Consider the following 144179-nt stretch of genomic DNA (forward strand, 5'->3'; position numbering starts at 1 on the left):
GGGTGGGGGGGGGGGAATAGCGCCAGCCTTCCTCACCTGGGAGGAGGGAGACCTGGGGAATTATGGCCATCAAGATGCAGAGGCGACCCTCTGGGTGTTGTTGGTGTCTGAGGAACACAGTAGCAGAGACACACTGGGTAAGGCCGTCGTGACATGCCCACCAGGCTCCTGGACGGGCAGGAAGTAGGCTGAACTGGAGGCCTGAATCTCCTGAGTTTGTTTGCAAATAGAGTCATACTGAGAACTGGATAAAGTGGTGCTAGATGATGTGAGGCAAAGTCCTGTTCCCTGCACATCCCCAAGGGTGAGCCGTGGTTGGTCCCTCTCGCGGTTCTCCGTGTTGGAGGTGGGGGTGATGGGGGCATTTAGTGCCACCCCTACATAGTAAGGAGGCTGGGGCTTAACACAGATCCAACAATTTTTGCCCAGCATGTGGTTAGAACTGTTAAGTGTCTTATGAACAGCCGACAAAAGGGCAAGCAAGGGGACCTGATAGGTGAGTCTCCGGGAGTGGGAGAGTGTATGTCTTTGGGGTTTTGGAAAGTCCAGGACTGTCCATTCCCTGTAATTACCCAAGTAATCACAGTAGAGCTTGCCTTGGGGCATGGAGATTGCGAGGGACTGCTGCAATGGGAGTAATAGGAGGATCAAGAAGAGGGTCTGGAACAGTCTTAGCCTTTGGGGGTCCTCGAGGGGCTCTGCCTTCCATTGTGCAGATGTAGCTGCCTTCACACGGCTGTGGTGGAGCCAGACAGGAATGGAATGGAGCGGGTGGTCAGGATAACAGTATAAGGGCCCTTCCACCTAGGCTCGAGACCACTCAAAATCTTGTGGAAAGCAATGTTGAAAACTAAAATATGAAATACATAATAAAACAAATAAAAAACCGTTTACTAGGAGTGAGCCATAATAAGAAATTTCACTTAACCTTGTGTACAAAGCTGTGCTCCCAGGAGGGCCCAAGAGCCGCAGCTGCTAAAATCAGATCATGTAACCATAGTGCTTTGACATTTCCAAGTCCCTTTGTCGCTCCAGAAAAAAGTTCTTCTTGCCCAAGGAAGTGAACTTGGCAGCATTCTCTCGCTCAAGCTGGGCCTTTCTCTTCCTGGCATCCAGCTCAGGCTTCTGCTCTCTGGGGATAGGCCTCGAAATCACAGCCTCAGGGATATTGGGCATCCTCTGTGATGGGATCATCGGAAAGAAGAACTCCATTTGCATGGGACCTTGGTCTTCTGCTGGGCTTTCCAACCACTCCCGGATCTTGGGAGTAGGCTGGGGGGCTCGGGCAGACCCAGTCTTCTTTTCATTCTTCTCAGTGTAGGAATGAAAGAACGGACCTGACTGCAGCTTGTTCATGCTCAGGAACCTCCTGGGCTTCTTGCAGGACTCTTGCCTGGGCTCCACATGTTCCCTCTTGCGCTTTGTCGTCGGGAGGGATGGTTTCTCTTCTGGCTCAGCTCGACCCACTGAGAGGCTGCTCCCTGTCCTTGGCTTCTCACGCGGCTGCGGTGGTTTCTCCATTGTGAGGACGCTGGTGTTCTCGGGGGCCCGAAGATCCTTGGGCTGATCCATCTCCCTCAAGGGAGAAAGGAGAGGGGGAAGGCGCATGACTGCCAGTATTCTTTCCACATCCTCTGCTCGGCAGTCGTCGGGGGACCGCAGATCCTTGGGCTGATCCACCTCCATCAAGGGAGAAAAGAGAGGGGCAAGGCGCACGGCTGCCAATACCCTTTCCAAGTCCTCTGCTGGGGCTTCCAAGTGCTTCCGGATCTTGGGAATTGGCTGGGGTGCCCTGATGGAGCCAGTCATCTTGTCACTCTTCTTGCATGGGGAATGAAACACCTGACCTGACTCCAGCATGTTCGTGCTCAGGAACTTTTGGGACTTCCTGTAGGCCTCTTGGCTGAACTCCCCATGGTCCTTCTTGGGCTTTTTGCACGGGAGCGATCGTTTTTCTTCAGTCTCAGCCCGACGCTTTGAGGAGCTGCTCCCTGTACAGGGCTCTGCTGGGGCTTCGAAACACTCCCGGATCTTGGGACTTGCCTTGGTGGCTCCCACAGGGATGGCCATCTTCTCACTCCTCTTACCTAGTCTATGAATCACCTGAACGGACTCCAGCATGTGCATGCCCAGGTCGCTGCGGGGCTTCCTCCAGGCCTCTTGTCTGTCCCCAGCATGGTTGTTCTTCAACTTCATCTCTGGAACCTGTGGTGTCTCCTCTGGCTGAGCTGGACAACCTGACGGCTTCTTCCCTGAGCAGGGAGTTCCTTGCATCTGAAGTACTTTGTCCATTGTGGGAACGCTGGAGTCCTGGGGAGCCCGCAGGCCCTTGGGCTGATCCACCTCCCTCAAGGGGGAAAGGAGAGGGGGAAGGCACATGACTGCCAGTATTCTTTCCACATCCTCTGCTCGGCAGTCGTCGGGGGACCGCAGATCCTTGGGCTGATCCACCTCCATCAAGGGAGAAAAGAGAGGGGCAAGGCGCACGGCTGCCAATACCCTTTCCAAGTCCTTTGCTGGGGCTTCCAAGTGCTTCCGGATCTTGGGAATTGGCTGGGGTGCCCTGATGGAGCCAGTCATCTTGTCACTCTTCTTGCATGGGGAATGAAACACCTGACCTGACTCCAGCATGTTCGTGCTCAGGAACTTTTGGGACTTCCTGTAGGCCTCTTGGCTGGACTCCCCATGGTCCTTCTTGGGCTTTTTGCACGGGAGCGATCGTTTTTCTTCAGTCTCAGCCCGACGCTTTGAGGAGCTGCTCCTTGTACAGGGCTCTGCTGGGGCTTCAAAACACTCCCGGATCTTGGGACTTGCCTTGGTGGCTCCCACAGGGATGGCCATCTTCTCACTCCTCTTACCTAGTCTATGAATCACCTGAACGGACTCCAGCATGTGCATGCCCAGGTCGCTGCGGGGCTTCCTCCAGGCCACTTGGCTGTGCCCAGGATGGTTCTTCTTCAGCTTCTTCTTCTCCACTTTAGATGCACTTCTGGAAGGCTTCTTCCCTGTCCAAGCCTTTCCCTGCATCTTCAGCAGTTTGTCCATTTTGATGCCGCTGGTTCCGGGAGCTCTGAGGGCTTTGGGCTGGTCCACCTCCCCGGAAGGAGTTAAGACAAGGGAAATATGGAAGTCTTCTCTCAGTTGGTTCCTGTCGGTAAGATTGGGAAGGAGTCCCTTGCGATTTTCTAGGTCCTCTTCGTCACCTAGACTTAGGCTATTCTTTGCCCGATGGCATTCTCTTGGACTCGTGCTTTCCTTCAGAGCATCAGGGCAGAGTGGGACAGTGCAGCCCGGAAGCTGGCTCATTGTGGAGATTCCCCATGGAAGCAGTGGGGAATGCTGGAGGTCCAAGACATTCAGGGTGTGTGAGCACTTGGCCTTCACCTCCTCCGCTTTCCATTTCTTCTTCTCAAGACATGCCACGTTCTTCTAATTTGCCTGGCAGGCCACGCCCACTGCCCCGCGTCCCTGCTGGCTCTCAGCTCCGCCCGCATCCAGCTCGGGTGGGTCGAAGTAGCCACCTTGCACCATCCTCATCCCGCCTCAGGCAATCTTGGCCTCTGGCACCCGAGGCTGGCTGCCTGGCAGCTCGCGATTTTCACGCTCTGGCGCGCTTCTTATGCACTCCCCAACTCCTTAAGGGCTGGGACACCAGGACAGAGACTGAGCCCCGCAAGCTTCTGGCAGGCCGTGCCGACTCCCAGTACACTTGCCTCCCCAAGGCTTTCCCTTCCACAGATGCCTTCACAGGCCGAGGGCACCCTCTGCCCTAGGTTCGTGGCTCTCTCGCTGGCCCTGCGATTGGCTGAAAGGGGCGAGTATTCCTCCGGCTTCAAACAGGAGAGCGATCGTGCCCAAAGGACACGAGCTGGAGACTTTGGGGTTCTTCCAAGGCTGGGCTGGCAGGGGCAGGTAGCTTGTCCAACCCTCTCTTGGCTCTGGAGAGTGAACGACCTTCACCTCAGCCTCTCCACTTATATAGGCCGTCCCTCCCTCCACCCACTGCTTAACCTACTTCCCAGGCCCTTTGGACCCCCTGCAAAGGCCCCTCAGGGGCTGCCCCTCCACCTAAGCCAAACACCCCCTCCCCCCTTCATTTGCATAGGTATGCCGGCAGGTTTGGATGCAGCCCCCACCGGACTCACCTGCCTGGCCTGACCTGGAAGGGCGGATGCATGATGTCTGGGTGCTCTTCTCTAGGAATCCCTCCATATACTCCGTGGCATGGCATAAGAGATACACACTAGCATTCCATTGCAAATAACATTTGGGATTGTAGAGGGGGAGAAGAAACCCAGGAATGCAGGGATCCCAAACCAAAGTTCCCAGGGCAAGGCCACCCAGAATGAATTCACGGACCCAAGCATTCCTTAAACCAAGGAAGCAAAGATTTATTATGCTTTTCCGCAGGCAAGAGTTCTTAGGGAACCTGCAACCATAAAGAGGTGCAGGGGGAATCTTTATAGAAGCTAATAGGGGATTAAAGGGGGGGACATGTCAGTTGGGTGTCTGGGGATGGGATTAGGGAGTGCTTAAGACTTGGTTGGTTCTTAAAGAAACATGCACATTTAGTATCTACTGAGCAGGTGCATTACTCAGAGTTCTCTAGGAAATAGCCCACCAGCGAGTTACTAGGGGTGTGGTCATTAAGTCACTAGGTTCACTATCCGTGGGGGCTAAAGGGAATAGTTTCTCATCTAGTGTCTTGTTAGACAAAATACTATCTCTAAGATACATGTTAGAAAGGTCAGTAAATAGTAAATATGGTTATGATTGGGTGTACTAAGGAAGAAGCAGAGATAAGTCTGGGCATGCTTCCCTTTAGCTGGAGAGAGACAGCCTGAGAGAGAATATGTTTTGAGAACTGTATGTGTTTTGGAATTGGGATTCTGGCACAGGCACCCAAGCAGAGGCAGTTAGAATTAGGGTTCAAGCACAAGCACCCCATCAAGACCAGCACTTTGTGCCATCTCTATGTGCGTACATGTCTATACCTATCTAGATATATACACAGTCACACTTTGATGTACTCTTTCTAGCAGTTCTGTGACACAAGATAGCCAATTGTTACCTTGACCTTGTTCAGAAATGCCACTAACCAAGGAGACACCTCACACTAAAAGTCAGGCTGGGTTGAGAAGCCAAAGGAAGGAATTGGGCTCTGTGGGTGATTGGGAAGGAAATACAGAAAAGGCCATAGGGAGCAGGGAGTGCCACTACCAAGTTTTGGAACCTGAGCTACCGGAAAGGTGTGAATCCTGACCTGGGAGGGGCTGCCAGCTAATGACCCTTGGGCAAACAGATTTCAATGTTACCGTTAGGGATTTTCAATCCAGATTTGACTTTATCGCAATTGAGTTGACAAACAAAATCCTCAAGGGCACTTCTAGCTAGTGAGAAAAATTCTCCAATCCGTGTGACTGCCATGAATCAGAACTGAACACAAATCTCATTTGCTCTTGAGCATGACGTGGATAGGCTGGAAAATGCCCAGACCTAGAGGACCCGAGTTAAAATCTGATCTCAGTAAGTTCTTACCTAGGTCATCCAACCTCTTTTGACCTGCCTTTCCCAACCTCGAAAGAGAATCACAACATGAGCACCCAGCTCCCAGATTCCAGGACCCAAGGATTTAACATCGAAAATGCCACGCACCTCCGAGGAAAGAAATGATGGAGTCCGAATGCAGATTGAAATGCACTTTTCTTTGCCCATCGTTTTTATTCATATTGGCCATTCTTGCTTAATTTTTGATTCTGGGTTTTCTTTGGCAACATTGCTGTAACGGAACAGTTTTTGCTCGATTCATTTGTTTGATGTTCGATTTGGTTTTCTTTCACTTCGGAATGTGTCTTCTTTGTACTAGCTAGTCACCATGGCCAACGGCCAAAATCCAGCTCACATCCACTAGGTCTTCTAGCCAGCCAAACCCAAACTGTGGAGCAGTCCGATTTGGCATTTTCACTTGCCTCGTCTAGGCTACACTTCTTCCAGCCCCGGGAAAGGCTCAAAACCTCGAGCGGCTTTCTCGTCCTCCTCGACTGGGCGAAACGCTCAAAGGAAACAATACACCTTCCGTGAGAGCTCTCCCAAATGCAGCTCCTTCCTCCCGGTAGCCACGGATGACCCCATTTCTCTTGCACTAAACCGAAAAAGGCAAAAAGATGCCATGCCGAGATATGGGTGGAGAGGTGATGCTCTCCAAACTGGAAATCAGAGGCAGGTGGTCCGTGAAGGGCTCCCGTGCTGGTATCTGACCCCACAACCACAGCCACTGGCCGGGCTGAGTCACTTTCTCTCGTCATATCCCACTTCCCATACCAGTTACTGTTGGCCGAAAGGCAGGATCCCACCAAACAGGAGGAGTAACTGGTTGATTACCAGAGAAAGGCTCATGCCTGTATGGGGCAACACCTGATACCAAGTCCAAAAGAGCCCACCAAGGCAGGCAAAAGCCAGGCATGGGTATTGGTGTTACAGCGATAATGGGAGGTTGCCGGAGGAGAAGGAAGGGGGAAAGCATGAAATTCCTCAGAACCAGGTCAGGAGAAAAAGCAAGCGTGGCTGGGGCCCCTCCTGCCAACTGCTAGACCCCGAAGCTAGGAAGGTCTCGCTTATCTGTAAAGTTCCAGTGGCACAAACGGTTTATCACTCTCAGTTGGGCTGGCCTGAGCCAGAACTGTAGCTGATGTGGCTTCGAGGGCCCGGAGAGTTTAATAGAGTTCACTTGGCAGAGATCTCTCTTACCTCAGTTCGAAAGCGCTTCAACTCTGGAAAGTCGGGCAACTCAAGGAAGCAAGTTCAGGGGGCCCTTCCTCAGAGTACAGGAATCGCAAACCCATCGTCTCCTTTGGCACCTTCCTGGGCAGCTCTTCACTTCCCAAATCTGCCTTTCCCTTCTATTGCCCTCAGTCGGCAATAGGAATAAAACCACCTGTGCCCAAAAGGACTGACTTTTTTTTTTTACTATCCCATCCTAGCCAACTTACACCCGTGCCCTGCGCCTCTCTAGACTGCTTCTAATCGTCCTCATAATGACAATGGTCTTAGCAGGTACCGGCATCATCTTCCCACCTCCGAGGGTAAAACACACTAGCCTTGTTTACTCCCTCACAACTTCTCTTTCCTGTTCACTTTGGGATGCTTCTCTTCAGTCCTGTATGGGAAAGTCAAATTTTCTATTGGGATCTGGTTTTTTTTCTGCAGGAATGATGGGAAGCCTTCTATTGCCATAAAAGCCGACCCACGCCCCACCCCCTGCCCCTACACTGCTGACAGATGATGCTACGTTTTCGTTCCTAGGTGATTCTTGGTTGTCATTCCAGTTCCTTTGGGCTGGGGATTATCACATCTCAAGCACTCCGATCCCATCCGGGAAGGAAGAAGCAGATCAGTCTGGTGCCTCTGAGATACTGGAATTGTGTGTTTCTCCCTGCTTCTAATAATGTTTTATCCCCTGACCTGGCAACTCGGACTTTGGACTACAATATTTCTGAGAGTTTTCCATATTTCCTGGGAGCTTAAGAGATCACTTTCAAGAGGTGATCGGTGAAGTCTTTCCATTTCTATTGCCCCCTGAGGTTCTAGGAACCCTAGGGCAGTTTTGCTGGACAATTTCTTGCGACAGAACCTCTCGGCTCTTTTTGGATTTGGATTTTCATCAAGTCACTTGCGTAGTTATCTAACTTAGGTCAGGAAATCACCTGCTTGCAGAGCTCATTTTTACTTAGCACCGACTCTTCCGAGAGAAGGGGGGTTTTAGGGTCTGGGGTGGGGCGGCAGACAATGAGCAGCCAGATTAAAGAAGTGGAGTAAACAGCCGACGTCGACAGCTAGAGTGAACATTTGGAACACTTTAGAAAATGACAAGATCAGATGCTTCTGTGACTCCACTCTAAATGTTTCAAATGGCATGCGAAAACCTTGAACACGTTCTAACACCGTGTTCTAAGAGTTGGGTTCAGAATTTGATACATGCGGTGGTCATTGTGTTCGTTGGCCCTCTGCACAAATCAGGCACTGTAAGAAGGGGAGCTGCTATTGGAATTCCCTAAACAGCTCTGCATGCCAACTTGCCACATCACATGACAAGGCCGTTATAGGCAAGGAAGGGAAGCGTCTTCCCTTGTGGGAGACTTGAATCCGAGGTGAAGGATGAAACAGATGAATGCCAGAAGTTAAATGATGTCAGGGTCGATGCTAACAGAAAAGGCACTCTTAACCATAGCTTACAGAACTACAATGTCTGCTGCAACAATCTTCTAGCAGCTGCTGCAAGGGTGTAAGACCCGCCAACAAGCAGCACACAGAAAGCTGCCAACACAGGTTCTTTTGATGTGCTTTACTAAGGAAAGCAACGTTAAGGGGTTAACAATCTCAGTTTCATCGAATATACAAATATCATTCACTTAGTTCAGGGGAAAATGCCAGCACCCTGAAATTCAGAGCCAATACAAACAAATTACAAACATCAACAGACAGACCTCCTCTGATTCAAATCTCAATGCATACTTACCAGGGTTTAACAAAGTCCCAACATCCGGGTTTGCAAGCTCAGGGGCTCTTAACAGCTGCCCAGAGTCTCTTCCAGTCACATGCCACTCTTCCAGGGAGCGAGAGCACCCACAAATAGCTCTGTCCTAGCTTATTATACCCTCTTTAGCCATCATCTAACCATCTGAGAGACCAGAACTTAGGTTCCTACTATTGGCTCTGGTCTTAGCAACTCCCCTTGTGAACCTAAGGGCTTCACCCCCATATAGGCTTAAGCACCTAGTAGATAATGGTTTGGGCCTGGGACTTTGCACCTAGTACACTTAATTAATAATTTTAAAACAGTAAGAAAGTCCCAACTTAATTGGTATTACAATGGCAAATTGCCGATTGGTAACCATGGGGGCTCATTTTACTTGGCAGATCCTCATGCATTCTCCCTTCATCCTGTTGTTGGGCAAGAGCTTCTAAACCAAGTTGAGATAAGGATAGGAGTAGCAAGAAGCCTGGGAAAGAATGCAACTTGTCCATTGGAGAGCTGCCTCATTTGATGTTCTCATTAGTACTCTAAGGTTGAAGCTGGTTCTCGGCTCATGACCTGCTTGTTGGCAAATCAAACTTTGAATGACTGCATTGAATTGTACTGAGATCTATTGTACAAGAGGGCTTACCAGGGAAAGGGATCTCTACAAGTGAACTGAACCAGAGAAGCAGATCTGCTAGATGTAGCCACTCTGAGAATCTGCCTGAGACTTGCAGTGACTTGCGCCCAGCCCCACACAGCTACTAATTTGGATATGAGGTGCGCTTTGAAGCCAGGTCCTCATGACCTCTCGTCTGATGCCCCGCACAACTAGCCCTCTCAGACTTTCCTTCTGATTCTTCTTGCTTTTACCTGCACCCATCCTCGCCCCTCTGTTCCTTCCTTTGAACACTTTTGCTTGATGAGGCTCAGCAGCTCTCCCATATCTTTGTAGTTCCCACCTCCCTTTCTCTCTTCCTGCCTTTCTTCCTTATCCACAAAGTCTCTATAACCGTTGATTCCAGGCCCCTTCCAACCAAAATACGTGGGTGGATTAGCTAGTTCATATAAGAGTGCTCAAGTCTGCACACACACACACACACACACACACACACACACACACACATGCACAGAGAGAGAGAGAGAGAGAAAGAGAGAGAGAGAGAGAGAAAGAGTCACACTCACTTACATCTATCTACATATCTACTCAGGTTTTTGTATATCATCTCATAGCATAACATCCACAAGTCAAAGTACCCCATGTCAGACAAGTGGGAAGGCTTTTCCTTGCTCCACCATCTGGTCCCTGACCAGAAGAGCTCTACTAATGATCTATTGCTGTATCAGAATAAATAGGATCACTAGTATCTACATCTTTATCTCTCTGTACCAACATTGGATGCCCAGAGAGTGCAAGAGTCCTACTTGCTATGATCAGATCATGCAGCCATAGTGCCCTGTGATCTCCAAGTCCTTTTGCCACTAGAGGAAAAAAGTCCCCAATGCCCAGGAAAGTGTACTTGGCAGCATTCTGTTGCTCTTGTTGGGCCTGCCTCTTCATGGTGTGCCCTTCAGGCCTCTGCTCTTGGTCCTTGTTAGGATCACCAAAAGCAGATGTCTAGGTAAGCATTGAGACTATGGAAACATCAGCAGGCAAAGGAGAAGCCTGAGGATTAATTTGCCTAGTTGTTTGGGATATGGAATGCCTACACATTCAGAGTGAAAACAGTGGGATCTTACATCTTGCACTGTGCTCACATCTTCTGTTGACCACTTGCTCTGTGATTATAGACATTTACTATAAAAGGCAAAAGCAAGGATATGATTATAGCAGCATCAAACTGGTGTTTGATGGCTCAACACACATACGGCAGTATAATGCATCCTTAGCTCTGATGGACTGGACTCTATTTAAGCGCCAGAGTTGACAACCCAACCATGTAGTAACAAATCTACCTCCTAGCCAGACTCAGGAATAGCCAGGTGGGAAACATTTCTGCTCAAAAGCAAGTCATACAAATGGGAGACCGAGGCAGGAGGATCCAACCTTGGACTATGCCAAAGATGTCCTCTCGGCTTTTTCCCAGATACAGACCACCACCTGTAACAGTTTAGCATCACATCCCCTCTGAGCAGCTTGAGGCATTTCTCTCAGATGGTGGGTTACAGACTTCACCACCCATCAGACAACTACACCTGGATTCCAAACTCAAAACAATATCATCCCAAGAGCTTTTACTTCTAATGGCAAGTTTCACTAAACACAGTTTAGGGTTAAATGCAGTTCTTTTTCTTCTCGTGGAGTTGCAATGAGCAGGAAAAGTTTACCAAGGTGGGGAGGGGGTGGAGCCAAGATGGCGGCTGGAAAGCAGGGACTTTCTTAAGCTCTACCCCAAATCCCTCCACACACCTATAAAAAAGGCTTTGAACAAATTCTAGAGCTGCAGAACCCCCAAAATAGCAGAGGGGTGCAGGTCTCCAGCCCAGGATACCTAGATGGTTGCTAGGAAGGGTCTATCTCAGGGTGCTGGGAGCAGAGTGGAGTGCAGCCCAGCGTTACCCAGGCCAGGACTGACCAGACTGGGACTGACCCGGAGCAGGCCTTAGGGCCATGAATCATTGACCTGTGGCAGTTACCACACTTCTCAACTCACAAATGCCTAAGACTATGGAGCAGGTTACTGGGAAAACTGCCAGATTGGGTTAGAAAGTGGTCCAGATCCAGCCCTGGGGGTGGCAGAGGGAATGAATGCTGATGACAGCAGCAGCAGGAAGCTCCTGTGGCTGCTTCCAGACTTCCAGCATCAGCTGTTTCCCGAGTCCCTGGATCACATGGTGGGAGCAATCAAGTGGCAGACCAGAGGAGGACTGTAGGACTTGCTTTGCCCTGCTTGGATCTGGGTCTCAATCCTGGTTGGCGAATCTTGGAGGAGGAAGAGAGCTGTTGTGGCAAAGCTTGCCATGACAGTCGAGAAGTAGCTCAGAAAACAGCAGGGCACCCTTAAAGCTTCAGAGAAAGCACTCTGTACTCTACAAGCAGTCATATCCCGACAAAAAGCTCAAGGGTCAAGGAGTTGGCTGGGAACATAGCCAGGCAGCGAAAATGGACTCAGATTCAGACTCAGACTTTGGAATCTTTCTTTGGTGACAAAGAAGACCAAAACATATAGCCAGAAGAAGTCAACAAAGTCAAAGAGCCAATATCAAAATCCTCCAAGAAAACCTTGAACTGGTCTCTGGCCATAAAGGATAGACTAACGCAAATGGAAAATGAGCTCCAAAAAGCCAGTGAAGAGAACAATACCTTGAAAAGCAGAATTAGCCAAATGGAAAAGGAGATCTAGAAGTCCACTGAAGACAATAGTACCTTCAATATTAGATTGGAGCATGTGGAAGATAGTGACTTTATGAGAAAATATGATATTATAAAACATAACCAAAGGAATGAAAAATGGGAGACAATGTGAAATATCTCATTGGAAAAACCACTGACCTGGAGAATAGATCCAGGAGAGATCATTTTAAAATTATTGGACTATCTGAAAGCCATGATCAGAAAAAGAGCCTAGACATCATTTTTCAAGAAATTATCAAGGAAAATTGCCCTGATATTCTACAGGCAGATGGTAAAATAGAAATAGAAAGAATCCACCGATCACCTCTTGAAAAAGGTCCCAAAAAGAAATCGCCTAGGAATATTGTCGCCAAATTCCAGAGTTCCCAGATCAAGGAGAAAATACTGCAAGCAGCCAGAAAGGAACAAGTTAAGAACTGTGGAAACACAATCAGGATAATATAAGATCTAGCCGCTTCTACATTAAAGGATCAAAGGGCTTGGAATATAATATTCCAGAGGTCAATGGAGCTAGGATTAAAACCAAAAAGTCCCCTACCCAGCAAAACTGAGTATCATGCTCCAAGCCAAAATATGGACTTTCAATAAAATAGAGGAATTTCAAGTTTTCTCAGTCAAAAGACCGGAGCTGAATGGAAAATTTCACTCTCAGACCCAAGAATCAAGAGAAACATGAGAAGGTAAACAAGAAAGAGAAATCATAAGGGACTTACTAAAGTTGAACCGTTTTGTTTACATTCCTCCATGGATAGATGATGTCTGTAATTTATGAGACCTTTCTCAGTATGAGGGTAGTTGAAGGGAATATACATATATATAGACAAAGGGCACAGGGTGAGTTGAATATGAAGGGATGACATTAATAAAATAAAATTAAATGAAGGGATGAGAAAGGAATATATTGAGAGAGGGAGAAAGGGAGAGATAAAATGGGGTAAATTATCTCACATAAAAGTGGCAAGCAATAGCACTTCTGTTAGAACAGAAGAGGGGGCAGGTGAGGGGGGAATGAATGAGTCTTGCTCTCATCAGATTTGAATTAAGGAGAGAACAACATACACACTCAATTAGGTATCTTACCCAACAGGAAAGTAGGGGGGAAGGGATATAAAAGGAAGGATGATAACAGGGAGAGCAGATAGGGGGAGGATGTAATCCAAAGCAAATATTTTTGAAAAGGAACAGGGTCAAGGGAGAAAACTGAAAAAAGGGGGACAGGATAGGATAGAGGGAAATATAGTTAGGCTTTCACAACATGAGTATGGGGGAAGTGTTTTACATAATGATACATGTGTGACCTATGTTGACTTACTTGAATTCTTAGGGAGCGTGTGTCCAGAGGGAAGTGGAGAGAGAATTTGGAACTCAAAGTTTTAAAATGAGATGCTTAAAAGAGAAAGTAATTGAGGAGCTGAGCCAAGATGGCAGGTGGAAAAAGGAACTTGTGAAAGTTCTGCCCCAGGTTCCTCCAAAGACCTGTAAAAAATGGCTCTGAACAAATTCTAGAGCTACAGAACCCACGAAATAACAGAGGGAAGTAGGGCTTCCATCTAGGACAGCATGGATGGTGTCTGGAAAGGGTCTATCCCAGGAAGCTGTGAGCAGAGTGGAGTAGGGCAAGCTTGGGCCACGCTAAGACCAACCAGACAGAGCCAGGCAGAAAAGACCCTAGGGCACTGAATCATTGACCCGTGGCAGTTACCAGACTCCTCAACTCACAAATACTAAAGATAATAGAGCAGGTTAGTGGGGAAAAACTTCTGGGACACAGTGAAAGTAATTTGTGTTTGGCCACCACCCTGGAGATGGTTGTGGTGGTTCAGCTGGGAGGCTGCTTACAGAGCTCCAGTTGCAGTTGCTTCTTGCCCCCAGCCCATCCTGCGGGAGGAATTAAGTGGCAGATTAGAGCGGAAGTGCAAAGCCTTCTTTGCCCTGCCTGGATCTGGGCCACAATCCTGCTTGGTGGTTCGTGGGGGAGAAGGCCTGGAGTGGCAGAGATTGCTGTGTAGAAGTAGCTTTGGAAACAGCAGCACAGCCCCTCAAGCTTGGGACAAAATACTCTCTACTCTACAAGCAGCCATACCCTGACAAAAAGCTCAAGGGTCAAGTACTTGGCTGGAAACATGAACAGCCAGCAAAAACGTACTCAAATTCAGACTCAGACTTTGGAATCTTTTTTATTAACAAAGAAGACCAAAACATACAGTCAGGAGACATCAACAAAGTCAAAGAGCCTACATCAAAAGCCTCCAAGAAACATATCAATTGGTCTCAGGCCATGCAAGAGCTCAAAAAGGATTTGGAAAAGCAAGCTAGGGAAGCATAGGAAAAATTGGGAAGAGAAATGAAAGTGATGTGAGATAACCATGAAAAACACGTCCATGACTTGCTAAAGGAGAGTCAAAAAAAATACTAAAGGAAATAACACCTTTAAAAAGACCACTGAAGAAAATGCTACCTAAAAGTTAGATTGGAGCTACAGCTGCAGATGCTTCCAGCCCCAGGCCCACCCAGTGGGAGGAACCAAGTGGCAGATTGGTGCATGGGAGTGCAGAGCCTCCGAGTGGTGGTTCTTGGGAGAGGAGGAGCGCTGGTGTGGCACAGCTTGCTGTGTAGAAATAGCTCTGAAAACAACAGAGCAGCCCTTCAAACGTGGGGAAAAGTACTCTATACTCAGTCATAACCCCACGAAAAGCTCAAGGATCGAGTAGTTGGCTGGGAACATAAACAGCCACCAAAAACAGACTCAGATTCAGACTCAGACTTTGGAATATTCTTTTATTAACAAAGAAGACCAAAACATACAGTTAGGAGAAGTCAACAAAGTCAAAGAGCCTACATCAAAAGCCTCCAAGAAACATATCAATTGGTCTCAGGCCATGCAAGAGCTCAAAAAGGATTTGGAAAAGCAAATTGGAGAAGTAGAGGAAAAGTTGGGAAGAGAAATGAGAGTGATGTGAGATAACCATGGAAGACAAGTCAATGACTTGCTAAAGGCGACCCAAAAAATACTGAAGAAAATAACACCCTAAATAATTGACTAACTCAAATAGCAAAAGAGCTCCAAAAAGCCAATGAGGAGAAGAATGCCTTAAAAGACAGAATTAGTTAAATGGAAAAGGAGGTCTAAAAGACTACTGAAGAAAATACTACCTTAAATATGAGACTGCAGCATGTGGAAGCTAGTAACTTTATGAGAACTCAAGATATTATAAAACAGAACCAAAGGAATGAAAATATAGGAGACAAAGTGAAATATCTCATTGGAAAAATGCTGACCTGGAGAACAGATCCAAGAGACACAATTTTACAATTATTAGACTACCTGAAAGCCATGATGTGAAAAAGAGCCTAGATATCATCTTTCAAGAAATTATCAAGGATAACTGCCCTGATATTCTAGGGCCAGAAGATAAAAGAGAAATGGAAAGAATCGACCAATCACCTCTTGAAAAGATCCCAAAAAGAAGACACCTAGGAATATGGATGCCAAATTCCAGAACTATCAGGTCAAAGAGAAAATACCAGTCAGAAAGAAACAACTTAGGTATAGTGGAAACATAATAAGGATGACACAAGATCTAGCTGCTTCTACATTAAGGAATCAAAGCGCTTGGAATATGATGTTCTGGAGATCAAAGGAGCTAGGATTAAAACCAAAAAAATCCCTACCCAGCAAAACTGAGTATAATGCTCCAAGCCAGAATATAGATTTTCAATAAAATAGAGGACTTTCAATTTTCTCAGTGAAAAGAACAGAGCTGAATAGAAAATTTCACTCTCGAGGGGTGGAGCCAAGATGGCGGCTAGAAAGCGGGGACTAGCGTGACCTCCCTGCCGAGTCCCTCCAAAAACCTACAAAAAATGGCTCTGAACCAATTCTAGAACAGCAGAACCCACAAAACAGCAGAGGGAGGCAGGGCTTCAGGCCAGGACAGCCTTAATGGTCTCTGGGTGAGGTCTATCCCACACGGAGCTGGGACCAGAAGGGAGCCATGGGGAGCTGAGCCCAACCAAGCCCAGTGTGAGCTGCCCGGACCAACCACACCAGAAGCTGGGAGGAAAGTACCCTAGCACCCTGAATCACTGAGCTGCGGCAGTTACCGGACTTCTCAACCCACAAACACCAAAGACAGTGGAGAAGGTTAGTGGGAAAAGCTTCGGGAGCGGAAGGAGTTCATGGTTTGGCTTCCAGCCCCGGGGGCAGCGGAGGTGGGGCAGCTACAGTTGCTGCTGCTTCTGGCCCCAGGCCCACCTGGTGGGAGGAATTAAGTGGTGGATCAGAGCAGGAGTGCACAATCTGCTGAAGATCTAAGCCCAGTCCGGGTTGGGGGTCCTTGGGGAAGGAGCAGTGCTGGTGTGGCAGAGCTGGCACATCCCCCCCAAACGTGGAACATAGAACTCTTTAGTCTACAAGCAGTCATACCCCGCTGAAAAACTCAAGGGTCAAGTTAGTTGGTTGGGAATATGGCCAGGCAGCGGAAACACACCCAGATTCAGTCTCAGACTTTGCATTCTTTCTTTGCTGACAAAGAAGACCAAAACATACAGCCTAAAGAAGACAACAAAGTGCAAGAGCCTACACCAAAAGCCTCCAAACATGAACTGGTCCCAGGCCATGGAAGAGCTCAAAAAGGATTTGGAAAAGCAAGAAGTATAGGAAAAATTGGGAAGAGAATTGAGAAGGATGCGAGAAAACCATGAAAAAAAAGTCAATGACTTGCTAAAGGAGACCCAAAAAAATACTGAAAAATACACTGAAGAAAACAACACCTTAAAAATAGACTAACTCAAATGGCAAAAGAGCGCCAAAAAGCCAATGAGGAGGAAAATGCCTTGAAAGGCAGAATTAGTCAAATGGAAAAGGAGGTCCAAAAGACCACTGAAGAAAATGGTACTTTAAAAATTAGATTGGAGCAAGTGGAAGCTAGTGATTTCACGAGAAATCAAGATACTATAAAACAGAAACAAAGGAATGAAAAATGGAAGACAATGTGAAATATCTCATTGGAAAAAACCACTGACCTGGAAAATAGATCCAGGAGAGATAATTTAAAAATTATTGGACTACCTGAAAGCCATGATCAAAAAAAGAGCCTAGATACCATCTTTCAAGAAATTATCAAGGAGAACTACCCTGATATTCTAGAGCCACAGGGCAAAATAGAAATTGAAAGAATCCATCGATCGCTTGCTCAAATAGATCCCAAAAAGAAATCTCCTAGGAATATTGTTGCCAAATTCCAGAGCTCCCAGATAAAGGAGAAAATACTGCAAGCAGCCAGAAAGAAACAATTTGAGTATTGTGGAAACCCAATCAGAATAACCCAAGATCTGGCAGCTTCTACATTAAGAGATCAAAGGGCTTGGAATATGATATTCTGGAGGTCAATGGAGCTAGGATTAAAACCAAGAATCACCTACCCAGCAAAACTGAGTATCATGCTCCAAGGCAAAATATGGATTTTTAGTAAAATAGAGGACTTTCAAGCTTTCTCAGTGAAAAGACCAGAACTGAATAGAAAATTTCATTTTCGAACACAAGAATCAAGAGAAGCATGAAAAGATAATCAAGAAAAAGAACAAGAAAAAGAAATTGCAAGGGACCTACTAAAGTTGAAGTGTTTTGTTTACATTCCTACATGAAAAGATGATGTGTATGATTCATGAGACCTCAGTATTAGGGTGGCTGAAGGGAATATGCATATATGTATATATGTTTATATATATATATAAGTGAATGTTTATGTATGTATGTATGTACATATACAGAGAGAGACAGAGAGAGAGAGAGAAAGACAGAGAGAGAGAGAGAGACAGAGAGAGAGAGAGAGACAGAGAGAGAGAGAGAGACAGAGAGAGAGAGAGGGAGGGAGAGAGAGAGAGAGTAGACACAGGGTGAGTTGAAGATGAAGGCAATATATCTAAAAGAAATAAAATCAAATTGAGGGATGAGAGAGGAACATATTGAGAGAGGGAGATAGGGAGAGACAGAATGGGGTGGATTATCTCGCATAAAGGTGGCAAGAGGAAGCAGTTCTGTGGGAGGAGGGGAGAGGGCAGGTGAGGGGGGAATGAGTGAATCTTGCTCTCATCAGATTGGGCCTGTGGCGAGAATACCATACATACCCAATTGGGTATCTTACCCCACAGGAAAGAAGAGGGAAGAAGTTAAAAAAGGGGGGGATGATGGAGGGGAGGGCAGATGGGGGTGGAGGTAATCAAAAACAAACACTTTCAAAAGGGGACAGGGTCAAGGGAGAAAATTCAATAAGGGGGATGGGTTGGGAAGGAGCAAAATATAGTTAGTCTTTCACAACATGAGTATTGTGGAAGGGTTATACATAATGATACACATGTGGCCTATGTTGAATTGCTTGGCTTCTTGGGGAGGGTGTGTGGGAAGGGAGGAAGAGGGAGAATTTGGAACTCAAAGTTTTTAAAAACAGACGTTCAAAAACAAAAAAAAAACTTTTTGCATGCAACTAGAAAATAAGATACACAGGCAATGGGGAGTAGAAATTTAGCTTGCCCTACAAGAGGGGAAGGGAAAAAGGGATGGGAGGAGAGTGGGGTGACAGAAGGGAGGGCTGACTGGGGAACAGAGCAACCAGAGTATGCGCCATCTCAGAGTGGAGGGGGGAGGGTAAAAATGGGGAGAAAATTTGTAATTCAAACTCTTGTGAAAACCAATGCTGAAAACTAAACATGTTAAATAAATAAATTAAATTTAAAAAAAGTCTTCAGCAATGGCTTTTAACAGGAACAAGAACAATACTTGGTGTTGTGGTGGACACAGCACAGCACATCAAAGAAGAATGAAAAAGTAGAGACACAAAGACTAGAAAATAAAGGAAAATGAAACAGGATTGAGAAAGAGAGAGAGGAGAAACAGATAAATGGAAATAGAAGATGCAAAGACAGAGGCAGAGACTGAGTCAGAGATTGAGACAGAGAGAGACAGAAAGAGATGACGTAAGTAGAAACAGATACCGAGAAAGGAAGACAGAGATGAGAGATGGAGAGAGACAAATAGAGTGGAAAGAGATAGAGAGGCAGAAAGACAGAATGAATAGATGCATATGATGACAAATGCCAAAGGAGACAAAGGACAATGAACTCTAGCTTCTAAATCAGGGTTTCTTAACTTTTTGGTGGGGGGGTGGTATCTTGACCTCTTTAATAGTTTGTTGAAGCCTATGGCGGCCTTTTCAGAATGATGGTTTGTTGTTGTTATTTTTACTACAAATTCATAACTGACTGACATTAAATTTAGCTTAGAGGTTAAAAAAAAAGAAAATTTCACTCTCAAGCACCAGAATCAAGAGAAGCATGAAAAGGTACACAAGAAAGAGATATCATAAGGGACTTATTAAAGTTGAACTGTTTTGTTTACATTCCCACATGGATAGATGATGTGTGTAATTCATGAGACCTGTCTCAGTATAGGGGTAGTTGAAGGGAATACACGTATATATAGACAAAGAGCACAGGGTGAGTTAAATATGAAGGGATGGTATCTAATAAAATAAAATTAAATGAAGGGAGGAGAGAGGAATATATTGAGAGATGGAGAAAGGGAGAGATAAAATGGGGTAAATTATCTCTCATAAAAGTGGCAAGGGAAAGAAATTCTGTTGGAAGGGAAGAGGGGGCAGGTGAGGGAGGAATGAGTGAATTTTGCTCTCATTGGATTTAAATTGAGGAGGGAACAACATACACACTCAATTAGGTATCTTACCCAACAGGAAAGTAGGGGGAAAAGGATAAAAAAGGGGCATCATAGAAGGGAGGGCAGATAGGGGGAGGAGGTAATCCAAAGCAAATACTTTTGAAAAGGGACAGCGTCAAGGGAGAAAACTGAATATAGAGGGACAGGATAGGATGGAGGGAAATATAGTTAGGCTTTCACAACATGAGTATTGGGGAAGTGCTTTATATAATGATACATGTGTGGCCTATGGTGAATTGCTTGCCTTCTTAGGGAGGGTGAGTGGGAAGGGAAGAGGGGAGAGAATTTGGAACTCAAAGTTTTAAAATCACATGCTCAAAAGAAAAAGTTATTGAAGGGTGGAGCCGAGATGGCAGGTGGGAAGCAGGGACTTGCATAAGCTCTGCCCAAGGGCCCTCCAAACACCTATAAAAATGGCTCTGAACAAATTCTAGAGCTACAGAACCCATGAAATAACAGAGGGAAGTAGGGCTTTCACCCAAGACAGCCTGGATGGTCTCTGGGAAGGTCTATCCCAGGCAGCTGGGAGCACAGTGGAGCAGAACCCAGCATGGGCGTCCCAGGACCAACCAGACGGAGTCAAGTGGAAAAGACCCTAGGGCACTGAATCATTGACCTGTGGCAGTTACCAGACTCCTCAACCCACAAACGCCAAGGACAACATAGCAGGTTAGTGGGGAAAACTGCTGGGACAGGAGTGAAAGGAGTCTGTGGTCAGCCACCACCACGGGGGCCGGCTGAGGTGGTACAGCTCTGAGGTTGCTTACAGGGGTCCAATTACAGTTGCTTCTTGCCCCAGGCCCATCCAATGGGAGGAATTAAGTGGCAGATTAGAGTGGAAGTGCAAAGCCTTCTTTACCCTGCCTGGATCTGGGCCACAATCCTGCTTGGTGTTTTTTTGGGGAGAAGGAGAGCTGCTGTGGCAGAGATTGCTGTGTAGAAGTAGCTCTGAAAACAGCAGCGCAGCCCCTCAAGCTTGGGACAAAATACTCTATACTCTACAAGCAGTCATACCCCGACAAAAAGCTCAAGGGTCAAGTACTTGGCTGGGAACATGAGCAGCCACCGAAAACATACTCATATTGAGACTCAGACTTTGGAATCTTTTTTATTAACAAAGAAGACCAAAACATACAGTCAGGAGACATCAACAAAGTCAAAGAGCCTACATCAAAAGCCTCCAAGAAACATATCAGTTGGTCTCAGGCCATGCAAGAGCTCAAAAAGGGTTTGGAAAAGCAAGTTGGAGAAGTAGAAGAAAAATTGGGAAGAGAAATGAGAGTGATGTGAGATAACCATGAAAAACAAGTCAATGACTTGCTAAAGGAGACCCAAAAAAATCCTGAATAAAATAACACCTTAAAAATAGACTAACTCAAAAGGCAAAAGAGCTCCAAAAAGCCAATGAGTAGAAGAGTACCTTGAAAGGCAGAATTAGTCAAATGGAAAAGGAGGTCCAAAAGACCACTGAAGAAAATACTACCTTAAAAATTAGATTGGAGTTACAGATGCATGTGCTTCCATCCCCAGGCCCATCCCAAGGGAAGACTCAAGTGGCAGATCAGAGCAGGAGTGCAGACCCTGCTTAGATGTGACTCTAGGTCCTGGGTAGTGGTTCTTGGGGTAGGAGGAGCGCTGGTGTGGCACAGCTTGCTGTGTAGAAACAGCTCTGAAAACAACAGTGCAGTCCCTCAATCTGGGGAAAAAGCACTCTCTACAAGCAGTCATACCCCCACTATTGAGGGGGAGATATATGTCTCCATGACTTTGGAAAGTCCAGGACTGTTTGTTCCCTGTAGTGATTACCCAAGTAGAGCTTAGCTTGGGGGCATGGGGATTGCCAGGGACCACGGAAGGGATTAATAGGAAGATTAAGAAGGAGATCAGAACAGTCTTAGCTTTAGGGGGTTCTTGAGGGGCTCTGCCTTCCATTGTGTGGATGTAGCTGCTTTCACACGTCTGTGGTGGAGCCAGACAGGAATGGAGTTAACCATGAATGCAGATGGGGTGGTCAGGATGACAGTGTAAGCATCCTTCCACTTAGGCTCGAGACCAGAGGCTGTATGTTTTTGGACTAGGGCAGAGCCCCCAGGCTGGAAGAGGTGGAGGTGGTCAGAAGTTGGAGTAGGCAGGGCTTCCTGGGCAGATTTATGAAGCTGAGACTGGGTATGTTGCAGACCCTGTAGGAACTTAACAAAGGAAGCATTAATAGGAGGGGGCTGCCCAAAAAGAATTTCAGAGGGGTCAAACCTAGTTTATTAGGGGTACATCAGCTGCAGAGCAAGGTCAGAGGGAGTAGAGTGACCCAGCTCTCCTGGGTTTCCAGGAAAAGTTTAGATAGATCTTTAAGGGTTTGCTCATTCAACCTGACAAGAGCTCTGGGGCTGTGGGCACACCTCAAGATACTTTGGAAACAAAGCTGGGGCCATTATCTGAGCCAATGCTAGGGGGCAGGCCCAAACTGGGGATCAATTCATTCAACAGTTTGTTTACAACCATCGAGCTGTCTCTTTCTTCAGCAAGGACCAAGAGACATTTAAAACCTGCTGCTGGTGGTTTGACTGACTTCAGCAAAATCCATTTCCCAATGTTCCCCTGGTTGTGCTTCCGGCAGCCTTACCCCCAGTGAAGCTATCTCTATCTGCTTTGCGCTCACTTGGGCGCATCTGGTGACTGTGCTGGTAAGGATGTTGTCTAAGTGGGGGATGTAATATCTGTCCCTGGGTAGCTTCCCCCAGGGGTGTGATCTGATGGAGTCTTCCCACCCAATCCCTCCCAAGACCTCAGGAACAAAAGTTTGGCCGTCTCCCAAAACTCACCACCCTGACTACTTCCCCCCCCCCCATTTTTTTTACTTTTGGCCACGAAGGAAGCGTCCGAGTGTGAATAGGAAGGAGGAGAGGTGGCAGAGGGGAGGGGGTCTGAAACAAGAAGAAGGGGGGGTGGCTTCCGAGAGGGGTGCTGCCCGGGCAGCGGCATCGGCTGCGCAGTTGCCAATTGCTTCAGGGGAGTCGCCAAGTTGATGGCCAGGGCAGTGGACAAGAGAAACTTGAGAGGGGAGCCAAATAGAGTCCAGGAGGGTGAGGATCTCCCCCCTGCCTCCGACTGTCCTACTGGAGGATGTGAGGGGGCCCCGTTCTTTTTAAATAGACAGAAAAATCGTCGGAGCCAGGAAGCAGTGTGGCAAGGTTAAGGGTTGATTTGCCACAAAAAGATGAAAGGGTTTAGTGATGTCAGGGAGAGCAAATGCAGGGGCAGAGGCGAGGGACCTTTTTAGGGAGTCAGAGGGGTTTTTGTTCCGCCGGGGTCCAGACTAGAGGGCCAGACCCAGCAGTGGAAGAGTAAAGGGGTTCGGCAAGGTCAGCAAACCCGAAGATCCAGCAGTTCACGGACCTGCTTCTTGGTTGTAGAAACAGGAATGTTTAGGATGGCCTGGATACGAGCTAGAGAGAGAGAGAGAGAGAGAGAGAGAGAGAGAGAGAGATTCCAGCCTCAAGGCAGTGCCCAAGGTAGGAAACAGAGGTGCAACAGATCTTCGCGGTAGCCGCGGGAATTTAAAAGAGACAGGAGAGAGTGAGTAGCTTGAAAGCAATGGTCCTCAGTGGATGTAGCTAACAAGACATCATTAACATACTGAATGAGGGAGCAAGAAGGGTTAGATTTCCGCAAAGTCAAGAGATTCCGGTGGAGGGCTTCATAAAAGAGGGAGGGGGAATTTTTGAAACCCTGAGGCAACCTTGCTCAGGTCAGCCGGCTAGAGAAGCCTGAAGAAGGGTTGACTCAGGTAAAAGCAAAAAGGGGCTGGCTTGCAGGAGCCAAAGGAATGAAGAAGAAAGCGTCCTTAAGGTCCAAGACAGTGTACACAGTGTGGGTGGGTAGCAAGAGGCTGAGGATGGTGTAAGGATCTTGCACGGGCCGGAAGTCAGGAGTGCAAGGCTTTTTAACAGGAGTCAGAGGGGTGTTCCAGGGGGACCGGCACGGGACAAGGATGGCAGCCTCCTTGAGGTGGGAAATATGGAGAGCTACTGAAGAAAGAGAATGAATATGTCTGGAGGCTAGAAAAGCAGTTTTGGGTCCTGGGGGAGGGTCACTGGAGGAGAGAAAAGCAGAGAGCTATGTCCCTGTGGGCTTCAGAAGACATGGGATACCGATGAATAGAAATTGGAGAGGCTGTGGCTAGAAGGCAGGAGGGTTAGATTTGGCCCAAACCCCAGGGACCAGGGGAAAAAAGCAGTCCAGGTAGTGGCTGGCAGAAACTGACTCGATCTGCTCATGAAGGAGGAACTCAGCACAAGAAGGGCAGGTGGAGGGGGGGCAACAGGAGGGAAGGTCGGGGATAGGTCCAGGGAGGCTGACTCACCATGGTATCACAACTTGACAATAATAGCAGGTTTTTTTGACAAATACCTTTTCCTTTTAAAGCTTTTACCTGGACCAGACAATAAAATTTCAATTTTTAAAAGAATATTCTAAAAGCCAATTATTAAAAATTAGTCCTACTGACTTTAAAAACCAGGTTCAGAGGTCAGCTAGTTTCTGACTCCACTGTTCCCTTTCTTTCAGTAAAACTTCCACTTCCAGGCTTTCCCGAACTTATTGTACAAATAGGTATCCCAGTACTGCTGCCACAAAACCTGGAAGTTTATAACTTTTAAATTAAACTTCTTTAAAAGACATGGTCATATGAAATGACTTAACAGTTTCCTAATCCATTCATTATTTTAACAGTACAATTGTCAATCTAACAACACTTAGAGAAATTGTTTCTCTAACAACACAGATGAACCAAACAGTTGTTACCCAGCAACGTGAACTTAATTTGTTACCAAGAAATATAACAAAATTTTAGAAATACAATAATATCATAAACAGATGTAAACCTTTAGAATCATAATTAATTAATTACCAATCTGGCTGGATGTATTTCCACCTTCATCTTATCACCATTGAGATAATCTTCAAATCTGAGAAAATTCACATATGAAGCAATTCTATTTAACTTGAATGTTTGTTTTTGCCAATCAATATATTAAATACTTTTACAATTAAGAATACTATTACAATTTGGAATCACCTGTTATAACTAGGTCATTTTAAAGTGACATACTGGACCAATATTCATGTTAAATTTAATAGAACCTGCTCACAGATCTAGTCCAAAGGGTGGATGGGCATAGTCCCTTCCATCTCTCTATAACTTCATCTATTGGGTTTTAAACTCAGGCTATTAAGCCTTTTACTCTAAGCTGCTTGCTCAAGATTTTACTCTAAGATTTGCTCAAGATTTTTAAATTTACTAATCTTCCACTTTTTATCACAGTCTCTCTTTTCTTTTTCTTCCCATAAACTTTAGTAACAAGCAGTAAAATGAACTCTAATTTATCTTAAGCGTTAAATTAGTAATGACACATTTTCACTTTTCACTTCTTTTTCTGGTTGGGTCCCATTACACAAAACCTTTTTCTCCTTTATGTAGGCAGAAAAGGGTTAAAATACCTGTCTAGCTGTTTCCCTTTTGATCTCTAGGGAGGGGGTTAACACTTCCTTATCTTGAAACTTTTTTTAGTGCAGAGAAGTTCAAAGGAACTTCTCTCATGTACCTTTAAGTCTTTCTCCTGAGCAGTTACCTTTAAGTCTTTCTGCTCAGATAACTCTGCCTTTTGAGCAGAAGTTATGCCAGAGCCCTGGGAACTCGGTCTTAACACTTCTCAGGCTTTCTTTTCTCACATACCCTGTTTTCTCCTGTCTTCAACATAACCCAATCTCCCCCCACAACTTGACTTTAACTTATGGGTATTTCTCCTTATCGTATTAAACTTAAACCAGACTATGGACACAGAGCCTGCTCTGCTGCCTCCTCGGGAATGCCAGTGTGAAAGGGAGGGACAAGGGGGGAGTTTTCTGCCTGCTGCTGCAGTGGCTGACAGGCTACTCTCACTCAAGGACACACACAAACACAGGCACAAACAGACAGACCAAAAAACACACAAACAAAACAGAAAGACACCCCGGGACAGATACCAGAAACCAGAACAGGCAGAGGTTGGACCATCTCCAACATGCCTGGGAGATGGTGCTTCAGAAAGAGGGCCTGTCAGACTAATTAGGTCTGTCTCCCAGCTTTACTGACCGCTAAAGCCTAGTTCCACCCGAATCTCCACCAGAACCAGAAGGGAATTCCCACCAGAAACCAGAAACCTGACTCAACTTACCCTCTGGGGTTCTGGAATGTCTCAGAGATGGATTCCCCTAGAGTTTTTATTTTTATCCACAATAGTCTGAATAGAGGGCAGGTCAGCGTGGGGGAATGGGTTAGTTCTCCTCCCTCTCCAGCTCTTGGGACGTCTGGCCTAAAAGCCAATTATTAATGTCTCAGAGGCCAGCTCCCCTTAGAGGTTGGGACTAGGAGATGCCCACTACCCGAGGTCTAGACCCTACCTGGCCCATGTCTGGGGGGGTGCCACAGACCACCCCCAAATTTCGGTGGGGCCTCCAGAAATGTTGTGCCGAAAAAAGCGAGTGAGACCCGGATATAAATTTAGATGTGGATTTATTGAAGCGCAGGACTGTTGGAAGTAATTACTCAAATCGAACAGCCTTGAGTAAAGGAAGAGCAAGAGTATTTAAAGGGAAAGAACACAATTAGATTTCCATGGAGATGGGGACACAAACAGTGGGTCAAGCTGAGGCAGGATTATTTTGGTGGCGAAGAGAACATAAACAATGGGGTCCCTGGAGATGGGAGTAAAAACAGTGGGGTGAACTGGGGCAAGATGGAGACACTGGAGGGGGGTACAAGGCATAACAGAAGTAGCCACCTTGCACCACCCTCATCCTGCCTCAGGCGTTCTTGGCCTCTGGCACTGGAGGCTGGCTGCCTGGCAACTTGCGACTTTCATGGCGCGTCTTCTCAACTCCCCAACTCCTTAAGGGCTGGGACACTGGGACAGAGACTGAACCCTGCAAGCTTCTGGCTTACCGTGCCAACTTCCAGGACACTTGCCTCCCCGAGGCTTTCCCTTCCACAGATGCCTTCACAGGCCGAGGGCACCCACTGCCCTAGGTTCGTGGCCAATGAAGTGCACAGGAGGCAGCCGGCTCTCTCGCTGGCACCGCGACTCGCTGAAAGGCGAGAATTCCTCCAGCTTCAAACAGGAGAGCGATCTTGCCCAAAGGACATGAGCTGGAGACTTTGGGGTTCTTCCAAGGCCGGGCTGGCAGTGGCAGGTAGCTTGCCCAACCTTCTCTTGGCTCTGGAGAGTGAATGGCCTTCACCTCAGCCTCTCACACTTTTATAGGCCGTCCCTCCCTCCACCCACTGCTTAACCTACTTCCTAGGCCCCTTGGACCCCTTGCAAAGGCCCCTCAGGGGCTGTCCCTCCACCTAAGCCAAACACCCCCTCCCCCTTCATTTGCAAAGGTAAGCTGGCAGGTTTGGATGCAGCCCTCACTGGACTCACCTGCCTGCCCTGACCTGGATGGGTGGATGCATGACGTCTGGGTACTCTTCTATAGGAATCCCTCCATATACTCGGTGGCATGGCATAAGAGATAAACAAACACTAGTGTTTCATTGTGAATAACTTTAGGGACCAGCACCTCGTGCCATCTCTATGTGGGTACGTGTCTATACATATATAGACATACACACAGTCATACTTTGATATACTCTTTCTAGCTGCCCTGTGACACAAGTTAGCCAATTGTTACCTTGACCTCCTTCAGAAATGCAACTAACCAAGGAGACACCTAACACTAAAAGTCAAGCTGAGTTGAGAAGCCAAAGGAAGGAACTGGGCTCTGTGGGTGATTGGGAAGGAAATACAGAAAAGGTCATAGGGAACAGGGAGTGCCACCACCAAGTTTTGGAACCCAAGCTACCGGAAAGGATGGACCCTGACCTGGGAGGGGCTGCCAGCTAATGACCCTTGGGCAAACAGATTTCAATGTTACCATTAGGGATTTTCAATCCAGATTTGACTTGGTTACAACCGAATTGACAAACAAAATCCTTAATGGCTCTTCTAGCTAGTGAGACAAATTCTCCAACTGGGGTGATTGTGATGAATCAGAACTGAACACAATCTCATTTGCTCTTGAGCATTAAGTTGAGAGGTTGGAAAATGCCCAGACCCAGAAGACCCAAGATAAAATCTGATCTCAGTAAGTTCTTACCTAGTTCATCCAACCTCTTTTGACCTGCCTTTCCTACCCTCAAAAGGCAATCAGCATCTGAGCACCCACCTCCCAGATTCTAGGGCCCAAGGACTTAACATCGAAAATGCCACACACTTCCAAGGAAAGAAATGATGGAGCCATTCTTGCTCAAGTTTTGGCTGTGCATTTTCTTTGGCAACCTCCCTGCAATGGAATGGTTTCGCCAAATGGCACAACGATCTAAAAGGTCAAATAGAATGTCTTCTTCAGGAAAGGGAAGAGAAAGGGAGAGAGAGGAGAGAGAGAGGGAGAGAGACAGAGACAGAGAGATAGAGAGAGACAGAGAGACAGAGACAGAGAGACAGCGACAGAGAGAGAGAGAGAGAGAGAGAGAGAGAGAGAGAGAGAGAAATTGAGAGGGGGAAGAGGAGGAGGAAGAGCAGCTGCTGTAGGAGGAAGTGGAGCAGAAGGAGGAGGAGGAGGAGCAAAAGGAGGTGGAGGAGGAGGAAAGAGAGAGAGACTGACAAGCCTTTAGAAAGCAGACCTGACAAAGAAGAATGACACAGGAAGCAGAAGGCAAGAGCAAGAGTAAGCAATGCTATTGTGCACTTCATCAATCCAGCACATCTTAGGGCTCAGCCTACTCATGTAGCTGCTTGGCTTCCAAAACATCTCCTACTGAAGTCGTCTGGTCTCCTGAAGGCCTGTTTTCTTGGACACCTTGGAAAAGATTGGTTCCCCAGACAGCTTCTTCTGGCACATCTGCTTCTCGGGCTCAGGTCACTTGTGGTGATTCTTTTTCCTTCCCCTTTCATGCCCCTTATGTCTTCCCATAGTCGCTATAAGTGTACTTTGCCAATAACCAGGTCCGGTGGCAAGAGCTGGCTTATAGCTTAGACCTCTAATAGGAGGACCGAAGTAGAGACATCTAGACAAGAGGATTTACTGTTTTGCCTTGCTCCTCTCTTTAACTAAATGAGTTACTTGATTTGCTGCTTCTAGCCTCCTCCAAGGGAGGCAATCTCTTGAGACCCTGACCTGTCTGGGCTGAAGGGAACATCGAAAAGGATCTGGGACAATCCAACATGTACACAGAACTTTTCTGCTGAGGAATTTGTTATTGACCAAGATAGCTAGGGAAGTTAAATGTAAAAGTGCCTTTTCTATTGGCATGGGCTCCACTCTTATTGCACTTCCTTCTCCAGTTCCACTCTTTCATTCTTCACCTCAGATTCAAATCTCAGAAAAGGAGAAGTTTGAGGTCTTTGCCTAGGACTACGACTACCATGGCAAGTACGTTAGTCAGGGGTCCCATGGAAAGGTTTCGGAAGGTTAAAGGACAACTAGAAAATCAGGGATTTGGGGACCTAGTTGGAATATCGGAGCTCTCTCATTCTCGAATCACTTTGGTTTCCAGAAGTACATTTGCGATTGGCGGCAAGCAAGCCTAAGGGATTTGCCCAGGATGAGACAGCTACTAAGGAAGTGGCTGAGCTGAGCATGGGGGGCTGGTGTGGGGAGCAGACAGGTCTTTCCAACTCTGGACCCAATTCTCTACCCACTTCACCACTTAGACAACTGGCTCTCAGTAGGAAAACGGGAAGCTCAAGTATTTTTCCTGACCTGTAACAGAGAAAAATGCAAAGAGAAAACATTTCAAAGAAATAATACACCAGAGACATGGATATCTTACCGCATGGACAACAGAGAGCTTCTTTGAAGACAATGAGAGGCCACATTTTCCCACAGCTAAAGCTGCACCAAGCCTCCCTTTCAGCTTTACTGGACATTTCAAGGAAGACCAAGGGGCATCCCACCATGCCCATATCCCTTGGCAAGAAAGAAGGCACTCAGGTGCTAGAAAAGGACACCTATGATGTTTCCCATAACCAAACTAGAGAAAAGGGAACTAAGTGTCCTAAGAAATCAGGAGTTGGCTCTCTGGTCTTCCCTCCTATCTCAGCACCTACATCCCCACGAAGCCAGGTTCCACCTTGGAGGCTGCACCAGGAACAGGGGTCAGCTGTGGGCAAGAACAATATGAAGGCTACAGACACTCTAAGAGTCAAGAGTGATCTTTGTGAAGCAGGTAGACACAGGATCGTGGCGAGGAGTCAGCCTAATGCTGAAACAGCACACTTGGGGGAAAGCAGGGTCATGGATTCAATTATCTCCAAAGGAAGTTGTGCAATGACCTGGGGTGAGGAGGCAAGGGAGCATGTTATGGATGTAAACTGAGGAGCCCAGAGATGGACAGGTCCAGATATCTGGAGATAAACACCATGATTCCGAGAGTCCAAAGCTTGAGGCCAGACCACAGGATGAACAGTATGTTTGCAAAGTACTGAGCAAGGACCTGAGTCTGCAGCTTCTGCTCAGACTTGCCCCTCAGCTCAAGAAGACTGCTTCTCTGATTCCTGGCTCCTAGAGCCATCTCCAAATTTGGCCAAAGTTCACTATCAAAGAAACACTGCTATGTCAAACCCCTCTGAGCTCCAAAATGCCTTCTCATTGGATGCTTGTTGTGTAACTCTATTGTCCTGCTGCCCTGTTAAGAAGGGGAATTCGAAGATGTTTAATCAATGACTAAAGACATTGCAGAGCTCATGTCTACAAGACCCTGCCTTCCATGGACACACATGAGAATCAAGAAAAACACGGAGGTCTAAACCCAGGCCAGGGTTTGCAACCCAGGTGGGTGCTCTGCTTTGAGCAGAAAGCATGAAGGCACAGTGGATTGAGCTGGAATTGGCCCCTCAACTCTCATGTCCATTTGTGTATGGTCAGAGCTGCTTGTTCTCCCTCCACGCATCCACTGAGAGTGCCAGCAACTGCTCCTTTGCTCCCTGAAAACTAATATGTGTAGATGTGAATGTGTTTGCCTCTATGGATGAATGAATGGCTGGATGGCTGGCTAGACAGAGGTCTGAAAGTACTAGGTGTCCAGATGGCTGCTCCTCCTCAGAAAAGGAATTCCCAGTAGGATTCTGGACAGGTAAAAGAGGAGTCATGGCTGCTGGAATCATTGGGAGACAAAGGTCTCTTCTTGGGAGCTTTTGGATGCAATGCTAAGTCATCAGATCCTGATTTGGTCAGAGAGGTCCAGAGCTCCTCTTTAAGGCTTTCCTCTCTTGGGGCTCCACTGACAGGGTCCACAGGCATCAGGGCTACAGATTGGAGAGAGTCCATATGATTCCCCTCTGTGATCCTTAAGAGGGAAGTGGGCCAATCCCACAGTGAGTCCAGAGGATCCTGTGTGGGTTCAGAAAGCATGGCAGGCAGAGAAGTGGAGGGCAGGGGGCCTGGGATCATGGCATCCAAGTCAAAAGGCAAGATGGTACTGGGCCTGCTGTTGCTGCTGCAGCCACTGCTGCTGCTGGGAGCAGTCATAGGTATGCTGCAAGGATGGCTGGGTGCCCTGAATATTGTTCCAGGGAATGGTGTTCCTGTCATGCTTTTCTTGACCTGTCATGTCTTGTATGCCCACCAGATTGCTAGATCCCTCTAAAACTACTTCAGGGAAGCATGGCCACTGGATTCCACAGCTCAAGGGCAGTGGTCCTATTTTTCCCTAACTTCCCTCACTGAACACATTGCATCCCTGCCTGAATCATGATGAGAGAATATCTCTTTGAAGGTCTTTCATTCAATGCTAAGACATCCCAAACTGACTGGGTCAGAAATGTCCACATTTCCTCTTGAAGACTTTCCTCTTCCTAGGCTTCCTGGGCTTGGAAATTTTCTTTCTCTAAATTCTTACATCAACAAAGTGAAAAAGAACACATCAATGAGTTAGACATACAGCAAAAAAAGCAGAAATGAACAAAGTTTTTTTTTAAAAAGATACATATGCCATTAATTAATTTTATTTTTATAAAAAAACTAATATCCATTATCAATTATAAAATGGTTGAAACCATCATCAATGCATAACAAGTTAAAGCAATCGTAAGGAAAATATTTTGCTCATTTAAATGCCAATAAATCTGGCAATCTTAATTAAATCAATGGATATTTATGAAAATATAAATTTCTTATAATAAAAATCAGGAAATAGAATGCCTAAATAACCCCACCTTAGATAACAAAGTTGAAAAAGCCAATAATGAACTCTCTAGGAAAAAATACCCAGGGCCAGTTTTGTTCAAGAGTGGGTTTTACCAAACATTTAAAGAACCATTAATTCCAATACTATGCAAAGTATTTGGAAAAATCGATGAAGAAGTCCTTCCCTACTCCTTTATGACACAAATATGATCCTGATACCTCAACCCAGAAGAGGTAAAACAGTAAAATGAAATTATAGATCAATTTCCCTAATGATTGTCCATGCAAATCTTTTGACCAAAATAAGAGTAAGGTGATTACAGCAATATATCACAAGGATTATATACTATGACCAGGTGGGATTTATACCAGGAATGCAGGGTTGGTTCAAAATTAGGAAAATTATCATCATAATTGTCCATATCTATAACAAAACCAACAGAAATCTTATGATTATCTCAATAGATGCTGATAAAACTGTTGCCAAAATCCAGCACCCATTCCTATTAAAAACATTAGAGCATAAGAATAAAGGGAGCATTCCTTAAATTGATAAGCAGTAGCTATCTAAAACCATCAACTACCATTATTTGTAATGGGGGTAAGGGATAAGCCTTCCAGATAAGATCCAAGATGGAGCAAGGATGCCTATCATCACCATCATTATTCAATATAGTACTAGAAGTATTAGCTATAGCAATAAGAGAAGAAAAAGAAATTGAAAGAATTGGAATCAATCATGAGGAAAAAAAACCAGATCATATGATGTTACACTTAGAGAATTCTACAGTCAACTAAATAAACTCTTGAAATCATTAACAACTTTAACAAAGTTGCAGGATATAAGATAAACCCACATAATTCATCAGCATTTTTATATGACCAACAAAGACCAGCAGCAAGAAATAGAAAGAGAAATTCCATTAAAATATCTGTAAACACTGTAAGATACCTGGAAGTCTCTCTGCCCAGACAAAGCCAGAAAGCATATGAACACAATTACAAAACACTTTTCACACAAATAAAGTCAGACCTAAACAATTGGGGAAATATCAGTTGCTCATGGGTAGGCTGAGTCAATATGATAAAAATGACAAGTCCACCTAAACTAGTTGACTTGTTCAGTGTCACACCAATCAAAGTACTGGTCAACTATTTCACACAGCTAGAAAAATAACAAAATTCATTTGGTAGAACAAAAGGTCAAGTGTATATCAAGGGAGTTAATGAAAACAAATACAAAGGAAGTTGGCCTAGAAATATCAGATCTCAAACTATATTATGATGTTGGTAATCATCAAAATTACCTTGTACTGTCTAAGAAATAGTGTGATGAATCAGTGGAGTAGATTAGGCACACAAGACAATAGCCAACAACCATAGTAACCCAGTTCTTGATAAACCCAAAGACCTCAGCTTTTGAGATAAGAACTCACTATTTGACAAACACTGCTGGGAAAACTGGAACACAATAGGACACAGACTAGGTGTAGACCAACATATCACACCATGTACCAAGATGATGTCAAAATGGGTTCATTATTTAGACATAAAAGTGACATCATAAGCAAATTAGAAGAACAAGGAATATTCTACCTGTCAGATCTATGAAGAAGGGAGGAATTCATGACCAAACAAGAAAAAGCATTACAAAATGTAAAATAGATAATTTTGATTATGTTAAAAGACTTTTGTACAAACAAAACCAGTGCAACCAAAATTAGAAGGAAAGCAGAAAGCTGGGAAACCATCTTTATAGCAAGTGTCTCTGATAAAGACCTCATTTCTCAAATATATAGAGAATTGAGTCAAATTTATAATATAAGCCATTCCCTAATTGATAAATGATCAAAGAATATGAACAGTCGGTTTTCAGATGAAGAAATCACAGCCATCTACAACACAAGAAAAAGTGCTCTAGATAATTTTTGGTTAGAGAAATGCAAGTTAACACAACTCTGAGTTGCCACCTCACACCTATCACATTGGCTAATATGACAAAAAAGGAAAATGATAAATGTTGGAGAGGATGTGGGAAAACTAGGACACTACTGCACTGTTGGTGGAGTTATGAATTGATCCAACCATTTTGGAGAGCAATGTGGAGCTATGCCCAAAGGGCAACCAGAGTGAACATATCCTTTGATCTAACAATACCACTACCAGGTCTGTAACCCAAAAGGATCACTAAAAATGGAAAAGGACCTACATGTGCAAAATATTTATAGGAACCCTTTTTGTGGCAGCAAAGAATTGGATATTAAGGGGATGCCCATCAATTAGGGAATAGACTGAACAAGTTGTGGTATATGAATGCAGTGGACTACTATTGTGCAATAAGAAATGATGAACAGGAAGATTTCAGAAAATCTTGGAAAGACTTGTACAAATTGATGTAAAGTAAAGGGAGCAGAACCAGGAAACACTGTACACAGTATCAGTGATGTTGTCTGATGATCAACTATGAATGACTCAGCTCTCGCAGCAACACAATAATCCCAGACAAGTACAAAGGATTCATGAAATAAAATGCTATTTGGATCCAGATAAAAAATTTATGGCCTCTGAATGCAGATCAAAGCATATTTTTTCACTTACTTTATTCTTTTTTTGTGGTTTATCTTTTTATCTGTTTCTTCTTTCAGAACAGTGACTAATATGGAAATATGTTTTACATGATAGTACATGTATAACCTACATCAAATTGCCAACCATTGTTGGAAGACAAGAGGGGAGGGAAAAAATTTGGAACTCAAAATCTTGTAAAAATGAATACTAAAATTGGCTTGAGATAGCAAGTAGTCCCTGAAAAGATGGAATAGATAACATCCTTAAGGCCAAAAGGACCACCAAGAGTGGAAAGAATCTAATTCAACTTCACTATGAAAAGAAACCTCTGAGTCAGGAATGCCAAAAGTTGGATCTTTCCACCAAGGACTTATGGGTTGGAAATGACCCCCAGCCAATGTTCATTTAATCAACACATTTCATCTTGAATCCCAGATGTCCTTTGCAACCATCTTGTCTTCTGGAAACATCTTCCTTTAGATCAGCTCTTAAATGGACTCCTATTTAGTGGATTTTCTTCTCTGGTTCAATATCACTTGTAAATCCTTGGATGGTCTTGCTAAAATATTTTACAAAACATATCTCAACGCAATTTAGTGCAACCTTTTAAATATTACTTTTCCAATAATTGGGTCATGTGGTGACAACTAGTTTAAACCTTGTAGTTCTGATCTTATTAACAATAGGTCCAAAAGAAAAACATTAAATTGGGAATACATAGTTAACCTGAAATTTTAGAGAATTTTGGTTCTTAAATATCCCTTCCTATTTCTCTTGTTTTCTAAATCCTGTACCTGATATAAATATTGTCATCAACAGCCTGAAGAATCTTAAAAATCTATAAGAATCTGACCTGAAAATTTTCTTCCAGTGGGCACAGAGTTTCCCAGGGCTTGACAGATCCTTTCTTTAAAAGCTCTTTATTGGTTATAATTTTTAGTGTGTTGTTCTAAATAAGGGATTCTTAATATTTCTGCTTTTCTACATTTGTTTGGGACATTATCATTTCCTGGCACAAGGCCAATTTTTGCAAAAGTGTCTTACATGCTACTATATATTCATGTATTTGTAGATACATTTACACATACACACATTTTTGTATTTATGTACATATATACTTATGTACATCTACATATATGCTTAGATGCCTGTGTGTATGCATTTATATTGTTCCAGAAGTCTTAGTGCAGTTTTAAGCTATCAAGCTCTATTTCAATTTCTATTCAGTAATCGCCAGAGATCTATAATATCTATTTTTAAAACAACCTCCTTAAGTCTTTCACTTTTCTCTTGTTTATTTTTGGTTACATTAGTCTCTAGTCTTCCAAAGGGACATTGAAGTTCCCAACTATTATTGCGTTTATTGTTTTTCTGTCTATTCCTCCCTATATTTGGTTAACTTTTTCTTTAGGCATTTAAATGCTATAACTTCTAGGTATGTGTACATATATACACATGATGGATGTATATGTGTATGTGTACATATATATATATGTTGCATGTACATACATGTTTGTGGACACACATACACATGGATGGATGTATATGTGCGTATATATATGCATATATATGTGTGTGTGTGTATTACATACAAATTGATATTGACCCATTATCTATGGTGCCTTTGAGAATAATGTAATTTTCCTTCTCTTTTCCTTTTACACACATCTATCTATTATTGCTTTGTCTGAGATAATCACTCTCTACCTTAAAAACTTTACTTGATGCATAATAAATTCCTTACTTAAAAAAATAAAAATTGTCTTGACATCTAATTGAGGAAAAGTAAAATAGTATTAAAAATTTTGAGTTCCAAATTTTATCCCTCCCTCCCCTTCCCTGTCCCTAAGATGGTAAGCATTCAGATATAAGTTATACATGTGCAGTTATGTAAATCATTTCCACATCACTCATTTTGTACAAGATGACTCAAATAAAACAAAAATAATGAAAGAAAGAAAGTGAAAACTAAAATTCTTTATACTGTATTCAAACAATGTCAGTTCTTTCTCGAGAGGGGTAAAGCATGCTTCATCATTAATTCTTTGGGATTGTCTTGGATCATTGTATTGCTGAGAATAGGTAAGTCATTCACAGTTCTTCATCCTCCAATATTGCTGTTACTGCTTAAGATGTTCTCCTGGTTCTGCTCACTTCACTCTGCATCAGTTTGTGTAAATCTTTCCAAGTTTTTCTGAAATCATCCTGCTTGTCATTTCTTACAGCACAATAATATTCCATTACAATCATATACTACAGCTTGTTTAGCCATTCCCTAATTGACAGGTATCCCTTCAATTGTCAATTTTTTTGCCACCACAAAAAGAGCTGCTGTAAATATTTTTGTACAAATAGGTCCTTTCCCCTTTTTTATGTCTTTAAGATATAGAACTAGCAGTTGTATTGTTGGATCAAAGGATATGCACAGTTTGGTTGCATAGTTTTGGCATAGTTCCAAATTGCTCTCCAGAATGGTTGGATCAGTTCACAACTCCACCAACAGTGCATCAGTGTCCCAGTTTTCCAACATCCTCTCCAACATCCATCATTTTCCTTTTCTGTCATATTAGCCAATCTTATAGGTGTGATGTGATACCTCAGAGTTATTTTAATTTGCATTTCTCTAATCAATAGTGATTTAGAGCATTTTTATATGCTTATAGATAGCTTCAATTTCTTCATCTGAAAACTGCCTGTTCATATCCTTTTACAATTTAACAATTGGGGAATGATGTGTATTTTTATACCTTTGGCTCAGTTCTCTATATATTTGAGAAGTGAGGCCATTATCAGAGGAACCTGTTGCAAAATTTTTTCACAGTTTTCTGCTTTCCTCATAATTTTGATTGCATCGGTTTTGATTGTGAAAACTTTATTAATTTTCTATAATCAAAATTATCTATTTTACATTTTGTAATGCTCTCTATATTTTCTTTGGTCCTAAATTCTTCTCTTATCCATAGATCTAACAGATAAGCTATTCCATACTCTCCTAATTTGCTTATGTTATCACCCTTTATGTAGATCATGTGCCCATTTTGACCTGATCTTGGTTTATGGTGTGTCTTTATTTCATTTTAATACAATTACTTATTAATATAAGGCAAAGTGTGAGTAGGACCATAGGAGTGGTACAAGGAAGGTGCTATAAAACATTGAGGAAGGAAAATCACTTTTAATCTGAAAGGTCTGAGAAGACATCATAGGGGAAGTATCACTTAAAGCAAGTCTTGAAGGAAAGGGTCTCGGGAATACCATGAACTACAGAATGCAAGTGCTTGAAGAAATCATAGAATCATAGCACTTTTTATGGTCAGAGTTGGGGGTAATCTTACAAATCTAGTCCTACTCCTTCATTTAAAGCAAAACAAAGGAAATGCCTGTTTAAGCTATGTCTCCTAATTCTAAATATCATATGTCTCTTCTCTGTCATTTTTGGATTCAGGGGGCAAGTAAGTTTCTGATGAGTTCTAATAACGGCTTTTAGTCTGGTTTGACTGAAACAGGAAGACTTGGTGGTAGTATTCCTGAACTCAACACAATTCACCCCTAGGCCATCTTCTCAACAACTCTCAAGAAAGCTTTGCTGTTGGGACCAGAAACCACACTCTGGATGTTTTAACTCTTTCATGTCCAGAACTTCCATTCTAAGGCCCTACTATACTAATTGGTGACCACCTCACCTGGACCACCATTTCAGGCAAACCTCAACCATGCTTCTGTTCACTCCCTGTTCCCTGATACTCTTCTCAAAAGCCTCAGTCACAGATTGTGATTCCCCCCAACACTCTTCAACACACTCTTCAGTTCTGCAGCTGCGTGATCAAACCAACTCTGCCATTTTCCCTGGAAAGAATTCTTCAGTCTGCCCCCTTACTACCACAATCACTGTCTTGCTAATTTTCCCTGACTCTTCCCTGGCCACCATTCCTAGGTCTGTGCAGCCTCCTCCTATTATGCTCTAGGCTACTTGAAACCAGAGACCATCTTTCTTTGCCTTTGTATTTTGTCCTCAACCTTAGCACAGTGCTTGGCATATATTAATATTTATTAATGCTTAATAAGTACTTTTTCATTTATTCAAGCACAAAGGACTTTCTATGTCCAGGGGCAGTTAAGTGGTACTACCCATAAAGTGTTGGTCCTGGAGTCAGGAGGACCTATGTTCAAATCCAGCCTCAGATACTTGCTAGCTGTGTGATCCTGGTCAAGTCACTTAACCTTTGCTTGCCTCAGTTTCCTGAACTGTAAAATGGGGACCCTGGAGAAGGAAATGGCAAATCACCCCACAATCTTTGCCAAGAAAATACCATAAAAATGGGTTCACCGAGAGTGGGAGAGGACTAAACGATTTAAGAACAACAAATGCCCAGGACATCAGAAGTGTTGGGAAGACACACAGATGATCGTGGCAGTGCCAGTCCTCATGAAACATACACCCTAATAAACAAAGTGTTACATAAGGACTAGGAAGGAGAAAAGCTCATTTCTAAAATGTGGAGCACTATCAATTTTATAGTAATCCTAGCGGGCAGGTAGGAAAGTGGCAGAAAGCAGAAAGGTAATTTGGAGTCAAACTGTCAAGAGCCTTGATTTTTCTTCTCTATAAATGGGACTGACCGTGTTATCACTTACCTAAAGTATCGTGTCTTTTACCCTAAGACCTTTTTGGATCTCTGGCCTGGGACTAGAAACGGGTCATGGGGGCGTGGAGGGCCGTGCATAGGGCATCCGGGGGACTCCAAAGAGGGACTGCAGGGCTGGGCTGGGTTGAATCTGCCTTTTGGCCAGGGCCGAGTCGAAGGCCGGGGCTAAACAGCTCTGTGGGAGGCGGTCACATGGTAGGGCGGGAGCTAGCCAGCCTTCTCCAGGGCTGCCCCCAGCCTCGGCTCTGCCAGGCCAGCGGCCGCGCTGCTCAGAGCCCAGGAGGTGTACGAGGTTCCCAGACCAACCCCACTAAGCCGCGCGGACTGGCCAGACAGCTGCCATCGCTCGGAGCAAGAGCCGAGGCAGCCACCACCCCCTGCTCCGCCCCTCCAGACCCCAGCCACTGGAGCTGCAGCAGCGGCGGTGACAGCAGCAGCAGCGGCGGTGACAGCAGCAGCAGCAGCGAAGGCGGCGGCGGAGAAAACAGCGAGGGCAGCAGCCAGAGCAGCAGCAGCCACACCATGGATCTTTCATTTATGGCCGCCCAGGTAATGGGACACTCCCCGAACCCCGAAGGTGGGACATCGGCACAGATCCTGGAGCCCCCTTGCACTCCCGTCTCCTCCCGGTTTTCGCAGCATCTAAAGGAACAACTTTTAGTATGTTGTTCCACCTTCTTCCGGTCCCCTCCACCCTCCCCCAACTTGGCGGCTGGCAAAGCTTTTCGAAGACCGCCCTTATCCATCCCCAAACCAGTGTAACTTATCACTTCAGTCCTAACTCCTCTGTCCAGAGAGCTGGGATTTGAGACAGTCAACAGGGAGCGCTGGGAGCCTCAGTCTTGGTCTAAGACCTTTACTCCTTCCTTTTCTTTGTTCTCTCTTCCTCCCATCAGAAGAGAGGCCAAAGCTGGAAGGGGGAGGTCAGAGCTGAGAGATTGTGGCTGTGAGAGTGGTCAGGCATGGGCTCCTGTGGCACCTGGGGATGACCGTTGGGCCTCCTACTGTGTATATCCATGTTTCTCTTTCCTGCCCCACCCCAGCCTCCCCCCGCAAAAATGGACCACAAGCAACAGCGACAAAGAAAAAGGAAGAGGCACCGGGGGCTCTGTATTAGCACCCATCTGGAAGGGGTCTCCAGCTAGGGAACAAGATTAAATGTTGAAGAATAGGGGAAAGGGTGGGGGACTGTTGTGAGTTAAAACAATGGTCCTTAATGTTTTTGTGTCCTAGACCCCTTTGGTAATCTGGTTAAGTCTGTGGACCCCTTCTTAATTTTCTTAAATGTGTAAAATAGAATATATAAGATTACAAGAGAAGCCAAATATGTTTAAATGCAGTTATTCTTTTTCCAAGTTCATGGAACCCAGATCAAGAAACCCTGAGTTAAAGGCAGGATTCATACACATAGATTTTCATTTTTCAATACTCTCTTCATTCCCTAGGGTCAGGGAAATCATTCCATCTTCACTTTTCCATCTGCCAAGCATGGATAATAATGCCTGCCCTGACCCATAGGGTTATGGCAAGGATGAAGTAAATGTGAAAACCCAGCAGAAACCAAACAAAGCCTCTCTACTTGTGAGGTAATATGATAATAACAAGATAGAGCCAGCAAGGGGAACCTAGCTGAGATATTTGGGCACCAGCTCTTGTACCTCCTTTTCTTTGAACAGGTAAACAGAGCCTTCAGGTGTCTAGTGTGGCCTTGGTCTCTGGGTGAACTTATAATAGTCACAATGACAAAAGTCTCTGTTGTAAATATCACTAACAGCAAGCCCATTTTTGTTCCCCCAGCCTCCTGGAGTCAGGTGTCTCCAGTTTTGTCTCATGGGGGACATGCCTTTCTGTGCTCTATGCATATATTGCTTCATCAGTCTAGAGTGTATTTGCATGGTGTCTTTAAAGAGAGAGAAGGAAAGGCAGGCTTCTTCTGCTTTGACTTGTTTCTGTACAATCCAAAGTGAAAATATTCCAGCCCCACCCTTACCACTACCTCTCAGAGGAAGGGGAGTGGGTATCTCCCTGTTGTTTGGAATATTAATGTATTTAACAAGGGGAGCAGGGAAATCAGCTCAAAGACTTATTCTGAGCAGAAAGGAAAGACAACCTTTCCTTTTTAATGGGATTCTGACAATTGGCCTAACTAATGAGAGGCTTCCATTTCCACATCTGATCTTAGAAACAAGTAATATTGGGGAAATCATGGTGCCTTCTCCACAAGGTGCTTTTCTCAAATAATGCTCTGAGCATAAAAGGCACTTAATAAATCTTTTTTAAAAAATGAATTAGCTCTAACATATCATATTCTTCTTTTTAAGGCATATATCATGCTAAATATTTCCTTGTATCCATATTCCTCAGTGCCGTTTGCATAATAAGAACTTTCAGTATTCTAACAATGAATGGTTTCTCTGTATGGGCACTTCCACCACTAACAAAGATCACAACCTCTCTATGGCTTGGTAGATTGTCTTTGGCAGATGCTTTGGCCAAAAAAACTTATCACCCTGTGGTCAACTTTCTAGTGATGAGGCTGCCTATGGTCCCTTAGGCTGTTCTTCCTTGGAGGTGATCCCATCCTTCCATAATAATAATAATGATAATGGCTAGCATTTCTATAGATCTTTAAGGTTGTGAAGTGCTTTCCAAATATCTCACTTTGTCCTCACAACAACCCAGGGATTTAAGTGCTATTATTATCCCCATTTTACTGAGAAGGAAACCCATGCCCAAATAGTGGAAATGTTTTGCACAAAGTCACATTAGGCAATAAGTAGCAGCATCAGGATTCAAACCTAGGTCCAAATCTAGTGCTCCTCCTATCTGAACTATGGTTATGCCTTTTCTATTGGGAGAAAACCGAAATGAAGAGGTTTACTCAATATCTCACAGCTGGTTAGAATCAATGGCCTGTTCCATTTGGAATGTTGAGCAATTTTTTAAGTTGTCTCTCTAACAATAAATGATGTTGGTTGAAACAAATATGGAAAAAATTCACTTAAATGCTTTGCTTTCCTCTAAAATCAAAATATTTAAATCCAGTTTGTATTAAGTGATTAACAAATCAAACAAAGGATCCTAGAATTTGCTGCCTTCCCTAGAGTTCTGAAACCTTCAAAGAAATCTCGGCTCTTTTGACAAGGATTTCATCTTCCTAATTGCTCTGAAGAGCAGGTTTTTGGGCCTTATTTACATTTCTAACTCTTATTTCCTAGAAGGGAAGTCATTCCAATAGGAGATATAATAGTAAGCCACTTTTTCACTGTAAAACCTTTAGCCTATTTTCTCATGGAGAAGAGATAAACAATTGCTAGCTCTTTGTCCCTATAATGCCACAAACAGCTGATGTTTCCTTGGTAAAAAGATCAATTGATAACAAAATCCTTGGGGATGGCTATAGCAGTGGAAGTTGCTATAGCGATAAACTTGCTGTTTTCACAACACCTGTTGACATCATAGCCCACAATCAAACTGTTGTTCTTAACTCAACATGGGAAAAATTAGGTTTCATGAGTTGGCATTGTATTAGGTATTGAGGAAGTCCCAGAGAAGAATCAGTCTTGGTCTCTCTCCTCACTCAATCAACAAATATTTATTAAGCATCTGCTCTGTGTTGACACTGTGCTAAGTTTTGAGGATCAAGGATAAGAAAGAAACAGTTCCTTTCCTCAAGAAGTTTACATCCTACTGGGTGAGGACAACATGTACATATCTGAGCAGACCTAAGATATAGGCAAAGTAAATAGATAATTTTGGCAGGAGTAGGAGGGCTGTCAATAGTGCGTGGGAGAATCAGGAAAAGGCTCATATAGGAAATGGCACTTGAGCTGAGCTTTGAAGGTAATAGGAATTCTAAGAGGTGGAGGTGGTCCTGAAGTTCTTTGCAGGCATGAGAGGAAACCTGTGCAATTGAGACAGGAAGTAACCTGTGATACAGAGACAGGAGGTAAAATCTCTTGTGTGAGTAGCATCAAGAGTGTGCTCTAGTTATGGAGACAAGGTTGTTGTTGTGTTTGTCCTTCATTCTCGAAGAGGACCATGATGTTGGGGAAATGATAACATGACTTGCAGTTGACTTTGATTTGAGTGAAGGAAGGCTGTGCAAGGTCACCAGCCTCACTTTCTCCTCCAGAGTCATTTGGGTCCAGTGGCTTGATATTCACCAGGACAACTGGAGATGGCCCAGGGAGACCTTGGCCCTTTTAGGCTAAGGCCTTTTCAGGTGCTCACCGTGAGTGAGGTAGCACCCATTCAGTGCCTAGGCCTCTTTAAGAAGCTAATCAGTGGATGGCCCCTTTAATAAAAAACTCAAAAAAAAAATCAAACTGGGAGGGGAAGACCCTCAGGGTTCCTGGCCAAAAGAGAAATAGTTACTATTTAGTATTTACATTCACTCTGGGCTAGGAGGACAGGGACCTATTGTCCAATCTACGAGCTCCAGAGTGAGGTGGGTTTAAGGCTTGATTTTTGAGACAGAAATCTAGCCCGTAAACCCAAAGAGGGGAGGGGAGGGGAGGAAAGGCTACTCACAGGTTTGTGTTTGTCCTTCATTCTTGAAGAGGACCATGGGAAATGATGACATGACTTGCAGTTGACTTTGATTTGAATGAGGGAGGACTGTGCAAGGTCACCAGTCTCACTTTCTCCTCCAGAGTCATCTGGATCCAGTGGCCTGATATTCATCAGGATGACTGGAGAGGGAGACAAGACATAAATACGTGAAAAGTCAAATAACAGTATGAGACAAGACGAGAAGAGCCAAATGCAAGTGGCAGCACTAGGTGGTGAGGAGAGGCTTCATGGAGGACCTGGGACTGAAACTGGGTCTTGAACAAGGAGTAGGAGTTGAATAGGCAGTGAGGAATAGGGAGAAGAAGCTAAATGTATGATTATTTTCTTTGTAAAAGTTGGGATGTGAAATCCAAACAAAAGCACAGCATATCAGGTCTAAACCTTTTTCACAAGCATGATCTCACTTACCCTTCATACAACAACTCTGGGAGAGAGGTAAGGCATGAATTATTATCCCACTTTACAGACAAGAAAAATGAAGTCCTGAAATAAGTGATTTGCCCAGGTGTATAATTGACACAGAAAGGACTAGAATTCAGGTCTCCTGACTCTCAGTCCTGTGCTCTTCCTTCCATATCATGATGCATCTTTTCTTTTTTTTAAAGTTTTATTGATATTTTGTTTTTCTATAACAAATATTTACAAATGGCTTCCATTCATGCAAGATCTCCTGTAATAAAGTGAAATAGAGAAGTTAAAATAATATAGTGACCTCATTGGAAGGTTCGTACAACATTTCACATTTATAGCAGTTCAGTTGTTTCTTTAGTCACATCCGACTCTTTGTACCCCATTTGGGATTCTCTTGGCAAAGATACTGGAGTGGTTTACCATTTCCTTCTCCAGCTCATTTTACAGATGAATAACTGATTCAAATAACAGGGTTAATTGACTTGCCCAGGGTCACACCGTTAGTTAAGTTCTTGAGGCTGGATTTGAACTCATGAAAATGAGTCTTCCTGATTCCAAGCTCAGTGCTCTATCCACTGTGCCACTTAGCTGCACCTATTTTTTAATTAACAGAAATGCTCCCTCCCATCCCATTGTGAAAAAAAGCAAAAAAAAAGACAAATTTCTTGTAACACACATAGTCAAGCAAAACATATTCCCTCAGTGACTATATACAAATACACACATATATTATATATGTACCTATATATGCACATGTATATATATATATACATATATGCATGCACATACACACATATATGTCTCATTCTGTATCCTAAATCTGTCATGTCTCTGCAATGATAGCATCTTTCATCACTGGTCTCCTAGAATCATGGATAGTGGTTGTATCAATCATGGATTTCAAAGCTGCTTGTTTTTACAGTGTTGTTCTGACTATATAAATTGTTTTCCTGCTCATTTCACTCTTCATCAGTTTATGTTCATGTTAATATTTATAATATTGATGTTACAGTATAAATTTTTCTTCTGAGTATTGTTCAGAGGACTTTCTTCACTTTGCATCAGTTGATATAAGTCTTTCGTGTGTTTTGGAAATCATCTATTTCCTCATTTCTTAAAGCCTAGGAGTCCTCCAATCACGTTCCTATCCCACAACTTATCCAATCATTCTTCCATTGTTGGACATCCCCTCCTTTTCTAGTTTTTTTTTTAAGAAAAAGAGCTTCTATAAATATTTCTGTACATTTAGGACCTTTTCCTCCTAATTTGATGGTGTATATCTGTATCATTTCTAAGTTAGGTGTGTTCTGAAAACCAGAAATAGATGAGCTTGCCTGGAATGACAGGTTTGTGTTGAGGAAAATGATATCACCTTAGCTGATCATAATAGCTGACATACATCCTTAATATTTGCAAAGCACTTTAGAGACATTAGCTCATTTGAACTTTCACGACAACACTGTGAAATAGGTATAACAAATATTGTCATCCCTATCTTATCCATGAGAGGATTGAGGCTTGGGGACTTGCCCAGGGTCACATAGTAAATATAGAGGCAGGGTTTGAATCCAGGTCTCCATGGCTCAAAGTCCATCATTTTTCTACTATCCTGTAGATTCCTCATGTAAAAAATGAGAGGTCTCTTCCACTTCTAAAATACTATTAGTGAGGCATAAGATTGAAGAGACAGGCTTTGGTCTGAGTTTCCCCTCCTTGATAAACTACATCCTAATTGGATAATTATCTAGGAAAATAGTTTAAGAAATATTATTTAACAAAATCTTCTTATGTTAAGAAGCCCAATTATGTTCGTAATCAAGGCCTTTCCAGTCCTTCTTGCAGTAAAACTTTTACTTTCTGTATGATCTAGTTGTCTATAGCATCATGCTTGCATGAAAAAAACAATAAATTTCTGTTACCAAGTGATCACTTAATTTCTACTTCAATACCATGCTGGAAACAGGATATAAGAAAAGAAATCGTGAGAGTTGGGGGAGTATTTTGGACAGCATAACAAGTCAGGGGAAGAAAATAGCAGGTTTCTTAGATTATTGGGGTTTTTGCCAGGAATTTTGTGAATATACATTCTGCCTTCTTAGCAGCGTTAAGCCCTTTGATAGCAGAGCCACCTTGGATTGATCATTTACCTCTCTTTGTATCATTTTCTTCAATGCAAGATGAGAGGGTTTGGACTAGATGAATGAATGAAAAAGCTTTTATTAAACACTGTGTTTCAAGCATTGTGCAGTATGCTGGGGATAAAAACAGAAAAGTTCCTGCCCTCGAGATGCTTAAATTCTAATAAAGGGGACAAATAACATAGGCTGGTGGTGGCTAGGGAGGAACGTTTTGGTCTGGGGATTCAAGAGTGTGTTGCTAATGCATAGGGTACCAGTTCAATCGTCCTTTTGCAAGAGCAAAGACAGAAAGTAGATGAGTTCCAATAGTGCTATGTTCAATGGTTTTATGATCCTAAAATCCTAAAACCTTCCACCTAAAACCTTTTAGAGTTCTATGACCATTCCTGATGCTTCCTTTGCTTCCCTTCTCTTGTTTGGTTGTATTATGCTGTTAAGTCGATTCTCAGCAGGATACATCTATTATTCTATTCCAAAACGGTGATCTCATAAACCAAGACCTTTTTCCCATGTTCTTCAAGTTACAGGAAATCTGCTAAACAGGACCCCACTTTAATTTGCTCATGTATTGATCTTTACATAGAATGCCCTCATTCTCATCACTCTCTATGGAAATCTTTTTTAAAAAAATTTATTTATTTAACATATTTAGTTTTCAGCATTGATTTTCACAAGAGTTTGAATTACAAATTTTCTCTCCATTTCTATCCCCGGCCCCACTCCAAGATGACATATGTTCTGGTTGCCCTGTTCCCCATTCAGCCCTCCCTTCTGTCACCCCACTCCCCTCCCATCCCCCTTTTCCCTTCCTTTCTTGTAGGGCAAGATAAATTTCTACGCCTCATTGTCTGTGTATCCTATTTTCCAGTTGCATGCAAAAACTTGTTTTCTTTTTTGTTTTTGAACATCTGTTTCTAAAACTTTGAGTTCCAAATTCTCTCCCCTCTTCCCTTCCCACCCACCCTCCCTAAGAAGTCAAGCAATTCAACCTAGGCCACATGTGTATCATTATGTATAACCCTTCCACAATACTCATGTTGTGAAAGACTAACTATATTTTGCCCCTTCCCAACCCATCCCCTTTTATTGAATTTTCTCCCTTGACCCTGTCCCCTTTCCAAAGTGTTTGTTTTTGATTACCTTCACCCCCATCTGCCCTCCCGTCCATCATCTCCCCCCCTTTTTTTAAATCTTCTTCCCTCTTCTTTCCTGTGGGGTAAGATACCCAATTGAGTGTGTATAGTATTCCCTCCTCAGGTCAAATCTGATGAAAGCAAGATTCACTCATTCCCCTCTCACCTGCCCTCTCCCCTCCTCCCCCAGAACTGCTTCCTCTTGCCACCTTTATGCGAGCTAATCCACCCCATTCTATCTCTCCCTGTCTCCCTCTCTCAATATATTCCTCTCTCATCCCTTAATTTGATTTTATTTCTTTTAGATATCTTCCCTTCATCTTCAACTCATCCTGTGTCTGCTCTCTCTCTCTCTCTCTCTCTCTCTCTCTCTCTCTTTATTATATATATGTACACACACACATATATATACATACAAGCACATTCACTTACATATATATACATAAACATATACATATATATATGCATATTCCTTTCAGCTGCTATGATATTGAGGTCTTATGAATCATACCCGTCATCTTTCCATGTAGGAATGTAAACAAAACAGTTCAACTTTAGTAAGTCCCTTATGACTTCTCTTTCTTGTTTACCTTTTCATGCTTCTCTTGATTCTTGTGTTTGAAAGTCAAATTTCCTATTCAGCTCTGGTCTTTCTGCTGAGAAAGCTTGAAACTCCTCTATTTTATTGAAAATCCATATTTTGCCTTGGAGCATGATACTCAGTTTTGCTGTGTAGGTGATTCTTGGTTTTAATCCTAGCTCCATTGACCTCCGGAATATCATATTCCAAGCCCTGCAATCTCTTAATGTAGAAGCTGTCAGATCTTGGATTATTCTGATTGGGTTTCCACAATACTCAAATTGTTTCTTTCTGGCTGCTTGTAGTATTTTCTCCTTGATCTGGGAGCTCTGGAATTTGGTGACAATATTCCTAGGAGATTTCTTTTGGGGATCTATTTGAGGAGGCGATCGGTGGATTCTTTCAATTTCTATTTTGCCCTGTGGCTCTAGAATATCAGGGCAGTTATCCTTGATAATTTCTTGAAAGATGATATCTAAGCTCTTTTTTTGATCATGGCTTTCAGGTAGTCCAGTAATTTTTAAATTATCTCTCCTGGATCTATTTTCCAGATCAGTGGTTTTTCCAATGAGATATTTGACATTGTCTTCCATTTTTTCATTCCTTTGGTTCTGTTTTATAATATCTTGATTTCTCACAAAGTCATTAGCTTCCACTTGCTCCAATCAAATTTTTAAGGTAGTATTTTCTTCAGTGGTCCCTTGGACCTCCTTTTCCATTTGGCTAATTCTGCTTTTCAAGGCATTCTTCTCCTCTTTGGCTTTTTGGAGCTCTTTTGCCATTTGAGTTAGTCTATTTTTTTAAGGTGTTGTTTTCTTCAGTGTATTTTTCAGTATTTTGGGGGGTCTCCTTTAGCAAGTCATTGACTTGTTTTTCATGGTTTTCTCGCATCCTTCTCATTTTTCTTCACAATTTTTCCTCTACTTCTCTAACTTGCTTTTCCAAATCCTTTTTGAGCTCTTCCATGGCCTGGGACCAGTTCATGTTTTTCTTGGAGGCTTTTGGTGTAGGCTCTTGCACTTTGTTGACTTCTTTAGGCTGTAGGTTTTGGTCTTCTTTGTCACCAAAGAAAGAATCCAAAGTCTGAGACTGAATTTGGGTGTGTTTTCGCTGTCTGGCCGTATTCCCAACCAACCAACTTGATCCTTGAGTTTTTCAGCGGGGTATGACTGCTTGTAGACTAAAGAGTTCTATGTTCCACGTTTGGGGGGGATGCGCCAGCTCTGCCACACCAGCACTCCTCCTTCCCCAAGAACCCCCAGCCCGGACTGGGCTTAGATCTTCAGCAGGCTGTGCACTCCTGCTCTGATCCACCACTTAATTCCTCCCAGCAGGTGGGCCTGGGGCCGGAAGCAACAGCAGCTGTAGCTGCCCCACCTCCGCTGCCCTGGGGGCGGTGGCCGAAAGGCAAACTCCTTCTACTCCGGCAGCTTTCTAACCTTCTCTGCTGTCTTTGGTATGTGTGGGTTGAGAAGTCTGGTAACTGCCGCAGCTCACTGATTCAGGGCGCTAGGGCCCGCTCCACCCGGCTCCTTGTCTGGTTGGTCCGAGCCGCTCATGGGCTCTGCTGTGCTCCCAGCTCCCAGCTCCGTGTGGGATAGACCTCACCCAGAGACCATCCAGGCTGTCCTGGGCTGGAGCCCCGCTTTCCTCTGCTGTTTTGTGGGTTCTACAGTTCTAGAATTGGTTCAGAACCATTTTATAGGTTTTTGGAGGGACTCGGTGGGGAGCTCCCTGCTTTCCAGCCGCCATCTTTGCTCCACCCCACCCTCTATGGAAATCTTAACCATCCTATAAGGCTCATCTAAGATGCTACCCCTTCCAGGAAGCCTCCCATTATTCCTCCCTACTCCCTATCCAGAAGCAAATAAATGAATAATCATTTATTTAGTGCTTATTGTATGCTAAATACTGTGCTAAGCACTGGAAATACAAAAACAAATGTAAATACAGTCTCTACCCTCCCACATGCCAGTGGAGGAGATAAAATATACAACAGAGAATACCAGCCAGAGTGAGCACTTTGATGTGGGAAGTTATAGAATGGGATGATAAAGGAATAAACTGACATAAGGCAGAGTCGATTTGATCATGGTTATGGAATTGGAGATGGGAGAGGAGGAAGAAAAGTACGAGTAATTGGCAAAGAACTTGGTATAGCTATAGAGAAGATGGCAGGAAAGGAGAGAAGGTAGTGAAGTAAAATATGGTTGGAGCTTTCCTGAAATAGGGGCCCAGAAAAGACAGTCTACAATTAGGATAGCAAAGCATCAGGGCAAAGTTCCTCCAGGGCATAATCCCTTGTGTGAGTAACAATGTGGCTGCCCCAGTTGAAGAAGAGATAGCCAAAGAGGAGAAAGAAGTAGTCTTTTCCTTCTCTAGATTCTCTTGCAACATTTTCTTTGTACTTCTCATGTTATGAATATAATCTTCTGCAGGTGTTGTCATAGGCGTTTTCTACTCATGTGTTATCACCCTTACTAATCTCAAAGTGTCAGAAACTAAAACTTGGTTATGTTTGTTACTCTTCATGCTAGAGCATAAGACCTATAATATAGTATCTACTTAATAGAGTATTAGTGGAATGAATGGAACTGGTAAACATTAATGCTCTTTGTTACAAGTATATGAATCAGTAACTGGAAATTAGAAGTCTTTTCTTTTCTATCTGCCAATTCCCATCACATCCCACTGGGCATAAGAAGCCTATTCTCATAAGGCACATTATTAGGTCTGCTTGTTTCCCAAAAACATCTTTGTCGACTATGTCCCCAGCCTGCCCAGATATATTCCAGATGGAAAAGAAAAACCTAAAACTATTCAATAGAGCAATTGGTTTGAGCCAGTTCAACTGAGCATTACTTAATTTGTGGCATGGGTGGATGCAGCATGGTGAAGCCCTAAGCTGGGAGCCAGAAATCCTAGGTTCCCTGTTCTGCTGCTAAAACAATAAGACAAACATTTATTAAGATGGAAATCAAATGGTCCCAGATTTCCAGGAGCTCACAATCTACTAGAGGAAACTGAACGTGTACACGGATTAATAAGAACCAAATGTGCACAAAGTAACTTCAAAAAGGAGAAGAGAACTGACATTTTGAGTAGGGGTAGGAATCAGGAAAAGCCTCCCATAAATTACAGTACTTGAGTTGTACTCTTAAAGCATCAAGATGATGGTGAGGAAGGAATATGTTCCATATTTGGAGGGCCATCTAAGTGAAGGAACAGCAAGCAGTCCATTCTCAATGTACTGTAGAGTACAGGAAGGGGAGCAATGCATAATGAGCCTTAAGAGCTGGATTGGGACCATACTTTGAAGTACATTAAAAGACCCAGAGGAAATAAAGGCCTCTGAAGTTCATCGAGTAGGCTATTAGTCCATTGGAACTTTTAATCACCTACTGTGTGTCAGCTACCCTGCTCAGCAATGGAAATACAAAGAAAAACAAACAAAAAGTGCTCTCAAAGTCTAATGGGGGAGCCAGTTTGCAAACAACTGCCTATAAACTAGATACATACAGGATAAACTGGGAATAATCTCAGATGGACGGCAATAAAATTAAGCAGGACAGGGAAAGACTTTTTGTGGGAGTGACATAGTCAGATACGAAAAATCGCCAGGGTGCCAATGGAAACTGTTGAAGACCTCAACTGATAGGGAGAATTCACAACCTTTTAGGGTATCCCACTTCCCTTCTGGACATCTCTGGTTGTTAGGAATCTTTTCCTTACATAGATCTGAAATCTATCACCCCTGCAGCTTAACCCATTCTTCCTAATTCTGCCATCTGATGCCAAACAGAATAAATCTAATTTATATTCCATGTAACACAAGTCAGGGGACCTGGAGTTCAAGTCCCAGCTCTGCCACTAAGATAACTGCTGTGTCAAATTGGACAAGTTATTTCTCTACCCTGGGCATGAGTTTCTCTATCTATAAAGATGAAGTGAGTGATATAGATTATTTCTGAGGTCCCTTTTGATTTGGTGGTATTTCTATGAAGTGATCATGGAATCATTATAACATCCTAAAGGGAAAGCCATGCAGTTGTCCTCTCCCCTCTGGAATGAGCTGCCAACTTAGGAGAGGGGACCAGCAAACATCAGTGCCTCTCCCCAGGACCTGGGCTGATTGCTGAGAGAGAATGTTTTTGTCTAGGCAGTAATACTTTTTTACCAAGAATAATCATTTGCATACAAATTGTCTATTTCAAGCATGTTTTTTGAAATGGAGGCAAATCTTTCTGTGCTTTAAAAGATTTAAATATTTTAGCATCTAATTAGAAGCCTGCCACAGGAATTTAGCACTAAGCTTAAATATAAATGCAATGTACACCCATTGAAAGGGGAGGGACTGACTTGGTGAGTTTGTTCAACCAAATTTAGAGTTGATTTTTAGCCCCATACAAAACTGCTCATTTTGGTTTGATAAAAATTGATTCTCAGTAGAGTAAGGGAGCCCCATGAAATCAATTCATAGACAAATGCTTACTAAACACCTACCTTCCACTTAGCATGTGATTTAAAGATTATGAAAGTTTAAGACACAGTCATTACTCCTAAGGAGTACACATAGGCACACGATGCAAATGAAGAAAAATATGAGATAAGCAAGTAGCATCTCATTAATTAGCCTAATATTATTATCCCAGCATCAGCCAAAGATAGCTTTCTGATATATTGTAGTCTCCATAAAGAGATGTGTTCTGCTCAAATGAGATAATGGATAAAAAGAGCTTTGAAAACTTTAAAGTTCTGTATAAATACCCATTGCTGTCATCATTATTATAATCATTATTATCCTTTAGTCACCAGCTTCCAGTCTGATAATCACTTCATTCCCTGAGTCTTCTACTGCACTCCCACTGAGCTTAAGCAGTGTTTATAGAGCAATACAAGGTATGCTGGTAAACATTTTTAAAATGGGGAAAATACATACACACTTTTGAGTTTAATCTGAATTATAAACATTTTCTTAAATCTAGACAGTCAACAAAACAATAAATCAGGCCCTTGCTTGTAGTAAATGCCGATTTCTGAGGTGCAAATACTCCAGTATACATGGAGGAATTTGATAAATATTTTTTTGAATTCTACAAAAGTTAATTACTCAGATAACTAGAGAATCTTCTGATAAGAGCTAAAAGCTTTTTTAATTACTAAATTTTAAAATGTCACCTGTATTCTAAATTGAATAAAAGCCAAAAAAGAACAGTTCCATGTGCAAAGTAGAATAGAAGATATTATACAAAAAATTACACATTTCTATTATTTACAGCTTGTTTTTTTAAGTGTATAATAAATTTAACATGTTTCTTTCAAAATAGTCCTGTTTGTCTATATTTCCCTCTGAGCTCACTTCTGTTCTCCGGGCATTTAGAAAATGCTTTGGTGACCCTCTTTTCTTTCTTTTCTTCTTCCTTGAAATCGTTATCAACTGGCTTCTCCCTCCAAATTAAGAAAAAAGAAAGAAAAACATAATCTTTGTCACTAATAAGCATAGTCAAGGAAAAATAAGCCACATACTTGATTGGCGCAAATAGGGATGTCTCGTGGCACCTCTGTCAGGAGATAAGGTGCATGCTTCATTATCAATCCTCTGAAAATGTGAGTTAGCCATTTAATTGATCTAAGTTCTTTCCAAGTCGGGTTTTTTCCTTCAAGTGTTATTTCTACTGTGTAAAGTGTTATGGCTCTGCTCATTTCACGCTGCTTCAATTCATTTACCAGATTTCTCTCAAAATATTCCTTTCATCATTTCTTTATATGCTGTAATTTGTTCAGCCACTCCTTAGTTCATTGCCTTTGTTTCTAGTTCTTTGCCACTAGAGAAAATAGCTGCTACAAATAATTTTGTACAGGAGTCTTTTTCCTCCCTCTTTGTTCACTTTCAAAGAGTTTCAAGACACCTAGTAGTGGCATTTTGGGGTGAGTTCCAAATTGCTTTCCAGAATGGCTAGAGTCCCAGGCATGGGGAACCTGCAGCCTTGAGGTCACATGTGGCCCTTTAGGTCCTCAAATGTGGCCCTTTGAATCCAAACTGATTTGTTATGTGAAGTTCAGATTCAGTCAAGGGGTCACACTTGAGGATGTAGAGAGCCACATGTGGCCTCAAAGCTACAGGTTCTTGACCCCTGGTAGACAAATTCCACCAAAAAGTTCCTTAGTGCATCTGTTTTCCCATAGCCCCTCCAACAACAGTTATTTTCCTTTTTAATCACCTTTGTCAATATGATAGGTACAAGGTGGAAACTCAGATTTTAATTTGCACTTTTAAAAACTGTAAGTGATTTGGAGCGTATCTTTGTATGGTTGATGGTCACTTGGATTTCCCATGGTAGTTGTTTGTGTTTTTATTTAGTAGGGAATGGCTTTCATACTTATATACTTGTCAGTTCCTTATAGAACTTACGTATCAGACCTTTATCAGAGAAATTGCTTGCAAAGATTTTTTTCTCAGTTAAATGTTTTTCCTCAAATTCCAACTGCATTGGTGTTGTTTGTGGGGAAGCTCTTCCACCTTATGTAATCAAAATTATCCATTTTATCTTGAATGATTATTTCTATGTCTTGTGTTCCTATGATCTTCTATCCATAGCTACAAAAGTTATTTTCTTCTCTGTTCCACTATTTTGCTTATGAGGTGACTTTTTATGTCTATATCACATACCATTTTGGAGCTTATGTTTGTATATAGTGTGAGTAAAACTTGGGGATTCTCAGGGGTCCCAAGACTTCACTTCGAGAATTTTTGTTTACATATGCTATAGTTACTTCGGAATTTTTCTGTCTCTTTGTGCTGAGTTTTGTTTGTAAGATACAGGAAAGTTGATGATTTATATATTTCTATTTTACTGAAGTTTTTAACTGTTTCAGAGGTGTTTTTATTTGAATCAATAAGGTTCTCTCATAGACCTTATCGTCTGCAAAATGATACTTTTTCTTCACTTATATTTATTGCCTCAATTTCTTTTTCTTGTCCTGTTACTATATCTACCATTTCCGGTACTAACTCAATCAGCAAATAAACACTTACTCAGTGCCTGCAATGTTCTGTCAGGGATACATGTACAAAAAAGAAATAACCCCTACACTCAAGGAGTTTACATTCTTTTTTTAAATTAAGGTTATTTTATTTTTCTGACTTTTTAAATTTATTTTTTTATTTTTAGTTTATAACATTTGTTTCCACAAGTTTTTGAGTTCCAAATTTTCTCCCCCTCTTTCCTCCCCTCTACCCCCACCAAGATGGCATGTAATCCAAATAGGTTCTACATAAACCTTCACATTAAACTTATTTACACAATGGCCAAGTTGTAGAGAAGAATTATAACCAATGGAATGAATCGTGAGAAAGAAGAAACAAAACCAAAAAAGAAGGAAAAAAAAGAGCAAATAGTTTGCCTCAATCTGCATTCAGAATCTGTAATTCTCTGGATGTGGACAGGTTTTTCCATCATGAGTCTTTTGAAACTGTATTTGAACCTTGTATTACTGAGAAAAGCCAAGTCTATCAAAGTTAGTCATCACAGATAACGTGTGTCTGTAATCGTGTATAATGTTCTCCTGGTTCTGCTCCACTCCCTCAGCATCTGATCATGTAGGTCTTTCCAGGTTACCATGAAGTCCGTCTGTTCCCCATTTCTTATAGCACAATAGTATTCCATTACATCCATATACCACAATGTATTTAGCCATTCCAGAAATGATTGGCATCCCATTGTTTTCCAATTCTTTGCCACCACAAAAAGAGCTGCTATAAATATTTTTGTACACATGGGTCCCTTTCCAACTTGTGTGATCTCTTTAGGATACAGCCCTAGAAGTGGTATTGCTGGGTCAAAGAGTATGTACTTTTTTATAGCTCTTTGGGCATAGTTCCAAATTGCTCTCCAGAATGGCTGGATAAGTTCACAACTCCACCAACAATGTAACAGTGTTCCAATTTTCCCACATCCTCTCCAGCATTTATCATTTTCCTTTTTTGACAAGTTGGCCAATCTGACAGGAGAGATGTGGTATCTAAGAGTTGTTTTGATTTGCATTTCTCTAATCAATAGTGATTTAGAGCATTTTTTCATATGACTATAGATATTTTAATTTCTTCCTCTGAAAACTGCCTGTTCATATCCTTTGACCATTTCTCAACTGGGGAATGTCTTGTGTTCCTATAAATTTGACTCAGTTCCCTGTATATTTTAGATATGAGGCCTTTATCAGAGACACTGGTTTAAAAAATTCTTTCCCAATTTTCTGCTTCCCTCCTAATCTTTGTTGCATTGGCTTTGCTTGTACAAAAGTCTTTCAATTTAACATAATCAAAATTATCCATTTTGCATTTTGTAATGCTCTCTATTTCTTGTTTGGTCATAAATTCTTCCCTTCTCCATAACTATGGTGGGTGAACTATTCCTTGCTCTCCCAAATTGCTTATAGTAGCAGCCTTTATACCTAAATCATGAACCCATTTTGACTTTGTTTTGGTATATGGTGTAAGATATTGGTCTATGCCCAGTTTCTGCCACACTCTTTTCCAATCTTTCCAGCAGTTTTTGTGAAATGGAGAATTCTTAACCCAGAAGCTGGACTCTTTGGGTTTATCAAAGAGCAGGTTGCTATAGTCATTGATTACTGTGTCTTGTGTACCTAAGCTATTACCTCCGCCACTCTATTTCTTAGCCAGTACCAAGTAGTTTTGATGACTGCTGCTTTATAGTACAGTTTAGTATCCGGTATGGCTAGGCCAGCTTCCCTAGCATTTCATTTCATTAGTTCTCTTGATATTCTGGATGTTTTGTTCTTCTAGATGAATTTTATTATTATTTTCTCCAGTTCTGTAAGACAATTTTTGGTAGTTCGATTGGTATGGCACTGAATAAGTAAATTAATTTAAGTAAAATTGTCATTTTTATTATATTAGCTTGGCCTAACCATGAGCAACTGATTTTTTCCATTTATTTAGATCTGATTTTATTTGTGTGAAAAGTGTTTTGTAATTGTGTTCATATAGGTCCTGGGTTTGTCTTGGCAAGAGTTTATATACAAGTACATAAGGAATTAAGGTAAAGAGAAAGAAAAGTAGATACATATAAGGTATATATAAGATTTATTTAATTATCTTTCCTTGTTTTTTTTGCTAGGTTATTTTTTATAGTGGAAGCTTACATTTTCTTATGTTTTTTCAGTTTGTTTAATTTTGTTCTAATATTTCTTGTCTCATAGAATCGTAGAATTGTTTAGTCTAATCTAATTTTCAAGGAGTCAGTTACTTGAATAAGGTGTTACACTTTTGTTCTTCTAATTCTTTCCAACAAGGTTCTTGTTTCACTTATAATTCCATTTTTTTATCTCTTGCTTCATTTATTGCAGGTTCTCTTATAGTCCCTGTAACCAAGGTATTTTTTTCTCATGCTTTACCTATATTTATTGTAGTATTTTTCTGGTTTTATGTCTTGCACATGTCTGAAACTATAATATTTCTTTATAATGTTTAGTATTTTCTTCTATTTTCTCATATACATAATTCTTTATTTGGAATTTTGTGTTAAGGGCTACCTTCTTAGGTAGTCCCTGACCTCGGTCTCTTAGGTGTGACTTCTGGTTTCCAGTTTCCTTGATGTATCTACTTATAATGATGACGGCTCTCTCACTCCCTCTAGATCAACTAGGTACAAAGTGTTGTGGCTTTCAGAGGTCTTTCTAGCACTACAGATCAAAGTTCTTTTACTTTTGGTGTCCACAGGGCATCATAGTCTGAGCATTCCTGACAACATGCCCAGGGTCATAATCTTCAAAATACTGAGGAACCACCCTGGAGCTTCCTCATTGGAGCACTCAGGTCTGCTTGTCTCTGTATAAGGAGTGTTACAGGCTTCAGGTGCAACTGGAGCATCTCTGCTATGTGCTAGAAGGCTTATGCCTTGCCTACCTGTGGAAGTGCTGGTTTTTCTGGTAGGTGTTCTTTCCTAGTGCTTGTAGACTTCTCTTTGTACAGACCTAGGCTGAGGGAAGATGCCGAACCAGAGTTACTCTTTAGATTTCTTTTTCATTGTTCCATGTGTTGCTCTTTTTAGATGTTTTCTGGTTGTGTTTTGAGAGCGTGGCCATGCATCCATCTTAACCACAGGTGGACAAGTCTATTGAAGGCAATGTAGAGCAAATTACAGAATCTGGGTCGTTATCAATTCTATTTTGATATATTTCCTGAAACTCTATAGCACCGGGTTCTATAGCTGGATTTAAAATTCTCTACCAGGCCCCTGATCTAGAGCTATTTGGGCTTTTTAAGTGTGGAAGGGGTAAAGCGGTCAGACCCATGCTTTAGGAAAATCATTTTGGCAGATGGGTGGAGGATGGGTTAGAGTGGAGGGAGACTTAAAGTAGAGGGGCCAATTACAAGGCCAGGAAAGAGGTGCTGAGGGCCTGTACAAAAGTAGGAACTGTGTGAATGGAGAGAAGGATTCTTTTATGAGAGATTTTGTGAAGACAAAAGCAACAAGATTTCACCACAGAACAAATACATAGAATAAGTACATATGAGGATTCAAAGATGATACTGAGATTTTGAGCCTGTATTACTCTAAGAATGGTAGTACTCTTGACAATGATAGAAAAATGGAGAAGAGGAAAGAAATTTGCATTTATTCCTATTAAATTTCATCTTATTAGATTAAACCTAATGCATTATTCCAAAGGTTCTTAACTTCTTTTGTGGCTGGCAAAGCCTATGGATTACTTCTTAAAATAATATTGTTGAATGCATAAAATAAAATATATTGATTGCAAAGAAAGCCAGTTATGTTGATATTTGTTGTTGAGTCATTTTCAAGTCATGTCTGACTCTTCATGACTCCATTTGGCATTTTCATAGCAAAGGTACATGAGTGGCTTTTCTTCTCCAGCTCATCTTAGAGATGAGAAAACTGAAGCAAATAGGATTCAGTGACTTGCCCGGGGTCACACAGCTAAGTGTCTGAGGTTGGATTTGAATTCACGAAGATAAGTCTTTCTGTTTCCAAGCCCAGTGCTCTAAACATTCTGCCACATAACTGCCCTATGTTGCAATGTATATTACATATGTATATGTATATATGTATGTATGTATATATGTGTATGTATATATGTATTTGTATATATATGTGTGTGTGTATATACTTATATATATGTCTACATATATGCATGCATGCATACATACATACATACATGTATAGTTCAGGAACCCTAGATTATTAATCACTTCTCTGTGCTGGGAAGATCTTTTTGGATCTTGACTCCTAAGAAACTAATGGCCCTTCCCACCTTTGTGCCATTTGCAAATTTGATGAACGTACCATCAATGCCTTTATCCAAGGCATTTATAATTATGTTCAATAGCACAGCATCAGGGACTCCACTGGAGACCATGCCCATACATTGACATTGAACAATTTAAAAACTATTATTTGAGTACTGCTGTTTGATCTCTTCTGAATTCATCTAATTATATCATCATCCATTTCATTTAGTTTGACATGACCTGTTTTTTAAAAAATTTTCAATTCTGAATTTAAATGTCAAATAGAATGGGCATATATGCATTGCAGAATAGACAAGAAGAATTATATGTTAAGCTTTAGGTCTTTATTATGTATAGCTTGCTTTTGTTTTAAAGGATATGAGATTAATCTATAGCTTTTAAAACTGTGGAATGACATGTTGTTGATGAAGTCATGCTGGCTCTTTATAACCGCTGCTTAATAATTTGGCAATTATTTCTTTAATGATAGATTCTAGAATTTTCCAGGAATCAAAGTTAAGCTCTCTGACCTATGATTTGTAGAAGCTATTCTCTTCCCTGTCTTGAGAATCAGGGTAACATTTGTCTTTCTCCAGTCTTTCAGTACCCTCTGATTTTCCATGATCTTTCAAATATCATGAACAGTGGATTAGTGATAACAACTGCCAGTTCCTTTGGGATGTGGCTCATCCAGGTCAGGTGACTTACATTCAAGGGCAGATCAGTGCTCTTTCACTCTTTACTTATCTGGGGTATCAACTCCCTGTTATTTTTCTTTCTCCTGCCATGTCCAGTATAGAAGTAACTCTCCCTTGCCAAGAAGACAAAACAGAATAGGAATTTGGACAGCTCTTCCTTCTCTCCATTGTCAGTTTTCATAGCCACAACCACTCCAAGCAAAGGGTCTTTCCCAAAGTGTAGTGGTAAATAATTAGCAATGGGGGGGTGGAGGGGGAAAGCATGCACAACACTTTTAAGTTTAGTCTTCATTATTAATGCTTTCTTAAGTCTCAACAATCAATAAAACAATAAATCAAACCTCAATTTGTGGCTCCTACTGGAAATTTAACAATCCAACTACACCCCATGGCCTATCATCTCTTCGATCCTTATTTTTCTCTCAGTTTAGCTTTTAGGGAAGAAAAAAGGCATTTTTTCCTTTTTCTTAACTTCTCCTGCCAGCTTTGACTCATTCTGAACTTCAGGATTCATAACACCATTTTTATAGAGTCATATCACAATCTCTTATTTATCTTCTTTTCACTTGTCTTGCATACATCTTCTACACATTTCTTCCTTTTTAAAATTTAAGTTAGCTCATGAGTGACTTGTGCAGCCACATCAGTATCTTCCAAAAATCATTTTTATTTCTTACTGAATTGCTTTCCTTTGTGTCTTCAGAACTTCATTCTTGAACATCTCCCATCATTCCTGCATTGACTTCCCCATTAGTATTTTATACTATGGGATCTTACCTATCTTTCCTAAGGATGGGAGCCCTTAAAATCTGCCTTCCCCAAATCTATGATACATCTCGGATTATGCCCATATTCCTTCTGGATGGAGTGGTTGCTTCCCAATGGGGTTCCCATCTTTTCCACCTCAGTTCCCAGGGCCTGTTTTTTCAAGAGAATCAGATCCAGAATAAATTTCCAGTTGTTGGTTCCTATATCTTGTGACAGATTAAATTACCAGATAATCAAAGGGAAGTAGGACTTGAACTCTGGGGTCCTGGCCGCATAGTCTGGCTTTCTATCTGCTGTACCACGTTTTCTTACAGCATACTTAGGAAATATTCATCAGATTGAATTGAATTTATGTCTCTTCCCTTCTACCTTATGCAAAGTGTGGGCATTACTCATTTCCAAGTCTTGATTTTGTTTTTGTTTCTGTCGTCTCCAATTCACAAAACTGAACTAATTATCCTTTCCTCAGGAACACTTCAGCTTCTCAGTTTGCTTGTCATGAATTTGATTCTGACTTGCAGCACCAATTCTCCTTGTCATCTGTGACTTATCTAACACCTTTATCCTTCATGTCAGTTACTAAGCCCTGTTGAATTTTCCTGAAAATGACTCATAAAACCATAGAGTTTGGAAGAAATTTCAGAAGTCTTAAGATAGAAGTTAGAAGGGACCTTGGAGATAGTCTTGAATTCCCACATTTTAGAAATTAGGAAACTGAGGCAGGGAGGGCATATTTTGTACCCTCTTCTTTCATCTCTAGCCAACTGCCCAAGGTTGAAAGCTATCTTTTTCCCAGAACATTTACAGCACGAATAAGACTGGACAAAATGTGGCTTATTGAGAGATGTTTAGCTCTCAACACATCACCTGAATCACAAAGAACATTTTAATAATCTGAGGAGAATTGGTTAATTTTCTTTCAATCTATTATAGACATATAAGTACGCATAGTCAGTGTTGCTTGATCAGACAATCTTTCAAAGGGATATTTTATCCACTGACACCATAGGGTACTAGCCAGTTCATGCTCATAATGATTATTTCAAGGGTGTAAAGTATAAGGTGGTGACTTCTCGATTCTCAAATAAAGCTCCAATTGCATCAATATAGTGCTCATATTGAAACCCCTTCATGACATGTAGCCATCACTCTTACTCTCCAGGCTGTCTCACTCATCTCAACCTGCCTTCATACCACTACATTTGAGGTCCCCAGATAAAGGCAACCACCACACAGCCATGACTCAAACTCTCAAAGTTCTAGGGTTAACCCTTTATGAGAGTGTGTACTCTTACTAGACATTCTAGCTCTGGAGTTCCTACAAGTGAGCTTCCTATTTGTATAATATCAGTTACCATGATACTGTTAGCTAATAATTATAAAACATTTCCTTTGTGATAAGGCAAAACAAGAATAATTTTATCATCACAGCCCACCCATATATTCGAGTCACACTTTCCCACTGTGTACATGGAGGAAGGTAGGAACACACATAAACCTGGACATGAAGGGAGGCATGTGAATAAGGAAATACATATGCTTGGGAAACTTCACAACTCTGGACTGCAGGCTTTAACTGGTGAAGCAATGATTAGTTCTTTTAACTCGTAGTTGATTTTAAAAGGGTGTTGAGAATGGATTATTCTATTAGAGTGACAGGCAGAAAATTACAAAGCTCCTCAAACTGGCCTTCTTGACAATGCAGGAAAGCCCAGCCAGTTCCTCTATTCAACAGGATTTTGCCTCAACCAATCAGCTGTCAGAATCTTGTAACAGCGAAATAGAGGTCATAGAAAAACTCATGAGGTTGGCTTTCTGGGCAATGCAAACAAGCCCAGCCAGATCTTGACTCAACAGAGTTCTACATAGTCAAATAAGTCAATCAGTGGATCAGTCAATAAGAATTTATTGAATGTATGCTGCATGCCAGAGGCTGTGCTAAAACAAGTAATTAAGCCTGTTTTCATGGAAACAGCATATCTTCTCCTTGTTCTCCATCTCAGACTAGGTGGGGTAGTAGAGGGCAACAGCTCAAACTGAAGTAATTCTCTACCTGGTCCTCATAACAATGTATCAGTAGAACTTTTATTTCATCAGTTTTTCATACACAGAATCATTTTTCTCCCCTTTTCATAAAAATATTAAAGGGGAAGAGGAGGGGAGGGGAGGGAAGAAGAAAAAAGGAAGGGGAAGGGAGGTAAATTGATGGTCTCTTCTATGCCAAGTGATCCCATGTTTGAGGGTTAAATGGTTAAAATAATGCTTTTAGAGACCAAGCTTTTGGATTTTGAATCTCCTTGTTCCCTTAAAGTTATAGCCCAGTGAGAGAGATAAAGATAGAAAAACAGAATTTTGAGGCAGTGCATGTCTATTGAAAGAGTCCTACACTTTGAGCCAGAGGACCCAGGTTTAAATTCTGATTCTGCTACTTACTAGCTGTGTAACACTGAGTGTAACTTCTCTTTTAGTCTCCATTTTCCTATCTGTAAAATGGTGATATTAATATTTACATCTCCTGCCTCAGCAAAATTGTTTGCTTCCAATGAAATTTTATGTACAGATAGAGCTAAATAGCTTCACAACCATAACATGATACATAAATGCAAAATATTATTAAGAGGCCCTCAGTTCAATCTTTGGCATCTCTTTTCTTTGAAGTAGTGAGAAAAAGGACAGTGTGGAGAATCAAGAGACCCAAATAAATATGAGGCTGACATCTCATATGTTATGCAACTTTCCAATCACAGGAGATTTGTTATTCATATCTGACCCCTACTCATCTGTGAGATGTCTGTTCTCCAGTTATAGAATCATAGAATGTAAGTTAAAACCACAGAATGTCAACACTTGAAGCAAATGTCCAATTGTAGATGCATATCTTGAGGGAGTCTTAGAAGACATCTAGCTCACAGGCCTTACTTTTCAAATGTAGAACCTGGGATTCAGAGAGTTAAAGCAATTTAACCAAGATCACACTTACAACTATATCCCATTTACTTTGGCCTCTAGATTGATAGCATTGATTGTCAACTGAAAGCATTCACCACAATAAGGAGTAACAAAACTATCTTTGTGTCTCCCTTAGCACCTAGGAGAGAATGTTTACATAAGTAGTCACTCAATAAATATTTGTTGAATAAAAGACCCAAAGGCCCAATTGAAAGTATAAAAATACCTCTATGCATTAAAGAAAAGCATTGCAATAGCATGATTCAGAATCTTTGTTACCGAAGGTAAAGCCACTATAGCAGGTTTAGGGCTGAGTACCAGGGTGGGGGCTCTCTCCTTGAACATTCTTTCCTTCCATAGTCAGTAGAAGAAGGGACCACTATTCCCCCCTTCCATGGTCACAAGGCCTATGGCTTCCTTGACTTTGTAATTTTCAGGTATCCTATGGCTTTTTTAAAGAAGGTTCCTCACTGCGGGAAATCAAATATGACGATGACCCATGTGCATCCTCAGAGCATGACCCATGCCTCAGCTGGGCCCTGCTTCAAGTAGAGAGGTTAATAATAATGATAATAATGATAAAAAGATTTTAAATTCTTATTTGCATTCCAGGTTTACAAAACACTTTCTATCCAATAGCTCATTTGATCCTTGTAATAATCTTGTGAAACAATTGGTGTCATGTGTGTTAGCTTTCTTTTTGGAGACTGGATCTCCATATCTCATTGGGCTGGCAGTGCAGTGGCTACTTGGTACTGGGTACCAGCGCTGATCGGTACAAGGATTTAGCCTACTCTGCTTTTCCACTGCATATTACCTTTATAGTTAAAGAAACCAAGGTTCAGAGTGGGACAGAAGGGGAATAACTTGTTCCATGGTTACGCAGCAGAGCCAGGACACAAGCTTGGTTCATGTGACTCTAAATTCAGTTCTCTTTCTATGATACACCTTACTTGTATCTCAGAAAATGTCTCTGCTATTTCCTTCTCAGCTGCTGCTACTGTCTTTGAAGCAGCAATAAAAGCATCAGTGTCTTGGTCAGTATCCGTAGTGCCCAAAATACTTATGAAAGAGAGCTTTATTTCCAAAGGAGTTATGAACTGAAGCATCATTGTAGAGTATTAAATAAGTCTTTATTCAGCAAACACTTGTTAAACTTCTACATTGTGGGACATATTCAACAAACCTCACTTCAAAGTGCCTCTAAACACAAATAGTTATTTTTTTCCTGTTCTGAAAAGCATCCATTATATTAGAAAATGCTTTCCTGAGCCATTTTTCAACTGTTCTTTGAACCTTGCAAAAAAATATCAGAGGAGCATAGGGCTGATTTATGTAACACCCTCGGCTGCAAAACAGATCACAATGGATGGCAATAGGGATGTTAATGGCATGGGGCTGCCTTTCTTAGGAGGATAAGATGTGCACTTCTCTGGCCAGCACCAATCTCCAAAGAATTTGTGGTGCAGTGATAACCCTCATTCCCCTGGCAACCTGCAATTGAATCACTCCTCACTGAGCAGAATCTACAGAACAAAAGTCAGGCCTTTCAACAACCACATAGTAAAGATGGAGGGAAGGACCTTGAAAGTAAATTATTATCTTTTTATTTAGCTCAGGACATCAGTTATTTCTTTAATGAATTGAAATGTACCTAGATTCCCATCTCACTTTCCTCTCTCTTGGGGAGGGTTTGTACTAGCAGAGACTCTAACCATCTGTCTCCTTGATGTTAGAATTCCTGGTTGTTTTCATCTACAAATAGAATCTTGCAAAGGGCTATAGTTATGTTTAAAGCTTTAGAAAGCTACAAAGGAAACCTTTCTAATACATCCGTTCCAATCTTTGTCTGTGGCAACATCCTACCAAAGCTACATCAGGGTGAGAGGAGTCCTTTGTTAAGTGAGATTGTAATATGGAAATACCCCTACTATATCTGTGATGAACTCTAGGCCATTATTATAAATGCCTAGGTTCCTAAATCTTTAAATGGGGGAGGGGCAGGGATTCACTCTGGAGAATTATTTGACAAAGAGAAAAAGATTGGGATAAAGTAGATTGAGAGCAGGCCACAAAACCAGAAGGCATGGGTTGGAGTCCTGCCTCTGACACATACTGGCTATGTGACCACTAGGCAAGGTTAAAAATTGCAGATGCCAACCTACCCTGGTAGAGTGAGTTCCTCATTCAGTAGCTCCCTATACCAATATGAGCACAGGTCTGGGCTCTGTCTCTACTTTTTTTTTTACAAATAGAACATTATATTTAATATCAATTTGAATCAATTATTTTTAAGCCACTCTTTCGAAAAGAAAGAGGGAGTGAGGAGAAAAATGGCAAAGGAGAAAAAAGAAAGTCATCAAGCAAAAAAAATTAAGAAATAGGGAAGGAGAATTTTTAAAAATCAACATACAAAAAGATATTTATTGTGTGCCTGACATTGTGCTAAATGCTAATGAAAGAAGGAAAGGGAAATCTAGTTAAAAAAGTTACCTACCCTTTGTAAGGCACTGGGCTAGGAAAGATGGAGGAAGGAGAAAAAAAAACAAGGAAAGAGAGAGTGAAACAAAAACAAGGCAATCCTGAAATAGCCCAAGATGAAGTACTGGCAGAATTTAGACCATTTCTCAGCAAGCCACCTCAGAGTAAGGTCAAAAGGAAGGAGGTGGGGGTGGGGAAAGAAACCATCTGTTAAGTGTGCAAATGGATTTATAAGTAATTGATGAGCTGTTCTGGCTCTCTTCTCCTTCCCCTAGTCAGGAATTTTACATGGGGGGAAGAATTGTATCTAGCATACTATAGTGGGAAGAGTATTGAATTGTGACTCAGTGGCTCTAGGTTCAAGACCCAGCTTTGCCATTAACTCTCCACATGACTACGTGCAAGTATGTTCCCCTCTTGGGCTTCATTTTCTGTTTCTGAAACAAGGAGGTTGTGCCCCCTTTAGGTTCTTTCAAGCCTTAACATTCTATGATTCTCATCAGCAGATATCTATAATTCTGCCCAGCTAAACCCTTGGGAGACTCAACGTCCAACATTATATTTTATGCAAATTCGTAAGAAATAAACAAAAATCTTTTCAGCTTTAGCTATATTATGTGAAATAAATACTGAAGAGGCAAATGCCATCAAATAGAATGGGGGTTAGTATTCAGAAAACCGCTTTTCTACCTATGGGAGTTCAAGAAATGACATTTGTGAAATAGGGCTTCAGGAGGTCTCTTCCTGACTCTAAAATTCTCAGACTTGTTTAGGAATAACAATGATCCCTGCTTTTTAAATGTGCAAATCTAACTTTAACTTTTAGATCAACGACTTTCTTCTGTTGTGAACAGACCAGATTATTTTGGCCACCTCCTACTTCTCTCCGACTAATCTGGTCCCACTCAACAGTGTACTGGTAAATGTTTAGTCACTAGCTACGTGAAGAGGTAGAGGAGGGAATGTGCACATAACACACTTTTAAGTTTGATCTCTATTATTAATATTTTCTCCATTATTTTCTTAAAGTCTAGAGACAATAAAACAATAAATCAAGCTGCTCTCTGTAGCATTTGCTGATTTCCAAGGTAAAATGCTCACTCTGAAAGTTTTACAATCAGCTTTTCCAGGTTAGAGATGTCCCAGGCATACCTCTAGTCCCACCTAGGAGGAACCTGAAAACTTCAGCATCAGTCTCATTTACCTCCATTCAGGAGACATATGTGAACATCTATATGACATTCCCATCAAGATGACCACTAACTACCTTCATGAGTACTTAAAATTAAAAGACAGCAAACCCAGTACAGATTTATTTCCTGATGCAAATAAAGAAGAAGAGATTTAAACCAATCCCATAAGAAATCCCTTTGCCAATGGGCCCTTTTCTTCTCTACCCAAGTGGATACTCCACGACTCTTAGTCATGAGTGAATGAAACTAGTCAGGGTTTGTTCCTCTGGTTAAAGAGACGGCAAAGGTCAGCATGGGGTTAGGTTCTTCCTCTGCTTATACTATGGTGCCTCAAACTTATACTATACTTGATGGTATCACTGTAGATAACCTTCTTACCTAGACCAACTGTGGCTCAAACTTGAACAACCCTCTCCCCATACTCATCCTTTGCCCAGGTCACATTAGCATGCCAGCAACCAGACACACCCAAAGGAGTCTGATCTGTCCTCTGAACACCAACCTAGATAGGTGCAGAAAAGCTCATCACCAGAGGGGTGGCACCAGGTGATTTTTTAAAAACGTTTTTACCAAAACAATTCAGGGAAATGTTGCTGTCGGTGGAGGGCACATCCTCACCAATTAAATCACAAATATTTAGAAATATGGAGCTTAAGTATGCTTTTTCATTATTTCAACCTTCTGTAATGTTGCCCTTGTAGCTACTTATTTCATAGAAGCATATCTCAACCTGTCCATATAGTAGACTTCAGGGATCACTCTGACTGAAAAACTCGTTATTCTTGGTCTGCCCTGGTGCTCAGTCTATGAACTTAGGCCATCCCTCTCAGAGGGTTCAGATACAAAGAAGATGGGGAAGTAGTTTTTGGATATGGTAACTTTAAGTTGCTAGCAGAATATCCAAATAGAATTACCCAGAAGACAAATGGAAATGTGGGCTTGGAGTCATTGTACAGGTTGTGCCTTGGAGATAGAGAGAGGGGAGTTGCCAGCATGGATGTAATAACTGAAGTGATGAAAGCAGACCCAATTGAAAAAGGATGAAAACATAGAGAGAGGAAAAGGATGTCAAGGACAAAGCCTTTGGGAATACCTACATTTAGGGGCAAGAGAAGCATAAGGATCCAAGCAAGCTATTAGGATGGGATTGCTCAGAAAGGTAAGGATATCTGCTGAGATTTTTGTTTCCTAGGCAAGGTTTCCCCAGCACATTCCTTAGCCGCTCCTATCTGTCACCATTTGATCTTTTTGTTCAGGGAAAGGCACTCTTTCCCTCTTTGGAATATTAATCTTTGTGAAATACAATTAGGTATGTAACATATTGCCCCTCCCCCAAGTAACATAAAAATAAATGAAATTATGGCTGTGAAAGTGTTTCTGATCATTTTAAAAGATGTAAGTGGAAGATAGGGTTAATTATACCTCAAAACAGGTGATTTCCTCTTTATAGTATTCCATCCATCCATATAGACTATTACTAACCAACCTCAACTTGCTAGATAAGTTTTAGGGTTTCCTGAGACTCAGAGAGATTAGGTGACTTGGGTGAGGTCACAAAGCTAGTAAGCATCAGAGGTGTGATGTGAATCAAAGTCTTCCTGATTCCCAGTCCATCTTGCTAACCACAAAGCCATACTTCCTCTTGATGATGATAATGATAACAACCATGATACCAAACATCAAACATAAAAGAATAATAGTAGGATAGTGAACTCCATTGAATATAAGACAATAATAGTAATAATGGGAAACATTCCTCAAGACTCTGTCCTTGGCGTTCTTTGCTTCTTTCTCTTTATCTTCATCCTGGAAAAGCGGTCTGCCTTCATCACTTCAGTTATCACATCTATGCTAATGACTCCCACATCTCTATCTCCTATACCCTAAACTCCAGGCTCACATTTCAACCTGCCTCCTAGGCATCTCCCCTTAGATGGCCCTTCTGTATCTTAAACTCGTCCTGTCCAAAATCCACTTCACCAGCAAATGGTCCTGCTTATTCTTCCATCCCTCTTTCTAATAATAGTGCCATTCTCCATTCAGATTCTATTTCTCTGTATCCTCTACCCCCAATACCAGTTAAGTCACCAAATCATGTTAATTCTATCTCCGCAAGGGCATGTGCATCCATTTTGTCCTTTCCATTTGCACTGGAATGACCTCATTGCTTCTGGCTTGGAGTACTGAAATAGCCTTCTGCTTAGATTTCATTTATCTCTAGTTTCTCTTCCTTTCAATCCGTCCTTCTTGAGCAGCCAGAATAATCTTCCTAATGCATTTCTATGTTCATATCACTCACCTCCTTAAAAGCTTCTTATAAGCTTCCCTGTTGCCTTATGGGATAAAGTTCAGACTCCTCAGCCTGCCACTTGATTTGCCCCAGCCTACTTTTGTTATCATACCTTTGTCCTTGCATTCACACTGTGTTCCTCCCATCCTGGATCACTCTTCATTTCTTGAACAATCCCTGAACTCTCCAGGCTTCATGCTGTAATACCCTCTCTATTTTCTGTCCTCTGCTCCCATCATTTCTGTCTGTACAAAGCCTTCCTGTTGTGCAGGACCTAACTTGAATATCACTTGTGCCATAAAACATTCTAGCAAGAAGTAGTCAGTCTCTTACTGCTGGATGCCCTTCTTATAGCACTTTTCATATGCTACGTTCTCATACCCTAGACATAGAGGTGGGATGAACATGGAAGATTTTTGTAATAGAAGATGCTCATTTTATAGATAAAGAAACTAAAGACGACAAGGTTAAGGGACTTCCTCAAGATGTCCTAGTGATCTGTAGCAGAACTGGGATTGAAGCTCAGGTCTTCCAGCTCTTCATACAGCTTTTTTTTTTTTCACCACGCTACTATATATATATATATACACATACACATACATATATATATGTGTGTTGTAAGAATGTATATTTATATATGTATGTGTATGTGTGTGTGCATATACATATATAAATTTCTTACCACCCAGACCATATTAGGGAGGGAATATGGTATAGTGGAAGAACCATGGGATGGGGAGTCAGGGACCATTGGTTCTAGTTCCATTTCTGAAACTAATTAGTTTTGTGACCTTGGGCTAATTCTATTTCCAGGTTTAAATTTCCTTGTCCATAAAAAGAGGAAGTTGAACTAGATCAGGAGTTCTTAACCTTTTTTGCATCATAGAACCCTGTAACAGGCTGGAGAAGCCCATGGACCTATCTCGGAATAATATTTTTTTGAATTCATAATTGAAAGCAGTGCTAAATTTCAATTAAAGATTAGTGGGGGAAAAGATGCAAATTTTTTTCCATCCAAGGTCATGGATCCCCTGAGGTCTATCTATGAACCCATTTGCGGTCTGTGCACTCTAGGTCAAGAACCTCTGGCCTAGATGATCTCTAATCACTCTTCCAATGGTGACATTCGATAGTTCTATGATTTATTAACTCCTAATAGAACTAGCTTTAAGTCTATATCCCTTTTACACCAAACATAGCTCATTGCAACAGTAAGAATTTGATAAATGTTTGTTGAATGAATTAGTGTTTGATCCATAGGTGTGGGCGCATTGGGGTGCCATTGGTCCTCTTTGAAAATGAAGGACAGACAACAACATTATTAATGATAATAATAATAATCCATATTTAAAATACAGTCAGCCTAGGCCTGATTTGGATGTCATACACTCTAGATGAATTTGATGGACAGCTACATATAGCAATAGCTCCAAGATGTGGGTGACCTCCGATAACCAAGGTAACATTTGCTCTCCAGAGGAGTAAATTCAGTCAGAATCAGTGCTAGCAGTTCAACTAATGTGATTAAAATCTTCTGGTACAGACTCAGAACTTAAAATTTCCTGTAGTGACCATTTATGAGCCAGAAAGATTGGAAGAAAAAGCTTTTACTTTTTTCTCTTTAAAAAATAATTAAATTTATTGACATTTGACAAATCTTACAAATTTTTACATCTTAAGAAAACTTTTACTATGCAATATATCCTGAAGTAATTGCTTGTTTTATAATTTGGCACCAATTTCACAAAATTTTAATACATGTTTTTAAATTTTTTAAATTTATTTCAGTTTTCAACATTTGTTTCCAGGAAGATTTTGAGTTACAAATTTTCTCCCCATCTCTATCGTCCCCCACCCCAAGATGTCATGTATTCTGATTGCCCCTTTCCCCAGTCTGCCCTCCCTTCTATCACCCCATTCCCTCTCTTAGGGCCTTCCCCCTTACTTTCTTGTAGGGCCAGATAGATTTCTATACCCCATTGCCTTTATATCTTATTTCGCAGCTGCATGTAAAAACAATTTTTAAACATTTGTTTTTAGAACTTTGAGTTCCAAATTGTCTCCCTTCTTCCCTCCCCAACCAACCTCCTTGAGAAGACAAGCAATTCAATATAGGTTATACATGTATCACAATGCAAAACACTTCCATAATAGTCATGTTGTAAAAGACTAACTATATTTCCTTCCATCCTATCCCGTCCCCCTTTATTCAGTTTTCTCCTTTGACCCTGTCCCTTTTCAAAAGTGTTTGCTTTTGACTACCCCCTCTCCCAATCTGCCCTCCGTTCTATCATCCCTGCCTCTTATCCTCTTCTACCCTACTTTCCTGTGGGGTAAGATACCCAGTTGAGTGTGTATGTTATTCCCTCCTTAAGCCAAATTTGATGAGAGTAAGGTTCACTCATTCCCTTTCACCTACTCTCTCTTCCCTTCCATTATAACAGTTTTGTCTTGCCACTTTTATGTGAGATAATTTACCCCATCCTATCTCTCCCTTTCTCCTCACATTATATTCCTCTCTCACCCCTTAATTTTATTTTTTTTAGATATCATCCCTTCATATTCAATTCACCCTGTGCCCTCTGTCTACACAGACACACACACACACACACACACACACACACATACACACATAAATATTCCCTTCAACTACCCTAATATTGAGAAAGGTCTCATGAGTTACAAATATCATCTTTCCATGTAGGAATGTAAACAGTTCACCTTTAGTAAGTCCCTTATGATTTCTCTTTCCTGTTTACCTTTTCATACTTCTCTTGATTCTTGTATTTGAAAGCCAAATTTTCTATTCAGCTCAAAACACTTGAAAGTTCTCTATTTCATTGACAATCCACTTTTTGCCCTGAAGTATTATACTCAGTTTTGCTGGGTAGGTGATTCTTGGTTTTAATCCTAGCTCCTTTGACCTCTGGAATATCATATTCCAAGCCCTTCGATCCCTGAGTGTAGAAGCTGTTAGATCTTATGTTGTCCTGATTGTGTTTCCACAATACTCAAATTGTTTCTTTCTGTAAATTCCTTATTATTAAATCACACATTTCATACCAGATATTAAGCATGCCTTTGAAGAAAAGTCAATTTTTCTAAGTCCAGCCTTAATTATAGCCCTTAGTCTTTGTTTTTTTTAGTTTTTTTTCTTAATCATTCTTCTAGCCTATCCATTGATCAACAAGCATTTATTAAGCCTATATGATGTACCAAGCATTATGCCAGATTCTGAGGTTACAAAGAAAGTTAAACAGTCCCTGCCCTAAAAGAACTTGCCTTCTATAAGGGGAGATAACATATATACATATAAGTATATACGAAACATGTGAAAAATGAATACAGGACAATCTTGGCTAGGGGAAACTAGCAACAGATGGAATAAGGAAAGGCATCATGTAGTAAATGGTGCTTGAGCTGAACTTTGAAGGAAAATAATGATACCAAGAGAGATGAGGAGAGAGTTCATTCCAGGCAGTGCTGAGATGGCTAGTGGTATGGATACTGAAGACATCATCTAACTTAATATTTCTATAAAGAACTTTCAAGATGGCATGATTTAGACTTGGGGGGAGGAGCCTTGGGTTTGTGATTTTGGGGAGCTTACCATATTGGTGCTAGACTTATTGTGGACATGAAATTAGTTCTGGTCTTTTTGAACCCTTTTAGCTCAGTGCCAGAGAATGAAAGAGATTATCAGCCCCAGCCTCCTCAGCAGCAGGACTAGAGGGCTTGCTAGACATTGTGTCCAGTGGGAAGCTATTTGTTAACTTTAAACTGCTATAGAAATATAAAAGATTAGAAGCTTAAATTCAGAATTTCTGAGTTGGAAAGGATTTTATAATCATAGAGTATTTTTATATTTTTTAAGAAAAATCCATCTTCTCTTCCTCCCTCTTGCCCCACCTCTATTGAAAAAGAAAAAGAAAAGGAAAGAAAGCCCTTGTAACAAACAGGAAAGATCTTAAGGAAATGTCTGACTTTGGCAGCTCATCTTCTGTTTGAGAAAAAGTGGGTGTTTTTGCTGTTTAAACAGCAGGTGAGAGAGATAGTTTTGACACTTTGCCCCTTGAAATGGGCAACAAGTTTCCTTGAAAGAGGAAGAAGGTGTGTGGTTCAGTGTAAAGTACACATGACTTATAGCCAAAAGACCCGGGCTTGAGTTCCAAGTTCTGCCATTTGGGCAAATTGTTTCTGCTCTCTGAGCCTCAGTTTCCTCATCTGTAAAATGGAAATACCTTCTGTCATCTGCTTGCAGAGGTTGTTGTGAGGAAAGTTCCTTGTCACTAGGAAGGTGATCTAGGAATATGAGCTATTATTATTATTCTAACGGTGCTTTGTATAGGATGCCATCAGTCAGGGTCTTTGTGGGAGTTTGACCAATAATAAAGACATAATAGTTATCACTTATATAGTCCCTACTATGTGCCAGGCGCTGTGTTAAGGGCTTGATCATTGTGTTCTCATTTGATCCTCACAACAATTCTGTAAGGTAGGTGGTATTATTATCCCCATTTTACAGATCAGGAAACTGAGACAAACAGGGAGCAAGTGACTTGTTCAGGGTCACACAGTTAGGAAGTGTATGAGGCCACATTTAAACTCAAGACTTCCAGACTCCAGGCCTGGCACTCTATCCACTGCACCCACCACCGAACTGCCTAAAGTGTTTGGTTTTACAGCTAGAAAGGGCCTTAGAAAGATACTTCAGTTCAATAAGCATTTATTAATTGCCTACACATGCAAGTCTCTGTGCTCAGCAGTGGGAACACAAAGAGGGAAAATGACCATCTCTGCCTTCGATGAGCTTATATACATCAAGATAGGGGAGATGACATGTACACACGTTAGTGTGACATGGAGTTAGAATATGGTTGGGGTGGAGGACTAGGATCAATGGGTGAAAATTGCACAAGACAAATTTAGACTTGAAGGAAAGAAAACTTCCTAACAATTAGAGTTGTCTCAAAGTAGAATGGTCTTCCTTGAAAGGCAGTGAGTTCACCATCACCCTCATGCTCACTCGTCAGGTATATTACAGGAGGAAATCTTTGTTTTTAGATGGGTGGTCCTAGATGGCCTCCAAAGCTCCTTCCAGCTCTGAGATTCTGTGACTCTGAGAGGTCCAGAATAAGAGCTATAAGAAAATTTGTTAAGAGAATGATTCAATTTCATCTGAGATAATCAGGAAAGACTTCCTAGAGGAGACAACACTTGAAGAAAGAGAAGGATTTTAATGGGCAGGATTAGAGAAGGGAGACTTTAGATTCAGAGTTGGCCATCCATTCAACATTTAGTAATGACTTCTATGTGGCAAGCATTATATTAGGCACTGGAAATACAAAGAAAAACAGGGAAATCTTCATTTGGAGGAAAAAAGCGTACACAGAAAAGTGAAAACAAAATACTATATAGCATAATAGCAGAAGAACACCAGTAACTAGGGAAATCAGAGGAAGCTTCCTATGCAAGGCAGCATGTGAAGTGATCTTGGAAGGACTCCAAGGATTCACTAATTTAGGGGTTTTTAATCTTTTTGTATGTCATGGAGCCCTTTGGCAGACTAGTGAAGCTTTTGGAGCCCTTCTCAGAATAATGTTTTTAAATGCACAAAACAAAACATATGGGATTAGAAAGGAAACTAATTTATCGAAATATATTTATCAAAGTGTTAAAAAAAACAAGTTCACAAACACAGGTTAAGAGCCCTGGATGAGATGGAGTCCAGTTAGAAGGCTGTTAGAATTGTCTAGATAAGAAATGATAATAAGAGATGAAATTATGAATAGAGAGGAGGTGGTGGTGAAAGAATTTATAGAACCCAAATAATTTGGTAAATGATTGTACATGAAGAGACAAGGATGAGTCACAACTGGTCACATTTCAAAATTGAGTGATAGAGAGAATGGAAGTCCTATTAAGAGAAATAGGGAAGTTGAGTGGATTAACACATTTAGGGGATACAGTAGATTTAATTAGACACGTATGGAGTATAAGATGCTTGCTAGACATCATAGCAATCTCTAGCAAGGAGCTGGAGATGTCCAAGAAAGAGATTAGATTTGGGAATCATATGCAGAAAACTCATAGCTGAGCCCATGGGAACAGTTAGGATTACTAAGGAAGAAATTCTAGAAAGAAAACAGAAAGCCAAGGACAAAGCCATGGTCGACACCCTTGCTTAGAGCATGAAAGGAGACTAAAAAACCAGCAAAAAAGCCTTAGTATTATCAATCATAGATAGAAAAATAACCTCAAAATGTTAAATTAGGAAATCAGAGATCGCTTTACAGGTGAAGGTGAAGTACTGAGGAAGAGGGTGAGACACTGCAAGGTTGAATGACTTGTCTAGGGTTATACAAGTAGTGGATTCAGGATTTGAATCCAGGTCTCCTGATATCCAAATACTCGTTCTTCCTGACCCAGTATCTGACGCTGAGTTGAGCCTGTGTATTTTCTTTTAGATCCTTCAGAATAGAAGCTTTTGGTCTATTTTGAGAGAATATCTAGAAATGCTTGTAGATTCATTTAAGTGCCTATTAGAACAACCCTGTCTCCAGCTGCACCTTAGATAATAAGGTCTTCACCTAGCTCTAGGGATTAGGGAGCAGGCTCGTTATAAGGTTGCTAAATTCAGCACTTTTATACATGGAAATCATCATGTTTCAAATCTTGTTTTTCTCCCACTAAAGTCCTCCTGAAATAAAATCTCCAAAAAATGGCCTTTTAGATTTTATAATTTGGGTCCACTTAAGGAAGACATTTGCAGAGGGATAGATTATATTTATTTGTCTCTGTGCCCAGATCACTCCGATCAATACCCTGAGCATTAAACATAGAATGACTATTCCAGAGCTAGAAAAGGGCCCCACTTAGACTCATAGAGCTTGGAGTGTTTCAGCTGTAGTAGAGTTAAGCACATAGAGTTCCATTTAATTCTCCAAGCATTTATTAAGCTTATATATCACATGTCAGGAATTGTGCTAGGTGCTGGGGACAAAAATATGATGATAAAATAGTCCCTGCCCTCAAAGAGCTTATATTCTACTGAGTTTGAAGGGACTTGAGAGTCATAGAACATAAGATACCACCCCCTTGCTTAAGATCTTTCAGTGTCTGCTTATTGTCACTAACATAAAATACAAACTCCTCAACTTGGCATTTAAACCCTCCCAATCTGTGCCTTTCCAGGCTTATTTCATATTGTTCCCCTTAAGGAAAGGTATGTACCAGACAAACTGGCCCACTTGCTCTTCCCCATGCTCAACATTCTGTCTCTTCCCTCCTTACCTTTGCTCACCATCTCCAAAGCCTTGAATGCATTCCTGACTCACCTTCAGCTCTTAGAATCTCTGTTTTCCTTCCCAGCTCAACTTAGGTTGCCATCTTCCATGGCATTTCCTTATCCCCCTTAATGCTAGTGCCTTCCATCTGTTGATTGTCTCAAATTTATCTTGTCTACATCTTGTTCGTGCATGGTTAGCATGCAGTTTCCTTCATTAGACTGCAAGCTCCTTGAGGACAAGAACTGCTTTTTTTTTTTCCTTGTCCCTACCCCTTTTTTTGTATGCCCAGTCCTTAGCACAGTGCCTCACATATGGCTGTTGTTGTTTGGTTGTTTCAGTTGTATCTCACTCTTCCTGACCCCATTTGGGGTTTTCTTGGCAAAGATACTGGAGTGATTTGCTGTTTCCTTCTCCAGCTCATTTTGTGGATGAGAAACTAAGGCAGAGTTAAGTGATTTGCCCAGGGTCAAACAGCTAGTAAGTGCCTGAGGCCATATTTAAACTCAGGAAGATGTTCCTTCCTGACTTCAAACCCTGCACTCTACCCCATTTGCCAGCTATCTGCCCCACCTGATGTATAGTAAATGCTTAATAAATGCTTGTTAGCTTGATTTGAAGCATTTCCTGATCCCCTATCCTTTCTCCCTCCTCTGATTAGCAGGTATATATTTATCAATTTACATGTTCTATGGTCCCCATAGAATGAAAGCTCCTTGAGGGCAAGGATTACATTTCATTTTATGTTAGTATCTCTAGCATTTGGCCCATAGTTGCATTTAACAAATGTTTGTTGGACCCTAGAGATCATCAAGTCTTACTTGATAGTCACTCACTCACATACCTTATCTATCATCTATTTATGCATCTATCAATGTCTATATATTATCTATCTGTCTGTCTATGCATGTATGTATGTATGTATGTGTGTATATATATATATATACATATATATATACATATATGTATTTATCTGTCTGTCTATTTCTATGTGGGCATCCAGGTGACACAATGGTTAGAGTGCTGGGCCTAGAGTCAGGAAGACCTAAGTTCAAATCTGGCCTCGGACACTTACTAGCTATGTGACCCTGGGCAAGTCACTTAAACCTGTTTGCTTCAGTTTCCTCATCTGTACAGTAAGCTGGAGAAGGAAATGGCAAACCACTCCAATATTTTTGCCAAGAAAAACCCCAAATGGAGTCATGAAGAGTCAGACAACTGAACAACCAAAATGGTTTTTAAAAAGAAGATTTGTCTATGTATCTATTGTCTGGTCTATACCTGACCAAACAATGTTTGTTTGTTTTTTATCATGGACTCCTTTGCAAATCTGGAGAAGTCTATGAGCCCCTTCTCAGAAATATCTTTAAATGCATAAAATAAAATACATAGAATTGCAAAGGAAACCAATTAAACCGCAAATACCGTAGTTAAGGTATTTTTTTTAAGTTCACAGACCTCATATTAAGAACACCTGATTTAGTGCAACCTGTTCATTTTTTGAAGGAAGAAACCAAAAGAGGGAAAATGTCGTTACTCCAAGTTATAAAACCACATAACAGCTGAGGTTAGAACACAGGTTCCCTGACCAATATTTGATTTTCACAAGTTTCAGGAGGATGAAATAGTGTTCAGTCAGAACATTAAAAAATCTCGCTCCCATTCTCTACCCCCACTACATTTCACATTTTCAAAGAAAGCCATCACAATTGTTGGGTTAAGTTTTCAAAAAATTCAATTGACTTATCTTGCTCAAGTATGTGATACTGCCCCTGTAAAGAATCCTACTATCTACACAAGCTTAGATAAGCCCTGCCCAAATGCAGGTATCACTGAGGGTCATTATTAGCAATGAACCCATTAAAAGATAATAGTACACAGTGCTGTACTCCAAAGGATTTGCTGAATTAATGAAGGTACTTATGAGATAGGTATAGAGAGATATAGATATGGATATATAGAGATAGAGATAGAGATAGAGATAGAGATAGAGATAGAGATAGAGATAGATATGGATATGGATATAGATATAGATACAGATACAGATATAGATATAGATATAGAAAGATACATACATATGTTTTATTATTGCCATTGTTGTAAATAAAGATATTTATAAAGATAAATAAAGATATTTATGCCACTTATCTCACAAGGGTTTTTTTGGACTGAATGAGAAAATATATACAACAGGCTTTGTAACCATCATAAAATGCTATATAAATGTCTTGTTGATATTATCAATAAGATACTATCTTGGTAATAATAGCTGACATTTATATAGCACTTTATGGTTACAGTTTGTAAAAGTACTTTACATATACATATGCATGTAAATACAATTGTAAGATAGGTATTGGTACAACTTACAACATTCCTACTTTAAATGAAGGGAAACTGAGGCTTATAAAGAGACTTACTAAAGATTTTGTATTTGATAAGTGGCAGACCTAGTACTCAAACCAAGGTCTCCTTACTTTAAAACCAGGGTTCTTTCATGATTTTGAATAACAAAGAAAGATAGCAGGACAAGTTTCTCATTAAGAGGGGATTTGTTCATTCTGTTTAGCCTGAAGTGAGCCTGAAGTGCTCACTTCAGAAAGACTTATCTACAAATGGGCAAGTTTCAGTATACGGTCTAATGTGTCTCACAGACTAATAGAATCTCAAAATTTCAAAGGAATTGTAGAGGCCATTTATTCTTGGTCATCTCCTCACCATGCTGTCTACCTCCAGGCATCATCTTTATCCTCATTTCCTGCCCATCAGAAACTTGGATTCTACCCTTGGGTCTCCTGGTTCTGATAAGCGAGGGGTATTTTTTGCCTTATCTTACCAGAGCCCAATACTCCACATCATTTCCTTCCCCTCACCATGTTCTTATGTCTCACCTCCCTGCTTCTTTATATACTGTCTTCTCCCATTAGAATGTAAGCTCCTTGTGGGGAGAGACTCTTTCTTTTATTCCTACTTTGTGCTTACCATAGTGCCTAGCACTTAAGTGATTAATAAATGCTTGCTTGCTCTATATACCTACATATCTATTCATCCATCTATCTATCCATCTGATCCAGTCTTTAGTCGAGTCCCTACCTGACCAGGAATCCCTTTTACAACCCTGCCATTAAATGATCACCCAGGTTCTGCTTAAAGGGTGAACTTCATATTTCTTGAAGCAGACAGTTTCCTTTTTGGATGGCTCTAACTGTGAGGAAATCTTCTGTATCATTAGACCCAAACGTGTTTCTCTAGAACTTCTATTCATCACTCCATGTTCTGTCTTTTAGGGCCAGGCAGAACAAGCCTAACCCCTCTTCTACATGACAGCCCTTCAAATACTTGAAGACAGCTATCATATTCCTGCCTAGGGCTCCTCTTCACCAGGCTAAATATCTTCAGTTCCTTCAAAGGTTTCTCAATTGGCACAATTGTGTTGCTCTTCTACTTTCTGTTTACCCTCCCCTGAATGCTTTCTAGTTTATCACTGTCCTTCCTAAGAGGTGACATCCACAATTGAAGGCAATAATCCCAATGAGCTATCTACATCACTTGAAGATGACTTCAATTTTTTGAGTGAAGTGTAGGGAAATCAGTTTCATAAGTACAGGATGGAGAATGCATAGTTAGCAGCAGTTTGTCTGAAAAAAAAGATATGAGCTGTAGGGTTCTGCAAACTAAAATTAAGAGTCAACAGTGTGATGTGACAGCCAGGAAAAAAAAACTAATGGAACCTTGGACTATATTGATAGAGCTATAGTTCCTAGGAATAAGTTGATAGACCCTCTGTACTCTTCCCTTATCAGTCCTCACTTATAGCATTGTGTGGGGTTCTGGGTTCCACAGTTTAAGGGTAGCAACATGCTAGAGGTTGTCCAGAGGAAGGCAACCAGGATACTAAAGGACCTTGAGTCCAATAGGTCAAAGGAACTGGGGGTGTATAACTTAAAGATGAGATGACTCTGGAGGACATATTCAAATATTTAAAGGGTTACCATGTGAAGAGGAATTAAATATGTTCTGCTTGGCCCCAGGGAACCAAACCAGGAAAAATTTCAAAAAGACAAATTTAGGCTTGATGGCATGAAAAACTTCCTGGTAACTGGGTATTTCTGAATGCATAATGGATGCCTTGAGAGGTAGTGGTGGCCCCCTCATTGGAAGTTTTTAAGCAGTGGCTGGATGACTAATCTTGTACGTCATAGTGAGAATTCCTTCTAAGGACAGGCTGAAGTAGACAAATGCTGAGGTCCCTTCCAACTCTAACATTCAATCTCTAAGTGTCATTCTGGGTGTGAAGTAATTTGGTTTTCCCTGTTGAATCTTTCTCGTGTTGACTTCCTTCCCCAAAAATGTCTGCCTAAGGTAGGTGACTTGGGAGTAGTGAGTCCTCCATCACTGGAGGCCTTTAAGCAGAGGAGTACTACTTGTTGTGCATGTTGTAAACAGGATTCATGAACTGAGTACCAGTTGGAATAGATGGTCTCTGGGGTAAACTCTGAAATGGTATGAAAGGGTACAGTCAGTAGATCTAGATTTAAACTCTGATGATGCCAATTACTATATATATAACCATGAGAATTTTGATATATAAAATGGGTTAATAGTACCTCCCCTTGCTATGAGGAAAACACTTCATAAACTTCTAAGTATAATTAAAATATGAGCATAATGTTTTTAAAATTATAATATGTTATTTTATTTTTCTGGGTCTTAGGATATTTCCTATTAAGCATCCTTTTCAAAATCCTGGAAGTTTTGTTCCTTCTCCAGTTGTGCTTCTTTACTTAGAATTTAAAGTTTTGATTTCTATATTCAGATGTTAGAAGCATTCTATAGGTGAGGAAGCTGAGGCTTAGAGGAGGAGAATGATTTTCCCATAAGCAAGCTAAAAGTTAAAAGATAACCATTACAGTAACTAATAGCTTGCATTTTAAGTGGTAGATTCAATATTTGAACCCAGTTCTTCTGGGTTGATAGGTGATCAAATAATTAATGTTATTAATTATAATTGTTTAAAAATGTAGCACTTTAGTGTTCCATAGCAATTTTCACACACTAACTCATTCAATACTCATAACATCCTGTGGAATAGATGAGGAAATTGGGGCCCGGAGAGGTGAAATGACTTATCCAAAGTCACACAGTCACTGAGGGGCAGAGCCAGGTCTTTTGACCCTAAATCCAATCCTTTTTCCATTATTTTGTCTATTTGGATGTTTCTTATGTATTGGCCCACATATTTTACAAGTTTCAAAAATGGCACTAAAGAATAAAATATGCCCATATGATTAAAGATTCCTTCTGTTTCCTGATAATATACTACCTGTTTGAAGGCAATTCCTTTTGTATCTTGAGTCATTCTAAATATCAAATGCAAAAAACACAATATTAGAAGTCAAAGGACTTGGGTTCAAATGTAGTCTTTGACACTTACCTCTAAGACCTTGGGCAAGTCCCTTCTCATTTGCCCTCAGATTTTCATCTTTCAAATGAGGGAATCTGGGCTATCACATTCCAGAGTAGTAATCTGTTACTGAGAATATTCTCTCTCTCCTTTTTTGTTCTGAGTGGGACAGAGTGAGTTGCCCAGGATAATCAGCCATGAAAAGCTTGCTAACTACAGTGATCTCATGTCCTTGTCTTGCCCCTCAAACCAAACCCTCTTCTAAATTTCTGTGATTTCTGTAAAGGGAAGATCCTTCTAGTCTTCCAGTTTCATAACTAGGTGTCATTCTCAATTCCTCACCTCACATAATCAAGCAATTTCCAAATTCTGCCAATACTATCTCTCCCAAATCTCCCACATCTGTCCTGTTCACACAGCCACCATAATTCAGGTTCTCATCACCTATCACCTGGAAAATTGCAACAATCTCCTAATTAGTCTCCTGCCCAGGTTTCTCCCCTCTCTAATCCATTATCCATATACCTGCCAAAGTAATTAAAAAGTGATGAAGCCCACATCTGACCGTGTGTCTAACCTACTCAATAAAACCTGATGGCTCTCTGTTAATGCTAGAACATCTATTTGTCATTTAAAGCCTTCTACAATCTGGTCCCAACCTATCTTTCCAACCTTATCATTTGGTACTTTATTTCCTACATTCTCCAGTTTAGCCAAACTGACCTTCTTAGTTTTCTTCACATTTATATAAACACAAAACTAAAGGAACTGAACATGAATAGGAAATCAAGGTATGATACCATCCATTGAGTAGAAACAGGTAAAGAAAGCAGAATGGATTTATAGACAACACACTTCACTGAATTGCAAAGACAATTTGCTTTTTGTTGCTTTGTATTGTGTAATGGTGAATATCTATATACAGATACATGACTCCTTCTGAAAAACTGTTACATTGCTTAACTTTCTGACCTGTTATTTTTTATTGAAAGATGCATGATATATTTTCTTTAGAAGGCAATTAACCTGTTTGACTAGCTATCTTGATTAAATTAACTGAACAATTAATTACTAACAAAGTTATTATTCATAAGTTCATCCTATCTCTCAACATATACACAGTGACTTTTCAAAAATAATGAAACATATTTAATCACCTTACTCTCACCGAAAATATTATTATTTATGGTCATGCTTAATAACATTCTAGTGAGAGTAAGAAGGGCTTTTATACCATTAGTGCAATAAAACAAAAATGTTACACATTTCTTCTTATCTATCCTTTTAAATATCTATTTTCATGTGTGTTTTACAATTTATATACTATAACGATATGTTGTGTCTATAACTTATAAATATACATTTATAAAGAAATATACACATGGGAGAAAGTGATCAAAACTTTTTTACTGATAAGGTACATGATGAAAAAGTTTAAAAACCACTAGACTACATTACCTTAAAGGACATCAATAACTCTAAATCCCTTTACTCACTTTTCAGCAAAAACTGGACTGGTCTTTTCTCCTCAAATTAAGAAAGGCATACTCTCCACAATAGCTCTACTGTACTCTGCCCTTTGTAGGCCACATCAGCTCTGGCCACCACATTTAGAAATTGGAATATGCTTAGAGAAGGATAACCAGGATGGTGAGAGGTCTGGAGAACATGCCATAAAATAACTGACTGAAAGAAGTAGGAGGATAAAATTTAAGGAGACATGATGACAGTCTTCAAGTTTGCAAAAGAGGATTACATGTAGTCTTTATCTCCAGTGGAAAAAGCATGGAACAATGGGCAGAGAGACATTTAAATGTTGTTGGCAGGGTTTTACTGATGCAGGCTCTAATGTGAGAATGACAAAACTGCAGGCCAGAGACAAAATGCCAGTAATCAGGTAGCCATTTAATTAACTCATTTCATTATGAAGAACAGATTTGCAAATTGGGAATTCTCCTGATCAGAATTCCACCTTTGTGCAATGAAGACAGAGATTATATACATAAATCACGATGGGAAGGGAGGGGGGAAGATGGATTACAATCATTTTACAGGACTTACAAGGTTCCCCATGACAAGCCCACAAGTGGAAGACAATACAACAATTCTAGAGTCCTGTGGGAGCAATATTGCTTGAGTTTTTGGGGATCATTACTTGGTGGGTCACAGAACCAGAGTTTTGTGATGAAAACAGTTCTGCAAAGTTTGATTTGCTTCACTTAAGGTACACAGGCACAAGAACGCAATGAGTGAGAGCCTTGTCAAGGGTTTAATTGATCATTTCAAGCTGCATTGTGAGTCTTACTCACAAGTTAGAAAAAGCAATTCTGAAAAGTCTAATCTATTAGTATATTCATTACACATATGTAAATTTTTGTGAAAATCATAATACCCTTCACAGTATTATGCGAGGATAAACTTTATTCCTAACAACTAGAGCTTTCTCAAAGTGTGTTGGGATACCTCCAGAGGGAGTGAATTCTCCCTCACTGCAGGTCATAATGTCATAGATGTAGACCTTAGAGGCCAACTAATCCAACTTCCTCATTTTACAAAGGAAGAAACTGAAGCCAAGAAAAGTTAAGTGACTTACGCAAGGTCATATAGCATCTAAATGAAAGAGAAGGAATTTCAACACAGATTCACCAGTTCCACATCCACTTTTCCCATCATACCACATTGTTTCTCAAACAAAGTATTAATTTAACTAGATTGCTTTCCAGCTTAAGGATTCTGTGATTTCTGCTTACTTTTGCTATGGGTTTGTGATGTTGAAGAATCTTAATCATGATGTGATGTGACTATCTTTACTGTTAAATGTAAGATTTGTTATAGCAAGGCAACACTGAACTGAAGGTCAAATTGTCTTGTCTCTAGTGTTGGATTCAACTGTCCCCTTGAATAAGTGTAAGTATATTCTGAGGCAGCTCTCAGAGATACGTTCATTAGGTCAAGACTGGTAAAGAATTTCTGAGCCAGACCTTTTCAATGTCAAGATGTAAAATTGTGAAAATGGCAGAATGAAATGACTGAATGATAGAAAAACAGATTCCAATCCATTCACATTTTAGTATTTTCTCAGGCCATTTTTTCTACTCTAATTTACACCTCTTCCCAGTCTCAACTCTACAGTTAACCAGTTCAACATCACGCTATCTTCTATTTTCCAATCCCTTCCCACCTTGTCCTATCACCACCACCCATCTTTTGCCAAATCCCAACACAATTTCACTTCTGTTATACGTCTCCTCTCAAGTGCTGTTGAATAGAGCTGGAGAAAGTCATACAACCACGCCGGCTGGATACACTACAAATAATAGAGCTGGAGAAAGTCATACAACCACGCTGACTGGATACACTACAAATAATAGAGCTGGAGAAAGTCATACAACCGCGCCAACTGGATACACTACAAATAATAGAGCTGGAGAAAGTCATACAACCACGCCGGCTGGATACACTACAAATAATAGAGCTGGAGAAAGTCATACAACCACGCGGACTGGATACACTACAAATAATAGAGCTGGAGAAAGTCATACAACCACGCGGACTGGATACACTACAAATAATAGAGCTGGAGAAAGTCATACAACCACGCCGACTGGATACACTACAAATAATAGAGCTGGAGAAAGTCATACAACCACGCCGGCTGGATACACTACAAATAATAGAGCTGGAGAAAGTCATACAACCACGCCGGCTGGATACACTACAAATAATAGAGCTGGAGAAAGTCATACAACCACGCCGGCTGGATACACTACAAATAATAGAGCTGGAGAAAGTCATACAACCACGCCGACTGGATACACTACAAATGTATTACCTAATCTTAACTAAACTTTCAATGCAACAAACCAATCCTTTTGATCCTCCCTAATTGACTCCCAAACCCATCTCCTACAGAAGCTGTTTTAAACTTTCTCTCCTGTCTTACAGACTCCCACACTTCCTTTCCCCTCTGTTTCAGATGTGGAGGACCTCACTTCTTGAGTTCATTTAGCATGCTCTCTCTTCTCTCCTCTTCATCTCAAAGCCTCTTGACATCTATCTCTCTTCTTTTCCTGCAGTTGCTGATAATAAGGTGGCTCTTCTTCCTGCCAAGGCCAGCTCTTCTACCTATGTCCTTGATCCTGTTCCCTTATATCTCTAGCAGAATGCCTTCTTTGTCTTCCCTCATCCTCCAACTTAGATCCAACTTCAATCTCTTCCTATTTACTGACTCCTATGCTGCTTTCAGAGGCAGCTAGGTGTTGAAGTGGCTAGAGCACTGGGCCTAGAGTCAGGAAGACTCATCTTCCTCAGTTCAAAGCTAGCCTCAGATACTGACTAGCTGTGTGACTCTTGACGAGTCACTTAAACCTATTTGCCTCAGTTTTCTCATCTGTAAAATGAGCTGGAGAAAGAAATGGCAAACTACTCCAGTATCTTTGCCAAGAAAACCCCGAAGGTGGTCACAAAGCTTTGAAAACAACTAAAAAACAACTGAACAGCTGCTGCCTTCAAGCATATCCAAGTTTCTCCTTCACTAAATATCCTATCAAGCTATCATCCTAAATCTCTTCTTCCTTTTTTAGCCAAGTTCCTAGGAAAAAAAAATCTGTGTACACTCATTGACTCCACTTTCTGACTTATCCTTATCCTTGGGAGTCTGGCTTTTAACCTCATCAACCAGCTGTTCTTTTCAGTTAACAAACATCCCTTAATTGCTAAATTTGATAGTTTTTTTCAGTCTTCATCCTTCTTGACTGTTTTTTGCAGCATTTCAAACTATTTACATCCTTTCCTCCGATATAATTTCTTGCTTTTTGTAGCACTATTATCTCCTACCTATCTGACCTCACCTTCCTTACCTGGCTCTAACTGTGGATGTCCCCTAAGATTCTGTCCTGGATCCTCTTCTTTTCTCTTCTTTCCCCTTCTCTTCTTTCCTCTTCTCTTCTCTTTTCTCCTCTCTCTCTGTCTCTGTGTCTGTGTGAGTGTGTCTCTGTCCGTCTCTGTCTCTGTGTGTGTCTCTATCTCTTTCTCTCTCTCTCTCTCTCTCTCTCTTTCTCTCTCTCTCTCTCTCTCTCTTTCTCTTTGTCTCTCTCTCTCTCTTTGCTTGAAAGGCATCTGGTAGAATAGTGGCTAGAGTGCTGGCCCTGGAATCAATGAGTTCGAAGCTGACCTCAAATACTTGCTAGTTGTGTGATGCTGGGCAAATTACTTAACCTCTCTTTGCCTCAGTTTTCTCAACTATAAAATGGGGATAATGATAGCACTTACCTTGAAGGATTAATGTGAGGATTGAATGAGATGATATTTGTAAAAGAGTACTTGGCACAGTACCTGGCCCATACCTGGCACTATGCAGATGCATGTTCTTCTCCATTCCTTCCTTTCATCAGTGCTAAAAATAGCCTCTTTATCTTTCCCTCAATCTCGCCCCTTTGCCAAACTTCCCAATCTCTTTTGGTGAAACCACCATTCCTTCAGTCTCCCAGTCTCCCATTGGCTTTATCCTTGGCAGCTCATCTATATCACCTCCCATACCCAATTCATTGCCAAATCTTGTCTTTTCTATATCTGCCACACCTCTAACATCCAATCCCCTACTCTCTGCTTACACATCCACCACCTTAGTTTAGGCCTTCATCACCATTCATGCAAACAATTGGTATGGCCATCTAATTTGTGGCACTGATTCGAATCTCTTCCTACCACTAACCTTAGCACCCCTGCTAAAGAGATGTTTCCGTAAGTTCAGATTCTTTCTACTGGGAGAGGCTGAGGCTGGTGGATCAGTTGAGTTTCAACACTAGTAGAGCTAATGTAAATCTTGTGTCCTCACTAATATGGTGAGGCCTGGTATTGGAGGGCTACCAGACCACCTAAATAGGAACAAACCAGGCCATATTAGGAAAAAGGAGCAGGTTAAAGCTTCTAAAACAATTAGCATTGGGATTGGACCCACGAATGGCCACTGCCATTCTAGGAAAGATTGGGAGACTCAGTCTCAAAATAAGGAGAAAAAAAATTTAAAATGCAACTAGGTCATTTCACTATTCAATAAACTCTAGTTGTTACTATTTCCTCTAGCATCAAGAATAATCTCCTCTGTTTAACCTTCTAACCTCCTTTACAACCTGGCACTAACCTATCTCTCCTAACTTCACTATGGATTACCCTCAATCATCAATACCCTCCAATCAAACTGGCCTTTTCTTCATTTGTCACACATGGTTCTCTATCTCCCATCTACATATCTTTGTTCTGGCCAACCCACCACCCACCCCCATGCCTGGAATGTCCTTCTTCCACCTCTAATTCATAGGGTCCCTCACTTCATTCAAGACACAGCTCACTTTCTACATAAAGCTTTTCCTAATCTCCAACTCTAATGCTAATACTTTCTCTATACTATTCTTCATTTATTATCTATGTATTTATTCTGCATGAACTTGTGTATGTTCATGTTGTTTCCAAATTAAACTGTGAGTTTGGAGGAGAAGGCACTTCATTTTTATTTTATTTATCCCTAATGCTTAGCACAGTGCCTGTCATATAGTACTTACTAAATATTGTTAGAATGATTGATGTAGATTCACCTTAATGATCAGATGCTATTTTAACATTGCTAACAATGACTCAGATAAAGGCATTCATGGCAGGCTTACTAAATTTGCCGATGATACAGAGCTGAGAAGAAGAGCCAAAATCCTGGATGAGGGACTCAAGATACAGAAGGATCTCAAGCAGGCCAGCACATTAGACTAAATCTAATAAGATAAAACCTAATAGAGGATAAATATAAGGCTTTTCCCTAGGTTCGAAACATTAACTTCACAAGTACAAGATGGAGAGAGGCATGGTTAGTTGCAGTTTGAAATAAATCCAGAAAGCTCTTTAGGAGTCAGAAGGGTTATATGGTAACCAAAAACCTATGAAAACATGACAATACCACTCCTCTGCCCTGATCAAACCACATCTTGAATATTTGCATTCAGTTCTGGGTACCAAGTTTAGGAAGAATGGGATATTGATAAGCCAAAAGGCATTTGTGGCAAGACAACCAGACTGGTGAAGAACCTTGAATCTGTTATTACTCTGTGCCATGCTAAATATTCAGGACACAAAGAAATGCAAATGTATGGTTATTGCCCTCAAGGAACTTACATTCTAATAGAGCAAGGGTAGACAACATGGAAACAACTGTACTCATACAAGATATATGGAGTTAGATGGAAATAATCTCAGAGGAAAGCTACTAGCAGTGAGTGGATCGGGACATGGTCTAGTGTAAAGTTCCAGCAAAAGGAGACTAAGAAGGAACAGTCAAATTGGTAAGAGGAGAACCAGGAGAACAATGTCATAATCCATAGAAGACAGACTCTCCAGGACTAGAGGGTGCTCATAAGCACCAAATAAGGCAGATAGAGAAGGACCAGGACCAAGAAAAGATGATCAGATATGTTGATTAAGAGCTCACTTGTAATGTTAAAGAAATCAGTTTCAGTGGCATGATGATGGCAGAAGGTGGATTGCAAAGTGTTGAGAAGTGAGTGAGAAAAAAGAAAGTAGAGGTATCTAGTATAGACAATTTTCTCAAGGAGTTCAGCCAAGAAGGAGAGGAGAGATAGAGGATGATAGCTAATGGAGATTATTGAATCATGTGAGAGCTTTTTAAGGATAAAGAAGACATGAGCATTTTTTATAGGCAGCAGAGAAGGGAACCAGTAGATTATGAAAGAGTTACTATTAGAAAGGGAGTAGGGATGACAGTAAGGGCAACCTGCTAGAAAATAAGTGAGGAAATTTGATGAGGGATGCATGAAGGGAAGTTTGTCTTGGTAAGGAAAAGTGCTACCTCATTGTGTTAGGCAAGTGTGAAGGAGGAGATAATGCGGGGAAATGTCTGAGAGATGGGCTAAGAGGAGGAGGACAGAAAAAGAAACTTTTTGCAAATGGCCTCAATTTTTTAGGTGACCTATGAAGTAAGGACTTTAACTGAGGGGGTGAAAGGAAGAAATGCCTAGCAATGAGGAGGGATGAAAATATTTATGATATTCACTGTGGTAAATGGTATATTGAATCAATTAGGGAGATGTAAAAGGATTTCCCTGTTGAAGTTAGTGAATATTTGAGATTGTGTAACATAAATTTGTAGTGGACTCAGTTGGTATGGGTTTTCTCTGGCTCCATCCAATAATATTTAAATAAGAGGAAATGAGTCAGATGATATGAGTAATCCAAGACTGAGATTTGGCAATGTGTGATCTGTAATAACATGAGAGGGTGAGAGATTCTTAGAGGAGAAAATAGTATAGGGTTGAGTTGGTTCACCAAGGAACTGAGATAAAGAAAGGAGAATGTAGCCAGAGCCAGATTGATGGCCATGTCATTGGAGTATCAGATAAAGGAATTAGGAATGTTTAGGTGGGTGAAAAAAAGATTCAAGGGAGAAACAATTGTTCTCTTCAAATAATTTAAAGGGTTCTCATGCCCCCTTGCCCATTTAATGCTAGGGGTTGGGAGGGGGAGCAAATGAGTTCAGTTTGGGATAGGTTGAGTATGCTGTGTCAATGGAACATCCAAGTAGAAATCCCTGGTGAGTAGTTAGAAGTGTAGGGCTGGAGTTCGGGGAAAGATCAGCACTGAGGATTGAGATGTGGGAATGACCTGAATAAAGATGATCCTTGGAACTGTCAGAGTTAATGAGATTGTCAACAGAGAAAGCATAGAAAGAAGGAGAAGAGAGCTAAGGGAAGTGATGAAACGTAGAAATGTTCACATTTTGGAGAGGGGAAAGAAGAGAAGGAGGAAGATGCAAAGTCAGTACCCTTTCCTCTATATCTGGTTCTTTCCTTCTCCTTAGCAATATATTGGGGAAAAGAGGAAAAGACCTCAATGATAAGTTAAGGAACCTGGGTTCTAGTCCTAGCTTTAGTATTAGCTGTGTGCCATTGTGAACATCACTCAACCTCTCTGCGCCTTGATTTCCCTAGCCATAAAACGGGCATAATAACACTTGTATGTACTTCATAGGGCTGGAAAGTATATGGAAAGTTACTCTGTAAGCCTTAAAATGTTACAGAAGCATGAACTATTCTTATTAGCATTGTTTTGTTTTCTCCTCTCCCACCATCGGACTGACACTGCATTTGTGAGTCCTCAAAGCTTGTGGGAGGGTAATTCTTTTTGTGCCTCCCTTTGCTTGTTATGATTTCATCATTTATTACATAGGAAAGGTTTCTTTTTATACCCAAGGATGTCTTTAGTTAAGCGGGATTGAAGGAAGAAAATTTTTCATTCCTTGCCGAGACTTACATAGCTGGGGAACTCTGAGTCTAGATCGGGGGTTCTTAACGGGTGGATAGACTTCAGTGGGCCCATGAACTTGAATGGTGGGGGAGGGGGGAATCATATTTATTTTCACTAAACTTTGGTTTCCTTTCTATCCCATGTTTTCATTTTATGCATTTAAAACCATTATTCTGAGTATGGGCACATCACCGTCACCATATGACCAAAGGGGTCCATGACATCCAAAAAGATTAAGAATATCTGATCTAATCACTCCTTCCCATGGCAACACTTCAAATATAATGACAGTGATGATGATTACTAGCATTCATATGGCACTTTAAGGTTTGCAAAATGCTTTACATATATTGTCTCATTTGATGCTTACGTAACAATCCTTTACTGTCTATGAAGTAAGGACACTTTTCCCCATTTTCTGGATGGGTGAACTGAGGCTGAGTATTTAAGTGATTTGCCCAGGGTCACACCACTAGCAAGTGTCTGAGGGAAGATTTGAACTCAGGTCTTCCTGAGTCCACAGTCTCACATCCTATTCACTATGCCAACTAAAGAGAGCTCTGCTATCTTAGCAAAGATAAGTTATCAGAGTAACTGCTGCCTTTTAGAAAACCAAGTCTTGGCACGAAAGGCCATCAAAGTAACATTTTCATCTCAAACATGAGGAAGTGAGACCAGATGACTACTAGGGCTCCTTCCCATTCTAAAATACTGATTTATGAGTGTGGTTGATTCTGGGAAGAATTATGAAGCAGGCACATTTCATATTCAGTGCCCTCCCCATCACTCTCCCAGGTGCCCATGCTCCTGGTCACCTAGAAACACCCACCCATGGCTCTTCTCTTTGGAAAGCATATCAAACATTTCCTGTATTTCCCTCCTATCAAAACTTACTTGGTGAAGTTCATATCTATTTGGAGACAGACAATATTTTTGAGGCATGTAAGTGCCATAATGAGTAGTACTTAACTTGGAGTCAAGACCTAAGTTCAAATCCTGCCTCAGATACTAGCTAGTTGTGTGACTTTCAGTAAGTCTTTCAGTTTTGTCATCTGTAAAATGAAGATGACAACAGCATCTACCTCACAGGATTGTTGGGAGATTCAAATGAAATTTTATAGATATATAGATATGTAAGAACCTTGCAAAACTTAAAGTGCTAAATGAATATTAGTTATTATGATGATGATCATTATTGTAGCCCATTTAGTCCATCTCCCTCATTTTCTAGATGAGCAAGCCTAGGTCAACATAGCAGATCTCTTAGCACCCTCTCTAAGCCTGGCTGCTCCTTTCCTCATATTCCACTGACAAAGAGGGCAAGGAGAAATTAGCATGGCCCCTTTTCAACTTCTCCGATATTTTTGGGCCCTTCCTCTGCTACCATCTGTCCTTCAAAATTCATTTCATCCTGTTTATAGCCCCTTAATGCTGTCATCTATGGACCTCCTAATTACTCTTCTCCCCAAATTACTCTCCTTCTTCCCCAATAATTTGAATATCCATCTCTTCTTAAGCGCTCTATGAACTACCTGGACTCCCAGCTTTTCAGCATTAACAATTTCCACAATCACCTCTGTTTCCAGTTTACATTGGCCTTGCAAAGGAGTGATCATATATCAGCATTCTCCACACCCCAGATTCCTAGTTACAGTTCTTCATAGCTTTTCTTACAGCTTTTCACTAAACTAAGTTGTCATGGAGTTACTGTTACCATCATTAGTGAGCTCTCTCCCCAACTCTAGTGCTGTCTCCAAAATGGAAAGTTATTAATAGTGGAAAAATTGTACCTGTGTTCAAGGGCATATTGGTAAATGTTTAACACTCAGCTCTCCAGTAAAGTTTAATCTGCATTATTAACTCTTTCTCCATCACTTTCTTAAATCTAGACAATCAACAAAGTAATAAATCAAGGCTTAGTTTGTAATGTTTGTTGATTTTTTAGGATCAAACTGAAAATTTAACAATTGGATCTCATGACCCAGCTCTAGCACTCTGCTTCATATGTTCAATCTGAATCAAAATCTCATTTTTCCACATAGCATTTAGTGGCTTTATAATGCATGTTTTATAAAGGAAAGATTCTCTTTAAGTTTAAATAAAAGGATAGCAACTCATATTTTACAGCATCTTTGATTCACAAAGCACTTTTTCACAGCAATCCTAAGAGGCAGTGCAATATTAGTTGACTAGAGTGCTTTAAAGTTTACAGAGCATGTCAGTTGTGTCATTTGAGCCTCATAACTACCCTGTGGGGTGGGTATTGTATGCATTATTATTTTTATTTTATGAATAAGGAAACTGAGGCTCAGAGAGATTGAGAAACTTGCCTATGATTATATATCTAATAAGTGTGTGCCAAGAGTGGGATTCAAACCCTAACTCCAAGTCCAAGCACGTTCTAGTATCATCATCATTTTTAGGATGATAAAATTGATACAAAGGCAACATGACTTGCTTAGAATATTTAGACTCTACTTAACCCTTTCCCATCCTTCTCCACAGATTCCTGTTATGGGAGGGGCTTTTATGGATTCACCAAATGAAGACTTTAGTACCGAATACTCCTTGTTTAGCTCATCGGCCAATGTCCACACGGGCACTTCGGGGCCAAACCAACTGGAAGACCCACCTCGTTCTTCCAATGATGCCATCTTACTATGGATTGCCATAATAGCCACCATTGGGAACATTGTGGTGGTGGGTGTTGTCTATGCCTTCACCTTCTGAACAAAATGAAGATTGAGCAGCTGGTGAGCATGAGGCCTGACCCTGCTAAGTGGAAGGAGTGCTGGTAATCACGTGTGAAACAGAATCCTGCTGGCATGGACAGCCAGTAACTGCGTGTGCTTCTTTTTCCTATCCTTGTAGATAGAATTAGGCCATGCTGTGCCAAGATACTGATTGCCTCATCATGTAGTTCTTACCAAGGTCTAGAAATGAAAGTGGACAAACAGGGCCAGCCTTCAGTTTTTTACATAGTCCTTTCAAAGCCTGATGGTATAAACTTGAATTGTGCTAAAAATCAGTATTGTACTTTGAAAATCCAGTTTGGTATTGACAGACAACTGCTATGCCTTCTAGAGGCTCAAAGTTCATTTGGAAAACTAGGGAAAACAGATTAACTTGTACATTTTTCCTGCTTTTTTTTCTTCCACTTGGATTTCTGTTCTTTTTGTGGGTGGAGAAGGGAAGGTACTTAGAAAATGAGATCTGCCACCAAAAATCTAAGCTATACAGTACTCAAATACTAATGTTTTATGATAAGAATAAAGATGCTTTCTATCTCCTTCTGAAAATTAGAGATTGTTGTAACCAGATATTACCTTAGATTTGATGTGGTCCAAACCTTTCATTTTCCAAATTAGAAAAATGAGGCTCATACAGGTACCGCCTAAGGTCACATAGCTAACCAACGGTAGAACAGAGAACAGAACCCAGGTTTCCTGGTTCCTCCGTCATTGCTGTTTCCATTCCCTGGTTTCTCTTTCAGGAAAGGAGAAACAATCCTTGATAAGCTAATTCAAGGATACTTAAAACTCTTCCACATAAAAGGACAGCTCCACTGGCTACAGTTCAAAGTCTGAAATGATCATTATATGATTTAATATCTCTTGAATATACTTTTGCATGCCTCATTTTATTCCCAACTGAGGGAATAATGCTAGGTAAGGCAATTCCTAGATGAAAGAAGAGGTCGAGAATTACTGAGGGCAGAATCTCTCCCACTAAGGCTCAAATCAGAGTCTTCCTCTTTCTTCCATAGAAGTTCTGCTGCCCCAACAGCCTCAAGACACAGACAACCCCATGGGAAATGGAAAGTGAAAGGGGAGGGGAGTTTCTTTCCAGGAACCTAGAGTTCTTTCTCTCATTATTATAAGAGGGGCTACTGTAAGTCTACTATGTGGGTATTTTTTGTGATTAAGAAAATTAAAACACGGTCTTCTGCCCTTGGGGTGGCAAATATTACTACAGAAAACTTAAATTTGCCCAGGCCATCATCTAGGGGAATGAATGATATTTAGGACAGAGAAAGAAAAAGCCTAATTTGCTGAGTGACCCCATTAAGGGATTACTACCAAGAAACTATGGCAACGGAATTATGTCTGACTATTCCTGCAGATTGACTCCAAAAGAGAATTGGCTATATCTCTTTTTTACAACTGGACATTCAGGACTGTTAATATTCAAGTGGAGGTCTCTGAAAGTTTGCAAAGCATGACTCATGTTATCATTGTACTCTAACCACCAGAAAATCATCTTTGTATGAAGAAAGAAGATTTGGTAGGCCAGTTGGAAAACCAGCTTTATATAGCTATGGCTGTGGGTTATTCTCTGGATTTGTGGTTTGGCCATATTTTCTTATTTTTTTTTCTAAAAAGATTATTTCAAGCCTGTAAGGTAAGGTTTTCCTGACCACTGAAGCCTTTGTTGCAAAGATCACTTAATTTATCAGCAAGCATTTATTTAATGTTTCCTGTATGTCAGGCACTGTACTAGGCTCTGTAGGTGCAAAGACAAAAAAAATTAAAAATGAAATAGTCCCTGCTTTCTAGAAGCCCTTTTGATCACTGCAGGCCTAAAGAGATAGTGCAAGTTGCTAATGCCCGGGAGATGTAGTGTCTTGAGACTGTGGAAAACCACTCTGGGCTTTGTAAACATTTGTTATTGGCTTGGTTTCCCTTTCCCCAGGATCACAGAATCTTAGAACTAGAAGGAGTTGAAGAGACCATCTAGTTCAGCTCCCACCCAAGGCATGGATCCCATTTATAGCATCTCCAGGAAGTGGTCATCTAGCAATCTGCTAGGATTCCACTGGGCCTGAAGGTCTCTTGGAGTCCAAAGTGGGAGGGAATGAGGGAAATCAGGTAAAGCAGGAAAGAGAGAGAAGGAAGCAATGCATAGCTCAGAGACTTTGGAGGATAACTTGGTAATTCAACTCTACCCCCTTACTTATGGTTTTCTCCTGTCTTCTTAGTTTCTGCTAGATATCGAGGATCCTTAGGATTTGGGAAACAGATACCAATAAAATTCAACTCCAAATACGATCCCACAATTTTCAAGTTCCTATTTAATCCCTTCTATTGCCTCAAGTAGACAGAGAAAATAATAGTATCCTAACGATAATAGTAATAATTATAACTGACATTTATATGAAACATTGAGATTTGCAAAGAACTTTATATGTATCTTATTTGAACCTCACAAAAATTCTGTGAGGCAGGTGCTATTCTTATTACCAGTGACCAATTAATGAGAAAAGGAAGTGAGGTGTGATTTTCAGCACCTCTAACCAAAGTGAGTTAGGGTTAGGCTATTGGGAGTCAACCTGGCACCTTTTGGCTGATAAAACGTGACCTGTTCCAGCCAGGAAAAGTAGATCCCAAGTTAAAATCATCCTCCATTGTTTTTGGCAGGGCAATTGGGGTTAAGTGACTTGCCCAAGGTCACACAACTAGTAAGTGTGTCAAGTGTCTGAGGCTGGATTTGAACTCAGGTCCTCCTGACTCCAGGGCTGGTTCTCTACTCACTACACCATCTAGTTGCCCCAGGTCCTCCATTTTTAAAAGGCTCAGTTACCAAGTGATCAAAAATGGGGCTTAGGTCCAGGCAGCCCTGAGTTTGGGTAATTTAGAAAATAGTTTGTAGATCTTGGCCTAAACTAAGACTGGGTATGTCATTAACAGCTAATAAATATTAACTCCAAAGGGCAGAATAGGGCAAATGAGTGGAATTTCATTAGATCCTCCCCGTGACTTACAGCTAGAAGACATCTTAGACATCAGCTAATCTAATCCCATAATTTTCTAAGGGTTGGGGAAGTTAATTAGTTTGTTTAAATTCACACAGGTAGTAAGCAGAACCCAACTCCAGTGATTCCAAGTTCATTATTCTTGAGTAGGCAGATCTAAATTCAATATGAAGAAGGACTTTCTAATAATCAGAGATGTCCACCAATACTATGAATACTATTAGAATAGGTAATGAGTTCTCTATCACTGAATATTAAATTCCATTCAAGAACCATTTATTGAATATTTATGGTATGCAAGCACCATGACAGACACTTGAGAAATGAAAACAAAAATTAAAGTCCCTTCTCTCACATTGAATTGGAAGGTTATAACATATGAACACCAATAAGTAACTATGAAGTAATTGGAGGATGGGTTCAGGGGAAAACTGTAACAACTGGGAAAATTAGGAAAGACCCCAGTAAGAGGTGATACCTGAGTTGAGCTTTGCAGGGAGCGAGGAGTTCCAAGAAGCAAAGATGAAGGGGAGAGCATTACAAGCAGCCTCTGCAAAAGCATAAAAGTGATTCATATTTAAATATCAAAGATATTACAAAGGAGATTCACACACCAAATGAACCTTAAGTTCTTTCAAACTTTGAAATTTTTATCATGATAGAAAAGATTATTTATAGGATCGTAAATCTCCAAATGCGGTCATAGATCCCCAAATGCTTTAGCTCTCAGACCTTGGGTCTTTTAGACCTATGGGTCTGTTCCTTCACTTCCAATTTGAGAATATTGACTGCCAGAGTCCATTGTGGATCATACCAAACCCTTAGAACTCATGGAGGCACCCCTAGTCATTGGGGTACTTTTCTGATCCTGCCTACCTTGCCACCAGTGCTATACCTGGGGGAAATTGCCCCATGTTTCATAAGATTCTGTCATTCAGCAGTCCTATATATCTTATGAACTCTGTTTCTAAGGTGACCTTTTCTCCTTTTCCAAAAGGAATATTTTTAAACCATATATTCTTCACACCACTCTTGCATTAATATGTGGGCATGTTTTCCTTGTCATTTCAGGTGATTTATTCCAAAGAGTCACTGGTTATCTTAGAATCATAACACTCTGAAATCTCTGAACTTGAAGGGACACCAGAGGTCATCTAGTCTAGCTTTCTATTCATATTATTAATCACTCCCAACAAGTGATCATCTAACTCAAATGATGGTAAATTCACAATTCTTTGTGGCAGCTCATTCCATTTTTGTTAACTCCAATCATCAAGAAGTTTTTTGTTTTGTTTTGTTTTGTTTTTTGGAGGGGGGAAGGCAGGGCAATTGGGGTTAAGTGACTTGCCCAAGGTCACACAGCTAGTAAGTGTGTCAAGTGTCTGAGGCCAGAGTTGACTCCAAGGCTGGTGCTCTACTTGCTGCACCACCTAGCCACCCCCATCAAGAAGTTTTTATTTACATTGACTCTAAAGTGAACTCCCTGTCTCTTCTACACACAATTCACAGAGTTAGAGCAAAGGGGTATTGTGTTCCCACTACAAGATTTGACAAGCTACACAGTGATCATGGACCACAGACCATCAATACAGGAGGCAACATGAATTTACTTGACTATAATCTCATAATCTAGAGTATTTTTTTAACCTTCTGAGTTCTCAAAATGCACAAAAATAGTGAAATGACAGTTTCTGGGGTGTGACTACAGCCCAGATCCCATTCCTTCATACATACCCACCAAATATTCTTTCTTATTACCCTGTTTCCCTTCCAATTAAGGGCTTGCTGACATTTGTCTTTTAACCACATTTGCTGGAGTTGTTTCCATATTTTAATTCTTCATCAGCACCTTCATCATAACAATGAAGAACCTCTTCTACCTCTATCAACAATCTGTCACCCTGATTCATGTGTTTTTGTCTTCATGTCTCAACCTTTGAAAACCATCTGGAGAGTTTGCCTGGTACCTTTAGTCTAGAGCAGGAGTTCTTAACCTTGTTTGTGTCATGTCGTGAAGCCTATGGACCTCATTTCAGAATAATGCTTTCTAAAAGAACCTCATAATTAAAGGAAATGCTAACTTTCAGTTAGAGGCTAATTAAAATGAAGATGGAATTCTTTTGCCATCTCAATTCTCAGACTCCTTGAAATCTGTCCATGCTTGCCAGTTTAAGACCACTCCCTACCCCCCACACACCTCCCAATCTGGAGGAATGTGCACACCAGACCTGTGATAATTTAGTATAATGGCATATTGACTATTTCCTTCTGGGCAGTGGGGGAAACCTCAAGAAATCACTGAGGTCAGCACCCTGCCTCTAGGCAGATGGTTATCTCTTCTTATCCAGGGACCCACTGGAGAGCTCTATTACCAATTAGCTGGGTTGGCATCTGGCCATTTTCAAAATAAGTTTTAAATGGACTCCCTGGAAGGCAGCCAGAACACTTTAGGATAGGATCCCTCAGCAGGAGGTTCATTAGATACAGCCCCCATATTACGGCAGCCTCTGTTGTCTATCAGATTACACGGGACAGCTCCTCTCCAGTAGTGTGACTCATAACAAAAAGCCTCAAAAATGAACTCTGCTTGTACCAATGCTTCTGAGCATGATAATAAAATATAACCTCCAGGAAGCTTTCAGCCAAAGCAGTCATTTTAATGTCAACTTCCCGGAAATCTCATTCTTGAAGAACATGACAGGGAGGAATCTTCCTCTGCACTTGGAAAATAAATATATATGTAGGTGTGTGCACACATATGTGTGCATCTATAATGCAGAAGAAATAAACACCATGGGAGAGAATCATGAAATAAAGCATAGCTCCATTCAGCAAGGAAATCATAATGTAAATGGGTAAGATGAGACATAATATGCATGAAAATGTAACAATTGAGAATAGAAGCAATATGAGGCCACAAAACAAGAGGTATCATAAGGCAAAATATCTCAGCTTTTCAACACACTTATCGATATGACATTTAAGTCACTTAACTTCTCTGGGCCTAACTTTCCTCATCTATAAAGTGAAGGGGTTGGGTTAGATGACTCTGATGTCTCTTCTAGCTCTAAATCCATGAGTATATGACATGAATGGGTGTTACAGACACTATGAGGTCATGTGACACTGAGATTGCACTCGCTAAATAACAATTCATAGAATAATTAGATGAACAGCTCCCTTTTACATAAAACTTTAAGGTTTATAAGGCAAAGTGGTTTCAATGCTCCCTGAATAGCAAACCCTATTTTCATTGTTACGTTTCATTTAACTGAGCAATGGAAAGACATATAGCGACAGACAGGCTGCAGAATATTTCCAATGATGACTTGCATGAAAGAAGTGGAATATAAGACGTCATCAAGGGCATGTGTGGTAGGAAAATAAGTTTATCAGTCGTGTCAAGAACGAGGCATAACAGGTAACCATTTGGATGCTGAATTGGCATCTTTGAAATACTAAAAAAACCAGAGGAAAGCTTTTAGTACCTTGGACAGCTACTCAATGGCAGACTAATGGGAAAAAATTTTTAAAAACTTTCACAGGATGATAAGATACAAATGAAAGGCAGTTTGCACTAGTGAAAGGAGTATCCACACAGATGAAATCTCAGATCCATTGAAATATGGTTGACATTTATGTGATGCTTGATGGTTACAAATCTCTTTGCCTCTATTAGCTTATCTGGTCTTCATGTTAAGCCTGGAAGGTAAGCAGGGTGACTATTACTATCCCCATTTTAGAGATGATGAAATGAAGGCTCAACAGGATTGAGTGATTTACCCAAAGTAACAAAGCTTATGAGGAACAGAATAAGAATTTAAGCCTAGGTCTTTTTACTCCAAAACTAGTGTTTGTTTGTTTTTACACTATAGGATTCCTCCTTTCCTTTAATTTTTATCACTAACACACTACTCCTTAGTGAAAGACAGAGCATCTGAGCTGATCAATAAACCCAGGATCACCAACTTGCACCAAACTGTGACATAATTGCATTTTCCTCCAAATTTCTTATAATTGTTGCTTAATAAGAGCAATCCTAAAGGAGTCTGATTCTGAAAAGACAGATTTGAATCAATTATTGAGGTACTCTATATCAGACACCATGAAAATCTATGCTGAGCAGGGTTTTTAGTTGCAACCGTTATTTGTGTAATTCGGAAACAATATGAATTTCTTTGTAGTTGTATGATTGTTAATATAATATGGATTTCATTGAGTCATTGAATCTGGGCCACATTTATTATAAACTTAGTGTTTTACTGAAAGTATTGCAAGTGGAATTGTGGCCCAAACTTCAAATATCCACATTTCTCACTTCTTATCCTCTAATATTACACTTTGTCCCTATTGCGTCCATGTTTTACTTGGCACAAGGGCGGAGTCTTATACAGCAGTGATTCTTGTGCATTTGTAGGCTATGACCCTTCAAGGGGGCGGTAGTTCACCTCACTGTCTCCAATAGAAAGTTGAGGCAAGAGCACTTCAAGACTAGGATCATATTTCATATACCCATATAAAACATCAGAGCTGAAATCTTAGAGGTCATAGACCTATAAAATATGAACGCTTAGCAGGCACTTGTACCAAAGAAAGGAACGCTAGATAGAGCTGGAAAGAACTTTGGAGATCATCTCACTCAACCCCTTTGTTCTAAAGATGAGGAAACTGAGTCTGAGGGATTAGAAGTGATTTTCCCAAAGATATTTTTCTTCTCTGGGAATCTTGCCAAGTGTATTTATGTAACATTGAGCCAACCTGTGGATTCGATCAATTGGTCAGTTCATTGGGGAAAACAAATCCATCAAACATTATTTATTTGGCATTCTGTTAAACCTGGGGTGGATAGAAGCAAAACTCTTCAAAAGAAATCCTGTTAGCACAGTCCTCCCAGAAATGAATAGACCTCCATGTATCACACCAGTGTTTCTGAAACTGTTTCACATACCCTTTATTTAGTCCACAAAAAGGCCTAGGTAGGGGAGCCAATATTTCCTGTATTAGCAGGCTGCCTCACTAACCCGTTAATGACTTTTATGCATAGTGTATGCTATGGATACTTTAAAAAGTACCTAAGACTCTTTGCCTATGCATTAGGATCATAGAATACAGTTGGTGACAATATTCACGATGAATGTAAAAAATATAGCTAAGGATCCAAAGCAGTAAAAAGACCTAGCAATTGGTAAAATAATAAATCATATAGGAGTTCTGAATAGTCAAAGAGTACTGTGGACCAGGAAGACTTCAGAAGGGTTGATAATTGAGCTGGGTCTTAAAGCATGGGTAGGATTTCTGTAGGCAGAGTTGGTTACTAACTAGGGATGAAGGATGGGAGTTGGAGGAAGTTACAAGTGTGAGGAACAGTTTATGTGAAGAAGAAAGGGATAGGGTACTAATGATCTTAACAGAAAAGGCTGGCTGACGCATTTTATAAATGTCTGCAGTTAGTCAATCGCAATAGGAAAGGATCTGACAAATGGACATACTGAGAAGCAGATTGGTGGCTAGAGCTTGTATAAGCTGGCACCTAAACAAGCTTCTTTCTCTATGGCCCTTTGAGAAATTCCCTTTTTGGTCCTCCAAGTCTGAGAAACATTCCGGGGGGGGGGGGTGAAAAGTTTGTTTATTTACAAATATACAGCTAGGTGTCATGGATTAAAAGCCAGCCTCACTCAGCCTCACTCACTTGGGTTCAAGTCCTTCCTCTGACACTTACTCTGTGACCTCAGGCAAGTCATTTAACCTCTATCCAGGCCTATGGGCATGTCTCTAAGACCAACATTGCAGAAGATTTGCTAATCTGCATTAGTACAAGGAGTTTTCTCATTGGGAGCTATCTAGACGAAAATAAAATTAAATGATTCATTGCTATTTCTTTTCTTTTCCATGGCTCTAGATCTTTTGTGGTTTTGAATTGGTCGAGGTGATCTCTGTATAGACTGACATTCTACTGAAACATTATTCCTGTGACAGGAAATGTGAATGACACATACAGGGAGCACTGGGATTTAGTATTTCCCTGGAAGCTTTGCTAGTTTATTGGATGAAAAGATATTTTAACAGTTTTTTGAATGTCCTTTCCTACTTAAATAATTAGGGAATTTCCCTAACAATGTTAATATTGTCTCTCTTTTCTTGTCTTTTTAACTTTGTTAAAAGTAATATTGATTAAAGTAATATTTAAATGTGCTTTTACAGATCAAGTTCACAAAGCTAAAAGGTTGTTTTTTCAATGTAGACTACTTTTGTTTAGTTGGCTTTATATGGAGTGTTTATTACTATTCTGTTATTGTCATATTATAACAAATGTCTTCTTCGTAAATGCTTGGTACTAGTTTGTCTGTAGATACAGAGCTTTCAATAAAGAATATTCAATAAAGAATATGGTCAATAAAATATGAAAACTTTGGAATATCTGATGTAGTTGAATCTATAGGTGGTACATTTTGTAACAATTGGGCCTAAGGACTCAAGCATCCTGACTTCTCCATTAGTGAATACGTAAGTTATAGAATAGTCACATTTATCCAGATCAGTTGGGAATAAGCAGTTCAGGTATCCAGATGGGCCAGAGATTCAACAATATGGGGAAATATTTATTGAGCACCTACACTTGAGGAGACCCTGTGCTCAGCAGAGGAAATACAAAGGTGTGTAAGATTTGGTCTCTATGACCAAGAGGCAAACAATGTAATAAGAGAAATAAGATGGGAATACACACAATTTTAATTTAGAATGTAATGTGGGAGGAGCACAATGTGCCATGAAATGCTGAGATTGGAAAAGTCTCTTCCAGCCTGAGAAGGAAGACTTCCTGAAGGAGGTGACATGGGAGCCAGGCCCATGTGGCACTGGAGGCAGGCCCTGGAAGATGGGAAGTATTTCAATTCAAGAAGGAGGGGTTGGTGGAGGTAGAAGTTACTCCAGGTACAGGATAGGATGACACAGAACAGTGTTGGATAAGTTCAAGGATGAGTGAGTTTGGCTGGAAATACGATAGGTGAAGAAGAGGAATGGGAAATGTCACTGGTAAATTAGAGTAGTTTCATATTTTGGAGGGCCCTAAACTCTAAGTGAAAGAATTCAGATTTTTTTCAATAGATAGAGGGAATCCAGTGAAGATCTTTTAGCAGGATGAGATGACCAAATTTACACATTAGACAGATTGATCTGGAAATAAAATATAAGATCAGTTAAAGGAGAGAGAATAGAGAAGAGAGACAATGGGAGAACATTAAAAGAGTTCAAATGAGAAGCAATGACTACCTGAACAAGACTAGTAATAGTAGAAATAGAAAGCTAGGGAAAGATTTGAAAAATAATGAGGAGGTAGAATCAATAGTATTTGTTTTAGTTTTGGTTTTTTTTGGGCAGGGCAATTGGGGTTAAGTGACTTGCTCAAGGTCACACAGCTAGTAAATGCATTGACTGTCTGAGGCCAGATTTGAACTCAGGTCCTCCTGACTCCAGGGCCAGTGCTCTATTCACTGTACCACCTAGCTGCCCCGAATCAATGGTATTTGACAAACAGATGTCAGGAGTGAGGGAGAGGGTGGAGATCTGATTATAGATGGATTGTGGGTTAAGTGAAATTGCAAAGGAGACTGTGGGGGATCTCAGCACAAAAGTTCCAGAGCCTCTCAAAGTATAAATTATAACATATTTCTAAAAGATTAACTATGATCCACAATTGCTTCTGTTGATCTACTTACAGGCAAGCCATGGAGATACACAGCACATATTTGGGGTGAGGTAGTATGTGGGAAGGGGACCTAATTATTCCAAGAAGTCTTGGGGTGGTTAATCTGATTCTGACTCACTAGAATCAGGAACCAGCTCAGTCCAGAGATGTCTATTCATGGCCTTGATTCCAAGAGTGTGTGAGGAGAAACAGCTTCCATCTTCATTCTGAGGCTCCCTCTCTATTGGGACAGTCAATTCCAGCTTTTGCTTGGACTAGCAAGATGGAAGAGGATTTCTCTTAAGACACCGAGGGATCACCAAAAGCCCAGGATACAGCCTTTCCTACAAAAGGGCTCCAGGTTAAAACTTACAAGTCTGGATCTCCTGGAAAGCCAATTCATGGGGTTAGGCTTTCTTATTAACCCTTTCAACTGTGGCATCCTCCTGTTGGCTCTCATCTTTTCCTCTAAGAATTGTTATATACATCATCTCCTGATAGATGAACAGCACTGAGAAGCATTGGCTTAAGGGATTCCCTACCTCTCATATTCATAAAGTAACCTCCTGGGCTAGAAATGTCAATCTCAGGAGCAGAGTTCAGGCACTTGTGCCCAGGAAAAGAAGGAGCAGCCGGGGACTTATGGACTTCAATTTCACCTAGGCAAGCACATGTTCTCACTGTCCGGTGCACTCAGACATCAGGAGAGCAAAAAAAATTCCTTGCCCCTCCAACAAGTCCGCAGGAGAGATATCAAAAAGGACGCCTTGAAAAAAAGGAAAGAAGCTATCTCTCCTTTCCTTTGTATAGCTTAGAGAGTTGGCATGTCTTCATGGTTTAATCTTGAATCATGTTTGATGTGGACAGCAGACTTAGGGACCCATAAGGACCAACCAAGGGCCACAGATCTCACTTGTTCCATAGCAACAGACCAGAGTATGTTTCCCACTGGAAAATCCCAAGGTTCATGCTCAGCTCAATCACCCCTGTTATGGAATGCCTCTGCTTATTACAAAAATTTTCCTTTCATTGTACCAAAATCTATTTTGTTATAACTCCCATTTGTTGTTCCTAGTTCTTCCATCTGGGGCCAAGATAAACAAATCAAATACCTCTTCCTTGTGTCATTTCTTCAAATACTTGGTACAGTTATCATGCTACCCTTCACCTTGCAAGTCTCATCTTCTCAAGGCTACATATCTCCAGTTCCTTCAACCAATTCTCACATGAAACAGTTTCAAGTCCTGCACCATCCTGGCTACCATTCTCTGTATAGACAGCAACTTGATTGATCCTTTGGGGAAGTATAGCAACGAATAAGAAATGTTCCCTAACATAGAAGAGTTTCTGGTCTAAGAAAATGTGACAGTTAAAATTAAGGTATATTGGCATACAAAATTCTGAGCACAATCAATTTATTAATAAAGTATGAATTTACCAACAAATAAGATTTCAGTTTCTCCAGCAAGCTAAGGCATATAGATAATAAGAAAGTTAGCATCATAGATGGAAGAAAATATTATTTGATGGAAACTGGGGATAAGGGCTAGCAACAACCTCCTCCCTTCTTCCTATAACTAAGAAATGTTCATTGTTTGATTCCAGCTACATCTTCAAGGACAGAGATAGCAAACTAGACTTCTTTGGATAACAAACCCTTGGTTACCTTGGTGGTGTAAAGATTCCAGACAAGACTCGCTGGTGTCCACCTGCATCCTTTAAGGGTGACATTTCCTTTACACAAAAATAGAACAGTGATTAACAAGAGAACTGGATTTCTAAATTAAGCTCATTATAGGACAGCCGAATTTCTGGAGTAAGGTTAGAGACAAAGAATCATGATTTAAGCAGTTACAAGACAAAATCAATTAATTGTAAATAGGTTAAGTAAAAAAGACACAGAATCAATCTGATTATTTCAAAAGCAAATACTATATGTATACATATAATCAAGGGTATATTGGCAAATGTCTACCAATCGACTCTTCAAGAAAAAAGCACACAAAAAACTCACATATAAGTTTAATCTGCATTATTAACATTTTCCCCGTTACTTTCTTAAGTCCAGCCAATCAACAAAACAGCAAACCAAGCTCTGATCTGTAGTGTTTGCCAATTTCTGGGATGTAAATTTCCACACTGAAAATTCAACAATTGGCCCTCACCAACTCCAGCTGGCTCCAGCACAGGCCTGTGTTTAACTGTGATATGAAGTAGAAAGTAATAAGTGCATAGAAAGGGTATCTTACAGAAAACAAAATAGCACCTTATGTAGCGGGTAGAGCAGGAGATATCAGACTATCTGAAGTAGTCAAAGAAAATCTCATAGAAGAAGAAAACTTGGAACAATAGGGTCATAGAATTTAAAGCTGGAAGGGACTTTCAAGATCTTCTAACCCAATCATGTCATTTTACAGATGAAAAAAGTGAAGCCCGCAGAACTGAGGAGACTTGCTCATGCTTAGAGAAACAGTATAACTAAAAATGTGAACCTAATTCCCCTGACTAAAAACCCAGCTCTTCTGTCACTGTGTCACAGCTCTGATATCTAAGGCATGGATAAGCAAAGTTGACATTGAACCTGAGGGAGACAGGGTAAAAACACAGAATTGGGAGTGAGGGTGGCATATTTTGAGGACAGTGAGTAGACTGGTGCGAAAGGAATGTCTGGGGAAGTTATGAGAAAAAGGGCTGGAAAAATAGTTGGGGCCATGTAATGAAGGGCCACAAAATCCTTGCTGAAGAAGTTGGGAAGTTGGACTTGATCCAATAGCAGTGAGAGAAAAGCGATATAATGGGCATAGTATTTAAGAAAAGTTTTGTAGCATGAATTATCCAGTTAGCAGTTTAAGAAGAGACAAATCCAAGATACACTTTGATGAAAAGAACAATGGATCTTGGGCTGAATTGTAAAGGAAGGAGGATGAGACGAAGTCAAATCAATCAATCACATACATTTACTTAATGAATGCCTAGTTTGTGCCAGGTGTTGTGCTAAGTGCTAAGAATTTAAAGTCAAAATTGAAACAGCCTCTGTCTTCCATTCTATTGGGGGAAATGACATGTACACATTTAAGTATATATAGATACAGGAATGAAAATACTGCATATGGTATATAATATGCAGTATATCCATTACATATACACGTTTGATAAATGTGTATGTGTGTGTGTGATAATTTTAGGGAGTGAGGCATTAGCAGCTGAGGGGATCAGCAAAAGCTATATATATAGCATGGGGCTCAGCCTATGCAAAGGCATGGAGAAAGGAGATGAAATGTCCTGGATGAGAAACAGAAAAGTCAGTTTGGCTAGAGTAGTATATAGGTAAAGGAAAATGGTGTAAAATATCCTTGGAAAGGCAAGCCAGAACAAGATCATGAAGGATTTAAATGTCAAATAGAAGAACTCATATCTGATTCTGGAAGCAATAGGGAGCCACTGAAGCTTAAGAGTCATCAGTATATCTCAAAGGTTGAAGAGATGATAGATGAATAGAACAAATCATCTGAATCATCTTTATTTACTTGTGAAATTGTCTTCCACGCTCATGAAAAGGATTCCACATGGGGAGGCACTTCCTCCCTAAGCAAGAAAGATGGAAATGATCTAGAAACAATATTGCTATTAAAAGTGTCATATGAGGGGAGTGGAGCCAAAATCATGGCTGGAAAGCAGGAACTTGCCTAGGGCTCTCCTCCAGAACCCTCCAAATATCAATAAAAATGGCTCTGAACAAATTCTAGAACTGCAGAACCCACGAAATAGCAGAGGGAAGCAGGGCTCCAACCCAGGACAGCCTGGATGGTCTCTAGGTAAGGTCTATTGCACACAGAGCTGGGACCAAAGCAGAGCAGAGCCCAGTGTGGGCAGCACCCAGACAAAACAGACCAGGAGCTGGGCAGAACAGGCCCTAGAGCCCTGAATCAGTGAGTTGTGGCTGTTACCAGACTTCTCAACCCACAAACACCAAAGACAACAGAGAGGTTAGTGGGAAAAGCTGCGGGGCCAGATGAAAGGAGTTCACAGTTTGGCTACCACCCCAGGGGCAGCAGAGGTGGTGCAGCTACAGAACTACAGTCGCAGTTGCTTCTGGCCCCAGGCCCACCTGGTAGGAGGAATTAAGTGGCAGATCAGAGTAGGAGTGCACAGCCTGTTTAAGATCTGAGTCTAGTCCGGGTTGGCAGTTCTTGGAGGAGGAGGAGGACTAGTGTGGCGGAGCTGTATAGAAATAGTTCTGCAAACAACAGTGCATCCCCTCAGCTGAAGGTAATATATAGATAGATAGATAGATAGATAGATAGATAGATAGATAGATAGATAGATAGATAGATATAGACAGAGGTCACAGGGTGAGTTGAATATGAAGGGATGATATCTAAAAAAATAAAATCAAATTAAGGGATGAAAGAGGAATATATTGAGAGAGGGAGAAAGGGAGAGATAGAATGGGATAAATTATATTGCATAAAAGTGGCAAGAAATAGCAGTTCTGTTGGGAGGGAAGAGGGGGCAGGTGAGGGGGAATGAGTGAATCTTGCTCTCATCAGATTTGACCTGAGGAGGGAATAACATACACACTCAATTGGGTATCTCACCCCACAGGAAAGAAAGAGGAAGGAGAAAAAAAGGTGGGGGATGATAGAAGGGAGGGCAGATAGGGAGAGGAGGTAATCAAAAGCAAACACTTTTGAAAAGGGAGAGGGTCAAGGGAGAAAATTGGATAAAGGGGAATAGGATAGGAAGGAGCAAAATATAGTTAGTCTTTCACAACATGAGTATTGTGGAAGGGTTTTGCATAATGATACACATGTGGCCTATGTTGAATTGCTTGCCTTCTTAGGGAGGGTGGGTGGGGAGGGAAGAGGGGAGAGAATTGGGAAATCAAAGTTTTAAAAGAAGATGTTCAAAAAAAAGTTTTTACATGCAACTAGGAAATAAGATATACAGGCAATTGGGGCATAAATATCTATCTTACCCTACAAGAAAGTAAGGGAAAAGGGGATGGGGGAGTGGGGTGACAGAAGGAAGGGCTGACTGGGGAATGGGGCAATCAGAATATATGCCATCTTGGAGTGGGGGAGGGTAGAAATGGGGAGAAAATTTGTAATTCAAACTCTTGTGAAAATTAATGCTGAAAACTAAAAACATAAAATAAATAAATAAATAATGATTTTTTTAAAAAAAGAATTAAAAAAATAAAAAAGAAGTGTCATACAATGAGCCCTAGGTTCAAAGTTAGAAAAACTTGGGTCAAGATAGATATAGGTAATTTTGAGCAAATCCCTTTAATTTCACAAGCCTGAATTTCCTCATGTATAAAATGAGAATAAAATTATTTCCACAACCCACCATACAGGATTATTGGGAAGAAAGCATTTTGTGAGCTGGGAAGCCCCATGCCAAAGGGAATTGCTCTAATAGCATCTGTCCATATACATCAGGTTCTGATTTTTGCAAAGTTAACTTTAGTGTAATGACTTGAAGATGAAAGATTTCAATATTTTATGTCTATAAATGCAGGCATGATTACAAAAGTAAAAGAGCAAAGGGTTATCCATTTTCAAAAATGTTCCATTTTGTGATAAGATTGGTCAGTCTTTGAAGCATGTGCTGACATTCCTTGCCTGGCTCTAATCCAATATGTGGAACTTTGGGGAGCTAGGTTTTGACCATAATGACTCAGGGTTAATTATTATGGGATAGTGAAAAGTCTTCTAATTGGCATTGGAGCTGGAATGACTGATGGCTCATGAGTTGTTAAGCTGAAATTAATATGTATACAAAAGTTTCAAGTGAATGATCTCTCATCCCTTTCCCTGGTGGCTTTGATTGAGGAAGACTATTATGAGTAGCAGGAGGGAGTTGGGGAAGGGAAGCTGGACTCCCACCACTAGCAGCTATTATGTGAATTCATAGAGCCTCTATATTTCTTTTGTGTTTATTATTTCATGTTCTTAGACAAACCAAGCATCCTGGCGGAGAGAGTACCTAAGTAATTGGTGGAGATCCATCAAAACCACCAGAAGAGCCTCCCAATAGAAACTGGCAACTGGGGTTTATTGGTCACTTGTCCATTTCTGAAGAAGACCAAAATGACATCACTATGTTGGAGTCAAGGTACAGTGTGTCTGACTGTGGCTGATCAGACCAATATGGGCTCAGATCAGGCACAAATAGTCTGTGTAAACATTTGGAGTGGAGATGTCTCTAAATTTTTGCATCTCACATTTCTTTTTGAGCTACTGAAATTCTGCTTCACACGTTGCTCTCTATGATGTGAGCACACCATGCTGGCCAGTCCTTTGTCAGTGACTCTCATGTCTCACAATTGATTCCAAAGTTCTTCAGAGAGACTTTGAGAGTATGCTTCTTTTGCTTCTTCAGACCACCATGTGAGTGCCTGCCTTGAGTGAGTTCTCCATAAAATAGTCTTTTAGGCAAACATATATTTAGCATTTAAACACTGTGGCCAGCCTACCAAAGTTGCATTTAAACAATGTGGCCAGCCTATCAAAGTTGTGCTCTCTGTAGTAAAGTTTGAGTGCTTGGCAGTTTAGCTTAAGAAAGGACCTCGGTGTCCAGTACCTTATCTCACTAGGTGATCTTCAGAATCTTTCTAAGACAATTCAGACGCAGGCAACGTAGTTTCCTAGATGTAGTTTCATAGACATACGGTAATGAGGTCAACCCAACAGCTCTGTAGGCCTTCAGTTGGGTAGGTAATTTAATAACTTTCCTCTCCCACACTTTTCTTCAGAGCCTCCCAAACACTGAACTAGCTCTAGCAATGTATGCGTCAACCTCATTATCTATGTGTACATCCCGGGAAAGTAATACTGCCAAGGTAAGAGAACTTCTCCACAGTATTAAAAATTTCTGCATTTCCTGTAACTGATGGTACCACATATATGGTACAGTGCTGGCTGGTGGAGAACCTGTGTCTTCTGGGCATTGATTATTGGGCCAAAACTAGCACAAGCAGCAGAGAATCAATCCATATTTTGTTGCATCTTGGCTTCATAGGCTGCATTGAGATTCCTCCAGAGTCCTTCTTAATAGGTTGATGCTTCACCTGGAAGATGGTCATCTACCTGAGAGCCAGTGTGGCTTCAGAAAGGGCCAAGGAATGATCAATGTGGTGTTTTCTGTCCATCAACTCCAGGAGAAATGACAGGAGCAGAAGAGAGGTCTTCCACAATGTTCATTGATCTGACCAAGGCCTTGATATTGTCAGTTGTCAGGGCTTGTTGAAAATTATGTCAAACTTTGGCTGCCCAGAGAAGTTCATCAGTGTTGTACCTCAATTTCATTACAGTATGCTTGCTCAGGTTCTGGATAATGGGGAATGTTATTGCACTTTCTCAGTCACCAATGGAGTGAAGCAGGGCTGTATGCTTGCTCCCATGCATGATGTTTTCAGCAATGTTGTCAGAAGCCTTCAACAAAGATGAAAATGGCATCAAGGTAAGTTACCACATTGATGGTAAACTATCTTAAAAAGACTACAAGCCAAGACTAAAGTGCATGGAGAGTTAGTGCTTGACCTTTTGTTCACAGATGAATTGGAGTTTATTATAGCAACAGAAAAGTCTAGTAAGGTGCTAATGCAGAAAGTAAATCACCTGCTTGACCCAGACTATAAGTAGATTGACCCACCAACTGAGACACAACACCTAAGAGGAGTAAGACTGACCACCCTGATAGGTAGGTGACTTCTAGAAGAGAAAAAAAGATTCTCAGGGCCAAGAGTTACAAAGTATCCCTTGGCACTATTCATTCACTAATGTGTGCCACACTACTTCTGAACCTTAAGTTTAAGCTCACTTTCACTGCCTGTGTATGCAGGGGAAGGTGTGCCCCACTCTCAGGTCTGGAGGTAATTATTCTATACCTTATTGCTATACTGTAATGGCAATTTAGATTTGAAGATCCTTCCCACCCATTAATAGGCCATATGACTTGCTTATGTCACAGGAAGCCTAAGTCACATGTGGTGGGAAGAGCTTGCTGAGAGGAAAAGGAAAATGTGTCACAGGAAATGCAGAGAGAAATAGAGCAGTTAGAACTGAGAGAGAGCAGATGGTGCTATCTGTGCTGTGAGTGTTTGTGGAAAAGCTCCAACAGGGGTCAGAAGGTTACAGGATGGAGTGGTTCTCTGCTGTGGTATTGTGTATTGAGTTCTTTGCTGTCATGATGGATTGGACTTACTGGTTATGGGATTTGGTTCTCTGGTGTCTGAATAAATATTTTGCTTCTTCTACCTTCTATGTGGAGAGTCTCTAATGTTTTGCAATACAGAACCGCATAGGCATGTTGACAATTATTGTCTATGTTGTGTTTATTGCCTTGCTGATACCTATACCTTCTCAGCAAAGATTCTCTTATAAACACCAATTGATGTCATTTAATTAATTGATATTATCAAGCACACTGGATGGGGATCATGATGAGAGTAGTAGAAACTCCTAGGTCTCAGAGCCAGTCCTAGAACCTGAAGGAAGAAATGTTCATGGTACTCTAAAAGAACTTATTTGTCCCGTTCAGTCTGGGAGAAGGAGCCCAGAGTGGACGCTGCAATAGCATTTAACACATTTTAAATGAAAACCCATTGTGCTCAAGTCTCGTCTCTGAATTCATTAGCCATGTGACCCTGGGCAAGGTTCCTCCCCTCTGGGAGCTACGGTGTCCACCGCAGTAAAATAGAGATGATGCTTGTGTTCCCCGCCCCTCCCCATACCAGCATTGACAGAAATCCTCTGCGAATGTGACAGTGATGCAGAAATGCGTGAGGTTGTTATTGTTTCTGTTCAACTAGCCTTCCTTTAAGAGACCGCTGTAAAATCTTTGATGAGCTATTCAAGTCCCTCAGAGAGAGAGACACCAAAGAAAACTGGACCCTCTGCCTCTCTCTCAGGAACCTTATTGTGTTATCCTTCAGGCCAGCTTCTTTTCCTTATGCCATCATCACCGTCATCATAATCATCACCATCGCCAACACTGAGTTACAAAAAGCAGTCTTTTCAGGCACTAAAACAGTAAGTGTGAAATAATATCAGGGTAGCAGTTTTTCCTTCTACTGTTTTCTAACTGAATTCTCTTAAATAAGATAAGAATGGGCACAACAAAAACAATGTCACCTTACCAAATACGTGAGGCTGTATGGCATAATGGATAAAGGCCAGCCTTGAAACTGGGGGTCCTGGATTCAATCTCACCACTAACACCAACTGGCTGTGTGACCTGGGACAAGTCACTTAACCCCTAAATATTCTATGTAACTCTCTAAGACTAGAAAATTGCAGACAAGGTACCCACTTGTATCAGGAGACAGTTCCTCATCAGTCAGTTCCCTCTATCAGGGAACTCATGGGTCCAGCCCCTATCCAGCTTCCATATCAAATGCTTAGAACCTGCAAGCTACACAAAATGAAAAGCTGTCCAAACACTGTGACCCAGCAGAAGAACTCAGAAGCACGTGGGAACAGGAAGAGGCGCACACCATCTCCTTCCTTGCTGCCTGCTACTGGAGGTGGCTGAATTGAGGATGTTTTCTGTAGATCCACAGAAGATAAGCTAAGTATCAATGAGTTTTAATGATGAATCCCCTGACATTGTCACATGTATTCTATGTCACACTATTTGAAAGCATAATTATGTTAAAATGTGATCCTTTTTCTAGCTCAATGGAAACATGTCACGTGAATTCATATAATACGGCCACTTCTGGAGGGAATCTAGTTTTTGTACTAATCCAGGACTATCTCTATATCCTACTATGTTTTCCACTATAAAAAAGTGATTATTTTGCCTGCTTGCAATGTAAAAGTATAATTTCAGTGTAAGGTGAGTTATTCCTGAATCCTTTCTATCTGAATTCCATTGAAAAGATGGGAAGAACTTTCATAATAATTTCTATTTATGTGCTGTATTATGGTTTGTAAAGGGCCTTGGGAACAGGGAGCCTATTGGTCTTGTTGACTCAGAGGAGGGAGGGAGGAAGGGGAGCTGTTCATTTATTTATGTGACGTGTAGCCATTTTGTGTCTCAAACCCACACTGGGTGTTCTTCCATCTTGCCTAAAGCAGACTACGGCTGCCCTAATTGCTCTGAATCACCGCCACTTGATTTCTGAAGGGCCGCAAAAAGAGCATTGTCTGCTCCACAGTTAATATTTATCAGGCATCCACTGCTCCATGGTGTCTGGAATCACATATCACATTATCCCTCCATTAGGCAAAGGGCTAATCATTCTTTTGTGAGGCAGTTTGCTGAAACCAGACACTTTGCATCGCACACTGTGCTCACTGGAAAATCATTTCCTAGGGTAACATTCTCCTTTGTGCCTATCCTGGCTCCCCCAAGCACATTTCCTAGGAATTTATTCAAAGATTGGAACTAGGTCTTGGTGTTTCAGGGCTGTCCTTGGGATAACTACAGAATCAACCAGAGGCAGAATCATTGTGGAATGGAAAAAGTACTGGCCTTAGGAGGAAAAGACTTGGATCTGCGTCCCAGCTCTACCACTCATTAGACGTGCAATCATACTTGCTACCTTCAAACTTCAGTCTCCTTTCCCCATCTATAAAACAAGAATGAAATATATGCTTCTGACCCAAGTGGAATTCAGGATTATGAGATGACTAGATACTGTCTGAGGAGGATCAACTGAAGTAAGTGATAATATTTAACTTGGAGAAGGGAACACTTAGAACATATATGTCTTTAAATATCTGAAGGATTAGGCTTGTTCTTCTTGGCCCCAAGGGGCGAAGCTAATACCAATAGACAAAGTTATAGGAAAAAAGTTTCTTATGGGGCAGCTAGGTGGTGCAGTGAGTAGAGCACTGGCCCTGGACTCAAACACTTAACACACGTACTAGCTGTGTGACCTTGGGCAAGTCACTTCACCCCAATTGCCCTGCCTTCCCTCCTCCAAAAAAAATGTTTTTTACTCCATATAAAACACCCTAGCAATTTCAGCTGTCCAAAAATAGAATGGTCTGCCTCAAGAAGTAATGAGTTCTCCGTCACTAGAGTTCCTCAAGTACAGTCTGTCTGACCATTTGTCAAAGATATTCTAAATGGGCTTCCTACATTAGGCAAGGTTGCATTTAATGACCTCTTGGGTTTCTTGCAAGTCTGAGGTTTTCTTATGCTATGAAACTGACCATGAGAGGTTGTGTGGGGTAGTGGGTAGAAAGCTGGCCTTAGAACCAGCAAGACCTGGGTTCAAAGCATACCACAGATGCATCCTGGCTGTGTGACTCTATGCATATCACTTAACCTCTCGGTGTGACAAAGGCCAGCGGTGTCAAACTCCAATAGAAATAGAGCTCCCAAATTGTAAAGATCCCTTTGACTGAATATTGACTTAGAATACCACATATTAACATTATCTATGTTCTGTTGCATTATTATTTATTTTGTTAAATATTTCCCAATTCCATTTTAATGTAGTTCTGGCTATTGCAGCTCCACATGTTTGACAGTTCTGCTCAGGCAACTCTCTAACACTCTCAGGTGTAGAGAAGATGCTGACTTGCTCTGAGACAGGAAATTTCCCCTCCTTGGAGTTTCATATAACAATGAAATCACAGGCTCAGTCCCTATCTCTATGAAATCAATCATATCCTACTTTGTGTACATCATCATGGATGAACCTTAGGGTTCTAAGGCCCTGCCCATACTTACCTCTATAGGGAGTCATTCAGAGAAGAAGCACGAATGTTCACACCAGCGTCTGGAACCCTACTTCCCTTTAGCACATTAGTCTGGGTCCTAATTGTTTGGGAATGGGAAAGTTTGTTCTAAGAGTTGGCCATAAATAAAGCACATGATAAAAGCGTCTGACCATTTCGTTAGACAAAAGCATCAAAAATACCAACAGCAGAAAGAATAGTGACTGTCACTTTAGAGTTACAAAGTTTTAATCCTCCAATAACCCAGTGAGTGAGATAGACAGGGTAAATGAGGAAACCGAGAATAAATGAAGAAATAGCTCTGGGTCTTTAACAGACTTGCCCCAGGTCATACAGATAATAAATGGCAAAGGCAGAACTAGATTAAACCTCATTTCTTTCTCACTTTCTTGTATGGTTTATGAAAATAAATCATTTTTTGTAGCAAAACTCACTATGTATGTTTGGGCTAAAGATCAAATAGAGGCATGAGAAAGTAAAAATCAACAAATCTACAAACCAGTGTTTACATAACTACGGTGAAAAATATTTTTTTTAGTTTAAATAAGATCCCAGGCACAGGTTATAGCTTAAAATGACAATGTTGATCAAGTTTGCTAGGACTTGCTTGACTATGAACTCAACTCAATTCAACAAACATTAAGCCCCTCTTTGTTGCAGAGAACTGAACACTAAAAAATAAAAAATAAACGTAATGTAGGATTGCTTTTAAAGAGTATCAATCTAACCGGGAGAAATGCATATATATTAATGAGAAATACAAGAGACAATGAGATTGAGTGTGAAGTCCAGATAAAAAGGTGATGGTAAATGTGTGGAGATAAAGGGCAGTTTCAGCTGGAGAGGTAAGGGAGTGGAGCGAGGGAGGTGTGGTTTGGCTGAAACAGAGTACATGGAAGAGAATAGTATGAGATAAGGTTGAATAGGTAGTTTGGAGTCAGATTATGAGGAGCCTTAAAAGTCATCATGGAGTTTGTGATACACGCACACACATACACACACCCACTACAAGGCAGGTCTCCCAGCATAAAGCTATCCCAGATTTAAATAGGCCTATGCCACTAAAACAAGCCCCGACTGATGTGCCTACCTTTAAAAGCCAGAGGACACAACTAAATTCAAAACAAAACTATATGATGAAGTGGCAGAGTATATAAGGTAGACAAAATAAATTTCTGCACAAACTTGGTGTTCACTCTCCCACAAACAGCAGTGGTGGGAAGAGGGGACACATGCATGGACACATCCACTGAGAAACACCGATGTAGAAAACACATGGAGCAAAGCACACATGTAAGGCATACATATAGAAAGGACCATTCATACTTCTGCTACTTTAGAGCTGCTCAGGTCTTCCAGTGATGTTATCACAATGTTCCACATACCACTAGACTCATATTTTCCTTCTGGATGCTGTTCTGAAGGAGTTGTCTCAGCTCCCAAATGCCTCTCCACAGGACTTGTACGTTTTGTGGGATGCCACTTGGGCTTTAGTCTGCACTGTCTCTAGCTTCTGGCTCAGCTAAAATCACAAGCTATTTTTTCCTCAGGAAAAAAAGGGTGCTGCCATGTACTTTTAGCATAAATGAAGCTTATGGGATTCTCTCTGGCTCTTTTAGAAAAGACAGAAGATCCTGACCTTAGGAGGACATAATTAAAAAAACTCCCCTTCTTGTTTCCTCAGAATCTTGATGCCTGAGGCTTCTCTCTACAAGGAGATCCCCTGCTCCAAGCATCAAGCCACCTTTTAGAACAAAGAGCAAGGTCCTTCCAGGTAGCTAGCTCCCTTAGCCTTAATCTTTCCTTTGGGCTTCTCTTTGAGTCTCTCTCCCCAATAATAATAATAATAATAATAATAATGATAATAATAATAAACAGCTAGCATTTTCATCACGTGTACTAAGTTACAGGTGCCATGATAAGTGCTTTGAGAATATCATCTTATTTGATCCTCACAATAACCCTTCAAGGTTGGTTCCATTTTATTCCCTTTGTACACTTGAGGAAACTGAATCAAACAGAGGTTAAATGACTTGCCCAAGGACACACAATAATGAGTGTCTGAGGTCACATTTGAACTGAGGTCTTCCTGACTCCAGGCCAAACACTGTATCCAAAGAGGCCCCTAGCTATTGCAGAGCTGCTGTGAGAGATTTCAACCAAGCTTATGTTGCACTTTTAATATGCTTCCCAAATTTTCTTCTCTGAAGGCTAAGCTGTAAACTGGTCGTGGTTATTTGCTCAATAACTACCCAATAGCTCTGGTGTTCAGGGTTCCCCAGTTTTCAAACCCTATGCCTCTTCCATTCTTCCATATAAGTGAAATACAGAGAGAGGGGAACAGAGAGAGGGGGAGGGAGGGAGACAGAGAGACAGAGAGAGAGAGAGACAGAGACAGAGACAGAGAGACAGAGAGAGACAGAGAGAGAGAGAGACAGAGAGAGAGAGAGAGAGAGACAGAGAGAGAGAGAGAGAAAGTGATAGAGACAGAGACAGATACATAGACATGTAAAGGAACTCATTCCAAAGGACTAGGTCATTGGTTCACTACTTGCCAACCCACATTCTTGGCCTTTTCACATGCAGATATATCACGCACTACAGGGGTGACTGTCCCAACTCATACTAATGAGTCAAGTCCCCAAAGTATGGCTATTGTATCACCCCTCAGAGCTGCACGGGAGCCCTGAGGCTATAGCTTTCAAACCCCATTGGGTGTACTTACACACACACACACACACACACACACACACACACACACAAATTGTCAGTCATATCAATTAGTCATCCAGACCTAATTAGCTTTTAGAAAGAGATTTTATTAAGGTGGCATAGTTAGGACAATTGGTACAAATATTCCACTAAGTCTGTGACACACTTTCCCATACAACTCATACAGAGTCCAAGGTAAAGTAGATTCAAACTCATAGAGCACATGCAACAAAGGGAAACTTGGAGATACTGGAGGTTTTTAGTTTCTACTGAGGTCTTCAAGATGGTTCTCCTTAGGCATGGTGTAGGTTTCTGTTTTTGTGTTTTTGCTCTTCCTAGAGCCTTGAATCTATTTCTTAATTTCATCCATTGTGAACTTGGCTCCCACTACAGACACTGACTCCTGTAGCTGCTAACCCTGAGTGAGACGAAAGGGACAAAAGGCTGATAAAAAAGTCTAAATCCCCTGGTGTTCTGAGGTACGCCCCTAACCAAGATGGGAGGAAGAATTTCAGGCTGAGGTCAAGAAATCCTTGTGAGGGCTGACTAGAATACTCTCTCCTGCCTCACCATTCACACTAATATTATCCAATCTCTGATTCCAAGTAACTCACACAGGCCCAGAGGGTGTGATCAAGTCTCTCAGACTTCTTTTGTTACCTAAAGAGATGCCCAGGCTTAGTTCACACTCAGTAAACCATGTAGATATGTTCTGACCTGATGAATCTATCGGGTCTGAGAGGGTTAGGGCAGCCTTGATCCCACTCTTATAAAGGCAGCCAGAAGCTCAGAGGGGATTTGGGGGACTCCCTTCCATCAGGAGGAGACATTTGTACTTCATCTGACAGGCAATAAGAAGCCACTGATGCTTCTAGTCTTAATACCAATAGCAGACATAGACCATTTTAAGCTTTTCAAGGTCATTTACACAACATTATTTAATGCGATGGCTAACAGGAGATACATGCCATCATCGTCCCCATTTTATGGGTGAGGAAACTGAGCCTTACGGAGGTTAAGGGAACTTCCAGAGTCAACATGCTGCTAAGTGTCTGAGGCCCCGGGTTTTCTGGTCCTGAGTCCATCTCTCTATCCACACTACCCCGTAATATTTGGAAACTTGGAAAGATTGTTAGTCACCAGCAGCCACTAATGAGTGAAATGAGGGCAAGAGACTTTACCACAAAGGATTAGAGTTGATAATAAGAACTAAAAATAGAAATTTAATTAATGAACTCATTATTTTTCCACTACAGAAATTAATTTCTGCATTAAATATCATAGCTACATTTTAGAAAATTTGACATTGTTTACCATTGATTAAATGTAGCATTTGCCAGCATTCTTAAAACCAGCAGGATGTCAGATCCTTGGCCAGGAATACACTCCAATACATCAGCAATGACTCAATCAGAAAAAAACGCAATTCAACTTCCATTGCTACAAGTAAGGGCCACTCTTCCAGGACCAGACGTCATATAAGTTTAAGGATTGCTTGTTATCCCTAAGTGCTCCATTGTAGAACAGGCCCTGGCTCTGTCCTTCGTCCCTCAGGATAGCTGGAGATGCACGTAGTGTACTCACCACCACAGCCAAGAGAACTCGGCTAAGTAGCATGAGGGTTAGGCTACTGGAAAATGTGGCAAATGTGTTTTGGGGGGCATAAGTATTATTTGGCAGAGAGGCAATGTTGTGCCAACTTAGCTTCAGAACCAAGACACCTGAAGGATGCACGCTCCACTTTTCATAGACACTGGCTTTGTGATTCTGGTCATTTCACAACCACTCAGTGCTCCATGGAATTCTCTGAGACTATTAGCTACAGAGAAGGTGCCAATCAGCATTGGTAATGGGAGAATCCTCATCTGGGAGATCCCTATATCAAGGAAATCACAGACCCAGTCCCTATGCTCTATTATTTTGAGAAAAAAAAGCAAAATTCAAATATGCAGGTTAGTTTCTTACATAATTACCAAATCTCCAACTTGGAAGAGAACTGAATGTATACCTGAACAGTAAGCTACTATACAAGTTAGCCTCCACTGAAGGAAGGCAAAATCCTAGACAGTCTATGCTATTTTTGGATAGCTCAATTATTGGGGAGTTTTTCCTTACATCAAGGCAAAATCTTCCTAACCTGAAATTTCTAGCCATTGCTCCTAATTTTGCCTCTGGAGCCAAGCAGAATAAGCATAATCTCTATAAATACTTGAAGATAGTGATTGTGCCCTACCTGTGAATGAATGAAGGAGGATTAGAGAGTAGAACCTTATCATTAGAAGGCCCAGCTCCTATAGCATGCTCAGATTTGCTGTTCCTAGTGGGCCATATAGATCATGTGCAGTATTCTCTGGCTGATTTCAACCCAACACAAGGAGGGTTGGTGAGCCTACTTTCAGTTGTGAATGACTAGGGGGCTGATGCTGTGTGGTGACAAGAAGTTTTCTACTTGGAAGAGGAACTAGAACTGAGTTTAAATACAAAAATACCTTTTTGTTCTCTCTCTTCCTTGGTTATTTCAGAGTAGAAAAGATTGCTATGAGCTGGAGGAGAAATGGTGAGCTATATTCTCCACAGCTGGCTGCCGCATGTCCGTGAACACATGACACCTCTGTACCAGATCTTTGATAAATGAATATACAAAGAGGCAGTTCTCAAATGACCAATGAAAATGGGAGCAACATCAAAGCCACCAGAGGTCCCACCAACAATGGAGCCAGTGGTAGCAGCTGCCTAGTCTTGTGAGGAACCAACATAGCAATCAAGTGACCTGCTTGACCCAGCCCAACAGTGGATTGACCTGTCAGCCAAGACACCATGTCTTGGAAGGAGCCAACCCAGCTGAGCAAGAGAATAAGTTATCCATTGACAAACCAAACAAACTGGAGGACTCTTTGAAGATATAAAGAATCCCAGGTCCAGGAGTCCTGAGGTATTCCTTGGTCCTGTGTGTTCCCTAAATTTGTGTCTCACTACCGCTGTACATGCAAGGCTATGTGTGTAAAAAAGTGAGAATCTCCCTGGATTGGGAGAAATTTTATGCTTTCTGCCCCTGCTGTACCTTCTCAGTAAATATCCTTTTGTAAATGCCAACTGATGCCAGCTGATTGATTGATATTGGGGAGAATACTGGGATAGGAGTTCAGCAGCAATAGTGCTAGAAACCCTAGCCCTTCAGGGTTACCTGATAATAAAACCCAGGTGGCTCAGTGACCTAGTAGACTTGGCCTGGAGTCAGGAAGACCTGAGTTAAAATCTGGCCTCAGATATTTACTGGCTTGTGACCCTAGACAAGTCACTTAACCTCTGTTCACCCTGGTTTCCTCAACTATGAAATGGAGTTAATGGCAACATCTACCTGAAGGTTCATTGTGAGGATCAAATGAGATGATATTCTAAAGCACTTTGCACAGTGCCTGGCACTCACTAGGTGCCATATTCATTGTTATTGGTATCTCCCCTCTCTTCTCCCAATCCCAGGGAAGAAGTAGTCAACTACCCTCTAGGGTGGATCCCAATTCACCAGGGCAAGAAGAAGTTATGGAAGTAGCCAAGAGGGTGGTGCTCAAACTTGGAGAGGTGAACTCAAGGAGAAAGAGAAGAGAGTTGGCAAGACTAAATAAGATGAACCCAATTGGTAGCGTATTGGTGGGTGGAATAAATTGGTGAAAAAGACAAAATGTTGGTACAAGGCTAAGGGCAAGAGTGTATGTCTGTGCCTCTAGACTTGTTGAGATAAAGGAAAGGAATTCAAGTGACTTATCCAGTTATTAAGAGATTGTTCTCATCTGTAAGGGTTAAGCAGATGCTTAGGGTTGGTGTGAACATATAGAGGTGAGAGGTCATCTATTAAAGGTCAGAGGAAGAGGATAAGAGTAGCTGTAGTGGGTGATTCCTTGATCAGGGGCACTAAGGCACTTCTTTATCAACCTCATAACAAAGGAGGGGTCTATTTTTATCCCCCAGGGCTGTATCTGAGACAAACACCCCAGATGTTTTTCATACAAATGTTGTCTAACCACATGTTTTCCATACTATATCTGTGTAGCTGATTGGTTAAAAATCCAGAGTCCCTATAAGATGAAAATAGGATGTAAAGGATTCAAGAGATAATGAAATGGATGGATGAGAGGATGAATGGATGAATAAGTGAAAAAGCATTTATTTAGCATTTACTATGTGTCAATCATGGTGCTAAGTGCTAAGGGTACAAATACAAAATGGAGATGGTCTCTTCCATAAATGGTTTTATATTCTAGTAGGGGAGAGCAACATATACAGGAGAGTGGTGGCCAGAGAGAGTTGTTTTGGATGGTGAGTGGAACTATAGAGGAGTTGGTTGACATACCCTTTCCAGTAACAATAATAGTATTGATTTAATTAAGATTGCAGGCCTGGAAAGGAGACTAGGATAAAATAAGATGGCCAGGAAGAATGTGAATCATGGCTGGAGCCACCCAGATATAGTGGGCCATGAGACACATTCACCAATATCAAGACATTAAAGTCTGGGAAAGAGGGGAGGGGTTCTATAACTGAAAAAATAAAGCTCCCCAGGAAAAGAGGATCATTCACAAGTTTAGAGCTAAATGAAACTTAGAGATCATCTAGTCCAGGGCTTCTCAAACTTTTCCCACACTTTTCATGTTTAGGCAGCTTTCAGTAGGCATTGCATGGCCTGAGAGCATCCACGGTGCAAAGTGTGCCTGCTCTGTATTCAGAACCAAGGCTGCAGTGAAGCTGGCCAATGTGACATGGGCAAGCACTGCCAGAAAGACGTTACATTCACTACCTGTTTGTTTTTAGTTAATTTTTGGTCCTTGCACATTCAGAAACCTTTTACTATTGCCAAATTTTTCACGACCCATATGTGGTTGTGATCCACAGTTTAAGAAGCGCTGACTAGTCCAACCACCTCATTTTACAGAGGAAATTAAAACCCAGATAGGATACATGACTTGTCATAGATAGTAAATAGCAACTCATAGTCTTAGAGAGTTGCCTGCAATACTTAAAATTCAAATGATTTGCCCAACATCACACAGCTGGCATGTGGAAGAGGTAGGACTTGAGCCCAGGTCTTTATGGCTTAGAGACCAGCTCCCTAGCCACTGTACCACATTGTCTCTCATGAGATAGATAGCCACAGGTATTACTGTTTCTATTTTACATACAAAGAAACCAAGGCCCAGAGAATATTGGAGTTATACCCAGGGTTGCACAACTAGTAAGTATCAGGGCCTGAAGTCTGACCCTAACTTTTGGGCTCTTGCCATGGGATGAGAGGCTCGACCAGGGAAAGGACAAACAACAGGTGAAAAAGTAATGCATTTTCAGCATATGATAACTTTCAACAATGTTTTCATGGATTGTTTTATTTTGCACCTTGTGAGAGATGGTGCTGTAAACCTGAATTTTATTTAATTCTATTTAGCCAGACACTATGTGTTGGGTTCAGGAGCTGATGATGGTCATGATAATGATCCCATTGCACAGATGAAAAAGTCTCAAAGAGATACTTGAACAACCATGGGATCTCAGTTGGCTGTGGTGCAGACCAGTACCAGAGTTAATCGCAGACAGAGCCTTGCAACTGTCTCTACTCCTCCCCATCCCACCTCCTCAAGACACTCAATTATACCAGTAGACCATCAGAGCCTAAAATAAAATCCAGGTGTCCAAGGGATATGAATGACAAGGAAAATCTTGTTTCAAATCAGTAACAGAAGCTCTATCCCATGAGTAGAGTATTGCATCTCCTATAACAAAGGATTAAGGGGTAGTCCATTTTGAGTGCCTAGATACACTTACTCAGCTGTAGTCACTTTAAGCTGTCTTCAGTCTTCATGTGATTGACAAGTCTGAGAGGAAATCCTTCAAGGAAAGAGAAGGAACATTGTGGGAGGATGAGTAGGAGGTAGGAGGTAGGACGTAGGAGTCACCAACAGGGAAAAGGTGCAGACCTGAAAGATGGGGGAACCATACCTTGGACTAATTAATCCAGTTTACAATTTTACATTGCTGGTTCTGCCACTGATTACCTTTGCAACCTTGGGAAGATCCCTTAACCTCTCTGAGACTTGATTGTTCATAGGGAAGGTAAGGGGGTTAGAATATACAGCCTCTAAGATCCCTTCCCATTCTAAAACTATGATTCTATGATTTTAGTGTTTCTCTAACAGAAAGTCATGTGGCCTCTCCCTTCCCAATTGTCTCATTGTACTCTTCCTGTACTTCTCTTTTGTACTTAACTCATTGGCCTTTGCTTCACAATTGTTTGTATGTCTCTTACCACACCCTGGTAAGCCATTTTGTCAGATGGACTAAATAAGGCTAGGGGTAACTGACGGGTCTCAAACCCACCAGTAAGATAAAGGGGTATCTGCCCCAAGCATGTCAAGACATCTCCCAGTGGAATGAACAGATGAGAACAATTAGTTCCAACGGCCTCCTAGGACCAGCCAATTGCCCATTTTCATTTGTCTGAAAATAATATAATCTATGACCTTGCTTTACCCAATTGTGCTTTTTCAGCATGAGGCTTGACTCCTCCACATAATCATGTTTCTACCTGCTTCAGAAAGATCACCCTTGACTCTTAGAGTGTCTGTGCCCTTCATATTTTTCTTGACCTCCCTGCCCCACGCTCCCCCCACACACACACCTCAGACACTTATTAGCTCTCTTACTCTGGGCAAATCACTTATCTCTGTTTGCCTCCAATAGAAAGTTTACTTTTGGGGGGGGGGTGCGAAATGATCCAATAATAAGAGAGGTCTGCTATTCCAAATGGGTCCAGAAATCTCTAATTTTCTAGTTGTTATTCAATTTTGCTAGATATTTCAATGGGACAACTTGCTAATTTGCACCACAAGGTAGCAGTAGTCCTAGGTAAAGAACTAAAGTTTCTCCCTTCCCAAGATTTGAAGCTGAGGTGAAGAATCAAATAGAGGAACAGGAGAAGTGGAATAAAGGTGGAGCCAATGAAAATTTAAAAGGCACTTTTAGCCTTCGCTTACCTACCTGTATTTGTCAATAACAAATTCATCAGCAGAAAAGTTCCATCTATACTTTGGATCTTCTTAGATCCTTTTTGATTTTCCCTTCAGACCAGAGTTAGAAGGATCTAAATCAAGTAGCTCCTTTGGAGGAAGATAGGAGCAGCAAATAAAGCATCTCATTTAGTTAAGGATGGGAGCAGCAAATTAAGAACCTCGCTGAGTTAAGCATAGGAGCAGCTAGAAGCAAGAGAAAAAACTAAATCCCTTTTTATAGAGGTCCCTACTTTAGTCTTCATATTAGAGGTCTAAGGTGACTGTCTGAAGATGTACTGTGAAAGAAATGTGAAGAGAAAAAGAATGGCCACAAGTGACCTGAACTGGAGAAGTAGATCTGCTAGAGGAAGCTGCCTGGGGAACCAGTTCTTTTCAAGGAGTCCAAGAAGACAGGCTTTCAGGAGGCCAGACAACTGCAGTAAGAGATGTGCTCAGAAACCAAGCAGCTACATGAGACATATGAGCCCTAAGACGTGATGGATTAATGAAGTGGTCAATACCAGGGACTTACTCTTGCTCTTGGCTTCTTCTAAGCTATTTGATCCAAATGATAGATGTAGTGCTTTGCAAAACTATTCCATTTTAGCAATGTCACCAAAGAAAACACAGACCAAAATAACCAAATCAATAAAACCAAACCATGAATAAAAAAAATGTGAAAAAAAACTTGTGTTTCAATCTGTATTTAGACCCTATCATTTGTTTCCTTGGAGGTGTGTGGCATTTTCCACCTCAGTTCCTTTGGACCTGGAATCTGGGAGGTGAATGCTCATGTTATGATTCTCTTTAGAGGTTAGGAAAGGCAGGTCAAAAGATGTCACATGACCTAGGTAAGACCTTACTAAGACCAGATTTTAACTTGGGTCTTCTAGGTCTGGACATTTTCCAGGCCATTAACTTAATGCTAAAGAGCAAATGAGATTTGTATTCAGTTCTGGTTTATCCCAATCACCCCAAATCAAGAATGTGTCTCACTGGAAATAAGAGCACATAAGGATTTTGTTTCCCAACTAAATTCCAACCAGGTCAAATCTGGATTGAAAATCATTAATGAAAACATTGAAATCTGTTTCCTCATTAGGTGGCAGCCCCTCCCATGTCAGGGCCCACACTTTCCCAGTAGCTCAGGTTCCAAAACTTGGTGGGGGCACTCCCCACTCCCTATGACCTTTTCTGTATTTCCTTCCCAATCACCCGGAAGAGGCAAAGTTCTTCCTTTGGCTTCTTCTCAACCCAGCCTCACCTTGAGTGTTAGATGTCTCCATTGTTCGTTGAATTTCTGAAATAGGTCCAGGTAACAATTGGCCAGCTTATGTCACAGGGCAGCTAGGAAGAGCATATCTATGTATGTATATGTGTAGATAGATAGATAGATAGATATGTACGTATAGACACGTACCCACATAGAGATGGCATGAGGTGCTGGTCCCTAACGTTATTTGCAATGGAACACTAGTGTGTATCTCTTATGCCATGCCACTGAGTATATGGAGGGATTCTTATAGAAGAGCACCCAGACATTCATCCAAACATCCATCCATCCAAGCCTGGCCAGGCTACATTCAAGCATGCCTGCATACCTATGTAAATGAAGGGGGAGAGGCAACTCTGGAGAGGCCTTTGCAGGAGATCCAGGTTGCCTAGGAAGGAAGCTACTTAAGTGGGTTCAGGGGTGAGTGGAGGCAGCATTGGCCTATAAGAGTGGAGAGCCTGAGGTGAAGGCCTTTCACTCTCCAGGTTGAAAAAGACCATCGGGCAAGTGACCTGCCACTGCCAGCCCGGCCTTGGAAGAACACCAAAGTCTCCAGCTCATGTTCTTTGGGCCTGATCATTCTCCTGCATGAAGCCCAAGGGATTCTTGCCACTTTCAGCCAATTGGAGGGGCAGCCAGAGAGATGGCTGCCCACCGTGCCTTTCATTGCCCACCAACCTATGGCAGGAGGTGCCCTGAGACTAGGGAGGTGTCTTTGAAAGGGAAAGCCGTGGTTAGGCAAGTGTCCTGAGAGTCGGCTCACCCACCAGGAGCTTTCAGGGCTCACCTGCTCTACCAGTGGCCCAGCCCTTAGGAGTTTGGGAGTGCAGAAGACCCTCTCTGAAAGCTGTGGGTTGCCTGACCGCAAGTCTCCAATGCCAGAGGATTAGAATGCCGGAGGCATGTGTGTTCATTTGTGTGTGTGTGTGTGTGTGTGTGTGTGTGTGTGTGTGCATGATTGTGATTTACATACTGCTAATTTGGGGATAGGAAGCACAATAGAGGGAGGGAAGAAATATAGAAATATTTCTTCAAGAATACTTCTCAGGATCCCAATCCAGTTTACTTTAGCTGTAGTCCAGTTACTAAGTTTGCCTCTAGATGGCGCCATCTGTACTCTCTCAGGATTCTCTTTAGAAACACTAGATGTAGAAAACAAAGCAGAGGGAAATATGAAGCTCCCCACAACAGAGTTTGTTAGAACCCTTGGTTGGAAAGTTACTGGGTCATCGATCCACTTGGTGAGGTAAGGTTGTGTGCTGGGGTAATTAAAATCCTACTGTGTATTATATAGTACAATCCTGCAGAGTGTGAAGTACATTGTCATCTCGGATGAGATATCTTTGTAAAGGGGAAGAAATCTACATTATAGTAACTGTCATCATTGTTAATGTTATTGTTAATGTTAGTCAGATGAAGGAAAAGAAAGTTCAGAGAAGTAAAGCCACCCAGACTTATACATTTAATAAAGAATCACAGATTTTTTGATCCTTTAAAAGGATGTCAGCAGAGCAACCCAAATCAGAAATGAATCCCTACTATCCTGTACTCAGCAAAGGGTCATCCAGCCTCTACTTAAAGACTTCCAAAGAGGGAAAATCGAACACCTCCTGGAGCAGACCTATGCTTTTGGATGGTGCTAATTGCCAGGGAGTTTTTTTTTCCTTGCATCAAACCTAAACTGGTCTCTGCAACTCTCACCCATTGCCCCTGGTTGCCCTCTTTGAGGCCAAGTGGAACAAATCTAATTCCTTTCTCACACAATTTTTTCAAGTACTTGAACCGAGCTATTATGCTTCTCCTGAGTCTCCTCTTTTCCAAGCTAAATATCCCCAATTCTTTCAACCTAACCTAATGTGACATGGACTTGAGGCCTTTCACCATGATCGTGGTCCTCATCTGGATGCTCTCCACCTTATTAATATCCTTCTTAAACTGTAGTGCCCAGAACTGAACACAATATGTCTATTGTTGTCTGTTCAAGGCAGGATACAGAAGAAAGAGAAATTGCTTCTCTTAAGCCTTCCCAAGAGTAGATAGCCTTGTTTGGCTGCCATATCATGCTGCTGCCTCATATGGAGCCTGCTGTCCACTAAAACACCCAGATTTTTTTTTCAGACAAACTGTTTCTCCCTTATCTTGTATTTTTAAAGTTGATTTTTCAAACCTGAATTCAAGACTTTGCATTTTCACCGTTGAAATTTATCTCATTAGTTAAAATAAATCTTACAAGATTCTATCTATCACATACCACCTTTGTGACCTTGGACAAGTAACTTTATCTCTCTGAGCCTCAGTTTCCTAAACTGTAAAATTAAGGTGTAATGATAAGCCTCTAGAGGTCCTTATCCTGACTCCCATTTTTAATTGTAAGCCAGGTCCTCAGAAAGTGTCTGGTTACATCTCTCTCTTCAGGATTCTAGGGGAACCCCTTGAGGGACTGTGGAGTTTTTCTAATACAACAAACTCCACTCCTGATTCGGGTGTGCTCCCCAATATCAATCACCTTTGCCATTTCATATTTTTTTCAATATCAATTAATATCAATTAGCTTTACAAAGTGATGATTATTGAGAGAATATGGCCAAAACAGAAGTACACATACTTCCTCTAAACTGGGGACCACTGGACCCTCTATGCCCTTCCACCCTGGGGATAGTGAGCTCAAAGAAGCTGCTACAAACATCACTTCCACCACCAAACTCACTTCCTAGTGCAGCATAGCAAATGGGAGAGTCTTTTCCTGATATTCCGGACACAGGGCCTCAAACTTTCAGGTCAATCCACTGCTGGGCTGAGCTGCTATAGTGGCTGACAAATTCTGCTGGCTCTTCTCACCTTTCAAAGCTTACAAGGTCACTCTGTCTATAATCCCCTTCCTCTAAGAATAGGAAAAATAGACAAAATGGAGAAATTGAGGCATCAACAGGGTCACATATTCAAGGACCATTGCTACCAAGGAAGAAAAGGGTTGTTTTGGACACTTAGTGCCTTTTGTACCCATGCTTAGTCTCAGCTTAGGAGCCAATTGAAAGGTTTTGCTTTCCCATACACTAAGTATATGGGAAAGTCACAAAATACCTGCCCAAACTCTGAATCGGGACAGAACGCCTCCATTCCATTTAGCCGCGTGCCCCAGAAGAAGGTTAATTCCCTTGTGCATGCTTCTTATTTTTCTTCCTCATTGGAGTTATTTCCTTTCAGAATTTATTCATAAGTTTCCCATCACTCCTGAGCTGTGTTCTTTGGGGGATTTTAGTCCGTGGGAGCCTTCCCATCTTTCTGCTGAACTTCTCGAAGTCTGTTTCTCTAATATTTAGGATGCATTCCAGACAATGCCAGACTTCCTTTCCCTCTCTATCACAAGTGAACACTTCCCACCCCACCCCATCAAAGTTTCTAGCATTTCCATCACAGGGACCAATTCCTCCCTATTAGTGAGAATCAGATCCAGGATAGAATTTCTTTTTGTGGGTTCCTCCACCTTTTGACTTCATTAAAGGAAGACAAGAAGTTACTGATTGTTCTTTTCTGAGAGAGAGAGAGAGAGAGGTGTCACCATCATTATATAGAACTTTAACATTTGTGAAACACTTCAAATTTTTTATCTAATTTTACCCTCCTTACCCTGAGAGATGGATGCTATTATTATCCCCATTTTAGAGCTGAGCAAACTGAGGCACAGAGTGGTGCTTAGCTAGTAAGTGCCTGAGGCCACATTTGAACTCAGATTTTCCTGACTTCAGATCTGTTACTATAGGGTTATATTCATTGTGCCCCCTATATAGGGATGGGGAGTGGGGGAAGGTCAACAAAAAACTTTGTTGTTAAAAACATGGTTAAAAAAGGTCAAGAACAATTTACTTTAGGTAGCCATGACCACACCAAGGGTTGGGATTTTTAATAGTATCTCTTGAAGAGCAAAAAGATTTCCATACCCAAAATAATGAATCTAAAAGGTAAGAGTAAAATCCTAAACCCTTCTCCCATGCAATTTAGATTAGTTTTTTTTTTTCTTAAAAGGTATTGAGACCCCCCCCTTAAGATTTAGTTGGGGAAAGAGGATTCTGGGAAGATGACAGAGGAGGTCAGAAATTCCTAGCTCTGCAGATTTCCCCCCAAAACAAGATAAAATAACACAAGAGTTGAAACCAAACAGTGGTCCTCCTGGGACAATTGGAGAAGATCTGAAGAAAAATTCCAGGACTAAGGTTTGGTCCCTGTGAAGATCAAACACCTCCACACTAGTTTCACTGAAACAGCAAGCAAAAAACACTGGGGCCAACTGGATTGGGAGGCAGCCTCCATCTCAGCCACAGGAGTTTTCACCTCCCTGACGTTGTGGGGTTAGGAATCTGAGCCTGGGAAGATTAAGGGAACCTCAGCTGATAAGGAAAGCCAAACCCAACTGTGCTATTGAGATGCGGCCCTGGACAAGAAGGAACCAGCGCATGCCCAGTGAGTGCAGAAGCAGTGGGGCAGGGATGGTCTGGCTGTGGACACTTACAGATTTGCAAAGGTCTTGGTTTCTGTTCTAGGCCAGAGGGGAGAACTGAAGGAGGATCTGAGGCCAAAGGCACCATTCTCCAAACCCCAGGACTAGAGGTGATTACAAAAAAAATAAACTGCTAAAAATGAGCAGGCAAAGGAGAAAGAATCCAACCATAGAAATTTACTATTGGAATAGAGAAGACTTGGGTTCATCTTCAGAGAATACCAATGCAAAAAAAAGGCCTCTCCTACTCCAAAGAATAACATCAAATGGTCACCTGCCCAAAAAGAATTAAGAGAAGAACTTGAAAAAGACTTTAAAAGAGAGATTGAGGAAATTTTTTTTAAATTAGAACAATCCAAGAAAAGTAAGAAGATTATGAAAAAAAGTCAACCAATTAGAAAAGGAGATCCAGAATCTTAAGGAAGAAAATGACTCCTTGAAAATTAGAATTGGGCAAGAGAAATCCAGAAAAAGTTATAAGAGACCAAGAAATAATAAAACAAAATATAAAGAATGAAAAAATAGAAGAGAATGTGAAATGTCTCATAAGAAAAGCTACTGATCTGGAGAACAGATCAAGAAGAGAAAACGTAAGAATAATTGGACTACCTGAAAGCTATGATAAAAAAAGAACCTAGATACAATAATACAAGTTATAATTAAAGAATATTGTACTAAAACATTAGAACAAGAGGGGAAAGCATAAATAGAAAAAATCCACTGATCCCCCTTTGAAAGAGATCTTACAAGGAAAATCTACAGGAATATCTTAGTCAAACTCCAAAACCCCCAGCTCAAGGAGAAAATATTACAAGCAACAAGAAGGAAACAATTTAAATGTGGTGGTGCCACAACTAGAATCATATAAGACCTAGCAGTGGTGACTCTAAAAGATCACAGGCATTGGAACACTATATATCAAAGAGCCGAAGAACTGGGTTTGTGGCAGAAAATATCATACCTAGCAAAGTTAAACATAAGCCTGAAGGAAAAATGCACATTTAATGGATTGCCAGACATTCAGGATTTTGTTTAAAAACCTTGAACTTTAAAGAAGATTTGACATATAAATCCAAGAGAATTATAAGGCACATATCAAAGACTAATTACAAAGGACTCAATAAGAACAGATTGTTTAGTTTTTAAATGAGGAAATGTAAAAAGTATGTCTAAGATTGTTACTAGTAATTGGTAGTTCAAAACATAGATTGGGGTAGACCTGAGTATGATAAGATTCTAAAAAGTCAAATCATTTAGGAAAACATAAAAGAGTAATTATCTTATACAAATGAGGTGAGAGGGAAAGAACTGATACAGAGAGTTAGATGGGGGGAGGAGGGTTGGTAGTTCTGGAACCCTACTTTCATTGGGAATAGGTTTAAGGGGAATGATAGATAGACAGATAGATAGACAGACAGACAGACAGGCAGACATAAAAGTCTTCTAAATTCAGAAAGAAACAAAAGACTAAGGGGATAGGGAGGGGAAGAGGATAAATGAGGAATTTTTAGAGAGGAAGGGGAGGGAATAGGAATAGGATAATGGGGGGTATAGAAGGGTGTTAAGATTAATGGGAATGAGAGGATAATAGAGGGAATCTTGGAGTCAGGATAGGTCAAGTAATAGGAGAGCAAGGTAGTGGGTAGAAGTAAAGTAGAGGAGTCAAGAGAAATAGGAAATAAGAGATACACACAAACATAAAATAAGTTCAGGAGTAGAATATATTAGGGGGAAAAAAGCAGGAGTAACAATCATGATCTCAGACAAAGTTAAAGCTAAAAGAGATTTAATCAAAAGAGAAAAATAGAGAAACCACACTATATGTCAGCCATATTAATCAATATTGTTTTAGACTATTTTAAATAACTAGATAGTATAAGGTTGGAATATTGCTGTGATGTAGGAAATGACAAGTTGGTGGACTTAGAAAAATGTGGAAAGACTCAGACATATGAAGAAAGAGGTTAGCTACCTTCAGAGAAACAGAGGACAAATAAGTATACTATGGTCTAACATAGATGCATATGAATGTGTATTTCTACATATGCATATGATTATAGATATCTAAGTATACATGTATCCGTGTAAGTATATGTATGTATGTGTATAGGTATATATATAATCTTTGTGTGCATATGTATATATGTATGTATGTATATGTGCATAATATATCCACACTTAATTGTAGCATTCTTGGGGAAAGAGGGAAGGAAGGGGGGCAGAATAAAGTAAAAAGTGCACAGCAAAGAACAAAAGAAAACTTACAAGGAAGCGAAGAAAAGATGGACAGCTCTGAATACAATGTGTAGTATTTATTGTATATACTTTCTTAAAATGGAAATTTATTGCTATATATTTTGAATCCTCTCTGACATTCTGCTGTGAACTTGTTGATGTTTTTTTCTCTTATTTTGTATTTAAGTTTTAATACTTAAGTTTGTTTCATTTTCTTTTCTTATTGTATATTTAAGACTTAGTGTTTAAGTTTAAAATAAATAAATTCTTTAAAAAGACTTGGTTGCCTCAGAGGACTAAAGGCTCAGGCTGCTGACATTATCTCCTGGTCACTTCGGTACAAAGCAGCCATGAGGAGATTGTGGGGTGTTTTGATGCTTGGCTAGTGAATCATAATGGGTGACTCAGGCAAGGAAGCCTCACTCAATTGAATCAACTTGAGGTGTCTTCAATGCCTATCCTTGCTCAATATTCTTCTTTTGCTATGGCTCAGTGAACCTTTTAACTGTTAAATGACCTACAAGAGTCTCATTTTGTTCAAATTCAAACCTAAACTGCCAAGACACTGATGGGAGGCAGGCCCAGCTGAGAATAATCTGTAAGGCAAAATTTCAGACGTAGTGACAAAGGCATTGGAGGGCAGAGTAAAGTGTCACATTTAGAAAGCATGTGCTTCTCAAAAGCACTTGTAGTATTCCTCTCTGAAGTTGGCATGGAGCAGTTCCTTGAAGGACATCCCTGTAATCCTAGATGCTCTGTTATCAAAGGGAGATATGGCTGGTGTAGGGATCTCTGAGTCCCCACTGCTGAGTAAATGTGAGAGAGAAGTGGGGTGGGTGGAAAAGGGAGAGAGGTAAAGTGCAAACTTTTGAATGACTGATGAGAGCATCCAGGGCCACACACAAATTGGGAAAACTGCCCCCAATCAATGTCTCTCTTGATTCCCAGCTCCTGACCCCCTCTCCAGACTGCTAAGAGTGGATTTCCCTGGTGAGCTCATTCTCTCCTTGAGATGAAATTTTATCTTGCTCCTGAGTAGATGAGAACGTTTACTCTCATATATTGTTTCATCTAGTCTAAACTTCCTGATTTCTATTTACTATTTGCTCTGACAAAGTGGATTTGCTCACTAAACAAAATTGTTATTCTGTCTCCCAAGCATTTGATGAAAGGGAACTAAGCTGGCCAAGAATAAGATAACTTTTATCTTCCACTTCAAAACAACCAGGGAAAATAGTTTTTCTTCTACATCCTTAAAAAGGAGCATCATCTCCTAGATTACAAATATTTGAAGTGTGGTAAATGGGGTGGGGAACCTGTGGCCTTGGGACCATATGTGGCCTGCTAGATCCTTAAGTGTGGCCTTTTAACTGAATTCAAATTTTATAGAACAAATCCTTTCATTAAAATTTGTTCTGTAAAGTTTGGATTCGGTCAAAAGGCCGCACTTAAGGATCTAGCAAACACCACTCCATTCTCTCCTTTCTCCATGGTCATTCATTCGCCTTATCAACTTAAATGAGACTGGGCTTTCCCCTATTGAAACCATTCTTCAAACAACCCTGCTGTCCCTGCCTCCCAGAGCTAGGTGGAGAGATCCACATTCTCCTTGTTCCCCAATAACATTCTTAGACCACTGTCCTCTAACAACAAGACTAGGTCCAAAGTGAGCAGGAGCCCCCTCACCATCTTGTTAAGAGATCTCTAAACAGCTATGAAAAGCAGTTAGGTGGTACAGTGGATAGAGCGCTGGGCCTAGAGTCAAATCTGGCCTCAGACACTGGACCACGGGCAAGTCATTTAACCCTGTTTGCTTCAGCTCTTCATCTGTAAAATGAGCTGACAAAGGAAATTGCAAATCATTCAAGTATCTTTGCCAAGAAAACTCTAAATGGGGCCATAAAGAGTTGGACGTGACTGAAACAACAGAACAACAAGAAGAAGCAGCTACGAAAGCTGCAGATAGAAATGATTGTTCTCTCCACAATTCAACAGTCTGCCTTTTTCATCATTAACTTCTCCTTATAAAAAGAATCAAAAAAGACAGTGTCTCTTACACAATGAAATCACACATCTCCTACTGACTCCTCAAAAAGAAAAAAAAAATCTACCATGAATATGATACTTACTGACTTGGCGCTGGGGTCGAGAGGGGAGGGAAATGGACATTAATGAAGCCAAACCTTGCCCTCAAGGAGCTTACAATCTAGTCAAGAAGCTAAGACAATTTCGTGGGAAATTAAACAACAGTATAAGGTAACAATAAAAGATGTCACAAAGAAACATATCGTTACTGCTAATAATGAAAATAGCTAATGATTATATAGCATTTTAAGATTCGCAAGGTGTTTTGTACTATTATTTCATTTGACTAATTGAAAAAACTTGTACAGATAATACAGAGAGAAGCAAGATGGCTCTGACCTAGTGCAGTCAGGGAAGGCTTCATGGAGGAAGTAGAATTTGAGCTGAATCTTGATAGTTGAGTAGATATTTTATCATGGAAAGGGGTAGGAGAAGGCCTATCTAGTCATATGTGACATTGTCAATCAAAGCACAGGTTTATAAAACTGAGGCTTTGGGGGGAGGGAGAGGAAGAGATTAACTGAACAAGTTTGACTAAAGGTTAGGATTTATGAAGATGAATAATGACAGATCAGTCTGGAAAAGTACTCTTGGAGCCAGATCACTGAAGACACTGAATGGTAAGCTAAGGAGCTTGGACTTTGGCAAAGGGAAACCAGACCTATATAGGTTCTTACTGTCTCCTACTTTACATAGAACTGTTACCAAGTTTCATTATCCATTTTCCCAGGCAACTCAGATTTGGAAGACTAAAGTCAAAGGCCTTAGGAAGGCTGTAAGAGGCCTAACTAAGCAGTGCAAGTGACAACAGATAGAGAAGGAAAGGAGAGAAAAACTAAAAAAATCAAACCCAGAATGGTACTGTTTATCCCTGCCCAGCATACTGGTATTGACCATGACAACTCTGAGGTATCAAGAAAATGGTAAACCATACTCAGTTTACTCTGTAAGTAATCATGTGATACCTTTCAAAAAGTCCTCTCTCCCAAATGGAATTTTGAAAGGTTTGTTACTTAAGGGAAAGTTCGGTTATCTTGAAAATTCACTCATGAACTCAGGGAGCTCATTTTCTGTGATATTAAGTAAATGAATCAATAATGAAGGCTGTTTCATAAATACTTTAATCTTTTTTGAATAATAGAGCTGTAATAGGGAAAAGTGCTTAACCTGACACCAGCAGAGACATGACTACAAAGCCTGCCTCTAGTATTTATTAGTTCTGTGATTATGGGTAATTGACTTGACCTCTCTAAGTCTCAGTTTCTTACATGTCAAATGGGGATGAGGATGCCTCTAGTAACAAATGAAAAAATGTATACAAAGCAATATATATATATATATATATATATATATATGCATATTCCCTTCAACTACCCTAATACTGAGGTCTCATGAATCATACACATCATCTTTCCAGGTAGGAATGTAAACAAAACAGTTCACCTTTAGTAAGTCCCTTGCAATTTCTTTTTCTTGTTCTTTTTCTTGATTACCTTTTCATGCTTCTCTTGATTCTTGTGTTTGAAAGTCAAATTTTCTATTCAGTTCTGGTCTTTTCACTGAGAAAGCTTGAAAGTCATCTATTTTATTGAAAATCCATATTTTGCCTTGGAGCATGACACTCAGTTTTGCTGGGTAGGTGATTCTAGGTTTTAATTCTAGCTCCATTGACCTCTGGAATATCGTATTCCAAGCCCTTTGATCTCTTAATGTAGAAGCTACCAGATCTTGGATGATTCTGATTATGTTTCCGCAATACTCAAATTGTTTCTTTCTGGCAGCTTGTAGTATTTTCTCCTTGATCTGGGACCTCTGGAATTTGGCAACAATATTCCTAGGAGATTTCTTTTTGGGATCTGTTTGAGGAGGCGATCGATGGATTCTTTCAATTTCTATTTTGTCCTGTGGCTCTAGAATATCAGGGCAGTTCTCCTTGATAATTTCTTGAAAGATGATATCTAGGCTCTTTTTGGATCGTGGCTTTCAGGTAGTCCAATAATTTTTAAGTTATCTCTCCTGGATCTATTTTCCAGGTCAGTGTTTTTTCCAGTGAGATATTTCACATTGTCTTCCATTTTTTCATTCCTTTGGTTGTCTTATAATATCTTGATTTCTCTTAAAGTCACTAGCTTCCACTTGCTCCAATATAATTTTTAAGGTAGTATTTTCTTCAGTGGTCTTTTGGACCTCCTTTTCCATTTGGCTAATTCTGCCTTTCAAGGCATTCTTCTCCTCATTGGCTTTTGGGAGCTCTTTTGCTATTTGAGTTAGTCTATTTTTTAAGGTGTCGTTTTCTTCAGTGTATTTTTCAGTATTTTTTTGGGGTCTCCTTTAGCAAGTCATTGACTTGTTTTTCATGGTTTTCTCACATCCTTCTCATTTCTCTTCCCAATTTTTCCTCTACTTCTCTAACTTGCTTTTCCAAATCCTTTTTGAGCTCTTCCACGGTCTTGGACCAGTTCATGTTTTTCTTGGAGGTTTCTGTTGTAGGCTCTTTGACTTTGTTAACTTCTTCTGTCTGTATATTTTGGTCTTCTTTGTCGCCAAAGAAAGAATGCAAAGTCTGAGACTGAATCTCGGTGCGTTTTCACTGCCTGGCCATATTCCCAGCCAACTAACTTGACCCTTGAGTTTTTCAGTGGGGTATGACTGCTTGTAGACTAAAGAGTTCTATGTTCCACATTTGGGGGGGATGTGCCAGCTCTGCCACACCAGCACTGCTCCTTCCCCAAGAACCCCAACCCAGACTGGGCTTAGATCTTCAGCAGGCTGTGCACTCCTGCTCTGATCTGCCATTTAATTCCTCCCACCAGGTGGGCCTGGGGCTGGAAGCAACAGCAGCTGTAGCTGCCCCACCTCAGCTGCCCCTGGGGCTGGTAGTCAAACCGTAAACTCCTTCCACTCCCGCAGCTTTTCCCAGTAACCTTCTCTGCTGTCTTTGGTGTTTGTGGGTTGAGAAGTCTGGTAACTGCTGCAGTTCACTGATTCAGGGTGCTAGGGCACATTCCACCGTGGTCTGGTTGGTCCTCACGGCTCACACTGGGCTCTGCTCTGCTCCACTCCCAGCTACCAGCTCCCAGCTCCCAGCTCCATGTGGGATAGACCTCACCCCTCTGGGTGAGTCCTGGACTGGAGCCCTGCTTCCCTCTGCTGTTTTGTGGGTTCTGCCATTCTAGAATTGGTTCAGAGCCATTTTTTATAGGTTTTTGGAGGGACTCGGCAGGGAGCTCACGCTGGTCCCTGCTTTCCAGCCACCATCTTGGCTCCGCTCTTGGAGGCTTTTGATGTAGGCTCTTTGACTTCGTTGGCTTCTTCTGGCTGTATGTTTTGGTCTTCTTTGTCACCAAAGAAAGATTCCTAAGTCTGAGTCTGAATCTGAGTCTGTTTTTGTTGCCTGTTCATGTTCACAGCCACTACTTGACCCTTGAGTTTTTCATTGGGGTATGACTGCTTGTAGAGTACTTTGTTCCAAGCTTGAGGGGCTGCACTATTGTTTTCAGAGCTATTTCTCACAGCAAGCTCTGCCACACCAGCGCTTGTCCTCCCCCAAGAACTGCCAACCCAGGCCTGACTCAGACCTGAAGCAGGCTCTGCATTCCTGCTCTGATCCACCACTTGGTTCCTCCCACCAGGTGGGCCTGGGGCTGGAAGCAACTGCAGTTCTAGTTCTGTTGCTGCACCACCTCCGCTGCCTCCAGGGGGTGGCTGAACCACATATTCCTTTCAGTATGACTATGCAGCTTTTCCCACTAACCTTCTCTGTTGTCATTGGTGTTTGTGGGTTGAGAAGTCTGGTAACTGCCACAGCTCACTGATTCAGGGGGCTAGGGCCTGTTATGCCCAGCTCCTGGTGTGGTTGGTCCAGGCGCAGCCCATGCTGGGCTCTGCTGGGCTCTGCCCCACTCCGCTCCCAGCTCCATGCATGATAGACCTTACCCAGAGACCATCCAGGCTGTCCTGGGGTGGAGCCCTGCTTCCCTCTGCTACTTTGTGGGTTCTGCAGTTCTAGAATTTGTCCTGGGGGAGAGCTTTAGGCATGTCCCTGCTTTCCAGCTGCCATCCTGGCTCTGCCCCCACTCCTATCCTTCTTGATATCACAATGGTCTTAATTCCTTTAATATATTGGAGAAGAGAGAAGGAGGAGAAGGAGGAAGAGGAGGAGGAGGAGGAGGAGGAGAAGAAGAAGAAGAAGAAGAAGAAGAAGAAGAAGAAGAAGAAGAAGAAGAAGAAGAAGAAGAAGAAGAAGAAGAAGAAGAAGAAGAAAAAGAAGAAGAAGAAGAAGAAGAGGAAAAAGAAGACATGTAAGATGGCTAGGGAGGTGGCAATGAGAACCTAAACTGGGGCTGTGCCACTGGAAATAGAGAGAAAATGAACGTAAGAGGAATAAAAGAAATGGAATCAACAGGCCCTGGTAGCATTCCATGTTAGAGATGGAAGAGAAAGTGGAAACAAGTGGGATTGGATGGGTCTTAGTATCACAACCAGAAATGTTGTAGTCAAAAGAGGAATAGTTAGGAAGAAAACTAATAAGCCTTAGATTTATTGAGCTGAAAATGCAAGAAGAATATCCAGGTGGAAATGTTTTGTCAATAGCCACAAATGCTGGTTCAGAAATTGGAAAAGAAGTAAGGCGTCTGCATAGAGGCCATAGTTGAAGCTATGTGATGCATTAGCTGGTTCAGAGAATGTGTCAACAACCCGGCTGTCAGCTTCTGTGGGGGTATAAGATTCACCCACAGCCAACACCCAGAAAGCTGCCAGCAGCACAGGTTCTTTTGAACTGCTTAATTAAGGAAAGCAAGGTGAAGGGGTTGACAAGCTTACTTTTAATTCAAATATCATTCAGTTAGTTCAGGGGAAAAAAACCAGCACCCTGAACTTCAAAACAAAATGCAAATTACAGACATCAATAGACTTTGTCTGATTCAAGTCCCAACAGATGGTTACCACAGTTCAACAAAGTTTCAACATCCGGGTTTACAAGCTGGAGGGCTCCTTAGCTACAGCTGCCCGGAGTCTCCTCATCAACACCATCTCCAGAGCCCCACACCAATGGCTCTGTCCTCCCTTCTTATAGGGCTTCAGACATCAGACATCATCTGAATCACCAGAGCTCAGGCTCTGGTGATTGGTTCTTGAGTTGGCCCCTCCCCTTAGGACCCTGGGAGGTTCACATCCACATGGATTACTAACACCTAATGGGGTTTGGGCCTGGGGCTTAGCACCTAGTAAAGCTCACTGAGATAAATTGAGTCACTCAAAGAAAACAAAGGCCATTCTGGTTACAGAGAAGAAATGAGAAAAGAAGAGAAGAGAAGAGAAGAGTAGAGAAGAGAAGAGAAGAGAAGAGAAGAGAAGAGAAGAGAAGAGAAGAGAAGAGAAGAGAAGAGAAGAGGACAAATATGATAAAGTACGAAGAACAACAAAACAGCAAAATTGACTGAGAAAGAACAGTTAGGGAGATAGAAAAAGACAATATAATATTTCTGAAGCCAAAGGAGCTTACCTTCCTCCAATAAAAATTGGTGGTCAGAAGAATCAGAAATCAAAGTCAGGGAGAATGGAGACTGAATAAAAGATCATTTCATTTGATATTTGCGAAGTCATTGATGAAATGCCTTAAGGACAGCAGCTTCATCAAAACATGATACAGAAGCTTAATTTCATGGAATGGGGTGGGGGTGGGGTGAACAAATAGAGGATTTGCCTGCAGAAAAACATTTTTAAGTTTGCCATTGAAGAGGATGAGAGTTTTGGTAAAATAGCTTGATGGCACAAATAATGGTTTTTTAAAGATTGGGGAGATATTACCAAATCTATAGACGGATGATAGAGTACCTTTTGCAAGATGAAAAAGAGAGGGGATGACTGCTTGAGCAAGGTCTAGGAGGAAGCCAAAGGGAATGAAAGCAAGGTACTAATGAGGAATTAGGCCTAGTGAATAATAAAGATATTTTTTCTTCTGTGACTAGAGGGAAGGAGAAAAATAGATGCTTATGCTGAGAAAGATTGAGTAGTAGAGGCTAGAGAGAAAAGAAGTAGAGGTGGTGCTGTCTCAGTTGCCCAGTAGAGTAAGAGGCTAGGTCTTGTGTTATAAAAAGGGTGATCTGAGAGTGAGGCTGATGACAAGAAAGAGGAAAAAAAAGATTTGGAGGAGTGATGGTGGGGAATGATGTGAGTCAACAAGTATCAAAAAAGGTTTGTGGAATAGCAACCAAGGCTCAACTAGGCTTATATAATATGTGAAACCAGCTTGACTTCATGATTTTTCCAGTGATATTCATGAGCCCCAGATCAAGAACAGAGCAGGAATGAAGATTTGTATGTCTGGAGTGGGGAGATTTCCAAAAGGGCCAGGGTTTCTGGGGCAATAGCTGGAGAGACAGATCAAATATTCTTCTAAAGAGGGAACTTCTTTTGAGAAATGGTGATATTGCTAAGATGGTGATATTTTTAAGAAATGAGTGTGGGTTGTAATCAAAGACAGTCCTGTAGTCAGGAATTGTTAGGGTGCATGAAGAGTTTGTCTAATCTTCCTCCTGGCTATGATAGTTAAGGGAGAGTGTGAGAAAGAATAGGATTAAGCTACAAGGGATAGGATATGCCATAGGCAGAATTAGGTTCTTATTAAAGTAAAGAGGCAGAAAGAACAGTGGTACAAAAATACAACCATATGGAGGAACTTATGAACAATAAAGTTCTAAAGGGTACAGTGGTACCAGCTAGGTTAAACTAGAATCCTAAGTTCAGGAGATAATACAACAAAAATAAGATGGTTTTTGGTCTGCTCTTCAACAGAATTAAGCTGATGGAGTCAGTCTTCCCCAAGTCCAAGATATAATTTAGTGTATTTCTCCAAGAGATAAGTGCTTCAGGTGCAAAATGGTTCCATGACAAAAGAAGCAGTCTTCCTTAGGGTCTGCACTCTAGGATTTCAGGCAAAGGCAAAGAGAAGGGCTACTGAATGGGTGTCTAAACTCCACAAGATTTCTCCTCAAGGTGTGATGTGACTCCTTGATGGTGTGCTCTAACCAGTGAGTCAATAAACATTTATTAAGTTCCTACTATACACCAGGCACTGTGCTACATGCTGGGAATATTTTTTAAAAAGACAAAAAATAGTCCCTGCTCTCAAAGAGCTCTTTTGACATGTCACCACTCTGCTGCAGGCCCTCATCACCTCACTTCTGAACTGTTGCAATGACTGATGGGCAGGCATTCCTCTCTTCAAGTCTCTTTCTATTCTAATCCATTTTCTACTCGGCTGTCAAAATGATTGTCCTAAAGCACAGGTCTGATACCGTCACACACTCTCCCTACTTAATAAACTCCAAGAGCTCCTATTACCTCTAGAAGCAAATAGAAAATCCTTTCTTTGGTGTTCATCTCTTAATGAGGACAAATAATGACTTTACAAAGCAATAAGATCCTGTCAAATCTCCTTTTTCTGTAAAGTCTTTCTTGGCTAGTCACTGCATATTGATCTCAATTCAATTTCTTTTCAATAAGCTTTATTAAGAGCTTACTACATAAAAGTCATTTTTCTAGTGCTAGAGATTCAAACTGTCCCTGTACTCGAGGAACTTATATTCTACTATAGGGAAGCTACATGCACTTAGATAAATAAAGACAAGCTGGTTTTAGAGAGAAGAAAGCTCTTGACACATGGAAGGAGAAAGGTGTTGGACATTTAAGAAAGG

General features: G+C 41.1%; 1 protein-coding gene across 1 annotated transcript; it reads left to right on the forward strand.

Moving 5' to 3' along the window:
• The first annotated feature begins 39074 nt into the window (after positions 1-39074).
• On the forward strand, positions 39075-94806 carry C3H14orf132 (chromosome 3 C14orf132 homolog). Its single transcript, XM_036748829.1, has 2 exons — positions 39075-39569; positions 94013-94806. Exons 1-2 carry the CDS (start codon positions 39075-39077, stop codon positions 94235-94237), a joined length of 720 nt encoding a protein of 239 aa, XP_036604724.1. The 3' UTR covers positions 94238-94806.
• The last annotated feature ends 49373 nt before the right edge of the window (positions 94807-144179 follow it).

This window comes from Trichosurus vulpecula, chromosome 3 (genome assembly GCF_011100635.1).
Source record: "Trichosurus vulpecula isolate mTriVul1 chromosome 3, mTriVul1.pri, whole genome shotgun sequence".
NCBI classification, from domain to species: Eukaryota; Metazoa; Chordata; class Mammalia; order Diprotodontia; family Phalangeridae; genus Trichosurus; species Trichosurus vulpecula.

Coding starts and splice junctions, on each gene's coding strand:
- C3H14orf132 (XM_036748829.1), top strand. CDS start 39,075: ATGGGGGCGTGGAGGGCCGTGCATAGGGCATCCGGGGGACTCCAAAGA. Junction 39,570..94,012: donor TTTCATTTATGGCCGCCCAG/GTAATGGGACAC, acceptor CCTTCTCCACAG/ATTCCTGTTATGGGAGGGGC.